At 42.5% G+C, this 124,936-nt stretch overlaps 1 protein-coding gene across 3 annotated transcripts; it reads right to left on the bottom strand.

Annotated features, from left to right (window-relative positions):
- Positions 1–22,436: 22,436 nt before the first annotated feature.
- On the bottom strand, positions 22,437–76,753 carry GCNT1 (glucosaminyl (N-acetyl) transferase 1). 3 transcript variants are annotated; one of them, XM_075828288.1, is made up of 3 exons: positions 76,436–76,753; positions 65,818–65,940; positions 22,437–24,920 (listed from the first exon to the last, which is right to left on the bottom strand). In XM_075828288.1, the coding sequence occupies exon 3, from the start codon at positions 24,772–24,774 to the stop codon at positions 23,491–23,493; it is 1,284 nt and encodes a 427-aa protein (XP_075684403.1). In that variant the 5' UTR covers positions 24,775–24,920; positions 65,818–65,940; positions 76,436–76,753; the 3' UTR covers positions 22,437–23,490. The 3 variants fall into 3 exon arrangements, with proteins under 3 accessions (XP_075684403.1, XP_075684396.1, XP_075684389.1); XM_075828281.1 differs by lacking the exon at positions 65,818–65,940 and adding an exon at positions 26,844–26,924; XM_075828274.1 differs by lacking the exon at positions 65,818–65,940.
- Between the last annotated feature and the right edge of the window lie 48,183 nt (positions 76,754–124,936).

The raw sequence follows: 124,936 nt of genomic DNA, 5'->3' as shown, positions 1-124,936 counted from the left end.
TTAGGCTAGGTTAATTTTACCAGTGAGAGATAGATTATATTAAAAAAAATAAAAAAAATCACATAGTCAAAATTATATATATTTATTTTCATTGTGCACAGAGAAATAAGTATTTGATCCCTTTGGCAAACAAGACTTAATACTTGGTGGCAAAACCCTTGTTAGCAAGCACAGCAGTCAGACGTTTTTTGAAGTTGATGATGAGGTTTGCACACGTTAGATGGAATTTTGGCCCACTCCTCTTTGCAGATCATTTGTAAATCATTAAGATTTCGAAGCTGTCGCTTGGCAACTCGGATCTTCAGCTCCCTCCATAAGTTTTCGATGGGATTAAGGTCTGGAGACTGGCTAGGCCACTCCATGACCTTAATGTGCTTCTTTTTGAGCCACTCCTTTGTTGCCTCGGCTGTATGTTTCGGGTCATTGTCGTGCTGGAAGACCCAGCCACGAGCCATTTTTAATGTCCTGGTGGAGGGAAGGAGGTTGTCACTCAGGATTTGACGGTACATGGCTCCATCCATTCTCCCGTTGATGCGGTGAAGTAGTCCTGTGCCCTTAGCAGAGAAACACCCCCAAAACATAATGTTTCCACCTCCATGCTTGACAGTGGGGACGGTGTTCTTTGGGTCATAGGCAGCATTTCTCTTCCTCCAAACACGGCGAGTTGAGTTAGTGCCAAAGAGCTCAATTCTAGTCTCATCTGACCACAGCACCTTCTCCCAATCACTCTCAGAATCATCCAGATGTTCATTTGCAAACTTCAGACGGGCCTGTACATGTGCCTTCTTGAGCAGGAGGACCTTGTGGGCACTGCAGGATTTTAATCCATTTCGGCGTAATGTGTTATCAATGGTTTTCTTGGTGACTGTGGTCCCAGCTGCCTTGAGATCATTAACAAGTTCCCCCCGTGTAGTTTTCGGCTGAGCTCTCACCTTCCTCAGGATCAAGGATACCCCACGAGGTGAGATTTTGCATGGAGCCCCAGATCGATGTCGATTGACAGTCATTTTGTATGTCTTCCATTTTCAAACTATTGCACCAACAGTTGCCTCCTTCTCACCCAGCGTCTTACTTATGGTTTTGTAGCCCATTCCATCCTTGTGCAGGTCTATGATCTTGTCCCTGACATCCTTAGAAAGCTCTTTGGTCTTGCCCATGTTGTAGAGGTTAGAGTCAGACTGATTAATTGAGTTTGTGGACAGGAGTCTTTTATACAGGTGACCATTTAAGACAGCTGTCTTTAATGCAGGCACCAAGTTGATTTGGAGCGGGTAACTGGTCTGGAGGAGGCTGAACTCTTAATGGTTGGTAGGGGATCAAATACTTATTTCTCTGTGCACAATGCAAATAAATATAATTTTGACTATGTGATTTTCTGGTTTTTTTTTTAAATATAATCTATCTCTCACTGGTAAAATTAACCTAGCCTAAAAATTCTAGACTGTTCATGACTTTGACAGTGGGCAAACTTACAAAATCAGCAAGGGATCAAATACTTATTTCCTTCACTGTAGGAGGCTTGCCGTTAACATTAGCCCCATTCTCTCCTAAGGTGCACCCAGCACTGGCCTCGTCATTATTATTGTCATTGTACTGGCCCTTAATGCCATTACTATGACGGGGCCGTTATAGTCACTATTACCATTGTGCCCACTAGTACCCCCACTGTCCACAAAGCCAATAGTGCCAATGCCAATTACGCCAGTATTGTCATAAATCTCCTTTACTCCCCCCCCCCACTCTTAGCCTGTAAGGCCTTAGCAGACCATATACCTCAGGGTTTACTTATCTCAGGGGTCACCAGGATGACTGAAGGTGTTCTGATGCCTGGAGCCAAGTAATGCTCCATGTTACCGTCTGATCCTTGTCCACGTGTAGAGGCGCGTGAAAGCGGGTGGGAAGATCCGGTGAAGCCTCCGCTACGTTTTGCCGGCATAGTCTGGCTATTGAAACTGTGATAAGGTTGCAGAATAGCAGATGGCAGGGAGGCCGGGGAGGGGAGACCGGGGATATCAGAAGAAAATCGACCGGCAGGCTGGGGCAGACGGGAGAAGACGTAAACAGAGGAACATTGAAACGGGGCAGATCATTATCAGTATAATCTGCCGGCTCAGAGAGATCAGATTGCTATTGAGCTCCTAGGGCTCCAATAGCCCTGAAATTATCCCCTGAGGACGCTGCTGAAGCAGTGAAACATGTCGGGGGGGGCTAGCGCTTTTTTAAACTCATTGCTGGTCTAACAAACGAACTCCACTACTGTGTCATATTAGAGGCTGCCCGAGCAGTCTGCAGCTGCCGTCCATGCCTGACATATTGAGATCTGAACACACATTAGATCTCTAACGTTAGACTAACCAGCTCTGAAGCAATTTTAATTTAACCAACTATTGTACAACTATTTACTTTACCTGCTGCAACTTGTTTCTAATTTAAACAATAAAAGTTATATTTTAATTAATACAACAATTCTACAGCAGCTGGGAAATTGGGGATTCTTTTGTGCTCAGCACATTTATCTGTTCATACACACACAGGACCCGCTGACCTGACGGATTCAGGTCTTAGCGCTAGATACAGTTGCTCTGTATACAGGATACAAAGCAGCTGTTTCTCAAAAAGTTAAAATAATTTTTAATAAAAAGGAATTACAAAGTTGCACCAAACACAGTTACACATTTTTATATATAATAGCAACACATTTTTAAAAGTGTACATAGCCTTTAAACGTGATGTGAGCAGAGCTTTACATACAGCTTTACTTTACCTTAAAAGCACAAAAACAAAACTTACACAAAGTTGTTACATTCCTCACATTTTCCGTTTCTCATATTATTGTGATTAGTTATAGCTAAAAATAATATAGATTCACTTTTATCTAAGGCTCCCTGTAATTACTCCTCCTCATAGTAACACATAATTAAAAAGGATAGAAAAAACCACAGACCACTGCACATAAATATGCTCCCTCACCCAAGTATATAACTGGATGAATCAGACTTTTCTACTTAATGTTTTTTGTTGTTGTTTTTTTTCAATATCCTGTCAAATTAATTCACTTCTATAGATATTTATCCTTGATAATGATCGTTGCTAATAATCCTTTAACCCCTTCCCCCTGCTTGCATTCTGGGCCCTAATGTCCAAGCCATTTTTTACATTTTTCCATTGTCACATTCGAAGAGCTATAACTTTTTTATTTTTGCGTCAGCATAGCTGTATAAGGTCTTGTTTTTTGCGGGACGACTTGCAGTTTTTATTGGTACCATTTGAGAGTAGATGCGACTTTTTGATCACTTTTTATCACATTTTTTTTAAGTCAGGATTAACAGAAAACAGCAATTTTTCCATTGTTTTTTATTTTATTTTTTACGGCGTTCACAGTGCGGGTTAAATAATGTAACATCTTTATAGTCGGGGTCGTTACGGACGCGGCGATACCAAATATGTGTAACTTTTTGCTTTATTGTAGTTTTTTTAATAGTAAAGCATTTTGTAAGGGGAAAAAGTGGGTTTTTCATTATTTTTTTTCACTTTTTTTTAAAATTAACTTTGTTAAACTTTTATTACTTTTATACTAGTCCCACTAGGGGACTTCACTATCCTCCGATCGCTATTATAATACACTGCAATACTTTTGTATTGCAGTGTATTACTGCCTGTCCGTTTAAAACGGACAGGCATCTGCTAGGTCATGCCTGCGGCATGATCTAGCAGGCATTCGCTCCAGGCAGACCTGGCGGCCTTTATTAGACCCCCGGCTGCCATAGAAGACACAGACACTCGGCGATTTTATCGCCGGGTGTCGGTGGGATGAGAGGGAGCTCCCTCCCTCTCTCCAAAACCACTCAGATGCGGTGCACGCTATTGTGCACCGCATCTGAAGGGTTAAACGGGTGAGATCGATACTAATATCGATCTCACCCGGCAGAGCAGGGACGCCCCCAGCCCTCAGCTGCCTCTGGCAGCCGAGAGCAGGGAGATTTGACGGCTCCCTGCTCTGTTTACTTTATTCTACAGCAGCGCCGTGGAATAGCGGCGCTGTAGAATAAAGCCCATTAATGACCGCCGTGAAAAGGCTAATCGGCGGTCATTAAGGGGTTAAGCGCCAGCACCGTGGGTGCTGTATTTGCTCAGATGGCTGGGATATTTTAGTTTGTCTCCTCAAATCCCAACAGCCATAAGTTGACGTAGCTGTATGGGATCATGTTTTTTTATGGAACTAGTTTAATTTTTTTTAAGAGCCATCCTGGAATGCATGTTAGGCTTCGTTCACATTTGCGTTGGGGTCCTGTTCTGACGTTCCGTCGGAGGTTTCCGTCAGAACGGGACCCTGAACAGACACAAACTGACACGAACGGAAACCAGAGGTTTCCATCACTATTGATTTCAATGGTGATGGATCCGGTGCCCATGGTTTCCGTTTGTGTCTCTTGTGCAGCGGACCTGTCATTTTGCCGGAAGCAATAGCATAGTCGACTACGAGTGGAGGTCTCATTAGAATGTACATATACTAATGTGCCACAAACAGGAAGTTAATATCACCAACCATTCCCATTTTATTTAGGTGTATCCATATAAATGGCCCACCCTGTACTCTAAACCCCTCATCTCCAAATTGCGAATCTAAAGCTGGCCATACACTTCAGGGAGCGGATAGCGAGCCCCACAAGTGCCCCATAAAATCATGGATCTCTTATATTGGACGCCTTTCAGATAAAGAGATGTACCCATTAAGCCTGCCCCGTCTACCTGATGCTTTTTATCCTCTCTGTCAAAACCTTGAAAGCACTTTTTAGATCCTCTCCCAACCTCAAGGGTTGAACATACATTAATCCGCTTTATTGAAGTTCTTGAAGCCCAAGTTTCCACTGGACAGTATTTCAGCATGGACACCCCCTATAGGACTTTCTAGAGATCCTCGTCAACGCTCAACCATTGATTTTCTCAGCTAGATTCCACCAGGCCAAAATCCTTCCTCCTTCTAATAAGGCATTCACTGTTAGTTTAGGACTCTAACAAATATATTAGCAAACTGAAACTGGCCATCTCACTTTGTCTAGCTTGTAGGACAATTACTGCATTATTTCTGGTCTCTAAAGGTTTTATGGTTTTTCTAAGCGTAACCGCTGGCTTAAACACATATTATGCCTGACAACTAGATATTCAGGTTTATCCACAACTCTGACACTGGATTACCATTATTCAACTTTGACCCTGCTAACAAACTTCTGTGTTTAGAAAACGCCTGAATAAATTATCCCGATTCCTCTGGTCGTATCTGCTTCCAGGGCTGCACCTTCCCATGTGACATGCTCCATACCTGGTGGACATGCACAAAATTGGTTTCTGCTAAAGGTCCATAATCTATACTACAGTATCATAAGGAAAAAACCCTGCCCACAACATAGTATCTTTTATACATCATGATTTTTTGGGCATTTTTTGGAGATTGTTGAAAACAAAAAAGTTGATACTTGCCTGTGATCTGCAAATCCACAGCATGTTTTTTGTATATGAAACATTTCCCAATATTTGGATATAGGAAGATGTACTGTTGTATATTAATTATTACAGTACATTCCATAAATGAGTACACTCCCCCTGAACGTAAAGATGTATTTCTAAGTGATCACCGTTATAATTCATGGAAGGATGACAAAATTGTAATATGTTAAACATGTACTTAACACCTTAAAGACCGAACCTGTTTTGGCATATCCACTTGCGTTCCCTATAATATAACAATTCTGGTACATAATTTCTTCATAATGTTTCTCTGTCAATTTATATATAAATTTCTAAAAAGGGAATACAAGTATTTACTAAAATAAACATGTCAGGAGAGCTGACAGGTCCCCTTTAACCTGCATCAGAAACATTTTATTAAATTGTGTTTTGTAACTTTCAGGAAGGCGTACTCATTTCTGCAATATGGCCTATCATTTTTACAAGAAAATTATATTTTGTTGTTTAGAATTGACAGATTTCATTGGTAAACGATATACTAGAGTTGAGGGAACATTACATCAAAAAGGAACCCCAACTATGTCTTGTTTGTAAAGAGAAATTTGTGAATTAGGTTTCATACTCATTATATACTCACACATACTCATTTATGCAGTGTATTGTATAACAGCAAGTTAGTACTTGGTATAGTGGGATAGATTAACCCCTCGATGCTTAATGACGTACATGTACGTCAGGGAATGCCTTGTGTTAAGGCACAAAGCGGCGTGTGTGTGTGATCAACAGTGGGAGCCTTGTAGTAAGTGATTGCTGGGCTCCCGCTGTAACGGCCAGGATCAGAGAAACCTCTGATCCCAGCTGTTTAACCCCTTAGATCCTGTGATCACAGCATCCAATGTGTTTGATAGACGGCGATACCTCTGTTAGCACATCAGAGCCTTGTGACCCTATCACGGGGCACGGATGGGTTACCTTGGCAGCTGGGGACCTAACAAAGGCCCCCAAGTCTGCCATTAGCATCTGCCTATTAGGCCATGCCTTTGCCGGGTTCAATATAACAATGACCGGCAATAATGTTTTAGAATACTATATTACAAAGCATTATACAAGAGATCACTGCCTTAATCTGCCTAATCTAGCTATTAAGCTCACCCTTCTAAAGTTAATAATTTTTCTAATTACCTGTCTGTAGCTCAGCGATGTCGTTTTCATGCTATTCTCGATTGAAGTCGCTGTCAGTCCCTCTTTGTTTGTAGCTCGTTGTCTAGGGATCCGGCCACCGCTATTTACCTTTAACGGTGGCCGCGCATGCACAATGATATCCTCTCCGTCCTTAGTAGAGGATGTCATTTATCTCATGAACGCGCATATTGGCGCATGCGCAGTAGATGCAGGGCAAGGCACCAGTTGTGAGGAGAAGTCTGCCGTCCGCTGAAGGTACTACATGCACGACTGTATATATTATGCTGAAATATTACATACAGTGGACAGTTTGAAAAACATCAGCTGTTCGATGTATGTAATCAGAAAAAATGTCATGCTTAGATACAATTGCCAATGTGTGAATTATCAAGGCAAGTGTATCTAAGTATAAAAGATTATATGCTTGCATACACGACCTGTTTATTTATTTATTTTTGGGACAATGCTAGCGGCACCAAGTAGCAGTAAGATGGAAAGTTACGCGACCGTCTAGATCTTCGTAGAAAAGTCTTCAGTGAGTTTTTTTTATTTTTATCTTTTGTGTGGTTTGTCGGGTGCTGATGCAGGACTGGTGCGGCGACTAAACATATTACATTGGGGGGGGGGGCAGCTTAGCTAGAGGGGGAGAAGTGGCTTGCCGCAACGGGGTGAAGTGTGTTTCAGAGAAGGGTTGCGTGCTGTTGAAATTCACGGTGTGTTCGTCACAACCAGGCTTACCATGCCTGGTTGTGACGAACATTCTCCCGATGTTGCTAGAACTATATTATCTAGCAACGTCCGGAGCGCGCACACTACAAAGTGGCTTGATTGACATCAAATCGCTCACGCCCCTTTGTATAAAAGATAACCAGCCCTAGCTGAGTTATCAAGTGTAAAAAAAAAAGTAGTTAGGGAATGAATTTTTTAAATTTTTTAACAGCAAATGTTTTTTTTATTTAATTTCAGCTTAGAATGTCTAAAAAAATAAAATTTGACTCAACTTGGGAATAAGCCTTTAAGACCCTTAGGGGGACAAAAAAATAAGTAGTAAAATTAAATTTCATAAAGTAACAAAATAAAAAGTTTCTCCGAAAAAAAGAAAGAGCCCCTCCTAGTTCTCCATAAAGAAAAAAATACATATTTGCTACTAATGCAATTGTAATGACCCATAAAATAAAGATAACTTTTTATTCAACCCTTTCATGCCGACAATCTGTAGATACACGTCCTTTTCGCTCATACCCCGTGCTGCCAGGGCGTGAATATACAGATCTCTGTTCCAGCCGGCATAGCGCTGTGAAAAGCGCTCGGACGCCGGCTATGTCAGTGTCTCCGGCTCCCCAGCAACCTGCTCACTGACAGCCGAACCGATTGGTTCGGCTACAGAGAATATGATCACCACTATTAACTGCTTCCTGACCGCCCACAGTAAATTCACGTCGGCGCTTGCTGGGCTCTGTGCAGCGCCGACGTGAATTCACAGTGGTTGTTAAAAGCGCGATCCGGGTGTATCAGAATAGTGCTGACACCCGGATCGCGCATTTAACCCCTGCCTCTGGTCCCGGGAGACATGATCGGGACCTGATTGGTTCAGGTCCCGATCATGTGATCGCGGGGAAGTTTGTTGTAGCAACAAACTGGAAAGTTTGTTGCTACAACAAACTCTCCCGAGGACCGATTGCGGGTGCTGCCGTCGGTTGCATGGCAAAAGCGGAGGCCATACAACAGCCCATTCACAGAAGCTTATGAGGACTAGCTGGTCCTCATAGGCTTCCTGTCAGTGTGACTGTTAACGTCACACTGACAGTTTATAACACGTTACACTACCTAGGCAGTGTAATGTATTATAGCAGCCATCAGTGCTGCAGGTCTTCAAGTAAAAAAAAAAAAAAAGTAATTAAAATGTTTTAGTAAAGTGTAAAAACAAGTTAGAAGTTACGAAAACAAAAAATGCTTTTTTTCCTATAATAAGTCTTTTATTATAGGAAAAAAAAGAAACCGTTAAAAAACTACACATATTTGGTATCACCGCGTAACGACCCCAACTATAAAACTATACTATTATTTTTCCCGCACGGTGAACACCGCAAAAAATAATTAATAAACAATACTAGCATCACTATTTTTTTGGTAATCACCTCCCAAAATATAGAATAAAAAGTGATCAAAAATTTGCATGTACCCCAAAATAATACCAATAAAAACTACAACCCGTCCCGCAAAAAGCAAGCCCTTACACACCTTTTTTGACCGAAAAATAAAAAAAATTATGGCTCTCAGAATATGGTGACACAAAAAAGAAATTATTTTATAAAAAAGTGATCTTATTGCGCAAACGCCACAAAACATAAAAAAACTATATACATATAGTATCGCCGGAATCGTACCGACCTGCAGAATAAAGTAAATTGTCATTTATAGCGCACAGTTATTACTGTAAAAAAAAAGGACAAAAACATTGTCAAAATGTATGTTTTTTTTGTCACTTTGCTTGCCAAAAAAAATCAAATAAAAATTGATAAAAAAACAAACACATGTACCCTAAAATGGTACCAATGAAAACGACAGAATGTAACACAACAAATAAGCCCTCGCACGGCTCCAGTGGAGAAAAAAGGAAAAAAAGTTCTGGCGCTGAGAATATAACGACAGAAATTGTGCAGAGTGTCCAAAAGCGGATAAGATCGGGCGCCATTTATCAGTGCGACACCGGCCACACATCTATGAATTATTTATTTACCCCATTATTATGCCCTGATGTACTCTGCCCAGCTTACATATACCCCCACATTATAAACTGAAATACCAGCAAAACCCCAAACAGAACTATTACCAAGCAAAATCTGCATTCCAAAAGCCAAATGGCGCTCCTTCCCTTCTGAGCTCTGCCGTGGGTCCAAACAGCAGTTTATTACCACATATGGGGTATTGCCGTAATCGAGAGAAGATACTTTACAAGTTTTGGGGTGCTTTTTATGCTTTATTCCTTGTAAAAATTTATCTTATTATATTTTTTCAGAAAAAAGGTAGATTTTTATTTTCACAGACATATTCCAATAAATATAGCAAAATACCTGTCGGGTCAAGATGCTAACTATACCGCTAGATAAATTCCTTGAGGTGTGTAGTTTCCAAAACCACTTTTGGGGAGATTCTACTGTTTTGGCACCACAAGACCTCTTCAAACCTGACATGGTGCCTAAAATATATTCTAAAAAAAGGAGACCCCAAAATCCTCTAGGTGCTCCATTGCTTCTGAGGCCTGTGTTTCAGTCCATTATCACACTAGAGCCACATGTGGGATATTTCTAAAAACTGCAGAATCTGGGCAATGAATATTGAGTTGCGTTTCTCTGGTAAAACCTTCTGTGTTAGGCTGGATTCACACGAGCACATTACGTCCGTAATGGACGGAACGTATTTGGGCCACAAGTCCCAGACCGAACACACTGCAGGGAGCCGGGCTCCCAGCATCATAGTTATGTACGATGCTAGGAGTCCCTGCCTCGCGGCCGGACAACTGTCCCGTACTGTAATCATGTATTCATTACGGGACTGTTGTCCGGCAGCGAGGCAGGGACTCCTAGCATCGTACATAACTATGATGATAGGAGCCCGGCTCCCTGCAGCGTATTCGGTCCCGGACTTGCGGCCAAAATACGTTCCGTCCATTACGGACGTAATGTGCTCGTGTGTATCCAGCCTTAAAGAAAAAAATGTATTACAAATTAATTTCAGCAAAAAAAATGAAATTTGTAAATTTCACCTCTACTTTGCTTTAATTCCTGTGACACGCCTAAAGGGTTAAGAAACCTTAATGGGGTGATTTATGGGGTCTGTCTAGTACAAAAGGCCCTCAAAGCTACTTCAGAACTGAACTGGTCCTTGACAAAATAGCCTTTTGAAATTTTCTTGAAAATGTGAGAAATTGCTGCTAAATCTTCTAAGCCTTGTAACGTCCTAGAAAAATAAAATAATGTTCAAAAAATAATGCAAATATAAAGTAGACATATGGAGGATGTTAATTAACAACAATTATATGTGGTATTACTATCTGTTTTACAAGTAGATTACATTTAAAATGAGAAAAATTATAATTTTTGCAAATTTTCTTTAAATTTTTGTTTTTCACAAATAAGCAGTGAATTTATTGACCAAATTTTCCCACTAACATAAAGTACAATGTGTCACAAGAAAACAATCTCTGAATCGCTTGGATAGGCAAAAGCATTCCAGAGTTATTACCACATAAAATGACACGTCAGATTTGAAAAAATGGTGCTGGTCATTGGAGGCATCGATGACCCTTGGTCCTGAAAGGGTTAAACCGCATGGCACAAAAAACTAAAACAAAAAACTTTGGCGGATTTGCTGCATATTTTTTTCATTCACCCACAAAAAAGGTTTATAAAAATGAATAAATAAATTATATGTTCAACAAAATAGTACCAAAAAATGCTACAACCCATCCCGCAACAAACAAGCCCTCATACAGCTATGTCGATGGAAAAATAAAAAAGCTATGGATCCGTAAGTGTGGAGACACAAAAATTTATTTTTTCCACAAAACATGTCTTTATTGTGCAAAAGTACTAAAGCATAAAAAAGTGTATACATAATTGACATCGCTGTATTCCTACTGACCCACAGAATACACTTAACAGTAAACAGCAAAAATAAAAAAATAAAATGCAATAGACCATGACAAAATTGCTGTTTTTTTTTTTGCATTCCCCCCTACCAAAAAAAATATCATTGAAAAATACAACTCACTTGTAACATACAGCTTTAAAAAAAACAAGCCCTACATTGAGGGAAAAACTATATAGTTATGGCTCTTGGAATAAGACGATAAAAATAAAATAAAAAACGCAAAATAAATGCAATAAGGGGTTACTAAAACAAAACTTTTTTGAAAAAAGACAGCCATAAAATACCAATGGCTAAGATAAGGAAGTGGAACTTACAAAGTAGAAGTTCAGCTGAGGGTTTTATGGGGAAGTCATGAAAAGATGTGACATGCAGAAAGTATATACCATAGTTCTTACCGCAATATCATCATGCAGATCAGTCTCTGACTGTATAAAGCTTATAATACACCATCAAGGCTCTTTTAGTAAAAGTACAATTATCAACCAGTATAAAGACCCTGGGAGGTAAAGTATAACACAACTGAAATATAACCTAAGGCACGGGTGCTGTGAAGAAGCATGGCTTAAAGGGGTTCTCTCATCTTGGACATTTATGGCATATCCACAGGATATGCCATAAAGGTCCGATAGATGTGGATCCCACCTCTGGGCCCTGAATCTATCTCTAGAACGGAGCCCCCTAAACCCTGTTCTAGTTTACTCGGCTCCCGCTGCCTCCCGGCCACATCCTGGTTAGGTGGTCGGGAGTTACAGCAACAGCCGAGCTCACTGAGCTAAGCGGTTTTCGTAACTCCCATAGAAGTGAATGGGAGTTCCGGAAACAGTGTCGCACAGTGAGCTACTCTGTTTCCATAGCTACCGAGTTGCGGAAACAGCGCAGCTCGCCATGCTATGCGATTTCAGTAACTCCCATTCACTTCCATGGGAGTTACGGACACCGTGTAGCTCAGCGAGCACTCGGCTGTTTCCATGACCTAACCAGGAAGTGGCCAGGAGGCAATGGAGCCGAATTACAGATCTTGCACACGACCGAGGTCGGCCGCGAGAAACGGTCCGTGTGTATGATGCCAGGAGTTCCATTCACCTGTACCGTGGTCGGGCCGGGAAATTCAGCCGACACACGGACCGTTTTTCATGGCCCAAGCTCGGTCGTGTGCAAGAGCTGTAAGCTAGAACAGGGTTTAGGGGGGCCCTGCTTCTAGAGATGGGTGCGGGTGCCAGAGGTGGGACCCAGATCGGTCTGACTTTTATGGCATATCCTGTGGATATGCCATAAATGTCCAAGATGGGAAAGCCCCTTTAAAGGCTACGTACGCTTTTAAAATCATGTTTTTTAAAGAGGCTCTGTCACCACATTATAAGTGCCCTATCTCCTACATAATGTGATCGGCGCTATAATGTAGGTGACAGCAGTGGCTTTTTATTTTTAAAAAACGATCTGTTTTCACCACTTTATTAGTGACTTTAGATTTATGCTAATGAGTTGCTTAATGCCCAAGTGGACGTGTTTTTACTTTAGACCAAGTGGGTGTTGTATAGAGGAGTGTATGGTGCTGACCAATCAGCGTCATGCACTCCTCCATTCATTTACTCAGCGCATAGGGATCCTGCTAGATCCTTATGTGCTGTCTTATACTAACACATTAACAATACTGAAGTGTTTAGACAGTGAATAGACATTCCATGGGATGTCTATTCACAATCTCTGCACTTCTTACTGTTTCTATGGTAGTTACAGCAGAGCAAGCGTAATCTCGTTGTAACCTGTCATCTACAGCGTAATCTCGCAAGATTACGCTTCCTCTGCTGTAACTACCACAGACAGAGCAACGAAGTGCAGAGATTGTGAATAGACATCCCGTGGAATGTCTATTCACTGTCTAAACACTTCAGTATCGTTAATGTGTTAGTATAAGACAGCACATAGCGATCTAAAAGGATCCCTATGCACTGACTAAATGAATGGAGAGGAGTGCATGACGCTGATTGGTCAGCGTCATACACTCCCCTGTACAACGCCCACTTGGTCTAAAGTAAAAACACGCCCACTTGGGCATTAAGCAACTTATTAGCATAAATCTAAAATCGCTAATAAAGTGGTGAAAACAGATCGTTTTTTTAAATAAAAAGCACTGCTGTCACCTACATTATAGCGCCGATCTTATATAGGAGATAGGGCACTTATAATGTGGTGACAGAGCCTCTTTAAATAAAAAATGTCTATCAGTGTGTTTTGTGCAACTTTCTAAATACTTTTCATTAAAAATAATTTTTACTTTTTGAGATACAGCTACTTTGTATCCTGTGCACAGAGCAGCTGTATCGTTCGCTAAGACCTGAATCCGTCAGGTCAGAGGAACTGACAGGTTCAGTGACAGTGGGTCCTGGGTGTGATCCACCTGTATTCTATCACGTCTAAGTTATGAACTTAGCTGTACTAGATTACAAGTGGATCCTGTGTGTCAGAGACACACAAGACTCGCTGACACTGAGGGTATGTGCACACACACTAATTATGTCCGTAATTGACGGACGTATTTCGGCCGCAAGTACCGGACCGAACACAGTGCAGGGAGCCGGGCTCCTAGCATCATACTTATGTACGATGCTAGGAGTCCCTGCCTCGCTGCAGGACAACTGTCCCGCACTGTAATCATGTTTTCAGTACGGGACAGTTGTCCTGCAGCGAGGCAGGGACTCCCAGCATCGTACATAAGTATGATGCTAGGAGCCCGGCTCCCTGCACTGTGTTCGGTCCGGTACTTGCGGCCGAAATACGTCCGTCAATTACGGACGTAATTAGTGTGTGTGCACATACCCTGAACCCGTCAGTTCCGCTGACCTGACTGATTCAGGTCATAGCTTACAATACCCCTGCTCTGTATACAGGATACAAAGCAGCTGTATCTTAAAAAGTAAAAATTATTTTTAATAAAAAGAATTTAGAAAGCTGCACAAAACACACTGATAACAAAAAAAACTAAAAAAATATTTCAAAGGTGTGCATAGCCTTTAAGCTTTATAATATATTCCTACAGTTTGGGTATGTGCACACGATAGCTGCCTTTTACGTCTGAAATTACAGGCTGTTTTCAGGAGAAACCAGCTCCGTCGTTTCAGACGTAATTGCTCCTCCTCGCATTATGCGAGGCGTCTTTGACGGCCGTAAATTTGAGCTGCTCTTCATGGACTTCAATGAAAAACGACTCAAATTACGTCCAAAAAAGTGTCCTGCACTTCTTTGCCGAGGCAGTCATTTTACGCGTCGTCGTTTGACAGCTGTCAAACGACGACGCGTAAATGACAGGTCGTCGGCACAGTACGTCGGCAAACCCATTCAAATGAATGTGCAGATGTTTGCCGACGTATTGGAGCCGTATTTTCAGGCGTAAATCGAGGCATAATACGCCTCGTTTACGCCTGAAAATAGGCCGTGTGAACCCAGCCTTATAGTAATATTTTGCACAGGCTCATGTAATTTGTATCTTACAGCTCATCATGTATTTTATGTTTTTTTTTTTTATATTGTTCTCTCTCCTTTAAGCAGCCTTTAGGGAACAATAGCCAGCTCTCCTCTAATAACCGTAGCCAGTAAATAAACCTCCCAACTTATTAGACTAGCCTCGTCCTACAAACTTTGTGTTTTGTTTGCATTCAATTGCGTGCTCAGTCTAATGTAAGTATCTGGTTTCCACAATGCTATGCGCCTCATTACATGGATCAGTGGTTCTAAAGCTGCGTTTGCTTGTTAAAAAGATACCTTTTAACATTTTACTGAGGCTGAAGAGTAAGAAGTTCTACTAGAAAATCAGGAATGTTTTGTTTTTTTAAAATGCTGTTCTCATAATGTGCAATGAGTCTGAACAATGTAAAATCACTACCAGTAAACTGCATTTAAAATGGTGTACTCCTGGTAAATCGACCATGCGGTACACCCTGATCTAATGAGATTAGCCGTAGGGAGGCACACACTATATTGCCAAAAGTATGTGGACGCCTGACCATCACACCTATGTGAGCTTGTTGGACATCCCATTTCAAAACCAGCCTCCATTCTTCTGGAAAAAACTTTCTACAAGATTTTTAGCAAAACAAAACAAAAGTGTGCTGGTGTATCTACTGAACCACACCCTAAGGGTATGTGCACACGACCTCTTTTCAGACGTAATGGAGGCGTTTTACGCCTCGAATTACGCCTGAAAAGATGGCTCCAATACGTCGGCAAACATCTGCCCATTGCTTGCAATGGGTCTTACGATGTTCTGTGCAGACGAGCTGTCATTTTACGCGTCGCTGTCAAAAGACGGCGCGTAAAATTACGGCCGCTTCAAAGAAGTGCAGGACACTTCTTGGGACGTAATTGGAGCCGTTTTTCATTGACTCCAATGAAGAATCGCTCCAATTACGTTCGTAAAAGACGCCGCGAAAAACGTGTGCACTTGTAAAAACATCTGAAATTCAGGAGCGGTTTTCTCCTGAAAACAGCTCCGTAATTTCAGACGTATTTGCCGCTATCGTGTGCACATACCCTAACTCTTATTTGCAGCTACTAGGGTAAAAAAACGCATTTTCCGCCGTGCAGCTATTGCAGGTGACGCACGTGGTTTTGACGCACGCGCATGAAAATAGCTACAACAATGCAGTAAGAACGCAATAAAAACTTGATCAAACCATCCTCTGGAATCTCATCCTAAAGGTGCCATGAAATCAGTCACATGGTGCCATGTTCTGTGTGGCGTGCTGTACCAGACTTCGTTTTACCCTAGAAGCACTAAAAATACTGTATACTATGTTCTCTGTTTACCACCGTATTTTACACGTATGTATGACAATCAAAATGTATTACCACCGTATTCAGGATACATGTAATACAGAGCCCAAATACTGTTCAGTGCATGAGTCCTAAGGCTCCGTTCACATGTTTCAGATTTCCATATTTCAAATCTGACATATTTTGTTTTCTGCTGCGGACGTGCTGCAGTTGTGCAGCAGGTCCACACAAGGAATTGCCCCATGGTTTTTAAATGGTGCAAATTTTTCCATAAACACAACAGGATTCTAGGCACCTTCACCTTCAGCCCTTGTTCAAACAGTGCAGATTTGACGCAGATGTCGCATGTCTTTTTTAAGCCAAAACCTGGAACAGAGCCTAAATAGTAGAAATATATAAAAGAAAGGCCTTAAAGGGGTTTTCCCATCTTGAATATTTTTGGCATATCCACAGGATATGCCATGTCTGATAGATGGGGGTCCCACCTCTGGTACCCACAACTATCTCTAGAACAGGGCCCCCTAAACCCATACTACCTTGCTTGGCTCCCGGCCACTTCCTGATTAGGTGAGTTACGGAAACGGGCAAGCTTGCTGAGCTACGCTGTTTCTGTAACTTACATAGAATGGAACTATGGAAACAGCGTAGAATGGCGAATTGTGCAGTTTTCGTAACTTCCGAGTTATGGAAATAGCATCACTCGCCGTGCTACGCAGTCATCGTAACTCAAATTTACCATATTTTTCGGGCTATAAAACGCACTTCTTGCTAAAAAGTCCCTGCGTCTTATAGGTCGGTAGTCAAGGGGCCCAGATGCGCCAGACCCCCCCTGACTGCCTCCTTAACGATGGGGAAAGCGCTCTGCCTGATCACTGAATTCTGATAGTCATAGCCGCCTCTTTCCCCTGTGCTCTGCACTCAGCTGCTTTTCGCCTGACTGGCCTCTTCCTTCTGCTGCAGAAGTGGACTTGGCTGAACCCCTTCTGTACACATTGACCACGGTCTTTGCTTGGACTTTCGCACTTGGTCACTGTCGGAGTCCAGTGCTTGCCACTTCTACCAGATCAGGGATCCAGCTATAGCCGCAGCCATAGCTCCCCCTGCAGCTATCTCGTTACCAACCCCACTGGATGTCTTTATGCCGGGGGAGAGGGCTTGATGCAACTACTAAGCCGTATACTGAGGGAGCGTCCACACTGCATGGAAACAGCGGCTCTACAGCAAGCGCAGCTCCAAAGCACTTTTACGCATGCGTTTTCATGTTGCTGCTGTAAGGCTACATTCACACGGCCGTTTTCAGAACAATGAAGTTCTATGGGTGTATTCACACGGCCGTTTTAACGGCCTGTGAATACCATCAAAAAATAGGACATGTACTATTTTTGACCGTTTTCACGGCCAGACGGCTCCCATAGAAGTCAGGGGAACGGTTTTTACTGGCCATTTTTAAGGAATCAATCCTTGTAACGGCCGGTAAATACTGATCTTGGCCAAAGAAGGGCTTTCAACTATGAAGTCCCTGGAAAGCCCTTGTCGTGACTGTATGGACAGTGGTGTCAGGAGCTCCCTCTGACCCCCCCCCCTGTAGATCGCACCCCCCCCAGTGAATAGTAACCCTCGCCCCCCTCGACCCCGTAGATAGAACCACTGCAGCTCCCTGTAGGAGCAGAATCCCCAGTGGCTAGACCCCGCTCTGTCCGGGGAATGCGCTCCTGGAGAAGCCCCTGGCTTCACTATCCATATATGGACAGTTGAAAAGTAAAAAAAGAGGGGCTTAGCTTGTTCTGCTGTGCTGCCCATACTCTTTACCTTTGCATATATGGACAGTGACGTCAGCTACTCCTGAAGCAGAATCCCCGGCCAGAGGGCTGCTGACGCTCTGGCAGGGGATTCTGCTGCATATGGACAGAAACATCAGGTGCTCAGTCTATGAGCTGAATAAGCGGTCATATGCGTGTACAAAAATAATAACACGATTTCTGGCCACTACATGACTAGTATATGGAATTTTTCAGCAGTTTTCCCTTTAGCAGGCATATCTCTAATTCTCATTAGTCTCTGAGCTAGTGGGCGGAGCCTAACTGTTAAGATGGCTTCTATACACGGCGGAGCCTAACTGTTAAGATGGCTTCTATACACGGCACACATAGAAGGGGAGCATCCTACTCTCCAATCATATATATATATATATATATATATATATATAAAGCTTCAGCAGCATGGATGAGATTACAAAGCAGCAATGAGCAGTGCAGCTGAGAATCCAGCACTGCGATAATATAAAGCTCTTACTAGCAGCTGATGTCTCTCACTCTTCTCCTACTTCCTATCCACTGCTCACCCTTCCCCTCTTCATAGACTTGTGTGCAGCGTATCTCTGCACCCTCCTCCTGCTCCCCATGGACTTTTATAGGCAGGCAGCGAAGAGACACAACCCCACCTTCTGCAGTCCATCAATTCTGCTCTCTAACTAGGGATGGACTTTACTTGATAACAGGGCCTGGACAGCAGATTATAGGAAGGAAGACACGCTACACTAAATTTGCACGGATAAAACAACTACATTTTAACAGTAAGTAAACTACAAAGTTTATATAGATCAGGTATACTATTAGATTAGCATATGTGGTTTGAAAAGTTAGGGTCCATTTAAAACATTTCCTGTTCTATTTTCCCAAGTGAAGCCCTAGGACGTATTCAGTTTACGTCTAATTTTGGCAAAAATTATACAGGTTAAAAAGTTGTATCTTAAATTGCGCCAAAATTTAACGGATAAAAAACGGGCTTGTACGTTTAGACATTTACCAAAGGCAAAGGAAACAAAAAAGGTGCGTTAGTAGCGTAAATGTACGGTTGCTCATTCCAAAACACAAGAAGAAATTCTAAGGGTATGTGCACACGCTCGCTTCCTTTTACGCCTAAAAAGACACTGTTTTCAGGATAAAACAGCTGCGTCGTTTCAGACGTAAAAGCTCCTCCTCGCATTATGCGAGGAGTCTTTGACGGCCGAACATTTGAGCTGTTCTTCATTGACTTCAATGAAAAACGGCTCAAATTACGTTTCAAAGAAGTGCCCTGCACTTCTTTGACGAGGCAGTCATTTTACGCGTCGTCTGACAGCTGTCAAACGACGCGTAAATTACTGGTCGTCGGCACAGTACGTCGGCAAACTCATTCAAATGAATGGGCAGATGTTTGCCGACGTATTGTAGCCGTATTTTCAGGCGTAAATCGAGGCATAATACGCCTCGTTTACGTCTGAAAATAGGTCGTGTGAACCCAGCCTAACAGTCAGACATTTCCAAATGCACCAGATTCATTAAGAGGCGGCACATTTTAATAAATTAGGCACAATTCTCACGAACTACCCTCTCTAACTTGGTGCATAATTGAACATTAGTAATAATACACCTCGTTTACGTCTGAAAATAGGTCGTGTGAACCCAGCCTTAATTTCAATGGTAATGCTTCCGCTGCAAATGGTTCCAGTTTGTCTCAGTTCTGTAGAGGTTCAGTTTTTTTAACGGAATCAATAGCGTAGTCGACTGCGCTATGGTTTCCAGCAAAAAAAACGGAAACCTTACGGAACTGAGAAAACTGAAGCATTACCATTGAAATCAATAGTAATGCGAATGGAAAGCTATGGTTTCCGTTTGACGGGTTCCCCTGACGGAAAGGTGTGACGAAACCCATCAATGGAACCGAACGCTGTTGTGGTGAACACACACTAATTGTCTTGTATTTTATCAATTAAATTCACACAAGGTCTTCATCACAACACTACACCTAAATTAAATTTTAAAAAAACAGGAAATGTCATCATAATCTCCCTTAATCCAGTAGAAGAAATTTTGAGGAAATTATTCTTTTTTTTCTTTGAAATTTCCTTCTGGGAGGTATCTAACTTTAGGTCTTATTCATTTTACAACAAAAACAACTCTTCTAAAACGTAAACTTCCCACCATTTAAAAGATTTCTGCATGCTTTCATGAATGGAAACCAGCAGACACAGGTGAATAGCTCATTTGTTTCGATTCCAGAGGCGGAAAACCTGACCTTATTATGTCCAAACATTTTTCCATGTACTGACCGCAAGCAGATCTTAAAAATGTATTTTATATATTGTAGAATGTATATTGGAAAGTTGCAGAAGATTTCAATGTACAATGTAAAAGCTTTGGTCACATTAACCCTTTCAGGACCAGACTAATTTACATTTTTATGCTTTTGTTTTTTCCTCCCCGCCTTGAAAAAGTCAGAACTCGGCCAAATGGGGGCTTCATTTTTACGGGACAAGTCGTACTTTATAATGGTACTATTTAATATTATGTGCGATGTACTGGGAAGCTGAAAAAAATAAATCAGAATGGAAATAGGAAAAAACAGGAGTTCCGCCATTTTCTTATTGTTTCTTTTTCACGGTGATCAATGTACGGTGAAAATATTCTGCAGGTCAGCAAGATCACGGTGATACCAAATTTATATGGTTTTTGTTCCTTTAAAAAAAATTAGCATTGCCATATTGTGACCCCCATAATTTTTTAGATTTCCGTGTACAGAGCTTTGTAAGGCGTCTATTTGTACGTGGAGAGATGTAGTTTTTATTAATACCATTTGAGGGAATGTCTGGCATTTTGATCACTTTTTGTTAAATTTTTTTGGGGGGTTGAAGTGGCAAAAAAAAAACAAAACAAAAAAAAACCAAAACTGCGATTAGGCCATTTTGATTTTTTTTTCGCAACGACGTTCACTGTACTGGATAAATATTTTTATAGTGCGTGCAGTTTCGGATGTGGGGATACCGAATGCATTTGTTTATTTTTATATGTGATCTATGTATTGCTTCAACAATTCACAGCTTCAATAATTTATTATAACTGCTCATATAACTTGTCTTGTCATCACTTTTGATTGATTTTAGTTCGAAGTATCACATATTCAAGCCTCATTTTGTTTCTCTTCTACCAGCTGGCTAAAGCTAGGCATTAGACGTAAGTCTATCAAACCCGCCAATTTCGGCGAGATTGACTGACAACCTAATGTATCTTGGGGGGCTCCCAACTTTTCCCTGACTGCAGATGTCGGGGAAAAGAAGGATTGGGTATGTTGTTGTTCAACATACTCGATCCTTTGTACTGACCGTAAAACCGCTTGGGTGCTTGGCAACGACGAATTCCCCTCAGTTGAGTGTTTATAGTTATAGTGGATTTGGGAGATATAGGTGTAGGCTAGTGGGGAGTGCATGGAGCACTTGCAGTCATGCAACATGCTGCGCTGTCAGCAGTTTTGTAGGGCTCAAAACTGCTGACAGATTCCCTATGGGATGCACCAAGCATGCTTTCCTTATCAGTATATAAAACTTCCAGTTTACAATACCATAACAAAATGTAAAAATAGTCATGAGAAAGTTGTATGCAAAGTGTTTCTGGTGAACACTGTAGGGAAACGTGCAAGAGAGCAGGTACATTTATCGTCAGGAGTGTTGTACACAATTTCCATAGCTCTTTGGGAGAAGTGTCGTGTCAGTGAGCAGCTCCCCTACAATCTGTTACATCTGATGGATTCTGTAAATTATGGGTTCGCTGGGACTTCTGACACGGATGTACTGACCTAAGGACTCTTCTTAGCTTACCAGGCACAGCACCGTACACATCCGCAGCAGATGTACCTGGGATTGCAGTTCCGGACCCATTCAAGCGAACTGAATGGGACCAGTGCTGGGAGTCAATCCCCCACCAATCTGGTATTGATGACCTATCCTAAGGATAGGCCATTGAAGTAAAAGTCCTGGAGAACCCCTTATACGGTCAGCTTATTATACTTTTGACGGTTTTCTTCCATAATCTCTATAGGAAGTATTCTGCGCAGCTACATCTGTCTTTCTAAATGAATATAGTTACAACCAGAGGTCACAATACTGCCTCTGTGATTTCATGCACGAGACGGAATTCTCTTCAAGCGTGAGGATGGGGCTGCCAGCTCAGTAAGAGATCTATTCTTCTATCTCTATCTGCTGCATTTAACACGGTAGATCACCCAATACTCCTTTGCACACCCTAAATTACCGTAGGGGCTGTGCCTGGGCCATCAGCAGCAGGTGCTGGCTGTAATATATGGCCAACATACCGCTGCAACAGCCGGGATTGGAGAGAACTCTATTTCTAGCAGATTAATCCCTTAGCAAACTGATTGGTTGCTATGGCAGCCAGGGGCCTAACAAAGGCCCCTCAGACTGTTATGGCCATATGCCCATTAGGCCATCCCAAAGGCAATGTTGCACTATAAAGAAACAAAACAGACTCCTGTCAACTTACACCACAGTTTTTTGTTTTATTATCCAAATCAATATAAACCCAAAACCATATTTACAATGTATTACCATTTAAGACAATTAAGAAAAATAAAAAAAAAAACAGTCAGGTTTCATTATATAGAAAAATAAAGGCTATGACTCATACAAACAATGGACAGGCACTTCATACAAAACGAACTGAAGAAATAAATTTTCCATATTAATCTATAACATGGACCTTTGGTGGTAAATAAATTTATTATCAGAACGGATATTATCAAAATAAATTAAACAAATTGTCATTTACATTTTAAATAGAAATTAAACAAAAGTCTAATATTTTCATGTTTTTCACATCTCCAACAGAAACGAACAATTGTGATTTTATTTAAATAGAATGAAATGATTTCATTTACATCCATATACAACATATCACATTAGAAAAAAAAATGTCTGCTTATCACTATGGCCCTCCCTTCTCGTCGTTTTGTTTGAAAAATTTGGAAGTTGTGCGACATTCTTGATTTGTGGTCACAGACATCCTAACTTATTAAACTGGAGTATTGACAGCGATCAGAAGATACGAGTAGAAGGGTAACCGCAGAGAACCGCTGCTGGCCTAGAGGACTAAATGAGTCATGGTACTAAAGCACCATTCACACTCTCCCATGAGGACCGTCACACATAGTTTTCAACTAATTGAGTATTATTAGCAATTTTAACAAAAAAGAAAAAAAACAAAAAACAAAATAAAAACACTAGGAAATAGTCTGTGAGACTAATAACAAAAAAATATGCATGGTATGAAAACTATGCCACCTGGCAGTGGTCCAAAAACCAGGTACACAGTAGTATATTAAAGATATTGTGTATTACAAAAAAAGGCACTTTTAGGTTGATAAAGAAGCGAAAAAAATCATCCAGGAATTTATTGCACCAAAACTCCTACGGAGTTAAAATAAATTGAAATTCTGCTCCCCAGCTGTAGTTTCACATAAAACTTTATACTGTACAATTTCTTGTTAGAAATGCTTTAAAGATGCCCCTGTCTTACAGTATACAAAACAGATTTGCCATAGTCCTAAAAATACTGCAGTCAGACAGCAGCACAACGTGTTGTACACAGGTCACCCATGTATTTCTGGATATAGTGCTTTGTGCCTCAGTTGTTCTTCTAGGCACTGAATGGCAATGGGGTCTACATCCATGTCAAATTTATTAGCAAACAAGTGATGCTTTCTCAACATAAACTGCAAGTCACCGGCACCAAACACACAAACTGAACGGACATGAGATCCACTACATGGTGGATATGGTGCTCCCTTAGCGACGTCTCCCTCCAAGTACTCCCATTTCACAAACCTGGCTATGGAATTCATGTCGGAAACATCGTATTTACTATTGGCAGGAACGGATCCCGGCAATTCAGGATACCTGTGCAGAGTGGCCCATAAAAACTCATCTGGACTATAAGTGTCCTTAGACCATTCTAGAAACGTTCTAATTTTGTCGTTTTCCAAGACTTGGCTGACAAACGCTCTACTGAGAACAAAATAGGCACTGCCAGAAAACATCGGGACATGAAATGGTGGCGGCTCCTTGTTAACGTCCGTTTTCTGAATACCATGAGCCGTTATCTCATAGTGCTTCCTCCACCGGACTTCCTTGTGCGGTGGCATCTTTTCCGTTTCTAGGCTGTTTTCACCGTTCAATGCTTGTAACATCTGTACCATTTCTCGGTTGCTTTTTATTGGAAAGTCCATGCCACAGAGATTTATTAAGTATTTCCAGTGAGCATCTGCATGGTGAAGATCCTTCATGCAGTTGAGGTCGGCCTGCACACGACTCCATGATGCATACACTACATTCTCCAATTGGGAGGCTATGAAGATATTTTCAAAACAGGAGACGATTCCTTTTACTGCAGCCATAAAAGATTCGGAAGATTTTTTGTCGACATGGATGCAATAAGAATTCTGAGGCATGTATATTGTACGCAAAAGTCTTTCCAGCATATCAATTTTATGGTGAACCACTATTGAATAGGCTATGGGATATTTACGCTCTTCGTTGCTCAGTGGATATAAAAAATATTTGCGATCCCTTGTAAAAGAGTAGCAGTCTTTGGTCATATTGACGTAGTCATTTTCAGTCAGACGTTGCTGCTCTTTATGTTTCACAGTGAGGATCTCTAATTTGGCATTCTGGATTGCCTCAATGTCACCTCTGAGGATCTTTGTACAGTTTACATTGCTACTGGGGTTCTCCCCTTCAATTTCTAGGTTTCTGCTACTAAAATAAGGCGTTTTGTTGTGGTTCTTCAGCACTGTGAGGGTCACTGCAGTGAGTGCGATAAAGAGCAACAAGCTGGTGCGACTAACTTTACAATGGCGTAATTTTCTTTTCAGCATTTCAGAATATTGTGAGCACTTAAAAAAAACAAGAAAAAAAAAAAATATCACTTCCTGTAAAGTAGAAAGGGTCTTTCAGAATACCAAGTTGTCATCAGAGGTCAGTTGCAGTTATGTGATTCTTGGCAATATGAACCGTATATGTCCTAAAAAGAGAAAAAGAAAAAATGAGACAACCGGGACCACAAAAAAAAAAAAAGTTATTAACAGCTTATTAAAGACATAATAGAACATTGTTACTGCTGTACTAAGCTTGGACAGCTCTAATACTATAGTAACTAAAGATACATTTTGCTTCGCAGACATGCAAATGTCTTGAAAGAACGGCACAATTTATTGTATAAGGCCGGATTTACACGAGCGTGTGACTTTTGCGCGCGCAAAAAATGCGGCGGTTTGCGCTCGCAAAAGGCACTTAACAGCTCCGTGTGTCATCACCATATGATGCGTGGCTGCGTGATTTTCGCGCAGCCGCCATCATTATGACACGGTTTGTAGACAGAAAAGCACGTGGTGCTTTTCTGTTTTCATTCATACTTTTTACTGCTGTTGCGCGAATCACGCGTGTCACACGGAAGTGCTTCCGTGTGGTGCGCGTGATTTTCACGCACCCATTGACTTCAATGGGGGCGTGATGCGCGAACAACGCACACATAACGGACATGTCGTGAGTTTTACGCAGCGGACACACCTTGCGTGAAACTCACGGACAGTCTGCACGGCCCCATAGACTAACATAGGTCAGTGCGAGGCGCGTGAAAATCACACGCGTTGCACAGATGTATTATACGTTCGTCTGAATAAGCCCTAAGGCTGCTGACACTAGTGCCATGGTTTCAGTTTTAACAGGATCTAGGACAGGCCAGTTACTATCTGTCATGATCAGCAATGATCTATTTCATGGATACGTCATGATCAGGGAATGTTCACACAGTTTTTTTTGAAGGCAGAAAACTGTGCCTGGAAAAAAATCTGCTCCGGTTTTATTAAAGTGGTTTTGAACCACAAGTGTTTTTTTGAGGCTTTTTTTTTTTGCCATGATTTTTGACGCTGTGTTTTGCCGCGGTTTGAGGTGTTTTTTTTTTCCTATTTCTTCGACAGAGGAAAATACCGCAATAGTTTTTTGCCGAAAAACGTGTAAAAAAAAAAAAAAAGTGTTTATTTCTGTCTCCCATTGATTTCAATGGGGTTTTTGAGGCGGAAAATGCCTCAAGATAGGGCATGTCGCTTCTTTTTCCCGCAAGGGTTTTGTTTTGCTCGCGGGGAAAAAAAACAAAAAAAAACGCCTCCACCTCCCATTGAAATCAGCAGGAGGCAATTTTGGAATTTTTTTGCAGCAGTTTCTGCAGCAAAAAAACTCAGTGTGAACGTGGCCTTATTATCCAGTTTTTTGGGGGCTCTTTTCACTCCCACTAACTTATAATGGGTTTGGTTTCAGTTAGTAAACTTTATTTTTACTGGATAGAATAGTGCAGCATGCTACACTATGTTGACCTTTAAAAAGCAACGGAAACCTGACACAAACGGACACAAGTGTGAACAAATACTAAATTGCGTGGATGGTAAATGAAAAAAAATAAAAGTTTGCTCGTGAAGGTGGACATATTAAAGGCTATTCCATTCAGCTGTGACTAACAAACCATGTCCATGGCACACCTTTCAATGCCCCTATTAAAAAGACAATTCAAAACGGTCTTAGATGTCATTAGGAAGCTCAAAATAATGCCTAACGGCATTCACGGAGACAATAGTGCTGTCGACTGCGCTATTGTTTACGTGAAAAAAACAAACAAGCGGAAACATACTAAAACGAAGCGATAGCGATAGTTTACGTCCATCAATTAAAAAAGGGTTTTCCTACTAATAAAAAAGGATGGGGCCTGACCACTTAGGATCATGGCTTTCAGTCATTCTAGGTAACGCTCACCAAAAGTAAAAGTATTGCTTATACGGAGTACAGTTCTAGTGGCAATGTCTCCTCTTTTCATTTTCAGCTCCCAATAATCTGTATACAACTCACATAATACATAAAAGAGAACACTTGGCTTAACATAAAGCCAAGTTCTCACCGGAATGCCAACCATCTATGAGATCCAGTCCATATACTACTTTACAAAGCGAATATTCCAGTAAATAGGAGACGTATGCAGCTGTAAAAATGGAGAAATGGTGCCGGATTAAAAACATTGAAGTGCTCAAATTCCTCACTACTAAGTATCTATGCAGAGAGAAACAAAAAAAGGACGTACACGATGTAAGCTATCAAAAAATGGGCCGCATCTGATCTTCCAGCATTAACTATCCGGCCAATAGTATGTGGACACCTGACCATCACAGCTACATGAGCTTGATGGACATCTCATTCCAAAACCATGGGCGTTAATATGGAGTTGGACCTTCTTTGCAGCTAGTACAACTCCCGCTCTTCTGGGAAGGCTTTCTACAAGATTTTGGAGTAGGTCTGTGTGAATTTTTGCTCATTCATCCAGAAGAGAATTACTGAGAGGGCCTGGCTCCCAATCAGTGTTCCAATTCATCCCAAAGTTGTTCAATGGGGGCGAGGTCAGGGCCACGTGCGGGTCATTTTAGTTCTTCCACACCAAAGTGGTCAAGTCATGCTGGAACAGGAAAGGGCCTTCTCCAAACTGTTGCCACAAAGTTGAGAGAATACAATTGTTTAAAATGTTTTTGTATGCTGTAGAATGTACGTAACTTTTAAAGGAAAAAAGGGACCTAGTATAAACCCTGAAAAACAACCCAATAGCATTATCCCTCATCCACCAAATTTAAAGTAGGGACCATGCATTCCTGTAGGCAGTCCTGGCATCTGCCAAACCCAGATAAATCTATCGGAATCCCAGATAATGAAATGCAATTCATCAACTTCTCCAGACTCCAGTGGCAGAGTGCTTTACACCACTGCATGCGAAACTTGGCATCTTGCCTGGTGATCTCTTGACACACAGTTCTTGTGCGGATGTCCCTTCTAGAGGCAGTTTGAAATGTTGAAATTTTTATGCGTCACACACACACAAACTCACAGAGAAGAACCGCCGAGAGCTGATTTTTGAGAGGCCTACCACTTCCAGGCTGAGCGGTTATTACTCCTAAAACACTTCTTCACATTAATAGTACTTACAATTGAGCAGAGCTGAGCTAGCAGATCAGAAAGTTTACAAACTGACTCGTGGTGAGAGCGGCATCCTATGATGCCGCATTTGAAGTCGCGTTGGAAATCTTACTACCAATGTATGTGTATGGGGATTGGATACTGTGTGCTTGATTTTTTTTAACCCATTTGCAACCTGTTTTTTTTTTTAAACACCTTACATCAATAATTAGGAGGGGTTCACATACTTTTGGCCACATCGTACGATCACGTTATCTGTCTGCATACTAACTGGAAATGTGGCTAATACAAGCACACTGATCTTTTGTAGGTCTCAGCAATTCCTCGTTAAAGTAATTTAACACTTCACAGTTTTATTTTTTTTTAAACAAGGGAAGCACATACACACACGCACAATGAAACAAAAAAGCAATGCAAATTTGTAACCCACTGATACTATACATTATCTCCAAGAACTTCAAAAGTCTTTCAAAGATGAAAAGAGAATAGTCATGCAAGTATTGCTGTAGTGCAGTTCCTGCTCTGTGAAGGGATCGATAATCCCTATTTTTAGTTATATGCAATAAATAAAACACAAGTTCTCTTGGAGTCAATTTATAGTGTCAATTCTGTAATTAGAATTTTTTTTGTTTGCTGGACTGTCAGAAGAAAACAAAACTTTAAATGGAGAAAACCGAGGAGCTGTGGTTATTGTCCGTCTCCTCTATCCATTTGTAGAAAGTAAACAATGCTTATATATGCCAATGGAATCTGCACCTAAAATTCACAACATATACACAAAAAGGGTATTTGTGGCCTAAGAATATACAAGTGTAAAATCACTACTTAGCATGTGACTATACCCCTAAGGCCTAAAGCTCACCGCAAAGTCATGTACAAGAAGCCTATACAGCAGTGCACAGAGTTGATACAGGTTCGTAATACAGTGTCTTTGTATCGTGGCTACGTGCAGCACTGTATTGTCCCGAAGGCTGGGTTCACACGACCTATTTTCAGGCGTAAAACGAGGCGTATTATGCCTCGATTTACGCCTGAAAATACGGCTCCAATACGTCGGCAAACATCTGCCCATTCATTTGAATGGGTTTGCCGACGTACTGTGCCGACGACCTGTAATTTACGCGTCGTCGTTTGACAGCTTCTTTGGACGTTTTTGGAGCCGTTTTCTCATAGACTCCAATGAGAACAGCTCCAAAAACGGATGTAAAAAACGCCGCGAAAAACGCGAGTTGCTCAAAAACCGTCTGAAAATCAGGGGCTGTTTTCCCTTGAAAACAGCTTCGTATTTTCAGACGTAATTGCAGAAAGGGTATGTTCACACGATGAGAGGCATTTACGTGTGAAAAGACAGACTGTTAACAGCTGCCTCGTTTCACACGTAAATGCTCCTCCTCGCATTTTGCGAGCCGTCTGAGACGCTCGTAAATCTTGAGCTGTGCTTCATGGAGTTCAATGAAGAACAGCTCAAATTACGTGGCAAAGAAGTGCCCTGCACTTCTTTGCCGAGGCAGTCCATTTACGCGTCGTCGTTTGACAGCTGTCAAACGACGACGCGTAAATTACAGGTCGTCTGCACAGTACGTCGGCAAACCCATTCAAATGAATGGGCAGATGTTTGCCGACGTATTGGAGCCTTATTTTCAGACGTAAAACGAGGCATAATACGCCTCGTTTACGTCTGAAAATAGGTCGTGTGAACCCAGCCTTATCGTGTGCACATACCCTTAGAATCCATGCTTCTAGGGAAGAATACCTTTGTAATGTCACAATTGTTTTCTCATGGATTCTACATTGATCTGTGACAAAATACCTGTGTGCGCCTCCGAATAAAAATCAGAGACATACAGAAGAACAGTATCGGCCCATAAATTTCTATGATTGTAGGATTACAAAGGAGTTCGGCCTCGTGCACTTGGACAACAATGATCCAAGTGCACGAGGCCGAACTGATGCACGGAAATAAACTAAAATAATCATTTTAAACTCCTAACTGCTGCCAATGTAATAAAAATAGATCTGACATGATAAAAGTTCAGACCAACCGTCCCACAAATGATTGCGAACGGATTGAGAGTGAAAAACAGTATAAACTGAGCCAGTCATGGAAAACAGAGTATACGGCAAGTTATGAGAATAAACAACATTAACAGGTTCCCGACCGCTGGCCGTAAATATACGGCCAGCGGTCAGGGTCTCTAAAGTCCGGCGTATAGTATATATACGGCCGCACTTCAGAGACTGTGCACGCGCGATCGCGTGCACACAGCTCTATGCCCTGGCTGTTGCTAACAGCCATGGGCACTGGGCAGAATGTCAGGGGTCAATCTTTTGGCCCCTGAACATGTGATCGCTGTGACAACCAATCACAGCGATCACATGCATTTCTGCATAGAAAACAGTGTGCACGCGATCGCGTGCACACAGCCCTGTGCCCTCGCTGTTACTAACAGCTCTGGGCACTGGGCAGAGTATCAGGGACCAATCTGATGGTCCCTGATCATGTGGTCGCTGTGAAAACCTATCACAGCGACCACATTTGTTTTATTTTGACTTTTCTGGCAGTAAATCTCCTGCCTTTTTTCTTCTCCTCAAACATTGTTTCAGTTTGAGGAGAAGAAGAGACTCGGGAGAATTGCTGCCAGAAGAATACAGTGAAAAAAAATACAGTTACACTAAAACATTCTCTGTATAGATAGATTTCTATCTATCTATACAATCTACCTATCCATCTATCTTTTTTTCTATCTATCTACCTTTCTTTCTTTTATTCTATTAGAATAGGCAGGTAGGGAGTATATAATTATATATATATATCCACATATATATAATATATATAGCAATAGCGGTTTATTTTTTTGTTAGCGGTAGTGTAGATATATATAGCAGTTAGTTTGTGTGTTTTATAAAAAAAAAAAAAAAATAAAAAATTTGTTTAGTTAGTGTTAGTGACGTTATGGCGAGGAAGTTGTTTAGCGCCGAGGAGGCATACGCCATGCTGTGGTCTGAGTCGGAGACCGCATCAGAGATGGCGTCCGAGATGGAACCTGTTTTAGGTAGTGACGATGACAGCGTCACTTCAGGTTCATCTTCAGGGGACGTTGTCCCTGATGCAGTCGAAACTGCAGAACATGAAAGCGCAGGGCCAAGTAGCGCTGTAGCACGGGACAGCCTGGTCCCTCCAGTCCAGGCTCTTGTATGGGCACCTGCCCCATCTTTTGGGCCTAGAATCCACGGATTTACGGCCACTCCTGGCATAACCGTGGACAATACAAATTTTGTCCAAATGGATTACTTCCATTTATTTATAACGGACGACATCCTAAATCAGATTGTCCACGAAACAAATTTATATGCCACACAATATATAAGGCAGAAACCTTCATCCACCCATGCCAGAGATTGGACGCCCACCAATTTGCAGGAATTAAAAAATTTTTTGGGGCTCACCCTAAATATGGGTATTGTCAAAAAGCCCTCCATTAGGTCTTACTGGTCAACAAGACCCGCCCAAGCCACCCCAGTATATTCTGCAGTAATGCCCAGGTCTCGTTATGAGACAATAATGAGGTTCCTCCACTTCAATGACAACGCACAGGCCCCCCCAAGTACCGATGCAAACCGGGATCGGTTGTTCAAAATAAGACCGCTAATAAATTCCCTGAATAATTTATTTCTGCAACTCTACACCCCTGAGCAGAATGTAAGTGTGGACGAATCCCTCCTCAACTTTCATGGCAGACTTAGCTTTCGCCAATATCTACCTTCAAAAAGGGCAAGATATGGCGTTAAGCTCTACAAATTGTGTGAAAGCGGGTCAGGATATACCACCGCCTTCAGGATTTATGAAGGGCGGGACCGCACAATAAATGTTCCTGGATGCCCCCCTGATCTTTCCAACAGCAGTAAGATTGTGTGGGAGATAATGCAGCCTCTGCTTCACAAGGGGTACCACCTGTACTGTGAGAATTTTTATTCGAGTGTGCCCCTGTTTAGGCATTTGCATGCTGCAAGGACTGGGGCATGTGGTACCATGCGCAAAAACAGAATTGGTTTTCCGCAGCAATTAGTGGGGAAGCGCATGGTAAAGGGGGACTCCTGTGCTTATGCATCTGAAGAATTGCTGGCGGTCAAGTTCAGGGATCGCAAAGATGTGTATGTGCTAAGCACGATTCATACCGCAGGAACAGTGGCAGTGAGGGAAAGAGGGGCAACATCGGACAAGCACAAACCACTGAGCGTGTCCGAATATAACAAGTACATGGGGGGGGTGGATTTAAGCGACCAGGTTTTACAGCCCTATTTAGTAAAACGCAAAACTAAAACCTGGTACAAAAAGTGGCCATTTATTTGTTACAGGTGGCAATCCACAATTCATTTGTGCTCTACAAAAAAAACAGAGGCAGAGACACATACCTGGATTTCCAGGAGAAAATTATTGAAGGCCTCATTTTTGATGTTCAGGACACCAGAGAATGCCCGCAGTCTGAGGATGTCACGCGACTGACTGAAAGACACTTCATCAGTCGGATTCCCCCAACAGCAACCAGAAGCAACCCCCAGAAAAAGTGCCGCGTCTGCAGAAAAGACGGGCACCGCAAAGATTCCCGATATTTCTGTCCCTCATGTCCCTCGCAACCAGGCCTGTGCATTGAGCCATGTTTTAAAAAATGCCACACTGTTCTGAATTATTAGATTTTAGTTAATTTGTTGAAAATATATTTGCCCTACATTACGTTTTTATTTTTCCCCTGATTTTACTCCAAGGGTGAGGGAGGGAATGGGTGGGGGGTGGATGTCATATTTGCATGTTTTCTAAAGTTCATCTGCTGGAGAGCTCCATTTGCATTAACCTGAAATTTCTTATCTTAGAAAACCCCAAAAAATAAATTCCCGTTATACCCCTAGATGAATATTTTGGGATTTCTGCTTCAAGAGCAGATATTTTGGAAGTGTTATAGAAACTCTGTTGAGTTTTGTAAAACCAGCTTTGAAAAAAGCGATTTGTGAAATAATCTTCTTCTATCCTCCGCCCTCCTACATCTCTATGTGATAAATAAGGCCACATATTTGGTATCCCCGTGCACGGGAGAAGTGGCAGAATGTGAACGGAGATTAATTTTGACCGTGGTCTAAGCCGTGTGTGAAAAATGCTGGTATAAACTGACGCATTTGCTAAAAAATTGCTAATTTTATTTTGATCCATCTTATTCAAGAAACTTTCAGAAGAAAACTGGACTGTCTAAAAATATGATAAACCCCTTGAAGAAAACCTTGTGGGGTCTACTTGTGTGAATGAAGTCGTTTATGTGGTGTTTCTAATGTTTCAGCAGCATTAGGCCCCCCAGAAAACAGTATGCGGCTATAAAATCAAGTGCAGAATTCCTGGACCGAAAAGGCCAAAAAGCCTCCTTTTATGCCAAGCCCTGGCACATGCCCGTGAATAAAGCACACATATTTGGTATCCCCATGCACGGGAGAAGTGGAAGAATGTGAAATGCGATGAATTTTGTCCGTGGTCCATTTTGTGTGTGAAAAAGCTAGCATAAACTGACGCATTTGTTAAAAAAAAAAGGTAATTTTATTTTGTTCCATCTTATTCAAGAAACTTTCAGAAGAAAACTGGACTTGCTAAAAATATGATAAACCCCTTGAAGGAAACCATGTGGGGTCTACTTGTGTGAATGAAGTCGTTTATGGGGTGTTTCTAATGTTTCAGCAGCATTAGGCCCCCCAGAAAACAGTATGCGGCTATAAAATCAAATGCAAAATTCCTGGACCGAAAAGGCCAAAAAGCCTCCTTTTATGCCAAGCCCTGGCACATGCCCGCACAGCGAATAAGGCACACATATGTGGTATCCACATGCACGGGAGAAGTGGAAGAACGTGAAAGGAGATGAATTTTGTCCGTGGTCTATACTGTGTGTGAAAAATACTAGCCTAAACTGACGCATTTGCTAAAAAAGTGCTGATTTTATTTTGTTCCATCTTATTCAAGAAACTTTCAGAAGAAAACTGGACTGTCTAAAAATATGATAAACCCCTTGAAGGAAACCTTGTGGGGTCTACTTGTGTGAATGAAGTCATTTATGGGGTGTTTCTAATGTTTCAGCAGCATTACGCCCCCCAGAAAACAGTATGCGGCTCTAAAATCAAATGCAAAATTCCTGGACCGAAAAGGACAAAAAGCCTCCTTTTATGCCAAGCCCTGGCACATGCCCGCACAGTGAATAAGGCACACATATTTGGTATCCCCATGCACGGGAGAAGTGGAAGAACGTGAAAGGAGATGAATTTTGTCCGTGGTCTATACCGTGTGTGAAAAATACTAGCCTAAACTGACGCATTTGCTAAAAAAGTGCTGATTTTATTTTGTTCCATCTTATTCAAGAAACTTTCAGAAGAAAACTGGACTGTCTAAAAATATGATAAACCCCTTGAAGGAAACCTTGTGGGGTCTACTTGTGTGAATGAAGTCATTTATGGGGTGTTTCTAATGTTTCAGCAGCATTACGCCCCCCAGAAAACAGTATGCGGCTCTAAAATCAAATGCAAAATTCCTGGACCGAAAAGGACAAAAAGCCTCCTTTTATGCCAAGCCCTGGCACATGCCCGCACAGTGAATAAGGCTCACATATTTGGTATCCCCATGCACGGGAGAAGTGGAAGAATGTGAAAGGAGATTAATTTTGGCCGTGGTTCATACCGTGTGTGAAAAATGCTAGCATAAACCGACGCAATTGTTAAATTCTTGCATTTTTTTCCAATTTTGCCCACTTTAGAGAAAAAAAAAAAAATGATGTATACTGACAAATGCCACTAAAACAAAGCCCTATCTGTCCTTTAAAAAGAGTGTAAAATTCAAAGATGAACTTTATTCACCTGCTGAGTTATAGTCATCTAAAGAAGCGCATAGCAAAATGGTGACATTTTCTCTGGTCATTTAGCTGTAAAACAGCCTAGTCCTTAACCGGTTAAACTACTGTACAGGTGATAACAAGGCCTTCGTAAATCACTGAGAGAATGCGCTCAATAAGCCATAAAGATTGTTTCTGCACTTTATTACAATGACTTTATTACATTTCTATATGACTCTGACCACTAACTGGTCTATTAAAAAAAGAAAACTTCTCTAGAAACATGAATGTGTATGTGTGACGTGTTCCCAGTCCAGGGCAGCTACATACAAGTCCAGCATTATACATTTCGGAGAACATGCAGCCAGCCAGTAGCTCTGGGTATGAAAGCAGTACTTTGTCAGCAAGGAAAAGGTTTTCTCAGCACTCGCTGAATATGTGCTTTTTGCAAAGTGTAAGGTTTCCTAGTAACTTAATATTTATCTAGATGTAAGTCAGCGATCCTTGAAAAGGATTTGCAATTAAGAGGGGTTCTGCTTTTCAACAAATTTTCAAATTTCTAAAACTATAGGGAAAAAAAAAAAAACTTAATTCTAAAAAACCTACACTATATGTCTTCATATAAAAACATGCGGAAAACCACGCACATCCTGCAGGAATAACCCCATTCAGATAAATGGAACAAATTTTCAGTTGTAGAAATTTTTAGAACAAATCTGCTGCGTGTGAATATATAACCTAAGCGTCTGTGCACACGTCCGCATTAAAGCACCATGCAGTAGCTGTATATTTAATGCGAAGCATAGGATTGAATAGCAAGCTTTGGGACAGACTTCCCTGATTTAAAAGGGAAGCATTTGATGCCACCCGTGGCACTTAATTTACAGCTCTAGGGCAGTGAATGAATGAGACCAGAGGGTGGATTTATGCACTGCGGAGAGATTCACAATAAGGCCCCATGCACACGAACGTGCTTTTGCGGCCGCAATTCCCCCGAAAATCCACGGGAGAATTGCGGCCCCATTCATTCCTATGGGGCCATGCACACGACCGTGGTTTCCACGGTCCGTGCATGGCCCCGGAGTCCGGACCGCAGAAAGAACGGGCATGTCTTATTACGACCGTGTTCTGTGTTCCGGGCTCATTGAAAATAATGGCCGCGGCCATGTGCACAGCCCGCGATTTGCAGGCGGCTGGGGGCTGACACTCCGTAGCCGGCCAACATGAAAATCACGGCCGTGCACATGGCTACGGTCGTGTGCATGAGGCCTTACTATGGATTTGCCGCAGGTCTCACCATATGCATTGCAAAGGGTAAAATCCACTGAGAAAATCCACTGCTTCACTTAACAAGAAAGAGCATGCTGCAAATTTAGAAAATCTGCAGTATGCCCGGCTTTCAGTGCAAATTGAATTTGCAGTTGTAAACTCTGAGGCAATATTCACACTGCAAAGACAATTCATGGCCTGTGATTCTGCCCTATGGCGACCTGCACATGTAGCAGATTTGTTGCAGGGCAGAAAATCTGCAGCAAGAGACTGCTGCAGGATAGTGGATGAGATTTTAAAAAATCTCATCCATATGCTGCCGAACATTTTTCTCAAAGGAATCAGGGCATGGTGCGGGTTTTTAAGTAGTAGTGAAATCCGCAGCAAAATCTGCATGTGATCCGTCCGGATTTTGAAGCAGAAATTGCGTAAGAAATCCACAAAGGAGCACTACTAATGTATTGGACAAATATATGTAGCAGGGGTGTCCAGCATCGATTATTATAGAAAGGAGACATGAACCTGTAATGGACTATATTGCTAAGTGAATTGTCCCATGAGCCATGGCGGTAGAAACACAGCCCTGGCCATGGGAAATTGCTCCAGGCAAAACAAGACAGTCATTGTCTTGTTTACCAAAGGGAGACAGGAGATTCTGCCTTTGATCTTCTGTCTCCCTTCTCTGCGGGGGGCTGGAGAGGTAATTGGGGATGTATCCTGTGATCCATTCCTCTGCCCCCCCGCTCTTGAGTCGGCCAGTGACGTCACATCACCGAGCCGATCCAGTCGAGCCGGGCGCGAGCGGCACTATTGTGCCTGCGCCTGGCTCAGGAGCAAGCGCACCGGCTGGGCTTCACCCCTTTAGGACGCAGCCTGTTTTGGCCTTGTGGACACAGCCGATTTTTTCAAATCTGACATGTGTCACTTTATGTGGTAATAACTTGGCGGTGCTTTTACCTATCCAAGCGATTCCGAGATTGTTTTCTCGTGACACATTGTACATTATGAGAGAAAAAATGTGGTCGATAAATTCCATATTTGTTTGAGAAAAACACCAAAATTGTGAGAAAAATTTGCAAAAATTAGCATTTCTCTAAATTTAAAACATAACTGCTTGTAAGGCAGGCAATTAAACCACACAAAAAAGTTACTATTTCACATCACCCATATGTCTACTTTAGATTGGCATTGTTTTTTGAACATCCTTTTATTTTTCTAGGACGTTACAAGGCTTATAACTTTAGCAGCAATTTTTCACATTTACAAGAAACTTTCAAAAGGCGATTTTTACAGGGACCAGTTCAGTTCTGAAGTGGCATTGAAGGCCTTACATATATTAGGAAGTCCCCATAAATCACCCCATTTTACAAAACTGCACCCTCAAGGTATTCAAAACAGCATTAAGAAAGTTTCTTAACCCTTTAGGAGTTTCACAGAAAATAAAGCAAAGTGGAGGTGAAATTTACAAATTTCATTTTTTTTGCAGAAAATGTTTAATCCATTTTTTTCTGTAACACAAAAGTTTTACCAGAGAAACACAACTCAATATTTATTGCCCAGATTCTGCAGTTTTTAGAAATACCCCACATGTGGCCCTAGTGTGGTAATGGACTGAAACACAGACCTACGAAGCAAAGGAGAACCTAGTTGACTTTGCGGCCTCCTTTTTTTTTTAGAATATATTTTAGGCACCATGTCAGGTTTGAAGAGGTCTTGTGGTGCCAAAACAGTGGAAACCCCCCATTTTGGAAACTACACCCCTCAAGGAATTTTTCTAGGGGTATAGTGAGCATTCTGAACCCACAAGTCATTCGGTAAATTTATTGAAAAGTCTGAAAAAGAAAAAGTATTTTTCTGAAAAAACATAGAAATTTTTAATCTTTACAAGGAATAAAGGAGAAAAAGCACCCTAACATTTGTAAATCATCTCCTACAGATTACGGAAATACCCCATATGTGGTAATAAACTGCTGTTTGGACCCATAGCAGGGCTCAGAAGCGAAGGAGCGCCATTTGGATTTTGGAGCACAGGTTTTGCTGGAATGGTTTTCAGTGCCATGTCGCGTTTGCAACGCCCTGGAGGGACCAAAACAGTGGAAACCCCCCCCCCCCAAAAGTGACCCCATTTGGGAAACTATACCCTAGAAAAATTCCTTGAGGAGTGTAGTGAGCAGTTTGACCACACAGTTTTTTTTGCAGAATTTAGTGGAATGAGGCCGTGAAAATGAATATCAACATTTTTGTAAAACAATTTCTCCCGAGTACGGCTATACCCCACATGTTGTCAAATGGTTTCTCATTAGAAATTAACCCTTTCAGGACTGAAGCTTTTTTTTATTTTCGTTTTTTAATCCCCGCCTTCCAAGAGTTATACCTTTTTTTCTTTTTCTGTCAATAGAATGGTGTAAGGGCTTATTTTTTTTGCAGGCGGAGTTGTAGTTTTTATTGACACCATTTAAAAGTACCGTATAATGTGCTGAGAAACTGAAAATAAAATTGATGCCAAATTTATATATTTTTTTTTTATATTTTACTACTTTTACAAAGAAAAACTATTTGTTAAAAAAAATAAATGGTTTCACAACATTTTGAGAGGCATAACTAAATTTTTGGGTCGATGAGTGGTGTGAGAGCTTATTTTTGGAGGGATGAGCTGTAGTTTTTATTGGTACCATTTTTTGGTACATACAACTTTTTGCTCACTTTATAACCCCTTCCCGCTCCTGATCGTACTATTAGGTCATGGTAACTATCGTTCGCGCTCCATGACCTAATAGTACGTCACGGGAGGAACAGCCATTCCGGCCGTTTTCCCGACACATACAGGAGCTGTGACAACTGCTGTCTCGTACAGCAGTTGCCGCAGCTCCTATAGCGTGGACCGATCGCTGTGTCCCCGCTGATTAACCCCTTAAAAACCGCGTTCAATAGCGATCGCGGCTTTTTAGGGGTTAAACCACCATTGACTGCCCGCTACATGAAAGCGGGCAGCGATGGTTGCTGTGGCAACCAGATGCCTAACAATGGCGTCCGGCTATGCCATCTACGGAAGACTAGTGAGTTCTGACAAAGTCAGGACCCACTATGCTTGCTGTCAGTGAGTAGCTGACCGCTCTAATACACTGCACTACAAATGTATTGCAGTGTATTAGAATTGCGATCAGGGGCTCCTGCCCTCACTCCCCTGTGTAAAAATAAGAGTTTTAAAAGTAATAAAAGTAAAAATCACCCTGTTTCCCTGATCAGTTCTTTATTATTAATAAAAATAAACTATAGATAATTGGTATCGCCGTTTCGAACGACCTGAACTCCAAAATTATTTCGTTATTTATCCCGCGCGGTGGGGAGGATACTAAATAATTGGTGGAGCGGTGAGTATGCTGGTTGTTCCAGGGGATCGTTTATGGAGGTGCGCGAAGAGAGAGAGAAAGAGAGCGAGAAAGAAAGAGAGCGAGAAAGAAAGAGAGCGAGAAAGAAAGAGAGCGAGAAAGAAAGAGAGCGAGAGAAAGAAAGAGCGCGAGAGAGAGAAAGAGCGCGAGAGAGAGAAAGAGCGCGAGAGAGAGAAAGAGCGCGAGAGAGAGAAAGAGCGCGAGAGAGAGAAAGAGCGCGAGAGAGAGAAAGAGCGCGAGAGAGAGAAAGAGCGCGAGAGAGAAAGAGAGAAAGAGAGAGAAAGAGAGAAAGAGAGAGAAAGAGAAAGAGAGAGAAAGAGAAAGAGAGAGAAAGAGAGAGAGAGAGAGAGAGAAAAAGAGAGAGAGAAAAAGAGAGAGCGAGAAAGAAAGAGCGAGAAAGAAAGAGAGCGAGAAAGAAAGAGAGCGAGAAAGAAAGAGAGCGAGAAAGAAAGAGAGCGAGAAAGAAAGAGAGCGAGAGAAAGAAAGAGCGCGAGAGAGAGAAAGAGCGCGAGAGAGAGAAAGAGCGCGAGAGAGAGAAAGAGCGCGAGAGAGAGAAAGAGCGCGAGAGAGAGAAAGAGCGCGAGAGAGAGAAAGAGCGCGAGAGAGAGAAAGAGCGCGAGAGAGAGAAAGAGCGCGAGAGAGAGAAAGAGCGCGAGAGAGAGAAAGAGCGCGAGAGAGAGAAAGAGCGCGAGAGAGAGAAAGAGAGAAAGAGAGAGAAAGAGAGAAAGAGAGAGAAAGAGAGAGAGAGAGAAAAAGAGAGCGAGAAAGAAAGAGCGAGAGAAAGAAAGAGCGAGAGAAAGAGAGCGAGAGAGAGAGAAAGAGAGAGAGAAAGAGAGAAAGAGAGAGCGAGAGAAAGAGAGAGCGAGAGAAAGAGAGAGCGAGAGAAAGAAAGAGCGAGAGAAAGAAAGAGCGAGAGAAAGAAAGAGCGAGAGAGAAAGAGCGAGAGAGAAAGAGCGAGAGAGAAAGAGAGAGAGAAAGAGAGAGAGAGAGAGAGAGAGAGAGAGAGAGAGAGAAAGAGAGAAAGAGAGAGAGAGAGAAAGAGAGAGAGAGAGAGAGAGAGAGAGAGAGAAAGAGAGAGAGAAAGAGAGAGAGAGAGAGAGCTAGCGCACTACCTAAGTAGTGTAACGCTGACAGTCACTCTGACAGGAAGCCTATCAGGAGGGGGATGCCGATGTACTACAGACCCCTTAAATGCGGCGATCACAATCGATTGCCGCATTTAAAGGGTTATTTGCCAAAATCAGTGGCAACAGTGGAGTGTCAGCTGTCGGAGACACCGGATCCCCCGATTCCCGGCGCACCATGCTCCCAACAGTGTGCACAGGGAACGACTCAGTAACTGAACGTCCCGGTGCGGAACGTAACTTCCCGCGACGACGTACAGTTACGGAGTCGTGCAGCTAGGGATTAAATAGCCCAGCACCGGTGCGCTAGCTCTCTCTCCCCCCCTGTTCAGACCACCAACGAGGACCTCTTCTCTCCTGCTTCGCGCACCTCCATAAACGATCCCCTGGAACAACGAGCATACTCACCGCTCCACCAACGCTTTAGTATCCTCCCCACGAGAAGCAGTAGCTGCACTTAACCCTTACTTCTCCCCCCTACACAACGAGCACATTTTCACCCCTGGTATGTAACCCTTTCCCCCTATACAACAAGCATACATTAACCCTATACCTCCCCTATAACGAGCACATTCCCCTGGTTAACCCTTTACATACCCCTGGTCCGGCACATTCCCCTGGTTTAACCCTTTTCTGCACTACCTACACATCCCCTGGTAACCCTTTACCTCCTCTATACAACAACCCGCATATCCCTGGTTTAACCCTTGCTAGCCTACACTTTCTCTGGTATTTACGGTAACCCTTCCCTTGGACATACCTCTCTATTTGCCCCAACCGTATAAAAGATTACCTATTAGTAATAAGGACTGTTAGGGTGAGTCACATTTTATATGTTTGTTTGTTTAGGTACATGGATGGGTATTAGGATAGTATTGCAATATATTGTACTAGTACTGTGCCACATGTAATAAAAGGGTCAATTTTAAATGAACAAGGTGGTGGGCGGTATTTATTAACTTTTCTATGCCAGTTTTCGGTTTTAGAAAAGAGATGCAGCCAGTCTTAAGTCTCACTACAAAAAGTGCATGATGTATAATACCAATTTCCAGTGGTAGGCGAAAAGTGGTCTATCTTCCTCACCCAGTATAAAATACCAAGATGATTAATATTTGCCTTTGTAAAATGTTTGACAAAAAACTAATATGATGCAAAGGAAACATTTGTGGATAAATATATTCTAGGGGAGAATACCTGTGTTATGGAATGCATTGCACTGAATCTGTGAAGAAATGTTTTTTTTAAATTATACATACAGAGGATCAGCAGGGACCAACTTCTAGGGACAGTGTATTTGAAAAATGGGGTCAACCGTTTGGTTGGGAGGTTGCTTGCTGCAAAGAACACAACGAGAGAGTCATTTGAAACTCCCCCTCTCTGTGTTTGGTTCAAGTGTCAGAGAGGATTTTAGCGAAAAATCTTGAAGACTCAGATAGATATTGCCATTCTGTTGTATTAGTTTCTAGGTTTTTGTAACCCATATAATGGAGAAGTCTGGGAAATACAATACTGTGCAAAAGTTTTAGGCAGTTGTGGAAAAGTTAATGCTTTCAAAAATAGAATTAATATATTTTTTTAATCAATTAACAAAATACAAAGTAAATGAATAGAAGAAAAATCTAAATCAAATCAATATTTGGTGTGACCAGTCTGCCTTCAAAACAGCATAAATTGTTCACGGCACACTTGCACAAAGTCATGGATTATAATCATGGGTATGATTAACCAATTATACCAAACAGGTGACAATAATCATAATTTTCATTTGTAGGTTGAAACACAGTCTTTACATGTAAATAAAACTGGGTAAGGAACAGCCAAACTCTGCTACAAAGGTGAGGTTGTGGAAGACCGTTTCATGTCACAGGTCCACCATGGCAGGACTAAGCACATCAACCAGACACAAGGTAGTTATACTGCATCGGCAAGATCTTTCCAAAGAAAAATTTCAAAGCAGATTAGGGTTCAAGAAATGCTGTTCAAGCTCTTTTGAAGAAGCACAAAGAAACATGCAACGTTGAGGACTGTAGAAACAGTGGTTGGCCAAGGAAACTTAGTGCAGCAGATCAAAGACACATCATGCTTACTTTCCTTCGAAATTGGAAGATGCCCAGCAGTGCCATCAGCTCAGAACTGGCAGAAACCAGGAGGGACCCAGGTACACCCATCTACTGTTAGCTCAACTCTGGCCAGAAGTGGCCTTCATGGAAGAATCGCAGCCAAAAAGCCATACCTTCGACTAGGGCTGGGAAATTGATCGGGGAAAAAAAAATCTGTAACCGAAATTCAACGCAAATAACTGAGGTCATCTTGCGCATTTCGTTTTTTTCCGGTTTCAACTTTATCTGCGTCCTCAGGACGTAGATACCGTTGAATCCTATAGTAGAGCAGGAGAACTTCAGTTCCCAGCTCTACTATTCACTGCATAACGCTGGCTGCTCACGGCTCAGCTCAGACAGGTGCGATGACGTCACTGCCTTGGGCTGAATGTATTCAGAGTCCGCTGCACTTCTGCCATATACAGGCAGCTTATTGGTCCATGGTGTCCTCAATGCCTGCCCCATTTATTTCTGGTTAAGCCTCAATGCCCGCCCCAATTGTATATACACGGATGATGGGGGTCCCTGTATATAACCCGCATCAACCCTGTACACAGGAATGATGGGGGTTATATTCATAAATGATGGATATATATCACACACACATACATACACACACACACTTCCCAATGAATTAGAATATTAAAAAAAAAAATTATTTCAGTAATTCAATTCAAAAAGGGAAACTCGTATATTATATAGATTCATTACACACAGAGTGATCTATTTCCAGCATTTTTTTCTTTTAATGTTGAGGATTATGGCTAACCGTTCCTGAAAACCCAAAATTTACTGTCTTAGAAAATGTGAATATTATATAAGCCCAATTAAAAAAATTATTTTTAAATACTAAAATGTTGGCCTACTGAAAAGTATGTACAGTATCTGCCCTCAACACTTGGTCGGGGCTCCTTTTACATGAATTACTGCATCAATGCGGCGTGGCATGGAGGCGATCAGCCTGTGGCACTGCTGGGGTGTTATGGAAGCCCAGGTTGCTTTGATAGCGGTCTTCAGCTCATCTGCATTTTTGGGTCTGGTGTCTCTCATCTTCCTCTGGGCAATACCCTATAGATTCTCTATGGGGTTTAGGTAAGACGAGTTTGCTGGCCAATCAAGCACAGTGATACTTGGGTTATTAAACCAGGTATTGGTACTTTTGGCAGTGTGGGCAGGTGCCGCGTCCTGCTGGAAAATGAAATCAGCATCTCCATAAAGCTTGTCAGCAGAGGGAAGCATGAAGTGCTCTAAAATTTCCCAGTAGACGGCTGCGTTGACTCTTGACTTGATAGAACACAGTATTTCTGTATTTTTCGGTACTGAAATTGACCTGTGGTACGTTTTTTAGAATCCGTACCATGTCAATTTATTTTGCGTTTCCGCTTGCGAATTCTATCTGCCTAGTGAAGAATAAAAATCGCACCAAAAACCACAGCATGAAAATGTGCTGAAAAACATCAAAATGGAAAAGCCGCACCGAAAAACAAATTTAAAAAAAATGCACCCTCAGGTGCGTTTTTTCCTGCGAATTTCTTGCGGTTTTGCAGCAAAATACGCAACATGTGCATGTAGCCTTGACACTTCTATTTCCGAAAACATTCTACTTTGCAAAAGTTTTTTAGGTAGTTGTAAAAACAAAATCTTCAAATTACTGTATAAAGAAATGAAAACATGACTGTGTATATACCGTATCCATTACAATATACAGAAATCGATGGTTTTACAATTCTCAACAAATGTGCTTTCCAGTCAATTAAACCAAGCTATTTCTAACTGCAGGTGCAGCTTTATAAGGTCTCCATTAACCCCTTAATGACTGCCAATACACCTTTTCAAAGCAGCCGTTAAGGGTACTTATGCTACAGCGCTGCCTTTTCACGGCACTCTGACATAAGCCCGGCACGGGTGTCCTGTGCTGGCTAAAGCGGATGTCCAGCGGGATCGATTTCAACATCGATCTCACCCGTTTAACCCCTTAGATGCGGCGCTCAATAGCGAGCGCCGCATCCAAGTGGTTTTGGAGGGAGGGAGCTCCCTCTCTCACTCCATCGGCACCCTGAAATGGCAATCACAGGGTGCCAATGGCTTCTATGGCAGCCGGGGGCCTAACAAAGGCCCCCAGGTCTGCCTAGAGTGGATCCCTGCGAAGTATTACCTGCAGAAGTATTGCAGTGTATTATAAAAGCGATCAGAAGATCATATAGTAAAGTCCCTAGTGGGACTTAAAATAAAGTTGTCATAAAGTTTAATAAAGTTAATAATAAATAAATAAAAATACCAAATAAAAGAAATGAAAAACTCACTTTTTCCCTTATAAAATACTTTAATATGAAAATTATTTTTTTTTTTAAATCATTACACATATTTGGTATCGCCACATCCATAACGACCCCACCTATACGTTATTTAACCCACACAGTGAACGCTGTAAAAAATAAAATAAAAAACAAGGCCAGAATGGAGGTTTTCTGTTCATCCTGCCTTAAAAAAATTTTTTACAAAAAGTGATCAAAAAGGTCGCAAGTACTCCCCAATGGTACAAAAAAAAAAAAACTATAAAAGTCGTCCCGCAAAAAAGAAGCCCTCATACAGCTGCATCAGCGTAAAAGTAAAACAATTATGGCTATGGCAAATGCGGCTTAGGCCAACGAAGGAGTGTCCCAGGTGTTCGTTTGATGGGGCAGACATAAAGCATATGTTCTGGGACTGTCCGATGCTGAATGACTACTGGAAGGAGGTTGGAGGCATGGTAGCGAGAGTATATGGGAGGGATTTCCCGTTGGAACCTAAGATCTTTATGTTGGGTTGCATGGGGGAGGAGGGAGGAAATGGGGCTGAATTACTGGCTATTAAAAAAGTTTTATACCATGCTAGGAAGCTGATAGCAAAATATTGGCTGAACACGGATCCCCCGGAGGTGTCTGAACTGGTAGGATATGTTAATCACACGGTGTCGTTAGAACATCGGATATATCTGAAACGTGGGGCAATGCACAAATATGATAAACAATGGGGAAAGTGGATACATAACTATGGTACGGCAGGGAGGTAGGAGGCAGATTGAGGGGACATGATCAGGAGATCGCTTATGAATATATTAGTATGATGCGGGAGAGAAAATGTACGAGCCAGGGAAAGGAGATACTGCGGGGGAGGGGGGGGGGAGTTTGGTTGCAGGGAAGGGGGAGTTATGTTAAATGTAACTGAATATTCTGTACAAAACTGAAAATGTATTGATTGTTGGAATTGACTAGATATACATGAGATTTATAATGTATGTTGTACTATCAATAAAAACTGGTTTGATTTAAAAAAAAAAAAAAAAATTATGGCTCTTAACCCCTTCCCTCTTTAGCCACTTTTGACCTTCCTGACAGAGCCTCATTTTTCAAATCTGACATGTGTCACTTTATGTGGTAATAACTCCGGAATGCTTTCACCTATCCAAGCGATTCTGAGATTGTTTTCTCGTGACACATTGGACTTTATGTTACTGGCAAAATTTGCTCGATATGTTCAGTATTTAATTGTGAAAAACACCAAAATTTAGCGAAAAATTGCAAAAATTAGCATTTTTCTCAATTTAAATGTATCTGCTTGTAAGACAGGCAGTTATAATACACAAAATTGTTGCTAATTAACATCCCCCATATGTCTACTTTAGATTGGCATCGTTTTTTGAACATCCTTTTATTTTTCTATGACCTCACAAGGCTTAGAACATTAGCAGCAATTTCTCACATTTTCAAGAAAATTTCAAAAGGCTATTTTTACAGGGGCCAGTTCAGTTGTGAAGTGGTTTTGAGGGCCTTATATATTAGAAACACCAAAAAAGTCACCCCATTTTAAAAACTTCACCCCTCAAAGTATTCAAAACAGCATTTAGAAAATGTCTTAACCCTTTAAACATTTCACAGGAATTAAAGCAAAGTAGAGGTGAAATTTACAAATTTCATATTTTTCTGCAGAAATACATTTTTAATACAATTTTTTTTATAACACAGAAGGTTTTACCAGAGAAATGCAACTCAATATTTGTTGCCCAGTTTTTGCAGTTTTAGGAAATATCCCACATGTGGCCGTAGCGTGCTACTGGACTGAAACACCGGCCTCAGAAGCAAAGGAGCACCTAGTGGATTTTGGGGCCTTATTTTTGTTAGAATATATTTTAGGCACCATGTCAGGTTTGAAGGGCTCTTGCGGTGCCAAAACAGTCAAAATCCCCCAAAAGTGACCCCATCTGGGAAACTAGACACCTCAAGGAAATTATCTAGGGGTGTAGTGAGCATTTTCACCGCACAGGTTTTTTACAGAAATTATTGGAAGTAGGCCGTGAAAATTAAAATCAACATTTCTTCAAAGAAAATGTAGGTTTAGCGATTTTTTTTCTCATTTCCACAAGGACTAAAGGAGAAAAAGCACCGCAAAATTTGTAAAGCAATTTCTCCCGAGTAAAACAATACCTCACATGTGGTAATAAACGGTTGTTTGGAGACACGGCGTGGCTGAGAAGGGAAAGAGCGCCATTTGGCTTTTGGAGTTCACATTTAGCAGGAATGGTTTGCGGAGGCCATGTCACATTTACAAAGCCCCTGAGGGGACAAAACAGTGAAAACCCCAAACAAGTGACCCCATTTTGGAAACTATACCCCTTGAGGAAATTATCTAGGGGTATAGTGAGCATTTTGACCCCACAGGTTTTTTGCAGAAATTTTTGCAAGTAGGCTGTGAAAATGAAAATCTACATTTTTTCAAATAAAATGTAGGTTTAGCTAATTTTTTTTCATTTCCACAAGGACTAAAGGAGAAAAATCACCATAAAATTTGTAAAGAAATTTCTCCCGAGTAAAACAGTACCCCACATGTGGTAATAAACGGCTGTTTGGACACACGGCGAGGCTGAGAAGGGAAAGAGCGCCATTTGGCTTTTGGAACTCAAATTTAGCAGGAATGGTTTGCGGAGGCCATGTTACATTTACAAAGCCCCTGAGGGGACAAAACAGTGGAAACCCCCCACAAGTGACCCCATTTTGGAAACAACACCCATTGAGGAAATTATCTAGGGGTATAGTGAGCGATTTGACACCACAGTTTTTTTGCAGAAATTATTGGAAGTAGGCCCTGAAAATAATAATCTACATTTTTTCAAAGAAAATGTAGGTTTAGCTAATTTTTTCTCATTTCCAGAAGGACTAAAGGAGAAAAAGCACCACAAAATTTGTAAAGCAATTTCTCCCGAGTAAAACAATACCCCACATGTGGTAATAAACGGCTGTTTGGACACACGGCAGGGCTTAGAAGGGAAAGAGCACTATTTGACTTTTTGAGATCACATTTAGCAGGAATGATTTGCGGAGGCCAGGTCACATTTGCAAAGCCCCTGAGGGGACAAAACAATGAAAACGCCCAAAAAGGGACTCCATTTAGGAAACTACACCTCTTGAAGAATGCATCTAGGGGTGTAGTGAGCATTTTGACCCCACAGATGTTTCATAGAATTTATTAGAATTAGGCAGTGAAAATAAAAACAGTCCTTTTTCTTCAATAAGACGTAGCTTTAGCGCAAATTTTTTCATTTTCTCAACAAATAAAGGAAAAAAAGAACCCAACATTTGTAAAGCTATTTCTCCCGAGTACGGCAATACCCCATATGTGGTCATAAACTGCTGTTTGGGCAAACGGCAGGGCTCAGAAGGGAAGGACCGCCATTTGGAGTGCAGATGTTGCTGGATTGGTTTCTGGGCACCTGTGGGCCCAAAACAGTGGAAACCCCCCAGAAGTGACCCCATTTTGTAAACTACACCCCTCAATGCATTTACCAAGGGGTGTAGTAAGCATTTTAACCCTGCAGGTGTTTTGTAGAAATTAGTGTGCGCTCAATGTTGCAGAGTGAAAATGGGATTTTTTTCCATAGATATGCCAATATGTGGTGCCCGGCTTGTGCCACCATAACAAGACAGCTCTCTAATTATTATGCGGTGTTTCCCGGTTTTAGAAACACCCTACATGTGGCCCTAATCTTTTGTCTGGACATATGACAGGGCTCAGAAGTGAAGAGTACCATGCGGAGTGGAGGCCTAATTTGGCGATTTACAAAGTATTGGTTCACAACTGCAGAGGCTCAGATGTGAAATAATAAAAATAAACCCCTGATAAGTGACCCCATTATGGAACTGCACCCCTCAAGGCATTTATTAAGGGGTGTAGTGAGCATTTTCACCCCACAGGTCTTTTCCATAAATGAATGCGCTGCGGATGGTGCAAATTAAAAATTTATATTTTTCCCTAGATATGCCATTCAGTGGCAAATATGTCATGCCCAGCTTATGACGCTGGAGACACACACCACAAAAATTGTTAAAAGGGTTCTCACGGGTATGACGGTGCCATATATGTTGAAGGAAACTGCTGTTTGGGCACGCTGTAGGGTTCAGGGCCGAGGGAGCACCATTTGGCTTTTGGAGAGCGGATTTTGCTTGGTACTATATTTGTTTGAGTATTGCTGGTGTTTTATAATGTGGGGGTACATGTAAGCGGGGCGGAGTATATAAGGGGCATAGTCAGGTGGTATAAAAAAATAAAAATAATCCATAGATGTGTGTTACGCTGTGAAGCAATCCTTTCTGCACAGGCCGGTGTCGCACTGATAAATGGTGTCATTTCTTATCCCCCTTTTGGTCCACACTCCGCGCCTTTGTAGTTTGGGGAATTTTGCTGGGAAAGTATTATCCTGGTATAATACGGGCACCGTCGCTTCCATCGGATATGATTGGGCCCTCCCTTCCTGGTTCCCTAATTTTAGGTCCTTGATAAATCGCCTCTTGAAACAGAAGAAATGTTCTCCTCGGGCACAACTGCATATTTTTTTATTTCCTGACTTATTGGAGCCATAACTAATTTTATTTTTCATAGACGTAGCGGTATGAGGGCTGGTTTGTTGCGGGACGAGCTATAGTTTTTATAGGTACCATTTTTGGATACGTGCGACTTTTTGATCACTTTTTATTGTAATATTTGTAGGGCAAAGTGACTAAAAAACAGAAACTCTGGTAACGTTTTTTACGGGTTTTTTTTACGCTGTTCACCGCGTGCAATAAATAATATAATATTTTGATACCTCCGGTCGTTACGGTCGTGGCGATACCAAATACATATGGTTTATTATTATTTTTCAATAATAAAGGACTTGATAAGAGTAAAAGGGGGATTGTGTGTTATTTGATTACTTGAAACTTTTATTGTTTTCAAACTTTTATTTTTTGCACTTTTTTTTACACTTTTTTATACTTTTTTTACACTTTTTCTCAAGTCCCACTAGGGGACTTGAAGGTCCAACGGTCAGATTTTTTTTTTTCTAATACATTGCACTACCTATGTAGTGCAATGTATTAGATCTGTCAGTCATTCACTGACAGCAAGCCGTTTAGGCTTCGCCTCCCGGCGGGGCCTAAATCGGCTTCCGTAATGGCAGAGCAGGAGACCATTGTGTCTCCTGTTGCCATAACAGCAGTCGCCAGTCCCGATTGCCTGTCAGGGCTGGCGATCTGCTTGTAACCGCTACGATGCAGCAATCGCTTTCGATTGCTGCATCGAAGGGGTTAATGGCAGGGATCGGAGCTAGCTCCGGTTCCTGCCGTTACAGGTGGATGTCAGCTGTACAGTACAGCTGACTTCCACCGCTGATGACGCCGGATCAGCTCCTGACCCGGCGCCATCTTGCCGGCAGCTACGGAAGCCGATCAGGCTCCGCCGCCGGGCGGATCTTGACCGGCTTCGGTGCTAGGCAGACCGGGAGGCCAGTATTAGGCCTCCGGTTGCCATTGCAGCCACCGGAACCCCGGCAATTTCATTACTGGGGTTCCGATGAGCTGCAAACACCTTAAGTGCAGCGATCGCGTTTGAGCGCTGCACTTAAGGGGTTAATGGCGGGGATCGAAGCTAATTTCGGTCCCCGCCGTTACAGTCGGATGTCAGCTGTAAGATACAGCTGAGATCCGGTGATGATGGGACCGGCTCAGCTTCTGAGCCGGTGCCAAACGTTTGACGTACATGTACGGCAAGATGCGGGAAGTCAGTACTTTCCATGACGTACATGTACGGCAAATGTCGGGAAGGGGTTAAGACATGGCGACACAAAAACAAATAATTTTGAAAAAAAAAAAAAAGTGTTTTTACTGTGTAAAAGTAGTAAAACGTACAAAAGCTATATACATTTGGTATCGCCACAATAGTAATAACCCACTGAATAAAGTTATTATGTTATTTATACCACACAGGAAACTGCATAAATCTAAGACGCAAAAAAGAGTGGTGAAATTTATGGGTTTTTTTCCCATTAGCCCCCCCAAAAAGTTAATCAATAAATTATGTACCCCAAAATTGTGCTATTAAAAAAAAAAAGTTGTCCCGCAAAAAACAAGACCTTATACAGCTATGTCGACGCAAAATTAAAAAAGTTATAGCTCATGAAATAAGACGATGGAAAAATGCAAAAAATAGCTTGGTCATTAGGGTTTAAAATAGGCCAGCCATTAAGGGGTTAACCGTCTGTGAGAAACCACACCCTCTCTCGCCCTATCACTGTGCTGCCAGCATAAGCACATCACACTGCTCAGCACGTATTTCCGCCCACCTGCATCCTGCCCCCAGATCCAGTTTTAAGTTGGGTGGCGCTCGGTAGAGTTGTTTTGGTGATGGTCTAATGGAGGAGGCTGGGGCGTGATTAGATGTGCTTGGATGCAACTTGGCTCAACAAGTAAAAAATACCCCATGGCACGCTGTGCTCGCCGCCTGATAATTCCCGCTTACCATTCATTACATTTTGGAACGTATATGACTATGGGAGCCCTTGATTAGTACAATTATTTTGTCGGCATTGTGTGGGTACCATTACTGATTATGGCCAATATCTGTAGAGACGAGTCGTGGCTGGAAGAGGCATTCATGGCACTCTGGGTCAAATGGACAAGATAAGGAAAGAGAATGTCTACAGTCAGAAAAAACATCACCTGTAAGTCACTTCCGTTGTCAAAGAAGCCAGTGGTCGATTCCCTGAAGGGTCATTACTCGCCTTTGCACCACCAGTGTGGATGGCGAAAGTATTAACCAAGCCGCATTCTTCCATACCAAACTTTGTGCTTCAAATGGTAAACTGGGCCCTAAAACACCCTTTGGCACAGTCAAGCATTTTTCGCCACTTTAAGCCAGGACCAATTGTTACAAGATGTTGATTATTTTTCCTACGACTGCGTCGGATCAGTATTTAACATAAAAAGTAATACCCATCCTGGGACAGTGTCTTTTAAGACCATAGTTGCGCCCCTGATAACTTTCATATCATACCCTCATGGTCCTGTCACAACTCGGTACCAAGTAGATCTCAAGACCCCCCATAACAACTGTAGATCTCAACATTGCTACCTGTGCATTAGATAGAAGTACATCGATGGTTGAACAACCATTGAACAACCGATCATCTCACGAGCGATCGTTAGGTCGACGCAGCCATACACATTTCAGTCCATATTGGCCGAAACAGTGGTTCAAATTGGCTATACACGATCAATGACATCGGTCAAAAGATAAACTATCTTTCACGTGGTCGTTCATGTAATGGCTGACTGACCCATACACGGTCAAGAACTGCCGAAAATCTTCTTTTCAGATAATGAGAGAGTCTATCATCAGTTGGCTAAAACATCATTCATTGTTGAATTTTACAGATGAACGAACGTTTTGGTTAAAAACTTACGCTTTGATCAACTTTAGACTAATGTGTAACACCAACTTGGGCCTTCTTTACACGAGCGTTGCGCATCTCGGACATGAAAAACTGCAGTTTTTCACGGCCGAGGTGCATCTGTGATCGGCGCTGGGGGACGCGATGTCTCGCATCCCCCATAGATCAGTCTATGGAGGGATGCGTGATGCATGAAAAGATAGGACATGTCCTAATTTTCCCACGGACCCTTCACCCGGTCCGTTGAAACAACGGCTGTGTGACCGGCCACATAGAATTACATAGGTCCGTGGGACAGCCGTAGTTTCAACGGCCGTCCCACGGACGTTTAACACGCTCGTGTGAATAAGGCCTTAGGGTAGTGTTGTAATCACTCATTTTCTTATAATTAGACACAGTTCCACAGGATCTGCTGCCCAGGGAGGAAGAGGTGGAGATGAGTGGCATGTGATGTGCGAGGTCCTGTACACTACAGGGTTGGGATAACCACGTGTTCATTGTACGTGATGTCACACAGTCAGGACATATACACCAGGAGCATAGTCACGTGACAGCAACAGAGACATGCATCTGAAGGAAAAAACACATGGCACATTAAGACGTTGATGCAATTGAAATTAAATATTATAATTAAAGTCAAGGGAATTGAAAGAATGCTAGCTTTCCATGAAGGTATAATGAGTAGTTTCTTCAGCTTTTCCCTACTGCATTTAAAAAAAAAAAAAAACTGCAGCGAAATTAGAATTTTCAGGTATAATGGAGGTCTCTCCCCAGATAGCAGGGGGTGCATTTACCTCTAGATGCATTAAGAATGTGCATATAGGGGGCCCTGGGTGAAGGGAACATATACATATGAATACACTGAACAGTGTGGGTTCATATATAAATGAAGAGTACTTATATGTTAATTAGGTACTTACAGTGTTGTGGTAATGAGGATGACACCCGGGAGGGACAAGCAGTTTTACCAACAAAAACACGAGAACATAAGCATTCCAAAGCTGTACCAATGAATACTGGAGAAGTTTCCGGCTGCATCATGGCCACAGTTTGGCTAAGTTCACACAGTTTTTTTGCAGGCAGAAAATCTGCCTCAAAATTCCATTTGGAATTTTGAGGCAGATTTTGATCTGCCCGCACATCGATTTTAAATGATTGCCGCGAGCATAAAACGCAGCGAAATATGCTTTCTCTGCCTCCCATTGATGTCAATGGGAGGTCAGAGAAGTAAACACCCGAAGATAGGGCATGTCTCTTCTTTTTCCCGCAAGCTGTTTTTTCCGCTCGCTGGAAAAAAACGCCTTTGCCTCCCATTGAAATCAATGGGAGGCATTTTCGGCCGTTTTTTGGCCCTTTTTCCGACGCGGTTACCGCGTCAAAAAACTCTGTGTGAACGGAGGTTGAGCTGCAGCCTCTACATGTGGCCTTATTCAGATGAACATATAAAAAGTCTGTGTGACTTTTTTCTTTTTTTAATGGCCGTCACACTGCTGCATGTATTTCTATGGGGCTGTTCACGCGGCCGTTGTTTTAACAGGCTGCGTGAAAGGCCCGTAACAAAATAGGACATGTCTTATTTTTGTCCGTTTTCACAGATCCCTCAATAGACTCAAGTCTATAAGGCAACCATAAAAACGGGTCCCGCACGGGTGCGAATGGGACGCGAAAAACTGCCATTTTCACACACGTTCTTCAGGATATAGCCTTACTCTTAGGCCTTATTCAGAGGAGCGTGTCTCTTTCGCGTCCACAAAAAATGGATCATATTTCACGAATTCATGCACACATCCTTCACCGTTTTCCCGTCTGTTTAAAACGGATCCGTTCTGTTTTAAACGATCCGTTAAAATCTATCTTGTGTGTTGAATGCAGGGAACTTTGGCACGCACTGCCGTTGCTTGGCAACGGATCGGTGAAAAACGGACGGCACATGGATGCCTTCCGTGTGCCGTCCATTGTTTTTATGGACCCATAGGCTTCAATGGGCGAGACGGACACTGAACAGAGGACAGAAGTAGGACTTTTGACGGAACGGACACATGGAACCGTTAAAACCCTGGACGTGTGCATGGCCCCATAGAAATGAATGGGTTAAAAAAGCGGATAACACCGTGAAGAAAATGACTGAAGTGGGCATGAGGCCTTACAGTTCCGTGTGGCATCAGTTTTCATGTCCCTGTTTCTGCACTCCCTGGTCTGTTTTTTCCCACCTCAGTATTACTTTCGCAACTGGTGCGTGAAACACAAACAGCACACAGATGTCGTCCATGTGCTGTCCATGTTTTTCACGGACCTATACACAGACAAACGCTGCGTGAAAATCACACGTGTGAATAGCCCCATTGATTTACATGGGTCCGTGGGCGGTCAGTTATTTAGACGAACAGCACACGGAGGTAAAATACGTTTGTCTGAATTAGGGTTCACACGCAAACTCTGAAATTCAAACTCAAACACGTCTGAAAACACGGAGCTGTTTTCAAGGGAAAACAGCTCCTGACTTTCAGACTTTTTTTTAAGCCACTTGCGATTTTTGAGGCGTTTTTTACAGCCGTTTTTCAATAGAGTCAATAAAAAACAGCCGCGTAAAAAAAACGCTTGGCGTGACAGAACGCCATTTTCCCATTGCAATCAATGGGCAGATGTTTGGAGGCGTTCTGATTCTGATTTTTCGGCCGTTTACGGCCCGAACATAAGCTGTGTGAACATACCCTTAGGGTATGTTCACATGCTTAACCAAAAACGTCTGAAAATACGGAGCTATTTTCAAGGGAAAACAGCTCCTGATTTTCAGACGTTTTTTAAGCCACTCGCGTTTTTCACGGCCGTTTTTGGAGCGGTTTTCAATAGAGTCTATGAAAAACTGCTCCAAAAACGTCCCAAGAAGTGACCTGCACTTCTTTTTGACGCCAGTTTTTTTACACGGCTGTTTTTCAAAACGGCCGCGCAAAAAAAACGGCCCATCGGAAACAGAATGCGTTTTTTCCCATTGAAATCAATGGGCAGATGTTTGGAGGTGCTCTTGTAATGTCAGGATAGGGAAACAGACAGGTGAGCCCTAATGAACCCGCCAATCAATCCCTGCCTACTTGAACAGCCCGTCCTAGGCGACGGCGTACAACTGGGCGACGGTCCCTACGCTCAATATGTGCACGACAGACAAACAGAAAAGCAAAGGAATGAGGGGCAATTGCCCACGGCAACACCGTCAGCAACAGAGTAGTGGACGAGCCGAGTCAAACCAGGAGTGTACGTGGTAACAAATGCATAGCAGGAGAATAGTCAGTCAAGCCAGGGTCAATATGAAGCAGAGGTCAATGGTAACAGCAGAGCCAGGAAACAGGAAAGAATCACAGGCAAAGACAAGCAGGAAATGAAGGTATAAATAGACTGAGGGCGGGAGCTAGAACCGTCTGGCCAGGCTGCGATAGGTTCTCCCACTCCTCAGCCTACCAGCCTGAGTGGTAGCAGATCGAGTCACTCTATCAGACCTAGGAACAGATGCAGACTGATTAACCACGGGCGTCGACACAGAAGCTGTGTCAGGCAAATCCTTCACAGCTTTGCTTCTGATTTTTCAGGCATTTACGGCCCAAGAAAACGTCCGAAAATAGGCCGCGTGAACATACCCTCAGACTTAGGCCTTATTTACACGAGCGTGTGCGTTTTGCGCACGCAAAAAATGCGGCATTTTGCGTGCGCAAAAGGCACTTAAAAGCTGCGTGTGTCATCAGTGTATGATGCGCGGCTGCGAGATTTTCTCGCAGCCGCCATCATTTTGACACTCCGTTTGGATGTTTGTAAACACAAAAGCACGTGGTACTTTTCTGTTTACATTCAGAGAATGACAGCTGTTGCGCGAACCACGCAGTTCGCACAGAAGTGCTTCCATGCGACCTGCGTGGTTTTCACGCACCCATTGACTTCAATGGGTGCGTGATGCGCAAAAAACGCAGAAATATAGAACATGTCGTGAGTTTTACGCAGTACATTAGCCTGTGGACGGATAGCACACAGGCTGTTAGGACATACCTCAGTATGCCCCAACAACAAGAAATATGGTAGGACAGCCCTGGGGTCCGTCAATAGACCCTGGGCTGTCTGCCCATATATGGTATGGCCCTCGATCGCGTCACAGGAATTCCCTGTGACGCGATCCAGGGGCATCCCCCATCTCATTTTCTCCTGAATGCTGCAGTCAGCTGTGATCGCAGGATTCAGGGGAATAGCGGCGGAGCTGAGAGGTTTCTCTGATCTCCGCCGTTATAGAGCGGGGCTGCGGCTGTGTAATACAGCCATTGCCCCGCTCCTGACAGGAAGTGCGCGCGCGGTCAGCATTAGGTGATGCGGCCGACGCTGCACTAATGAGCGGCGGTTCAGGCACGGAGGACAGAACATAGGGGTGTTTGCAGTGCGCCCGCCATGTTCTGTCTTCAGTGCCGCCACTCATTAGTGCAGCGGCGGCCGCATCGCATCATCCTGACCCCGCGGCACTTATCAGGACTCCGGAGCGGAGCAATGGCTGTATCACACAGCTGCAGCCCCGCTCCCATACATTCATGTATTACTATACTGAGCTGTGCGGCTGCGCAGCGAACTATCGAAATACAGGAAATAGCGGTATCGAACCGTTTAGTGATGCAGAGTATCGAAACAGTATCGATGTTTCGATGCATCGTGCATCCCTAGTTCAGACAGTCCGTGATTTTTCCCGCAGCGTGTGTCTGCTGCGTAAAACTCACGACATGTCCTATACTTGAAAGTTTTTCGCGCATCACGCACCCATTGAAGTCAATGGGTGTGTGAAAATCACTTCCGTGTGCTGCATGTGATTCGTGCAACAGTTGTTCAAGAAATGAAGGGAAAAATAAAAGCACCTCCTTCATTTAGTTTCTAAACATAAAGAGTGTCATAAGGATGGCATATGCGCGAAAATCACGCAGCCACACACCAAATACAGATGACACGCGGAACTGCAACGCACAAAAAACGCTGCGTTTTTTGCACGCGCAAAACACACTTTTGATGCATTTTTTGCAGCTGTTTTTCTACTGACACAATGAAAAATGGCTGTAAAAACAGGTCATGAACTTCTTTTTACACGCCGTTTTTCAAAACATTTTTTTCCTATTGAAATCAACGAGCAAATGTTTGGAGGCGTTCAGCTTCTGTTTTTTTCAGAAGTTTTTCGGAAAATAAGCTGTGTGAACATACCCTTATACACGGGCCAGGAATCGGTTAAACGAGAGTTCGTACGATCGCTTGATCCCTATCATGGTCCTGTGTAGAAAGGGCAAAGATCAGCCAACAAATGAGAAAAAAAGTTTACTCATCAGCTGATCGTATTTTTGTACGCGGCCATAAAAATGGTCGCTAGTCGGGAAATGTGCTGCCGACATAATACAAATGCATGGGGACGAACAATCATAGTAAAGATCATTTGCCCCCATACATAACCGACGATTGCTCCTTGTGAATAGAGCAAACGAGAACCAATCGAGGAGCTGTATTGTCGATCGGCGCTCGTTTTTACAGCTAGCATCGGGCCGTCTGAAAGGGTAAGTTCACACAGGGCGGATACACGGTGTTAAAGGTACACAGCGTATCCGCCCTGCTGACCGCAGGGAATTCTGTCTGAAAAAAAACACACCAAATTGTGGTGCAGTTTTTCACCCGAAGTGTCCACCGCGGAAATCCTGCAATGAAAAAAACGGCTATACTTACCATGGCAACACATCCCTCCAACATGCTGACTTACTGCAGCCCTGGGATGAGATTTAATCCTGTGTGACCGATGCGGCCGGTTGGCTGCAACGGTCATATGGGATGAAAGGTCATCCCAGGAGGCCAGCCCGGACAAAGCAGCACAGAATTCTGGACAAGCATAAGGGCTTATTCAGATCATAGAGAAAGTCGATCGAGTGACAAACGTTTTTTTAACGGCCGTCATACGTCTGCATTAAAATTCATGCATGTCTATGGAGCTACCCACATGGCCGTTTTTTTAACTGACCGTGTGAACAGCCCGGGAAAAAAATAGGACATGTCCTATTATTGCCCGTTTTCCCGGATGCCTAAATAGACTCGTCTATGAGGGATCTGTGAAAGCGGGTCCCGCACAGGTGTAAATCGGATGTGAAAAACGGCCGATTTCACGAGTTAGTAAGAATATAGCCTAAGGCCCCATGCACACGACCGTGTTCGGTCCGTGATATACGGTCCGCATGTCGGCCGCTTGTCCCGGACCGTACAAAGTACAGGGAGCCGGGCTCCTAGCATCATACTTATCTATGACGCTAGGTGTCACTGCCTATCCACGTAACTACTGTCACACACTAAAACATGATTACAGTACGGGACAGTAGTTCCGCGGACAGGCAGTGACCCCTATCGTCATAGATAAGTGTGATGCTAGGAGCCCGACTCCCTGCACTGTGTTCGGTCCGGGACATGCAGCCGACATGCGGACCGTATATCACGGACCGAACACGGTCGTGTGCATGGGGCCTTACTCTTAATGCCTTATTCAGACGAGTGTGTCCGTTTGACACTCGGTTGTGTGAATATAGCCTAAGCTTTTCCGCCGAAAAAAATCGCAACATCTGCTTTTTAGACAGTGTAAACTTCGACAAGGCAGTCAGAAAATGTGCCAAATTTATCACAGTGGTGCATGCTGCATGATAAATTTTGGTGCATCTCTTCCTTATACCACTATTAACTCCTTAACACCGAAGGACTGATATATCCGTCCTCAGCAGCTGCTAGTTTGTGCAGGAGGACGGATATATCCGTCCTGTGATGGCGCGGGTACTGACACTGTACCCACGCGATCAGCGGCAGGAACACGGCTGTTATACACAGCGTGCTCCGATTCCGGCAGTTTAACCCATTAAATGCCGCTGTCAATAGTGACAGCGGCATCTAATGTGTTTGACAGAGGGAGGGAGCTCCCTCTGTCACCCGATCGGCGCCCCCGCAAACAAATCGCGGGTCGCCGTCGGGTTTCCATGACAGCCGGGGGTCTAACAAAGACCCCCAGGTCTGTCTTCAGCAAATGCCTGTTAGGCGATGCCGGAGGCATGACCTAACAGGTTGCCTGTCAGTTTTACACTGACAGGCAATAATGCTTTGGTATACTAAGTATACCAAAGCATTATATATGCGATCAGAAGATCGCATAGTGAAGTCCCCTGGGGGTGGGGACTAAAAAAAAAAATGTAAATCAGTTAAATAAAGTTAGTGAAAAAAAAAAAAAATTAGTCAAAATCAAATAAAACTTCCCAAAAAGTGGTTTTATTTAGTAAAAGTGTCAAAACAAATAACACATACACATATATGGTATCCCCGCGATCGTAACAACTTGACCAATAAAATTAACACATTAATTAAACCGCTGGATGAACGGCGTCCAAAAAAAAACCGCAAAGAACCAAGGCAAAATCCTCTCTTTTCTCCCATTCCCCCCATAAAAAAATAAAAGTTAATCTATAAGTCTTATGTACCCCAAAATAGTACTAATGAAAACTACACATTGGCCCGCAAAAATTAAACCCACATACGGCCACATCGACGGAAAAATAAAAAAATGACGGCTTTTGGAATGCGGCGATGCAAAAACAAGTAATTTTTTTCTAAAAGGGTTTTTATTGTGCAAACGTAGGAAAACATATAAAACCTTTACATATTTGGTATCCCCGTAATCGTGCCGACCCATAGAATAAAGTTAACATGTTATTTACGCTGCATAGTAAACGGCGTAAATTTATAACGTGAAAATTAATGCTGGAACAGCTGCTTATTTTCAATTCTCTCCTAAAATAAAGTTAATAAAAGTCAATATATTGTAAGCATCTAAAAAGGGTACAATTACAAAATACAACTCGTCCCGCAAAAAACAAGCCCTTATACGGCTATGTCGACGGAATGAATAAAAAGTTACGACTCTTGGAATGTGACCGTGAAAAAACAAAAAATAATCCTTCGTCATTAACGTGCAAAATGGCCCGGTCATTAAGGGGTTAAAATGGCTTATTTTGTGCCAGGTTGTTTTTTTGTGGTTTCCTTTTGGCGCCCCCTTTGCAGGTAAGCCACGTCCTTTTCTGAACACTTAGGGCTTATTCAGACGACCGTGTAATACGTCCGTGTGTTGCACGGACCTATGTTAGTTAATGGGGCCATTCAGACTGTACGTGATTTTCACGCAGCGTCAAACTCACGACATGTCCTATATTTGCCCGTTTTTCGCGCATCATGCACCCATTGAAGTCAATGGGTGCGTGAAAACCGCGCACGGCACACGGTAGCACTTCAAAACTATGAATGAAAACAGAAAAGCACCACGTGCTTTTCGGTTTACAAACATAAAAATAGAGTATCATAATGATGGCGGCTGCGCGAAAATCATGCAACGACGCATCATATGCTGCTGACACACGGAGCTTTTATGCGCGCAAAACGCACACGCTCGTGTGAATCCGGCCTTAGGGTAAGGCCACACGGTGCGTCGTTGGCGCGGTTTTGTTGCATTTGAAAACCGCATGCGGTCAACTACAAAGATAAAAAACGCATGCAATGCTGCAGTTCTGTTGCGTTTTTAAAGGAAATAATTGTTGGACATAGTTTTCACCCGTGTTGAAGTTTGTTAGGCGCTTCCTGTATATAGTTCATTACAATACATTGCAGAACTGTTAGCAAAAACGCAAACAGTTCAGCAACAACTTTGGCAGCGCGGTCAGTAACTGCATGTGGTCGGACATTATGAAGATGCAGTTAACTGCACAAAAAACACATTGTAATAGAAGGCCTGATTCACACGAACGTGTTAAACATCCGTGGGGCGGCCGTTGAAACAGCGGCCGTCCCATGTACCTATGTAATTCAATGTGGCCGTTCACACAGCCGTTGTTTCAACAGACCGTGTGAAGGGTCCGTGGGAAAATAGGACATGTCCTATCTTTTCACGCATCATGCATCCCTCCATAGACTCAACTATGATGGATGCGTGACATTGCGCCCTGCAGACGTGAAAAACGGCCTAATAGTAGCAGTCTGTCCGTAACAAAAATGTCACCATTGACTTCTATTGAAAAATGACTTGCTGCAGTTTAAAAATGCAACTTAAACGTACCGTGACTGTACCGTGTGGCCTTACCCTTACACCTCTTGCACACGACCGAGATCAGGCCGGATTTCCCGGCCTGACAGCGGTACAGGTTAACAGGACTCCTGGCATCGACATTTTATGATGCTAAGAGTGCCTGCCTCCCCACGGAACTGCTCTTCCGTACTGTATAATTTTGTTCAGTACAGAACAGCAGTTCAGCGGGGAGGCAGGGACTCCTAGCATCATAAAATGTCTATGATGCCAGGCGTCCCGTTCACCTGTACTGCAGTCAGGCCGGGACATCCAGCTGACACTCAGACCGTTTTTCAAAGCCCTATCTCGGTCATGTGCAAGAAGGGTTAAAGTGTGTCTAGTGTGGCGCACTGTAAAATTGCGCCAAAATTTGGTGCATTTTTAAATAAGTTCCAGAACCGGACACAGCAGTAAATGTGCCCCTGTGTGCCGCTCTATAGACCAGGGCGGATACGATGTGTGCTTCAACGCAGCGTATCCGCCCTGTGTGAACATAGACTTGTTAGTGGGTATGTATATTTCATAGGAAGCGTGTAATGATCATACATTTGAATGTATTTATTTCATACAGTTTGTGTCCTGTACATGTGATGGTAGTGATGCTCTCATTCTTCACATTGCATCATTTTTCCATTTTCCTCTCTCCTTGAGTAACTAACACCTGGAGTGTGAACAGCCTGACAACAGGACCACTTAATCCACAGCTGAAAATTGTTTTTCATGCTGCGCTGTCTGGCATTGGAATTGTACAGCATTCACTACGTCTACATCATTCTCCTAGAACGTATTGGGAGTATGTAATTAAATCTCTGCTCCACTTACAAAATACAATTACATTAAATTGCTTATTAAAAGTGAGAGCCTCTGGCAATAGCTTAGATCCATTTCAGCCTATAAATTATGTTAAAGCGTAACTAATCTTTCAAAAATCTTGACATGTCATAGTGACCAGTCAGAAGTTTTAATCAGTGGGAGTCCGAGCACTGAAACCCTCACTGATCGCTAAAATGAAGCGGCACAAGCGCTGAGCCTCTGATCGGCTTTTCTCCGAAAGTCGAGCAATCGGTGTACGGGCTCACTAGAAAGTCTATGAGTACGTACACTGTTGCATCGGCTTTCCGAGAAAAGCCAATTAGAAACTAAGCGGCTCATCGCTCACCCGAGCTCTTCGTTTTAGCGATCAGTGGGAGGTCCCAGTGCTCATTATGACACGTCTGAGTTTTTTTTCAAGTTTAGCTACCCTATAGGCCGAGTTCACACGTTGCGTAAATACTGCAGTTTTTCCAAAAACGGATTGCAAATGATCTTTACGTATTGCAGTTTTTCTGCAGTATAAGGGTATATTCACACGGCTTATTTTCGACCGTTTTTCATGCTGTAAACGGCCGAAAAATCGGAAGCAGAACACCTCCAAACATCTGCCCATTGATTTCAACGGGAAAAACGGCGTTCTGTTCCGACGGGCCATTTTTCTACGCGGCTGTTTTGAAAAAGAAGTGCAGGTCTCTTCTTGAGATGTTTTTGGAGCCGTTTTTCGTAGACTCTATAGAAAAACAGCTCCAAAAACGGCCGTTAAAACGCTGTGAAAAATGCGACTTTGAATAAAAAAAAGTCTGAAAATCAGGAGCTGTTTCCCCTTGAAAACAGCTCCGTATTTTCAGACGTTTTTGATTTTGTGTGCGCACATACCCTAATACAGCAGCAGCAGAGTAGATGAGATTTGAACAATAGTCGAATACGGTATTGATTCCGTCAAAACGAGGGAACCCTTGCACAACTGAGACAAACGGAAACCATTGGCACCGGATCCGTCACCATTGAAATCAATGGTGATGGAAACCTATGGTTTCCGTTTGTTTCAGTCAGGGCTCTATTCTGATGGAAACCTCTGATGGAACGCCAGAATAGAGCCCTAACGGGTATGTGACAATCATAAGTTGCACTAAACACACAGATTGACTTTTTTTTTAATAGATCACACTGTCAAGAATAGTCCAGAAAACGCAGTTTTGACCATAGTAAAAGTGCTACGTCACATTAAAGTTAGGCTTTGGTCACATCCGCGTCAGGGATCCGTTCATGGGTTTCGTCTGAGCTTTCCGTCAGGGGAACTCATGAACGGAATCCAACCGGAAACCATAGGATTCCATTTGCATCATCATTGATTTCAATGGTGATGGATCCGATGCAAATGGTTTGCTCTTTTCACCGTTGTGTAAGGGTTCTGTGCTTTTGACGGAATGAATAACGCAGTCGACTGATGAACGTAGTCCCGACACAGATGTGAACGAAGCCTAAATGAGCGATTAGCAACTGCAAAGTTTGAACGACAAAATTCCACATGTATTCAACAACAATACAAATAAATTTGCTTTTTTTATTTGAAAAACAAAAACGCACCACAATCGCAATATACCCTAATGCCTTCTGCATACGTCAGAGTCTTGTGCAGGTGTCTATAGAGCGGCACACAGCGCGGCAGATTTACTACGGTGTCCAGTTCTAGAACTTATTTAAAAATGCACCAAATTTTGGCCATTTTTTTTTTTTGCAGTATGCGACACACTAGACACGTTTTAAAAGTTTTCAGAAAAGCGGCGTGGCTTAGCTGGAAAGGGGGCGCCAAAAAAAGAACTGGCACAAAATAAGCCAAATCAAAAGTGGTATAAGGAAGAGAAAAGTGTCTAGCATATCTAGCAAGATGCGCCAAAATTTGTCATGCAGCATGCACTATGATAAATTTGGTGCATTTTCTGACTGCAAGTGTCCGCTGCGTAAAACTCATGACTTCCGATATTTGTGCGTTGTTTGCGCATTACGCACCCATTGAAGTCAATGGGTGCGTGAAAATCACGTGCAGTACACTGAAGCACTTCCGGGTGCCGCGCGTGATTCGCGCAACAGCAGTGAAAAGTATGAATGAAAACAGAAAAGCACCACGTGCATTTCTGTTTACAAACAGAGTGTCATAATGATGGCGGCTGCGCGAAAATCACGCAGCCACGCATCATACGCGTCTGACACACGCAGCTGTTAAGTACCTTTTGCGCTCGCAAAACGCAGCGTTTTTGGCGCGCGCAAACCGCACACACTCGTGTAAATGCGGCCTTAGTAAATCTGCCCCGGCGCGTCACCGCATGGTGTGCCATATGTGTGAGATATTCTCAACTGGAAACATAGTTAAGGGTGTATTTAGACAATAGTGTTGGGTTGCAGTTAAAAACCACCAAAAAATGTGCATGTGTTTTCACCACAATTGAATGCGTTTTTGATGCGGTTGCGATTTTTGGTTATGCTTTTTTTTCGTCAATGTGGTTTTAACCGCACCTCGGCGTTTGGCTACACCCTAATACGGCATGCTCTGTATTAAGATATGCCGACAGACTACTCAGATGAGGCCAACAGAACACTCTTTTAGACCTCGTCAGGTGAAAGGGGGCCTATGGCTACGTTTGGCGTATGCACTGGGAGCTTTCCTGGTTCTTACACCAAATGTCTTCACATAAGAGGTGAACATACCCCAATCCTGCAATTTTACTGCGACCCCAGTAGAGGAAAAGGTAAATAGAAATGCAAGTGTGATGACATATCCACAACAGGATCATTATACTATATTACTTTAGGCAATAATTTTATTTCAGAATCATAAATTCAGGAGATTACCCAAAACAGAATTGTACATGTAGCATATTTATTAAATATTAACCACTTGAGTACGAACGTATTTTTCACTATTAATGACACAATTGTGCAATTTTAGTACAGGTAACTTTTTTTAAATTAGGTTCCGGTCACATGACAGAAAGTATTTAGTGATCTGGTAGGCAGAGATGGTAATAAACTATTAAAAGCTTAGCAGACTGATGGCAGGCTCTGTACAGCACTGTTTGCAAAGTTATATGTGGACTAGTCACACACATTTCAGTAAACCCTTCAAGCAGAAAACAACCCATCACCTCTGATACACAGATGGAGACAGAGGTCTCTACTGCTTTGGGCCAAGATTACATCCTGCAATAAAAGCAATGATCCTGCAGAGCTAGATGTTAGGTGTGCGTGTACGTTTACATTTTTTGTCACAAAGCATCCAAAAAGCGTGTTTACATGCGGAAAACTTATAGGAAGCGCATGAAATAGGAAGAAAACGCTTGTGCCGCTTTGATACCAAAGACTGCATGTATATTCCCAGTAAACCATGAGAACCCCCTCACTGCTGCTTGCCAAGCACTGACAGACACCGTATTCCCCATTGACAGCTACCGTATGGTGTACTTAGTGTCATTTTTCCATATCAATAACTCACGGTCATGCCATCTTCATCAAAAGTCAATTTCTCAAACGTCTGCCCTGCTAGAGCCGACCTATTCCAGGTCTATTCATAGGTTACGTTTATATCATGGTTTTTGCCCTAGTTGTGATGAAACCGCTGCAAATAAAATAATAGGACGCCATGTGTGAATAATGGCAAAAACACAAAAGGATATCACAGCACTAGATAAATATAATATAAGGGGGGGGGATCCAAAAGTCTCTTCGTGAAATCCAAAAAAGAGAAACAAAGCAGAACATCCTAAAATATATGGAATTTATTCACCCAAAGATGCGACGTTTCAGTCCAGCTGGACCTCTCTCAAGCATGTTTAAGAAAGGTCCTGCTGGACTAAAAAGTTGCATCTTTGGGTGAATAAATTCCATTTATTTTTGGATGTGCTGCGATGTGTGAATAGACCCGAACTGAGGGACTAGAAGCAACAACAGTTCATATCATCTGCCCTCGCTTCCAGCAATGACTACCAGTTTCCAAACGGACTTCTCTGGAAGAAAACGTTAGCACAGCAACAGTCCATTGGGAGCTTGCTGAACTGCGTTTCCATGGCCGAGCAGCATCACACAAGCCTAAAGCTAGTCATACACATTAGATTAATGTCAGGTATATTCACAGATTGCAGCGGGATTGGTGGACGATCTTCTGTGTATGGGTGCAGCCAGTGCCCTCTCCAATGTTCCCTCTAGCGATAGGCGAGGTCAGGAGGTTTCTGGAAGGGACAAATGTTTCTGCCACTCTCCCTATTGAGCCCGATGTGCTTGTTTGGTTGATCCAAGCGTTCATGTCTATGGAGGAGGCCAGGTGAATAAGTGTGAATAACTAGCAGCTCTTATGTGTAGGGCTGGCCTAACGTGCATAAGATAAGGACACCGAAAGCATCCGCCATGTGATTTTACCCCAAATCGACACGGTTTTTAAACAATTTTTGTGGTTTTTTTGCAAGTAAGTGGCGGGCGCTACGCGCATGCCTACCCTAATTCCAAGTATTTGGCTGGATTGATGTAAAGCACCACATCAGAAGATGATTGGAAGTTTATCGGGCTTCAATACCCTGCAGTCAGAAGGACAAATATGGGTTTGAGAATACTTCCTGCCTAAATTAGTAGTATCAGTTGTTGGAGGAGGAATAATCATCTGGGTCTATTTTTTGTAGATTGGGCCCCCAGAACGAGTGAAGGAAAATCACAGCCCCACAGCAAACAGCGATATTATTGAGAAGGGCACGTAACTTTGTTACAGCAGTTCCTGTTCAGCAAGAAAGATTCAAGTGGCTCTTACCTGCCAATAATGCAGGGGGGGGGGGGGGAATTTATATAGATATCCAACCAAAACCAGCAAACAAGATGTGCCTCGATAACGCCCCTTTCACATCGCGTTTGTGCTATCTGCCGAGCGTATCCATTTAACACTAAAAATTATTGAAACGTATAGCTAGACTATAATGGGTCAAAAGTAGATCAAAATACTATCTGTTTGGTCTGTTTATCATGGTTTACGTTGGGATACTGTTTTTTGAAAGTACTGAAAAGCGTAGTCTGCTACCCTATTCTGTACTTCAAAATAAGGTAACGTTTGTTTAGCATTGATCTCAATGGATGACGTATGCAAACATAATGCTATAGGTTTGTGTCCATTTACAGGCAGTAAATCTATCCGGGTTTTTTTTTCTATAAGTGTATACTTTTTTTTTTTAAAGGTAAAAAAAAAAAAACGGACATACATATACCGACGTATGAGTATATGCTAAACGTACACGCTATAAAAAACAGACGTAAACAGAAAATGGTGCACATTTTTATTTTTAAAAAAAAGTATATGCTCGGCAGATAGCACAAACGCGATGTGAATGGGGCCTAAGGCCTCATGCACACGACCGCGATTTTCGGGTTGGCCAGCCACAGAGTGTCAGCCGTGAGCCGCACGCAAATCGCGGGCTGTGCACATGGCCGCGGCCATTCTTTTCAATGAGCCCGGACCATGCACAGTGGAAACCACAGTCGTGTGCATGGCCCCATAGAAATGAATGGGGCCGCAATTATCCCGTGGATTTTCGGGGGAATTGCGGCCGCAAAAGCACGTTCGTGTGCATGGGGCCTAACTTGGCTATATGCACTGCACATACACACTATAAATGATACAGTTATATGATAATCTTGATATCATACATCTGAGGCTTGTGCTAGAGATTGACATAGATTATTACTCACAGCAGAAGCATAAAAACACGACACCAACGGACAATTGTGTGAAGGACTTGATAGAAATGACAGAACTTCCTTTATTAGCAAAGAGGATGCTAGGACAGGAAGACAAGAAATAGAAGGCAGCACAGTGCAGAAAAGCAGCCATCCTGCTAAACACTGCAGACTTTGGGAAAATAAGGAATGTGCTAAAAAAAAAACATATATACAAAGCAATAAAGAAACCCTGGCTGAACTTTACAGACATCATACGAACTATGTAGCCCTGTCCTAGTGATGGAGAGAAAAAGCCAGTGCACGATGTACTTTATACAGAGAGATCAAAGTAAAAGAGTTTCTACAATGTGATCTTTAGTATTAGGGTCCATTCAGATGTTGCAGTTGAGGTTAAAACCTGCACCGAAAAACCGAATCCGAAAACCACATGCATTTTTACCACGATTTGATGCAGTTGCGCCTTTTAATGTAATATCTGGTCAAGCTAACAAAATGCATATAAAAACGCCACAAAAAAACGGATCCAAACGCTGGTTGTGAATCCATCCTAAGGCCTTATTCACACAAGCGTATTTCACATCCATGTGCGGTTCGTTTAAATAACAGACAGCACACTGACCAATGCAATTCAATGGGGATAGTCACACATCCGTGTTTTTTTAGAACGTGTGTCCATGTCCTATTCTGCTCCATTTTTGACGATCAGACTCGTCTATTGAAGTCTATGGATGCGTGAAAAACTCGGACAGCACATGGACGATATCTATGCGGTCTGCAGAGAGAGGAAAAAAAAAAAAGAAGTAAAACCAGGAAGAGAAACTTGAACGAGAAAAACGAATGCTACACGAAAATGACGAAACACGGACAGTCATACGAGGCGGGTAAAGTCGCCATATACCTGGAAATCATTAACAGGCAATGTGACAGCCACTCCGAACGTAGTGCTGGTGCGGCTATTGGCCGCATTGCGGCTGGGTCAGTGCAGATCTGATTGATGCAGAAACGCGCACATTGCTCACATTCATTATTTGTGTACTCCATTTAAATGGTTTCTATTGTGAAAGGTCTCCCAATTTCTTGCTCTATTTTAAGCACAAAAAAAAGCCTAAGGTTTTTTTTTTTAAAGCCGTTATCGAGTATCGTGCATGATGAAGTGATCAGACGGTGCTACATTATCAGGCGTCACCAAAACGGACCCTGTACAGGCTATGTACACCTTTGAACTCAACACACACATATAATTTTTTATTTTCATTTTTTTTTTTAATAACTCAATTTTTTGGGTGGTTATAAGAACTTTTAAATTGACTTTAATTAAAAAATGTTTTACCGGTATACATAGGACTTGTATCATATATATATATATATATATAAAGATTCCTCCCCACCTTCCAAAGCCATAACTTTTTTACTTTTCCGTTGGCATAGTCCTATGGGGGCTTGATTTTTGTGGGAGGAGTTGTAGTTTTTCATGGCATGATTTATTGTACTGTATAATGTACTAGGAAACGGGGGAAAAATTGGAAGATGAAAAAAGTGATTCTGCCATTGTTTTTTTGCGTTCTGTGCAATTAAAACGACATGTTAACTTTATTCTGCGTGTCAAGACGATTACGGCGATACCAAATTAACGAACGAAAACTAACGAACGGAAAAAAAAATTGGCGCCAAATTCTTAGAGCCATAACTTTTTTTATTTTTCCGACGATTGAACGGTATGAGGGCTTATTTTTTTTAATAACATCTTTTTTGTACACGAACCAGTGATCGTTGGATCGCTTCCACTATATACGGCAATACTAACATATTACCGTATATTGTGTTTCTGACGGGCTACTATTAAGCCCTGCCAGAGGAAGGGCTTAATAGGAGTACAAAGAAGGCAGACCTGGGGGTCTTCATTAGGCCCCAGGCGGTCATGCCAACCATCGACACCCCGCGATTGTGTCATGGGGGGGCCGATGGGCTGTCAGAGGGAATCGCCCCCTCTTTCTATCGCTTTAGATGCCGCGGTTGCTATTAGGGTTGTTACGATACCAGAATTTGGACTTTGATACCGATACTTTGTGTAGTATTGCGATTTTCTATACCAAAACGATACTTTCGCTAACAGTAATAAAAAAAATAAGTTCTACCATTTTCTGATGTGAGGCACGAGGTGTGATGAATTTTGAATGTGCCTCACAGTAATAGTATTTAACCCCATCATGTTCCTCAGTCATAAGGGTAAGGCACACGGAGCGGCCCCGACACGGCCAACAACCGCGCTGGCACTATGTAGGAGTGGCTGTCAACATGCGGCCACTAACAGGCTGTTTGACAGCCGCACCGAACATGGCGCCGGCGCGGTTGTTAGCCGCGTTGCAACCGTGTCAGGGCCGCTCCGTGTTGGCTTACCCTAATGGACAAATTACTATTAATGTGAGGCACACGGAGGTCAAATTCATCACAGCTCGTGCCTCACATTAATAAGTGAAAGAAAGAAGTTTTATTTTATTTCTTTTATAGTGTACATATCATAAATAACGCCAAAAATTTGTTGTGCAGGTTATTACGGCCGGGCCAATACCGAATATGTGTATATTTTACGTATTGTTACTTATTTTAATGTTTATTGTAAAAAAAATTGTATGTATTTTTTTTTTTTATTTCTCATGACTTTGTTTTTACTTTATTTTTAACCCGTTAGTGACCGGCCCATCGTGTTTCTACGTCGGTCACTAACGGGCCTTATTCCGATGCCATAGACTTTTTACGTCGCAGCATCGGAATAAGTAAACAGAGCAGGGAGCTGTCAGATCTCCCTGCTCTCAGCTGCTAGAGGCAGCTGAGGGCTGGGAGCGTCCCTGCTCTGCCGTGTGAGATCGATATTAGTATCGATCTCACACGTTTAACCCCTCAGATGCGGTGCTCAATAGCGAGCACCGCATCTGAGTGGTTTTGGAGAGAGGGAGGGAGCTCCCTCTCTCCCCCACCGACACCCGGCAATACGATCGCCGAGTGTCTGTGTCTCTAATGGCAGCTGGGGGTCTAATAAAGGCCCCCAGGCTGCCTGGAGTGAATGCCTGCTAGATCATGCTGCAGGCATGACCTAGCAGATGCCTGTCCGTGTTAAACGGCCAGGCAATAATACACTGCAATACAAAAGTATTGCAGTGTATTATAAATGCGATCGCAGAATCGCATATTATAGTCCCCTAGTGGGACTAGTAAAAAAGTGAAAAAAAAGTTTAATAAAGTAAAATAAAAAAAAATGTAAAAAAAAAATGAAAAACCCAGCTTTTCCCCTTACAAAATGCTTTACTATTAAAAAAACAAAATAAAGTTAAAAAGTTACACATATTTGGTATCGCCGCGTCCGTAACGACCCCGACTATAAATCTATTACATTATTTAACCCGCACGGTGAACGCCGTAAAAAAAAATAATAAAAAACTATGGAAAAATTGCTGTTTTCTGTGAATACTGACTTTAAAAAAATGTAATAAAAAGTGATCAAAAAGTCGCATCTACTCCAAAATGGTACCAATAAAAACTACAAGTCGTCCCGCAAAAAAAAAACCCTCATACAACCGCATCGGCGAAAAAATAAAAACGTTACGGCTCTTCAAATATGGAGACACAAAAACAAATCATTTAGAAAAAAAAGCGTTTTTACTGTGTAAAAGTAGTAAAACATAGAAAAACTATACAAATTTTGTATCGTTGCAATCGTAACAACCCGCTGGATAAAGTTATTGTGTTATTTATACCACACGGTAAACGGCGTAGATTTAGGACGCAAAAAAGAGTGGCGAAATTTCAGATTTTTTTCTATTCCCCCCCAAAAAAAAGTTAATAAAAGTTAATCAATAAATAATATGTACCTAAAAATTGTACTATTAAAAAATACAACTTGTCCCGCAAAACACAAGACCTTATACAGCTATGTCGACGCAAAAATAAGAAGGTTATAGCTCTTGGAATGCGACGATTGAAAAACGTAAAAAATTGCTTGGTCATTAAGGTCCAAAATTGGCTGGTCATTAAGGGGTTAAACTTTAAAGTGTAGCTAAATGTTTGACAAACTTCAGACTTGTCATAGAGACGTGTCAGGAGTTTGGATTGGTGGGGGTCCGAGCACTGAGACCCCCACCAATCGCTAGAACGAAGCAGCTGAAGTGATCGTGTGAGCGCTCAGCCGCTTTGTGTCTTTTCCTGGAAATAAATGTATTGGTGTACGGACTCATAGACGTAGACGATACATTTATTTCCAGAAAAAGCCGAACAGACACGAAGCGGCTGAGCGCTCACACGATCACTTCAGCTGCTTCGTTCTAGAGATTGGTGGGGGTCCCAGTGCTCGGACCCCCACCAATCCAAACTTCTGACATGTCACTATGACATGTCAGAAGTTTGTCAAACATTTAGCTACACTTTAATGTACTGGCATATAAATATGTGCCAGTACATTAGACTGTGTACTGATAGTACAAAGGCAGTTGTTAGGACATACCTCAGTATGCCCTAACAACGGGAAATATGGTAAGACAGCCCTGGGGTCCTTCAATTGACCCTGGGCTGTCTGCCCATATATGGTATGTCCCTCAATCGCATCACAGGGAAGTGTCATAGAGATTTCCTTTGACACGATCTAAGGGGCATTCCCCCCCTTCTCATTTTCCCCTTGAATTCTGCGGTCAGCTTTGATCGCAGCATTCAGGATAATAGTGGCAGAGATGAGAGGTTTCTCATCTCCGCTGTTAGGCCTGATTCACACGAACGTGTTAAACGTCCGTGGGACGGCCGTTGAAACAGCGGCCGTCCCACAGACCTATGTAATTCAATGTGGCCGTTCACACAGCTGTTGTTTCAATGGACCGTGTGAAAGGTTCGTGCGAAAATAGGACATGTCCTATCTTTTCACGCATCCCTCCATAGACTCAACTATGGTGAATGCGTGACATCGCGTCCCGCAGTGCTGAGCACGGATGCACCTCGGCCGTGAAAAACTGACGTTTTTCACGTCCGAGATGCGCAGCGCTCATGTGAATCAGGCCTTAGAGTGGGGCTGCGGTTGTGTAATACAGCGATTGCCCCACTCCTGACAAGTGCGCGCGCGGTCAGCATGTGGTGATGCGGCGGTCGGTGCACTAATGAGCGCAGACACTGAAGACAGAACATGGGGGTGTTTTGCAGTTTGCCTGCTATGTTGTCAGTCTTCAGAGCCGTCGCTCATTAGTGCAGCGATGGTCGCATCACCGCATGCTGAACGCGCGCACTTGTCAGGAATCAGGAGCGGGGAAATGGCTGTATTACACATCCGCAGCCCCGCTCTCATACATTCATGTGTTACAATGCTAAAGAGGCTCTGTCACCAGATTTTGGAACCCCTATCTGCTATTGCAGCAGATCGGCACTGCAATGTAGATTACAGTAACATTTTAATTTTTAAAAAACGAGCATTTTTGGCCAAGTTATGACCATTTTTGTATTTATGCAAATGAGGCTTGCAAAAGTCCAAGTGGGCGTGTTTAAAGTAAAAGTCCAAGTGGGCGTGTATTATGTGCGTACATCGGGGCGTTTTTACTACTTTTACTAGCTGGGCGTTGTGTATAGAAGTATCATCCACTTCTCTTCAGAACGCCCAGCTTCTGGCAGTGCAGACACAGCGTGTTCTCGAGAGATCACGCTGTGTCGTCACTCACAGGTCCTGCATCGTGTCGGACGAGCGAGGACACATTGGCACCAGAGGCTACAGTTGATTCTGCAGCAGCATCGGCGTTTGCAGGTAAGTCGATGTAGCTACTTACCTGCAAACGCCGATGCTGCTGCAGAATCATCTGTAGCCTCTGGTGTCGATGTGTCCTCGCTCGTCTGACACGATGCAGGACCTGTGAGTGACGACACAGCGTGATCTCTCGAGAACACGGCTGTGTCTGCACTGCCAGAAGCTGGGCGTTCTGAAGAGAAGTGGATGATACTTCTCGTCAGAACGCCCAGCTAGTAAAAGTAGTAAAAACGCCCAGATGTACGCACATAATACACGCCCAGTTGGACTTTTACTGTAAACACGCGCACTTGGACTTTTGCAAGCCTCATTTGCATAAATACAAAAATGGTCATAACTTGGCCAAAAATGCTCGTTTTTTAAAAATAAAAACGTTACTGTAATCTACATTGCAGCGCCGATCTGCTGCAATAGCAGATAGGGGTTGCAAAATCTGGTGACAGAGCCTCTTAAGCTGTGCAGCGACACAGCTTAGTATCAAGATACATGAAATAACGGTATCGAAGCGTTTGACGGTGCACGGTATCGAATTTTCCATGCATCGTGCATCCCTAGTCGCTATTGACCATGGCATCTAAGGGGTTAAGCGAGCGCGATCCCGCTCATTACAGTGAAATGTCAGCTGTACCATACAGCCGACACCTGCGTTGAATGGAGCGGGCTCAGCCCATAAGCCCGCACCATACTTCCCCTACCTGGCTATGACCTAAGTATACGTCAAATGTCAGGAAGGAGTTAAAGTAAGTTTAAAAGTTGATTAAAATCACCTAAAACATTGTTTTATCAAAAAAATAAATTTATATTCCAAAGGTGTACATAGCCTTTAAAATTAGGACATATGTAATATAGCTGAACTAGTGGGTCCAACTGCCCCATGCGGCCGTTCAAAGGGAAGGAGCTGGTCTTCTAGGCTAATGTGACGCTGCACTCTTCAGTGAGTCCTCTTAGGGGTAAAGTGTTCAAGTCTCATCCACTTTGCTGCTACTATATTCCGAAATGAAAATCCGCAGCAAACCTGCTACATGTGAACATAGCCTTAGGCTGCATTAAGACAGGCATAAAGCGGGTCCATATATTCAAGGCAAGAACGGGATCAGATCAAGTCATGTGCATTCTGGAAAGTCTTTTCCAAAACAAAAAAGAACTTTAGGAAAGGCTTTCATGACAAGGACCGGCTCTAATCCAGCCCTTGGCATTAAATATAGAAGTCCTGGATGACCGCGGCATCTGAAAGCAGCTTCGGGGCTCCGTCAGGTGCTGTATGTGCAGAGATCACCTAGGAGCAATGGTTCCAGGTGAAAACACCTCTGTCCATACGGCATACGATGAAGAATGACACAATTCGTTATTAGTCAGATTCGTATTGCAGCATACAGAAAAAAAAAAACCTTTCTATTAAATTGGAGACATAGGGACATACAGTAGGGACCTCATACGCCTCTATAGCAGCCCTATTACGGGTCTGTACACAGCGGAGTCGGAAAACAACCATGTACATAAGTCTGTATTTACACAGTGCGGTTGCACCGCATGATGAAAAACATATGCGTTTTTACCACGATTTGATGCGGTTTCCGTGCTAACCACCAAACCGCAGTAAAAACATGTCAAGTGGGCGGTTAACACCGCTCACTTTCCAAGGGGGAGTGAACCTTGTTGATCTGACGCCGTCCAATCAGAGCGGCACATGTATTCTGGCATGCCTACGATCACTGCTGCCTGTGCTGATGATGGTAGGCCCACCAGAGTACATGAGCCGCTCTCCACTCTGATTGGACGACATCAGAGTGACAAGTTTCACTGCCCATGTTAATCGCCAACTTGACAGTCAAAGGCATAATTACATATCGGGTGCCAAAGCGAATGGCACGGATATCTCAGGAAGGGGGGGGGGGGGCTTGAAGAACAAAAAAGGCGGTAAACAATCTGTAAAGCGCCGGCATTCTAAGGCTGGGTTGCGGCTGTAGGTGACAATGATAGGACCACTGTCCAGAACAAATGGGTACTGGCATGGATATCATTAGAGGGAGGGCTATGAAAGCGGAGACCCCACCAAGATAAAGAGACACATGCGCTGCCACTTCTCCACGGACATGAATGGAAGTCATGAAGCACCTGCTTCTTCCAGACTGGGATTCAGGACTCCACCATTGGGACACAGTAAAACACCTCTGATATTGTTGGAATAACCCTATACCTTTGCCGTTAATATCCTTACACAGAAGTGCTGCATTTTATTCAAAATCTGTAAGTAAACTACATGTACACAGTATGAAAACGTCGGTGGAGTAAACTGTCGCACAGTATGCACAGGACGCTAAGAGTTCGCACAGACTCTCTCAGGAGGAGTCACCCATATTCTGAATATTCACAGAAGTGCTATCCAAAACATAAATACAGAAACTGGTGATCCTTGGTGGCATCACGTGCGACATACAAAGTACATACTAGAAACCTCGAGTCCTAGACAGCCACCATACGTCGCCTTGTATTAGTCCTGAGGAGACCATGACAAAGAAGCAGAGCGCCGTTACCTAGCTGCACATGACGCTCCAGAAGGGCACGTTAAGATTCAGAGGGCAGTGTCACCCCCCCCCCGTACCCTGCCATGTTCCGTCCAGCTTACCTGTTGGCACCTCCATGGGGTTACAGTATATGAAGCCAGCTGTCCTGCTGTGGCGGGCTGCGGCTGAAGTCGTCGCATCACAAGCGCCATACACATTGAGGAGAACGGCACTGCTCTCCTCATCTCACTCTTCCCGCCCTCTTTTCCTGTAGTCATTCAGAGCTGGCACCTCCCTTCAAGCGCCACCTCCTGGCAATGCCTCACCTTAAGTCCCGCTTGGGACAGGAGACGTCTACCTTAGAGGGTGGTGTTTCTTTAGTGCCAAGGTGGGATTACTGTGGCGTCATCCCAGTATGTGTGCCCGGAAGAGCTTACATTGTACACATCTTATGATATTAGGTAAAGAACGCAGATGACTAGCGCCACCACATGGACACTTCTGGTATCACAAGACCACCACTGGCTTCGGAAAAGAAACTGAGAATAAAATTGCAGTATTTTGTCCCCCATCCAAAAGAAGAATAAAAATTATTCACCAAGGTACCCCAAAATAGAACCAATAAAAACTACAAGTTGTGCCACAAAAAGTAAACTCTCATAAAACTCTGTCGATGGTAAATAAAAAAAAGTCATAGCTCTCAGAACGTGGCGACACAAAATAGCAATTTTAAAAAAAGCTTTTTTATCGGGCTAAATTAGTAAAAAATATAAAACAAACTATATAAATTTGGTATTGCTGTGATTGTAACAGCCCGGCGAAACAAAACTAAAAAAACAATGGCAAAATAGTTGTTAAGCCATGACGCAATCGCAGGGCGCTAATGGTTTTCATGGCAGTCTGGGGGCCTAATGAAGGGCCCAGGTCTGCCATCTTTGTGCTCCTAATAGGAGCCTGTAAAAATCACAATATACTGCAATACATTAGTATTGCAGCGTATCGTGCATGCGATCCAACAAGCGTTGGTTCAAGTTAAAGAAAATAAATATAAAATACAAAAAATATTAAAAGTTCAAAAAACTAAATTTTCCCCTAAAAGTAATGTAAAAAAATTAACATAACTGGTATCGCCACGTTCGTAAAAATCCATTATTTACCGCAGGGCGAACGCTGTAAATAAAAAAACCAATTAAAATGCCAGAATCGCTGTTTTTTGGTCACCTTATCTCACACATAAAATAGTACCAATAAAAACTACAGCTTGTCCTGCAAAAAATAACCCCTCACACCGCTCAATCTATGGAAAAATAAAAAGGTTATGGCTCTAAGAATGCGGCGACACACAATAAATTTCATTTTTAGCAATTATTTTTTTCCTTGTAAAAGTAGTAAAACATAAAAAAAAACTATATAAATTTGGTATTGCTGTAATTGTATTGACCCGCAAATTAAAGTTAACATGCCGTTTTTACCGCACGGCAAACGCCGTAAAAAAGAAACCCAAAAAACCATGAAGGGATCACAGTGTTTTTCCTATTCCACCAGTTTTATGGTACAATAAATGGTGCCATAAAAAACTACAACATCTCCCGCAAAAAGAAAGCCCTCATATGGCTAGTGCGACAGAAAAATAAATATTTTATGGAAAGTGGGGGGGGGGGGGCAGCGAAAATGAATGCCCTAAGAGGCACAGCATAAAGTAGGTTGTTATATTTCTACACCGTGTTCCAAATTATTATGCACATTGGATTTAAGTGTCATAAACATTTAATTATTCGTTTTTCAATTAAACTCATGGATGGTATTGTGTCTTAGGGCTCTTTGGATCATTGTAATCAATCTTAGACACCTGTGATAATTAGTTTGCCAGGTGTGCCCAATCAAAGGAAAACTACTTAAGAAGGACGTTCCACATTATTAAGCAGGCCACAGGTTTCAAGCAATATGGGAAAGAAAAAGGATCTCTCTGCTGCCGAAAAGCGTGAAATAGTGCAATACCTTGGACAAGGTATGAAAACATTGGATATTTCTAGGAAACTTAGGCATGATCATCGTACTGTGAAAAGATTTGTGGCTGATTCAGAGCACAGACGGGTTCGTTCAGATAAAGGCATAATGAGGAAGGTTTCTGCCAGACAAATTAATAGGATTAGGAGAGCAGCTGCTAAAATGCCATTGCAAAGCAGCAAACAGGTATTTGAAGCCTGCAAACAGGTATTTGAAGTATTTCAAGGCTGCGACGTCAGCAAGGAGGTGGCGGAGTCATGTTTTGGGCTGGAATCATGGGGAGAGAGCTGGTAGGCTGTGTGAAAATGACCTCTGCAATGTACGTAGAGTTTATGACTGACCACTTTCTTCCGTGGTAAAAAAAGAAGAACCGTGCCTTCAGAAGCAAAATTATCTTCATGCATGACAATGCACCATCTCATGATGCAAAGAATACCTCTGTGTCATTGGCTGCTATGGGCATAAAAGGAGAGAAACTCATGGTGTGGCGCTCATGTTCCCCTGACCTCAACCCTATTGAGAACCTTTGGAGCATCCTCAAGCAAAATATATATGAGGGTGGGAGGCAGTTCACATCAAAACAGAAGCTCTGGGAGGCTATTCTAACATCCTGCAAAGATATTCAAGCAGAAACTGTCCAAATACTCACAAATTCAATGGATGCAAGAATTGTGAAGGTGATATCAAAGAAGGGGTCCTATGTTAACATGTAACTTGGCCTGCTAAGTTTTTTTGCATTGAAAGAGCTTTTGATTTCTGTAAATATGACCTCCTGATGCTGCAAATTCAACAAATTACCATTTTAGCTCTCTTTACAACCTTTAAAATGTTTTGATCTCTGTTGTGCATAATAATTTGAAACAGTGCATTTTGTGTTTTTTACTTCTAAAAAAAAATCTGTTATCATTAGGAGATTTGTTCAATAAAATTCGCATTATACTCCAACGGTTGATGGCTTGAAGATTATACTGACTGTCATTTGCATCGACTATTTAGGAAAATCAGCGAAAAATAACATTTGCATAATAATTTGGAACGCGGTGTATAATCACAAAACTTCATCCAAAGCAACATTTTTAGTCCTTTAGAGATTTTGCCAACATACAAAAAATTGGGCTATTCATGAGCTTCCGAGAAATAAGAACATTTTCAGATTTGCCCACGCCAGATTGCAAAACAAAACAGCCAATCAGTTCTTTGACACAGTACACAACCACCCTAAACGCTGCGGAATTTTCGCAATGGAATTATATGCAGAATATCCACAGCATTTACAGTAGCAGCAAAGTAGACTGCCCGCTGTGGAAAAAATCAGCTCAGAAAACATTCATAAATTGACCTGCGGTGCAGTTTTTCAATCCACAGCATGTTAATTTATGCTGCGGAATCGTTGAACTTTTGTTACGGGTTTTCCCCATTAAATTCGATGGGAGAAAAAACCCGCAACAAATAGCAGTTTTTGCCTCGGAAACGCTGAAGTTCCACTGCAAGAATCGAAAAAAACCAGAAATAAAACAAAACTTTTTTTGTTTCATTTTAACCCCTTCAGGACTGAGCCTGTTTTGGCCTTCAGGACGAAGCCGATTTTTCAAATCTGACATGTGTCACTTTATGTGGTAATAACTCCGGAATGCTTTTACCTATCCAAGCGATTCTGAGATTGTTTTCTCGTGACATATTGTACTTTATGTTAGTGAAAAAATGTGGTTGATAAATTCAATATTTATTTGTAAAAAACATCAAGATTTGGAGAAAATTTGCAAAAATTAGCATTTTTCTAAATTTAAATGTATCTGCTTGTAAAACCGATAGTAATACCACACAAAATAGTTACTAGTTAACATTTCCCATATGTCTACTTTAGTTTGGCATCCTTTTTTGAACATTCTTTTATTTTTCTAGGACGTTACAAGACTTACATGCAGCAATTTCTCATATTTTCAAGAAAATTTCAAAAGGCGATTTTTACAAGGACCAGTTCAGTTCTGAAGTGGCTTTGAGAGTCTTATATATTAGAAAGTCCCCATAAATCACCCAATTTTGAAAACTGCACCCCTCAAAGTATTCAAAACAGTGTATTAACCCTTTAGGCGTTTCACAGGAATTAAAGCAAAGTAGAGGTCAAAGTTACAAATGTATTTTTTTTTTTTACAAAATTCATTTGTAATACATTTTTTTCTATACCACAGAAGGTTTTACCCGAGAAATGTAACTTATTATTTATTGCCCAGATTCTGCAGTTTTTAGAAATACCCCACATGTGGCCCTAGTGCGGTCATGGACTGAAACACAGGCCTCAGAAGCAAAGGAGCACCTAGTGGATTTTGGGGCCTCCTTTTTTTAGCATATATTTTAGGTACCATGTCAGGTTTGAAGAGGGCTTGTGGGGCCAAAACAATAAAGACCCCCAAAAGTGACCTCATTTTGGAAACTACACCCCTCAGGGAATTAATCTAGGGGTATAGTTAGCATTTTGAACCCACAGTTTTTTTGCTAAATTTATTTGAATTAGTTTGTGAAGATGAAAATCTACTTTTTTTCTGAAAAAACGTAGACATTTTTAATTTTTTTAAGGAATAAAAGAGAAAAAACACCCCAACATATGTAAAGCAATTTCTCCTGATTATAGCAATACCCCATATGTGGTAATAAACCGCTGTTTGGACCCACAGCAGGACTCAGAAGGGAAGGAGCACCATTTGGATTTTGAAATTCTGATTTTGCTGGAATAGTTTTCAGTGCCGTGTCGCGTTTGAAATGCACTGGAGGGAACAAAATAGTGGAAACCCCCGGAAAGTGACCCCATTTTGGAAACTACACCCCTCAAGGAATTTTTCTAGGAGTAAAGTTAGCATTTTGACCCCACGGTTGTTTTGCTGAATTCATTGGAATTATTCTGTAAAGGTAAAAATCGACTTTTTTTTCTGAAAAAAGGTAGCCATTTTTAATTTTTACAAGGAATAAAGGAGAAAAAGCACCCCAACATTTGTAAAACAATTTCTCCCGATTACGGAAATATGCCATATGTGGTAATAAACTGCTGTTTGGACCCACAGCAAGGCTTAGAAGGGAAGGAGCGCTATTTGGCTTTTGGAGCTCAAATTTAGCTGAAATGGTTTTTGGGTGCCATGTCGCATTTGCAAAGCCCCTGAGAGGCCAAAACAATGGAAACCCCCCAAAAGTGGAAATTACACCACTTAAAGAATCTATCTAGGGATATAGTGGGCATTTAGACCCCACAAGTCTTTTGCAGGATTTATTAGAATTAGGCCGTGAAAATGAATATCGACATTTCTTCCACTAAAATGTTGCATTTTTTTCAATTTCACAAAGGATAAAGCGGGTAAAAGCTGCCCAACATTTGTAAAGCAATTTCTCCCGAGTACGGCAATACCCCACGTGTGGTCATAAATGGTTTTTCATTAGAAAGTAATTAACCCTTTCTGGAGTGATCCATTTTTTTCTTTTCCTTCTTAGTTTTTTCCTCCCCGCGTTCCAAGAGCCACAACTTTTTTATTTTTCAGTCAATAGAGCGGTATGAGGGCTTATTTATTGAGGGATGACCGTTCGTTTTTATTGGTACCATTTTTTGGTACATACAACTTTTTGAGCACTTTTTATTACATTTTTAGGTAGAGCCAAGGTGACCAAAAAAACAGCGATTTTGCCGTTCTAAATTCTTTATTTTTCACGTAAGACGCTCCATACATCACCCCCCACACTACGACATGCTATGTTGTGGTGCGCGAAGGGGTTAATGCGCAGCGCATGGTGCGGAGTGAAAATTACAATTTTCCACTCATATGCCATTTTAGTGCACTATATGTTGTGCCCAATTTGTGCCACTGAAGACAAATACCTCATAAAATATTAAACGGGTTCTCCCGGGTATGGCGATGCCATATCTGTGGACGTAAATTGGTGTTTAGGCACGCTACAGGGCTCAGAAGGGAGGGACGCCATTTGGCTTTTGGGGCGCAGAGTTTGCTTGGTAGTTGTTCTGTTTGGGGTTTTACTGGTGTTTCAGTTTATAATGTGGGGGTACATGTTATCTGTGCGGGGTACATCAGGGTACATGTTATCTGTGCGGGGTACATCAGGGTATAATAAGAGGGTATAATAATGCAGTAAATCAATAATAATCCGCAGATATGTGGCCGGTGTCGCACTGATAAATGGCGCCCGATCTTATCCACTTTTGGAACACTCTGCACATTTTGCATCGCCATATTCTGAGAGCCAGAACTGTTTTATTTACAGGAAGGGGGGTGCTATCCACAAGGGGGCTGTGTGGCACTACCTACAGGGGGCTGTGTGGCACTACCTATAAGGGGGCTGTGTGGCACTACTTACAAGGGGGCTGTGTGGCACTACCTACAAGGGGGCTGTGTGGCACTACCTAAAAGGGGGCTGTGTGGCACTAATTACAAGGGGGCTGTGCGGCACTAATTACAAGGTGTCTGTGCGGCACTACCCACAAGGGGGCTGTGCGGCACTACCTACAATGGGGCTGTGCGGCACTACCTACAAGGGGGCTGTGTGGCACTACCTACAAGGGGGCTGTGGGGCACTACCTACAAGGGGGCTGTGTGGCACTACTTACAAGGCGGCTGTGTGGTGTTACCTACAAGGGGGCTGTGTGGCACTATCTACACAGGGCTGTGCAGCACTATCTACAAGGGGGCTGTGTGGCAATACGTACAAGGGCTGTGTGGGTTCAGGACCGCCTGTTCTCACGATTGGTGGAAGTCCCAGCGATGGGTCCCCCAGCGACCAGAAAATGATCACCTATCCTGTGGATAATTTTTGATTTTGGGACAACCCCTTTAAAGGATCTGCTGCTAACAAAATCTGCCGCATGTGACTGCACCCTAACAATGCCCTTGAATATACAATTGCAGTGTTTTTTGTTCATTTTGTAAGCAAAACGCTCTGCCTTATAAATATATATGATTTTTTATTTTTTTTCAATCTATGACAATAGTAGGTTGTGCAGCGATATAAATAGCGTTTGCATGACTTGTGAATTTTTTCCATCTTTGACATGAGCGGAGCAGTATGCATTACCAAAAAATATTTACTGTAAGGTTATTTTTGGTGCACTGCGCATACACTGCGTTTTTATCTGTGGCATGACGCACTGCTAAATAAATAGTGTCATTTTTTACCTCTGTACTCACTATTCCATTTTTTTTAACTTTGGCACAGGCAGAGCACACTACATTGCGAAAAAAGTGTAATTTCAGAGCTCTAGCCACAGATCGCAAGAACGAGGGGTCCTGTGGTCTCCAGATCATGCCCATGTGTGTGAGTTTGTACCCAGTACTTTAGATTGGTTAATGGCTGGTGTGCCGCACTTTACTAATGAACAGTTTGCGTATACCACCAGACGTGTAAGTGAACTCACTCATTATTCATTGAAACAAGCATAACTTACTGGGCTGCCAGGAATCAAGAGGATCAACCAAGTAGCCCCCCCCCCCCCTCTCAACCATATTTGCTAGATGTTTTTAGATCCCCACCAAATTGACATACGGTAAAAGATAAAAGTGACAAAAACCCGTTAAGCAGGACTTGTACATGCCATTTAAAACTGCTCCAAAACCGGCCATACAGGTTATACAGGCAGTTGCCGTTTTTAGTGCAATTTTTGTTACAATTCAGGTCTGAGGTTTTTTTGAGACGTTTTTCATAGTGTCAATGGAAAAATCAGCCCCAAAAACTCCTCAAGAAGTGACATGCTACTTCTTTTTAACCCCTTAATGACCGGGCTTGTTTGTACCTTAATGACCAAGGCAGATTTGTCAAATCTGGTATGTCTGGTACTTCAGTGCGAACTGCGTGATTCGCGCAACAGCTGTCGCACCACATGCTTTTCTGTTTACAAACATCTAAATGGAGTGTCATAATGATGGCGGCTGCGCGAAAAGCACGCAGCCGCGCATCATATGCTGCTGCCACACGGAGCTGTTAAGTGCCTTTTGCGCAAGCAAAACGCCACGTATTTGCCTGCGCAAAAACGGCACGCTCGTGTGAATCCAGCCTAATTCTGACATTGTTTTTTTGTCAGATGTTGTACTTTATTTTAATGGTAAAAGTAGACTGATACGATATGCGTAAACTAATAAAAAAATAGAAAAATTGAAGAAATTTTGTAGAAATTTACCCTATTTTTAACTGCAATATGTCACATATGTACAGTGAAGGAAATAAGTATTTGATCCCTTTTTTATTTTGTAAGTTTGCCCACTGTCAAAGACATGAACAGTCTAGAATTTTTAGGCTAGGTTAATTTTACCAGTGAGAGATAGATTAAATAAAAAAAAAACACAAAATCACATTGTCAAAATGATATATATTTATTTGCATTGTGCACAGAGAAATAAGTATTTGATCCCCTACCAACCATTAAGAGTTCAGCCTATTCCAGACCAGTTACACGCTCCAAATCAACTTGGTGCCTGCATTAAAGACAGCTGTCTTAAATGGTCACCTGTATAAAAGACTCCTGTCCACAGACTCAATTAATCAGTCTGACTCTAACCTCTACAACATGGGCAAGAGCAAAGAGCTTTCTAAGGATATCAGGGACAAGATCTTAGACCTGCACAAGGCTGGAATGGGCTACAAAATCATAAGTAAGACGCTGGGTGAGAAGGAGACAACTGTTGGTGCAATAGTAAGAAAATGGAAGACATACAAAATGACTGTCAATCGACATCGATCTGGGGCTCCATGCAAAATCTCACCTCGTGGGGTATCCTTTATCCTGAGGAAGGTGAGAGCTCAGCCGAAAACTACACGGGGGGAACTTGTTAATGATCTCAAGGCAGCTGGGACCACAGTCACCAAGAAAACCATTGGTAACACATTACGCCGTAATGGATTAAAATCCTGCAGTGCCCGCAAGGTCCCCCTGCTCAAGAAGACACATGTACAGGCCCGTTTGAAGTTTGCAAATGAACATCTGGATGATTCTGAGAGTAATTGGGAGAAGGTTCTGTGGTCAGATGAGACTAAAATTAAGCTCTTTGGCATTAACTCAACTCGCCGTGTTTGGAGGAAGAGAAATGCTGCCTATGACCCAAAGAACACCGTCCCCACTGTCAAGCATGGAGGTGGAAATATTATGTTTTGGAGGTGTTTCTCTGCTAAGGGCACAGGACTACTTCACCGCATCAATGGGAGAATGGATGGAGCCATGTACCATCAAATCCTGAGTGACAACCTCCTTCCCTCCACCAGGACATTAAAAATGGCTCGTGGCTGGGTCTTCCAGCATGACAATGACCCGAAACATACAGCCAAGGCAACAAAGGAGTGGCTCAAAAAGAAGCACATTAAGGTCATCTAACATGTGTGCAAACCTCATCATCAACTACAAAAAACATCTGACTTCTGTGCTTGCCAACAAGAGTTTTGCCACCAAGTATTAAGTCTTGTTTGCCAAAGGGATCAAATACTTATTTCTCTGTGCACAATGCAAATAAATATATATAATTTTGGCAATGTGATTTTCTTTTTCTTTTTTTTTATATAATCTATCTCTTACTGGTAAAATTAACCTAGCCTAAAAATTCTAGACTGTTCATGTCTTTGCAAGTGGGCAAACTTACAAAATCAGCAAGGGATCAAATACTTATTTCCTTCACTGTACATACAAACTGTACAATTTTTTTTATTAAATATATATTTCCATCTCTTTACTCTATTTTGGCAGCACTTTTGACAAAAAATAATAATTTTTGAGCAATTTAGAAGACTTCAAAATGTAATAATAATTTGATACATTTTGAAGTACATTTTGTTTTCCTGCACCAAGCCAGTTTTTCAGAAGCTCATAGGTGTTAGAATGATGGAAACCCCCACAAGTGACCCCATTTTGAAAACTACACCCCATAAGGTATTTATTAAGGGGTGTTGTAAGTATTTTGACAGCACAGTTTTTTGTAAGAATTCATGCAAAGCAGGCGTAAAAAAATATAATTAAATATTTTTCACAAATGTGTCATTTTAAATAGCGATTTCTTTTAAAGCGAACATCAGAATGAAGAAACACATCCCAAAATCTATCACCCGGTTTCTCCGGTTTTCAAAAATACCCCCAATGTGGCCCTAATGCATTGCCTGGACACACGGCAGGGCCCGAAAGGAAGGCTTTCAGGACTCATATTTTGCTTGAAAATGTTGTAGGTCACACTGTACATTTGGAGGGGCTTTGAGCTGCCAGAAGGATAGAAACTCCCCATAAATGACCCTATTTAGAAAACTAGACCCCTTAAGCTATTTATCTATGGGTGTAGTGAGTATTTTAACCCCACAGTTTTTTGCCAAATTTAATGCATAGCAGTTGAAAAATAATAAGATTTCACTTTTTTCATAAAAGTATCACTTTGAAGACCGATTTCTTTGTAAAACGAACATGAGAATGAAGAAACACACTCCAAAAATACCCCCACTGTGGCCCTAATACGCTGCCTGGACACACGGCAGGGCACAAAAGGAAGGGAGCACCTGGAGGCTTTCCAGACACATATTTTTCTTGAAAATGTTTTAGGCCTCACTGCATATTTGGAGAGGCTTTGAGCTGCCAGAGCAATAGAAACTCACCATAAGTGACCCTATTTTGAAAACTAGACCCCTTAAGGTATTTATCTAGGGTTGTAGTGAGTATTTTAAAACCACAGAAAAGGCCATACTCACAGATTAGGTGGTGGGTAAAAAAACCCGTTCCAAACAGGACGCAACCAGGTCAGAGAATGCTGTTCAAGGGAAGTGCCCAGGTGTGTTTAAATAATGATAGCCACTCCCACTAACCTTGAGGGGAGTGGTGTGTTGGGCATGGAAGTAAATGTGTAATAATAATAAATAAATAATGAAGTACTGTGTATAGTGTACATGTGAGGTATAGGGGACATGACTAAGTGTAGTGTGTAGAAATCAGGGCTGTGAGTGAAACAAAAACGTGAGTGTAGTGTGTAAAACATGGAGGCATAGTGTTTGGATAGTGAGGCACGGCATATATCGCCGAATAGCAGCCTATTTAGAACGCCCATACTGTAAGAGAGCGGGCTGCCCTGCATGCAGTGCCAAACATCCGCACACCAGGCTATCCCAGCAAGCTCGCAATCCACGTCACGGATCCCCACACTTGCGAGTCCCTACCTAGAACTTTTCGTTCCAAAATCTAAGATATGTGAAACAAAAAATCTTTATTATCTTAGATTTTGGAACGAAAAGTTCTTGGTAGGGACTCGCAAGTGTGGGAATCCGTGACGTGGATTGCGAGCTTGCGTTTTTTTGGCCAAAACAACAACTAATACCCCATGTTTTTTCATGGTTACTTACATTGTACATACTTTTTTTCAGGACGCGCCCGGGTCTTATGATGCTGGGATAGCCTGGTGTGCGGATGTTTGGCACTGCATGCAGGGCAGCCCGCTCTCTTACAGTATGGGTGTTCTAAATAGGCTGCTATTCGGCGATATATGCTGTGCCTCACTATCCAAACACTATGCCTCCATGTTTTACAAACTACACTCACGTTTTTGTTTCACTCACAGCCCTGATTTCTACACACTACACTTAGTCATGTCCCCTATACCTCACATGTACACTATACACAGTACTTCATTATTTATTTATTATTATTATTACACATTTACTTCCATGCCCAACACACCACTCCCCTCAAGGTTAGTGGGAGTGGCTATCATTATTTAAACACACCTGGGCACTTCCCTTCAACAGCATTCTCTGACCTGGTCGCGTCCTGTTTGGAACGGGTTTTTTTTTACCCACCACCTAATCTGTGAGTATGGCCTTTTCTGTGGTTTTAATTACATTCCCATTTTTTGCATATCGTAGTGAGTATTTTGACCCCACAGTTATTTGCTAAATTTAATGCAAAGCAGGTGAAAAAAAATTAAATTCCACTTTTTCCACAAATGTGTCATTGTAAAGACAGATTTTTTTGTAAAGCGAACATGAGAATGAAGAAACACACCCCAAAATCTATCTCCCTGTTTCTCGTTTTCAAAAATACCCCCACTGTGGCCCTAATACGCTGCCTGGACACACGGCAGGGCCCAAAAGGAAGGGAGCACCTGGAGGCTTTCAGGACACAAATTTTTCTAAAGGTGTAGTAAGTGTTTAGACCCCATCATTTTTATACAGATTTAATGCAAAACAAGTGGGAAAAATTAAAAGATTATTTTTTTTGCAATGGAGACAAAGGAAATTGACTTTTATTTTGCTATTTCTTCTATGTTCAGAAATGTCTCCATTGTGGCCCTAATCTGCACTCTGTAAATATGGTTGGGCCTAGAATGGAGGAAGCACCCTTTGGCTTTGAGGGCGCAAATTAATAATTGCCAGGACCCCATTTCATGCATGCAAAGGCATTGAGCTGTAAGAATGACAGAAAGCTCAAAGAAGTGACCCCACTTGGAAAATTATACCCCTTGATATTTATCTTGGGTTGTAGTGCACATCGTGATGGCAAAGTTTCTTTGGCAAGAAGTAATGGAAATTATTGTGCTTGTGGCCATGTCCTGCTAACAAAGCAGTTGTCCCGCTATTGTATTAGTCCGCAGCAATTATTAACTTTCCGAGTGTGGACAGATTGAGCATGTTTACAAGATGCAATAAGACTTACAGAGCTATATAATTATTTTATTTTTTCAAAAGGGATTGGTCGTACATCATCTCTTTAGCCCCATCAATCCCTATATGAGAGATAAATGTTGCCAAGTGACGAGGCGCAACATAACAGGTTTCTGCCTGGCAAGGTAGGAACCAAAATGTGCTCAAAACAACCAATCACCAGAAAAATAAAGCCCATAGTATATTGATAAGTAACAGATTGCTTATTTGAAATTCACGAAATAAAAGAAAACCATCATGCCACAATTCTAGCTTGTTCCAGGCGCCACTTTATTTTGCAGACGCTTTGAGGTATTATGCCAAAGAAAAATAATTCTATGAATTAAAAAAAACTCAAGATATTCATCTAGGGGTATAATGAGTATTTTAATTTTAGCGTGGCCAATATGATAATGGGAAATGGGGTGAAAAGGATGAGAAAATCAAATAATGGAAATGTCTGAAGGGACAAAACAGGAGTGCAAATAAAATCTGCCCAAAAAATTAGTAATCTAGTGAGGAATGATATATTCGGAAACACTCGTGTATGCACAGCCCTGGTTTGTCTGGGCAGGACTCGCATTGCTAGCCCGTGTCTTTCCTAATACAATTTTTCAAACACACACGGCACCTCTTTTGGGGACGTGTCTTGTTAGCGGTTGGGGGCACTTGGGAAGGGAAATGCTGTCCCGAAATCAGGGTCAAAGTTGCCAGCCCCACCCCGGTTTCCGAAAATTAGTTTTTTTCGGACTTTTTCCTGCTAGTTCAGGTAAGGTCCGTTGTTGCCTGCCTTCTGAAAAATAAAAGAGTTATAAAGTGCCATTTGCACCAGATGTATTGCCAATTTCTTCTACCAGACCCTTGACTTCCTTACTGCGCTATAGAGCTGCAGCATTTGGTTGGCAAGGTCCACCCCTCCCATGTTCTTATTATATTGCTGTATGCAGAGGGGTTTAGAAATGGTGGTATTCCTCCCACGCACAGGAACAGGGCTCCTTTCATCTGCATGGATCGATGTGAACATAAAGACATCTTTTTTGTCCCGGTATTTAACAACCATTACGTTTTCCTTACAAAGGGTTTTCTTTTCACCACGTTTTAATTTTAAATTTACCAGGGTCTTTGGAAGGCCTTTTTGGGTCCGTATAATTGTGCCACAGGCTACAGTTTTTCTGGCCAATAGACATTGGAACAAGGGCACACTCGTATAAAAATTATCTATATACAAGTGATGACCCTTGTCCAACAGTGGGTAAATTAGGTTCCAAACAATTCTGGCACTTACATTAAGCATGGGTGGGCATTCTGGGGGGTTGATCTGGGTGTACTTTCCATCCTATACCCTAAAACGATGGGTAAAACCAGTGCTGCTCTCACAAATTTTATATACCTTCATGCCATATTTGGCCCTCTTGGTGGGTATATACTGCCGAAATTTTAGCCTCCCTTTAAATAAAACCAGGGATTCATCCACAGCAACATTTTTATCAGGGGTATATGCCTCTGCAAATTTAAAATTGAAATGCTCTATAAGAGGCCTAATTTTAAATAGCCGATCATGGCTGGGGTCACTTGCTGGGGGGCATTGTGTATTGTCACTGTAATGGATAAATCTCATTATGGCCTCAAAATGCTTGCGCATCATCACTGCACGATACAGCGGCGTATCGTACAGGACATCCGTTGACCAGTACGATCTTATAGTCGGCTTTTTTACAAGGCCCATGTTCAATAGTAGTCCCCAATATTTAAGCATTTCTGCTTTGTCAACTGGCTTCCAGCTGTTTTCCCTGGCATGAAATGAATCGGGCTGAGTTGAAATAAAATTGTTGGCATATAAATTTGTTTGAATTAGTATTAGATTATTTAAATCTTCTGAAAAGAAGATTTAAAAAAAATCTCCCTCACTATATCCTGTGGTATTGATGTTAATTCCTGTGGCAGGTATGAAATCAGGAATTTGGGGAATAAATGTGGCGACGGACTGCCAATCAGGGTCACTAGCACTCGGCTGACTTTCACTAGGCCTGCTCCGCTGTGCTTGGGGCTCATCACTGTCGCTACTAGATGATCAGGATGATGACAATAAAAACTGCTCCTCACTTTTGCTTGCAGTGTCTATATCAGAACACATCATCGCATACGCCTCCTCTGCTGTAAACATCCGGCGAGCCATTATTTTAGATCAAAATCTTATATATATATCTATATATATCTATATATAATTTTAACACATACTACGTAATGTGTAACGACAAACTATAAACTATGTACCTTACTAAAGCTACACCTATTAACGCTAATTAACGCCCAATCCCAACACTACCTATAACACTAAACAATTATAAAAAAAGTAGATTTTTTTTTTCGTTTTTTATAACAAAAATAAAAGTACGCTAAGTAACGCCCTACACCTGGCGCTACCTAACGCTACCTGAACGATAAATTATAATTTTTTTTGCAATTTTTTTAAAATAAAACAAAAAGAAAAAGAAAAAGAAAAGTACACTAACGCCCTACACTAGTGGATAAGGGGAATGGTGGGATTATCCAAATCTCCAAGTACTTTATCTTTTACGTGCTGCACAGAGTTATTTATTACCTGTAGCCTTCTCACACAGGCTATGGACTTCTAACCTCGAGAACCGTATTCTCAGGTTTTTATATTAAGACCTGTGCTTAACATAACCAAGACCCAGTCTCAGTACCTAAGATCCAACTTAGGTTTTTATCACATAACCTTATAGCATCTAAATATGAAAAATAATAAAAACATATATAAACAAAATTATATTACCGTTATTCAGATGAAAACTCGAATCTTCGATTCTCCTTTCTACGTTCCTTTAGAATCCATCACTCCACCTCGTACCTCTGTCTGACTGGCCTCAGTTTGATGGCAATTCAGTCGGAGGTCTTTAGATTTAGTGAGTTCATTGAATAACTCACCCCGTGCATGGTATACAGTCTTTGAGAGGACGAGGGTCTGGAGATATTGGTTTCCGTCTCGAAGGTCCAAGATGTTAGGAGAATTTTTCATTCCTATCAATATTAATTCAAGGATTCATCTGAATAAGTGCTTCATTTTTGTTCTTGCGGCAAGGAGACAAAATTACAATAGATCAGCAGTTTATGTGAGCTTCGACGCATAAGCCATGGTTTATACAGGCTTTAACCACAACCAGGTGACATTTTGCACATGACAGTGAGTATCTTACACAAAATACTAGTCTAATGCAGTTTTGCTTCATATAGCATATTTTGACACTTACAACTAAAACAGGGATAAAGTTGAACTTCCTTAAATTCCATCTGTCTTTTTTGAGAAATCCAACTGCCTCAAACTTGAAAGCAAAGCATATTTAACACTTTATCAGCTAAAACATTTTCTAAAAAGCTTGCATAGCTTAATGCACATTTTAATATCTATTACATGAAGTATGAATACATTTAGAATAAAACTTTCCTAAACAGCTTAATGTCTGCTTATATAACCTAAACTAAAGTTGGATGTGGCTGACAGGCAGGGAAGCATTTTCCCTCTTTAGATACAGGTGAATATGAAAGTACAGCACCATTCTGAAGTGACACTTACATAAAACATTAAAGGAACAGTGTCATCACAAATTATTTTTTTATATGTTAAAGATGTTAGTGCTTTATTAAAAACGTTTATATTCATTTGTGTGTTTGTGTTTTACTTTTTCTTATTTTTACACTTTTTCTTCCCTATGGGGGCTGCCATTTTTTGTTCCATTTCTGTGTGTGTCGATTAACGACACATACAGACAGGGAATATACGGCAGCCACAGTCCCATAGGGACTGCGAACGGCTCCCGTCCCATTGACTGCAGTGTACGGCGTCTGTGTGGGAACTGCGCATGCGCCGCTCCCACACAGTCCTATTCGAAATTGGCGCCGTCCGGCGCCATTTTCCTGTGGACCGGAAGTCGCGGCCGGACAGTAATATTACTACTTCCGGTCGCGGCTTCCGGATTTGTTCACTTGCACCAGCGGCAGCAAACGGAGCGGACGGGCCGGAGGGAGCCGCGGCGGCAGGAGCAGGTAAGAGATTTCAATGTATGTTCGTGTTTGTGTGTGTTTACTACTGTATGTAAACCTACTACACTGTGGGTTAGCTCAAAAAATGGCGACACACAGTGTAGGAGGTTACATCGTTCAAACCCCTCGTTTATCCCGGCACTAGCCAGGATAAAGGAGGGGGGGATGCTGAGAGCTCACTAGAGCGAGGGCTTTTATCCCAATGTTGCAATGCTGCAATTTTGGGAACAGCTCCATCTAGTGACCAAAAATGGGTAGTATTATAAATTAGAAATAATTTATAATATTACCTGGACTCGTGCAAAAAAATAAAAAAAATTTGAACAGTGTTTAATCACCCACACACTAAATGTTTAATTTTTTTTAAAAAAACATGTTTTTCTGGCAACACATTCCCTTTAAGAAATTGCTTTTATTGAAATTTACTAACATTTTTCTGTTAAATCCTGCTTATTCATATTATAAACTTTGCTGACTTTATGTTGGGCTGTAGCAAAAGTTGCATGACAGCTCCATTTTCAGTTCTGCGAGACTTACGTGCGCCACAACTACAGCATCAATGATTTACATACATTTAAGCCCATGAGGAAGCCACATTGTGGCGATACGCATGGGGCATCTTGTCCCCTATCCCCAGAATTGGTAACATTGCTATACACATTACTTGTCATATTGATGCAACATTTTGTTCATCCATACATACTTATGCTTGTAGACCATGAGGTCATTTGTGTACTAGCAGCTTGCGTTGAGGAGATCATGGTTTGGTAGTGGTTGTCACGCAGCGGGTTAGTGGACCCACTAGGCTGTACCGCCGTAGTGGGGAGGCAGCTGGCCAAACAACGGGAAACCCCAGCAATACAATGTCCCGCGCAAGGGTACCTGGATAGTCCAGACAGTGGCCGCAGCTCTGGTACAGATGGAGAAGGGCGCAGCAGGTAATGCCAAATGTGGCGGATGACACAGGTGCCGCAGGTTGCGCCAGACGTGGCGAGATCCTCCGGACGTGGCAGATGACACAGGACGTGGCATATGACACAGGACGTGGCGGATCCTCCGGACGTGGCAGATGACACAGAACATGGCGGATTCCTCCGGACATGGCAGACGACACAGAACGTAACACGACTCCGACACTAGTAGGCACAGGAACAAGAACAGCACGGGATACAGGAACAGGTAACAAGGCACGGGTAACAACTGGAACGGGAGATGTATCTGCCATTCCCAAATTTCTGGAATTCTTAAATGATAATGATCTCAATTTAAGATTCACCCACTCGTTCAATCAAAATACCATCAATTTTCTTGATATAAAATTTATATCTACTGCAGGCTCCCACATTGATTCAGAAATCTTCCATAAACCCATCTCAGCGAATACCATCCTGCATGCTGCTAGTTGCCATCCAAAACATACCATCACGGCAATACCAGTAGGTGAACTAACACGTGCAAAAAGGAATTGTAGCACTGAGATGGGTTATGTTAAAGAGGAATCTGAGACGTGTCACAAATTACAAGCCAGAGGTTACAAACACTGGATATTAGATAGAGCCCAAAAAATAGTGGGCACCAAGACAAGAGATTCCCTGTTGGAGGCTGACAAAAAGACGGAAGCTACCAAGCTGGTCGGAATAAATTCTAACATGCCGACTTTGGTACTGGAATACAGCAACCAATTCAATTTAATCAAAAAACAGTGTTAAAATATATTCCTCTCCTGTTTGAAGATTCTAAATTAGAACAAGTTCTGCAAAATGGGTGTAGAGTGGTATCCCGCAGGGCAACCACCCTAGGTAACAAACTGTCCCCGTCACTTCTGACATGTAGTGATACTAAACCCACTTGGTTAACACACAAGGGCTTTTTTAAATGTGGAACACACCCTTGCAAAACATGCAACATATCTAAAACCATTAAACATTTTTCTAATTCCAAAGAGGACACTAAGTTTCAAGTTAAATCATATATCAACTGCAACAGTACGAACGTGGTTTATATTATTGAATGCACCGTATGCAAATTAAAATACGTGGGATGTACAACAAGGAAATTCAAAATACGCATACTAGAACATCTGGGTTATATAAGAAATCCCAATATAACCAACATATCTAACGCTGCCAGACACTTTATATCTTGTCACAATAGAAATATAGACTCTTTTAGTACATATGCAATAGAGAAAATCAGGGGTACAACAAGGGGAGGGGACCTCAAACATCTTCTTCTGACCAGGGAGGCTTTCTGGATATACAATTTACAGACACGTTTCCCTGCAGGCTTGAATCTTAAAAAAGAGCTCATGTTTCATTATTAAACATGTCACTTGGTCAATAAACTCCACATAGTTTCAAACATGTCACCTTATCAATAAACTCTATACAATTCTAAGAGTCCCCTAATGTCTCTAAAATATTGGGGTTTTAGATATCAAGACAAATAATATTACAGAGATTTATACCTGACCAATCAGACAACAACCATTAGTGTACATAAAACATATCAATCGATATTCCACACAATTACGTTTAGACATCGAGTACATTAGAAGTGGTCACAAATTTGTATAGATCACACTCACCAGAGGCATACAATTTTGGTGGTTAGGATCAGGATACAGATTAAAGAACTCTGAACTATTGTTTAAAAAGATATATAAATCAATTCCCAGAAAATTAGGGGTATAATCCCAGGATTATGGGACATAACGAATTTATCTGCTAGTTCATATATTTTCCAGAACATTCCTGTAACAACTGTCCAACATAACCGGAGGATTTAAGGTATCCGCCTATATACATCTAGAACATATATTTATCTTGATATTGCGAACCTTGCACTTGAAGAATTTTCGTATATATACGCTTTATATTTTCGAAAATACCTATAATATCTAGTTTCATTATAATTCTATAAATTCAAGAATAATATAAAAATGTAGAGTGGAACTGTACTCACCGTTCATATGGGGCGTTTGTCGGACCGCTTCTTGTGTTGGTTGAGGCGGGGCTGTGTCCTCGAGTAGCTTTGATGAAGCAAGCTCATGTTATGACCATTGTCCAGCTTGTGCTGTGTCATATATACAGAAGGCTTGCGGAGGCGATGGGAGTTTGTGCACGGACCAGTGTGGCAGGTTCTATCCCTGTGTATTTGAACACTAGTTCAGTTTCCATATCAAATATAAATTCTTAAAAAACGAAAATATGAGGAACTCTGAGAATTATATATACCCACATTCAAAGTATGTTCCAGTAAGATACTAAGAACATTCTTTCACGACTTACAGTCTACAAATATATGGAATAAAATGCATTAATATGATATTTTCATTTATACGAAACCATGTATGTTTGATTTCCTAAATACCATACACATATACCCATGAGAGGAATACGATTCCTATACTTTACATACACTCATACATGTTGAATTCCTAAACTTTAAGTCTAATTGGTCATAGTGGTAGGGAAATTACTTTCTTCCCTTATCATTTTTATTTTAATTTAATTACATTCGCCATCATAATGTTCTGTTTATATATTATATCCATGCAGATTCTTTGTTGTATTTGTTTATACCTCTATGCGCTTCAGATACAATAGAAGCCAGATTACCAGATTATGATTTGTAAATGTCTTTTTACATCTGTATTTGTTTTTATCCTTAATTTGTTAGTTGTATATTTGGAATGTTTAATTTATGTTTGCCCCTTTTATGCTCAGTCTACATTTTCTGTCCGCTGACTATTTCAATCCGTAACTTTGGCTCGTATTTTTAATCGAATTAGTATCAAAAGATCCAAGGTTTGACAAGTACGATCTGAGAAACAAAAGCAGTATAACAGTGCTTTAGTTTTGCACAAATTTAACGAGTAGATTGTTGATACTCAGAGCCAATTCATCGTGTTACACAAAGTAACGAAAAGGCACTCCTCCCATATTCAACACACGGGTTAAAGTTTCCACCTGCGGAATTAACTATCAATCAATGTCAGCCTATGCTGACTCTTGAACGGCAGATCGCTTCGTATATTAAGTAGACACAGCATTAGGGGCACTCATATTCTTTTTGCCATGATTAAGAGCAACACGCTTGCTCGAAACGCGTAGGCCAAGGTCATCCAGCCCGCTAAATATATATACCTTGAGACTGCGTCTCTATGCAATTTTTAACTATTTTCTACAATAAACTTGGGAACAGTTCTCCTTTTTAATCAAACACAGCGCTGGATTTTTTCCTTCTCTTTCCTGATAAACCGACCGCTGGCCGTAGCGGGGATCCGTGCGAGGTGTCCGGAGACGCAATTACTGGTGAGCTGGAGGTATCCTCCTTTCCTTACTGGAACGGGAAGCACTTAGGGACCATTTGCAAGACAGACTGGGAAAACTAACAATGCTCAGGCAAGGATCAGAAGGCCTGGGGCCTTCTTATAGACCTGGAAATCATGGCAGTTGATGATGATGACTATTTCCTTTGTGCACACGCTGGCCCTTTAAGGCCGGGCACGAGCGCGCGCGCACCCTACAGGACACAGAAGACCGGAGCAGAAATGAGCGCTGGCGTCTCCTAGGATGGAGATGGGGACCAGCGCTCACGGATCCATGGCTGCGGGCGTGGGGAGGTGTGCAAACCCGACGGCCTGTGGCCATGGACGCTACAGTGGTTCTTGTTTGGCCACTTATAATGGTGGTAGCTCCCAGGATCTTTGTATATAGCATGTTTATGCCATTTCAAATGTTTTTAAATCCTGTAAGTGTAGTTTAACCCCTTCAGGACCAAGCTCATTTTGGCCTTCAGGACCAGACCCATTTTTTAAAATCTGACATGTGTCACTTTATGTGGTAATAACTTTGAAATGCTTTTACCTATCCAATCGATTATGAGATTGTTTTCTCGTGACATATTGTACTTTATGTTAGTGAAAAAAATTTGGTCGATAAATTCATTGCTTATTTGTGAAAAACACCAAAATTTTGAGAAAATTGTAAGAAATTATGATTTTTCTAAATTTAAATGTATCTGCTTGTAATACAGATAGTAATACCACACAAAGAAGTTACTAATTAACATTTACCATAGGTCTACTTTATGTTTGCATCCTTTTTTGAACATCCCTTTATTTTTCTAGGACGTTACAAGGCTTAGAACTTTAGCAGCAATTTCTCACATTCTTAAGAAAATTTCAAAAGGCTTTTTTTTAGGGACGAGTTCAGTTCTGAAGTGGTTTTGAGGACCTTATATATTAGAAACCCCCATAAAACACCCCATTTTGAAAACTGCACCCCTCAAGGTATTCAAAACAGCATTCAGTTAGTGTTTCAACTCTTTAGGTATTTTACAGGAATTGAAGCAAAGTAGAGGTGACATTTTCAAATTTCATTTATTTTTTTTACAAAATTCATTTGTAATACATTTTTTTCTGTAACACAGAAGGTTTTACCCGAGAAATGCATCTCAATATTTATTGCCCAGGTTCTGCAGTTTTTAGAAATATCCCACATGTGGCTCTAGTGCGGTAATGGACTGAAACACAGGCCTCAGAAGCAAAGTAGCACGTAGAGGATTTTGGGGCCTCCATTTTATTAGAATATATTTTGGGTACCATGTCAGGTTTGAAGAGGTCCTGTGGTGCCAAAACAGTGGAAACCTCCAAAAGTGACCCATTTTTGAAACTACACCCCTCAGGGAATTTATCTAGGGGTATAGTTAGCAGTTGTGCATTCGTGTATCATTAGGATTCACGGATCCACAACAATTCACCATTATTTGTAAATCCGCAAGTCCGGATCGTAAAATTCCTTGTTTTGAGTTTTTGTGGTCCGGATTTGCGGCCCCCACACGGATCCATGTAAACTACGGTCACATGCATAGGGCCATAGAAATGAATGGATCCGCAATTTATCCGCAAATATGCGGATAAATTACGGCCGCGAAAAACCGGTTGTGTGCATGAGGCCATACTGTTCATACATACTGTACATACATACATACATTACACCCTCACAAATATATATATATATATATACATACACACATACATTACACATGCAGTACACACTACACATACACATTACATTTACCTTTCGTGCAGGCTGCTGCCTATATGGATCAGTGAGTCCATGGCAGGATTTCCCCTCAGCCTCTACATGCCGTCATCAGTGCAGTGTAGACACGCTGCGCGCCACCCTGTCCGCCCCGACACTCAGCAGGATCATTTTACAATAGGGACAGAAGAGTGGAGAGCAGTGGGGGGAGTCAGGGGGGGCTATTAAGGTAGCACAGGAGAAATGTTCTCTTAAGGAGGCAGCACATCTTGCAGCTGCTGAAAAGTGGTGGAAACGTGGGCCAGCAGCTCTGTAATGCCACCCCCTCTGAGACTCTGCAGTGTGCCGCCTGAAGCCAGAGGCTCAACTCGCCTCATGGTAGGTGAGGCCCTGGGTGCTGGGCAGAAGGCCTTTCACCCTGATAGCTAGGGACACTACATGTTTAGTTAGAGGTTGGACGGCTTAGGGCTTTTTTTTAAACTGTTTTGTAAAACCGCCTTTCATGTATGAAGACGATAAAGCTGGTTGCGGACAGTTTTAAACCGAATCCACTGTGTTGGAGTCTAAATTCTTAAGTCTGCCAACCGACTTACCCTGGAGATGGCGATCCCGTGGGCTAACTTACCCCAAGTTGTCACATATGGTGGAGAATTCCTTTGGTCACAAAAATGGCACCTGGAATTTAAAAGGCCAGAAGCTGGATGTTTGAAAGTCACTGTCTCTGAGCAGAGAGACTGTTTATACTGAGATGTGAAAGTTCGGAGACCGTTGCAATGGATCTTATGGAGAAATTTGTCAAACAAATGTGGCAGACACAGCGGCAGGAAGACCTTGCTAAACAGAATGGTCATACCCAAAGTGTCCAGGCACAGTTTGAAGCAGAGAGAGAGGCTGTGCGGGTGCAACTGCAGGTGTCGCTGGATAAACGTACCTCTGCACAAGGTGGATGCTCCACAACACAAGGTGCCTTGATGTCGGTGACTCCTAAGGTTTTGGAAAAGGTTTGCAAGCAAGAGGAAAGTGCTTGGATGCCAAAGATACAAATTGTGAGTACCATTGCTAAGGGGAGCCAAACAGGGTTAGGCTGGAGATGTCTGAGAGCGAATTGCTGCATGGTCGGATGTGCTGTTGCTGAGTGGCCAAGTGTTAAAAAGTCAATTAGTCTGTGGCGCCATGATGCAGTTGCTAGGGGCAACAAAGTTCAACAGCAGTCGGCTGTCGCTGTTGCTCAGACGAAGGAGCTGTGCGGGAAGTGCCATCAAGCGGAGAAATGTGCACTTAATTGTCATTTGATCAAGAGGCCAGAGGAATGGCAGATCAAGACCTTGGAGTTGGTGGTGGGTGGAGTTCCACTACTAGTTGATTTGGATCCTATCCAGGCGGTGTCGAGGGGGCTTCCAGAGATATTGCTATTTGTTAAGAAGAATCCTGAGAGTGGTAAGACTGTTCTTCTTCTTACTTTTGAGACTGATTTTGGGACTGTACAGCACAAACTCATAAAATGTGAGGGACTTAATGTGGAATTTGTGCTTGGCAGAGATTTCCTCATTTTTGGCAGCTATGGGAGAAAGACAGTATCCCAAATAACCATGATGGCTATTCCTGGGAGAAGCCTTCTTCAGAGTTGAATAGGGGCTATTAGCCTGTTTACAGCATAGCCCCTCATGGTAACACGGCGCCCCCCTTTTTTCCTTTTTCCTTTTTTTATTATTCAGTTTATTATTATGGTCTTTGTTTAAATGTTCTTTGGTTTAACCCCCTTTTTTCCCCTATTTCATTTGGTACTTACCTGTATAAGATCAAGTTCAGGTCAGCGGTGCTTCCCCCCTCTTTATTCTGGCACGCTAGATAATTCCATATGTGGTGGCAAAATCCTGTGTTTTCATTGGATCACTTTGGTAAAACGGTTTGAATTTTGGGTATATATTCTCAGGTCTTTTTGAACGGTCTGGTGCCCGTCCGAGTTGGATAAAGAAGTGGATCATCATCGCCAGAAGAAAGTCATCTGCTTCAGAATGGAAGAACTTCTGATGGAATTCATTCGGAAGGCAGAGCTTGGCTCCATAAGTGTCTCGAAGCAGCTCCGGGCGCAGTGGAGGAAGTCGGACTTGCGTCACAGGATATGACCGCATCATTGGAGCTTCCGCCGGAGCTTGTGACCTTGCCTGTCACCGACGGAAGTGATGCAGTGGATGTTCGCCTGAAGGGCCAGTCCTCTCGGGTCCACATAAGAGGCAGCGGAAGACCAGGCATGTTTATTCCCCTTCTCTGGAAAGGAGGGGGAGACTAGGGAACACCAGAAAACCCTCTCCAGGGCAAAGTAACCGCAGACCTGCAGCAGCGGATAAGAAGTCTGAGGAGCAGCTTCAGGCTGGCGTTCCTGTCCAGGAGGGTGAGACTTCATGTAGACTGAGCGTTGCTCAGTGTGTCAAGGTTAATGTTACTGATCCTAATCCTGATATCTTAGTTAATATTTTTAGAATCTTATCGGATTTCACTAGTAAATCTGTGAGGAACACTAGTTCCCCAGCAGATGTTTGGACACCTAATACAGTACCAATAGTGGATTTGACTAAACCACTATTCGATAAAGGTGTAGGTGTATCAGAAGTCTGTGTTAAGGAGGCTATTGCTTGTGAGAGATCTCCGTTGGGTTATCATTTACCATTAACTATTAAGGAAAAGATTTGGCGCAACTAAAATATAGATTTATTGTGTTTATTACCTTCTTTTAAAGACGCGGTTTTCAAAGATAAGGAAGCTGATGACAAGAACGAGGATGATAGAAAGAGAGTTGCTTCTAGGTGTTTTTACAATTGGTTGCAGGCTTATTGCACTTATGCTGCTGTTTTGGGTGAAAAATTCCCACAAAAGTGTTGCGGTTTATTCCAGCACATCGATATTGTGTTGGAAGCATACCGTCATTTTGGAGGTTTTGCTTGTTTCAACTTTGAAGAGCTCTTTAGGCAACAATTGGCTGTACCTCCAAGTCTTAAATGGGGTGTTAAAGACATATGCCTTTGGACTAATTTAATGCTACCTCAGAGAACAGGTATTAATCCAAGGCAAAATACCCTTAATACACAGACTACATTGATAAAAGGAATTTGTTTCGCATACAACGAATCTCAATGAAAGTGTTTAAATAATTGTAAATATCGATATGAATGTTAATTTTATACAGGTCCACACCCAAAATTCGATGTTTCAAGAGATCTAACCAAGCAAATCAGCATAGCATGTGGTCCATTTTTAAAGGCACAGACGCCAGTGAACTGGCAAAGAATGTACACCGCGTTCCAAATTATTATGCAAATGTTATTTTTCGCTGATTTTCCTAAATAGTGGATGCAAATGACAGTCAGTATAATCTTGAAGCCATCAAACGTTGGAGTATAATGCAAATGTTATTGAACAAATCTCCTAATGATAACAGATTTTTTTTTAGAAGTAAAAAACTCAAAATGCACTGTTTCAAATTATTGTGCACAACAGAGATCAAAATATTTTAAAGGTTGTAAAGAGAACTAAAATGGTAATTTGTTGAATTTGCAGCATCAGGAGGTCATATTTACAGAAATCAAAAGCTCTTTCAATCAAAAAAACTTAACAGGCCAAGTTACATGTTAACATAGGGCCCCTTCTTTGATATTACCTTCACAATTCTTGCATCCATTGAATTTGTGAGTATTTGGACAGTTTCTGCTTGAATATCTTTGCAGGATGTCAGAATAGCCTCCCAGAGCTTCTGTTTTGATGTGAACTACCTCCCACCCTCATAGTTATTTTGCTTGAGGATGCTCCAACGGTTCTCAATAGGGTGGAGGTCAGGGGAACATGGGGGCCACAAAGATGTATTCTTTGCAGCATGAGATGGTGCATTGTCATGCATGAAGATAATTTTGCTACGGAAGGCACGGTTCTTCTTTTTGTACCACGGAAGAAAGTGGTCAGTCATAAACTCTACGTACCTTGCAGAGGTCATTTTCACACCGTCAGGGGCCCTAATGGGGCCTACCAGCTCTCTCCCCATGATTCCAGCCCAAAACATAACTCTGCCACCTCCTTGCTGACGTCGCAGCCTTGTTGGGACATGGTGGCCATTCACCAACCATCCTCTACTCCAGGGGTCTCAAACTCGGCCGGGTAAGTGGGCCACATATAGAAAAAATGGGAAGTTGACGGGCCGCATTACTTTCAAATTTGATACAATACAAAATTATTGTTAATCAATTAGTTATTTGAACTACTATAACACTATATTACTAGAATAATAATACTACATTACTATAATAATAGCGCTAGGTTTAAAATTTGAGATATTTCTCCACGTGCTTATTTCAACAATCCAGCTTTCCAGTTTAAGTGTCGCTAAATGCAGTCCGGCCGCTCAGTTAGCACAAATGTCAAGATTGGGCAGCCCCTTTTTAGATAGTGCCGCAGTGCCCTCTGTGGATGCTGCCGCAGTGCCCTCTGTGGATAATGCAACACACCCCTAGATAAGGCCACAATGCCCTCTGTAGATAAGGCCACAGTGCCCTCTGTAGATAAGGCCACAGTGCCCTCTGTAGATAAGGCCACAGTGCCCTCTGCAGATAAGGCCACAGTGCCCGCTGTAGATAAGGCCACAGTGCCCTCTGTAGATAAGGCCACAGTGCCCTCTGTAGATAAGGCCACAGTGCCCTCTGTAGATAAGGCCACAGTGCCCTCTGTAGATAAGGCCACAGTGGCCTCTGTAGATAATGCAACACACCCCTAGATAATTCCAGTGTCCTCTTCAGATACTGTCACACACCCACTTGTAGATAACGCCACAGTGCCCTCTGTAGAGGCTGCCACAGTGCAATCTGTAGAGGCTGCCACAGTGTCCTCTGTAGAGGCTGCCAAAGTGCCCTCTGTAGAGGCTGCCAAAGTGCCCTCTGTAGAGACTGCCCCAGTGCTCTCTGTAGAGGCTGCCCCAGTGCCCTCTGTAGAGGCTGCCCCAGTGCCCTCTGTAGAGGCTGCCCCAGTGCCCTCTGTAGAGGCTGCCCCAGTGATGTCAGGGGCTTGCCCAGAGCTGGAGTCCCAGGCAGAGCGCTAGTAGGCTCTTCCTGGGACTCCAGCTGTGCTCCTGACATCACTGGGACTCCTGCTCTGGGGAAGCCCCTGACATCATTGTCGATGTATGGACAGCGATGTCAGAGGCTTCCCCAGAGTCCCGGAGCAGAGACGATAATAGCGCTCTGCCCGGGACTCCACTCTGGGGAAGACCCTGACACACTGTCCATATATGGGCAGCGATGTCAGGGAATTCCACAGAGTCCCGGAGCAGAGCCGACACCAGCGCTCTGCTCGGGACTCCGGCTCTGGGGAAGCCCCAGACATCGCTGTTCCTATGTGGACAGCGATGTCAGGGAATTCCACAGAGTCCAGGAGCAGAGCCGACACCAGCGCTCTGCTCCGCTCTGGGCAAGATCCTGACACACTGTCCATATATGGGCAGCGATGTCAGGGAATTCCACAGAGTCCCGGAGCAGAGCCGACACCAGCGCTCTGCTCGGGACTCCGGCTCTGGGGAAGCCCCAGACATCGCTGTTCATATGTGGACAGCGATGTCAGGGAATTCCACAGAGTCCAGGAGCAGAGCAGACACCAGCTCTCTGCTCCGCTCTGGGCAAGACCCTGACACACTGTCCATATATGGGCAGCGATGTCAGGGAATTCCACAGAGTCCCGGAGCAGAGCCGACACCAGCGCTCTGCTCGGGACTCCGGCTCTGGGGAAGCCCCAGACATAGCTGTTCATATGTGGACAGCGATGTCAGGGAATTCCAGAGTCTCGGAGCAGAGCCGATACTAGCGGCTCTGTGTCCCGCGGGCCGCAGATGACAGCCCCAGGGGCCGCATGCGGCCCGCGGGCCACGTGCTTGAGACCCCTGCTCTACTCCATCCATCTGGACCATCCAGGGTTGCACGGCACTCATCAGTAAACAACACAGTTTTAAAATTAGTCTTCATGTATTTCTGAGCCCACTGCAACCGTTTCTGCTTGTGAGCATTGTTTAGGGGTGGCCGAATAATAGCTTTATGCACACTTGCAAACCTCTGGAGGATCCTACATCTTGAGGTTCACGGGACTCCAGAGGTGCCAGTGGCTTCAAATACCTGTTTGCTGCTTTGCAATGGCATTTTAGCAGCTGCTCTCCTAATCCTATTAATTTGTCTGCAAGAAACCTTCCTCATTATGCCTTTATCTGAACGAGCCCGTCTGTGCTCTGAATCAGCCACAAATCTTTTCACAGTAAGATGATCACGCTTATGTTTTCTTGAAATATACATTGTTTTCATACCTTGTCCAAGGTATTGCACTATTTCACACTTTTCGGCAGCAGAGAGATCCTTTTTCTTTCCCATATTGCTTGAAACCTGTGGCCTGCTTAATAATGTGGAACGTCGTTCTTAAGTAGTTTTCCTTTGATTTGGCACACCTGGCAAACTAATTATCACAGGTGTCTGAGATTGATTACAATGATCCAAAGAGCCCTAAGACACAATACCATCCATGAGTTTAATTGAAAAACGAAAAATTAAATGTTTATGACACTTAAATCCAATGTGCATAATAATTTGGAACACGGTGTAATGCGGTTAGAAATGTACCCAGACATGGAGAAGGCTCTAATTCTCCTGAACGGGTTTAAAGAGGGTTTTTATGTCCAGAGTACAAAGGTGAATGATGCTTATGGGTTGATAACCTTATATCAGTAGAGAAACCTAAAGAAATTGTTAATCTAAAATTGAACAAAGAGTTAGCTGAAGGGAGAATAGCTGGTCCATTAACCTCTCCTCCTTTGGGCTGCCACCTTTGGGTATTGTTCCAAAGAAGGAACCAAATGAATATAGGTTGATTCATCATCTTTGTTTTCCCGATAAGACAGATTTTGCTGCAGTGCAATGTATTCATCTTTTGATGATGCAGTGGTACTGTTGAGAAAATTTGGTCATAGATCATTATTAGCAAAGGCAGATGTCAAATCTGCTTTTCGATTATTACCTATTACCTATTAATCCCTTAGTTTTTAATTCTTTATGTATTCAATTTAATGACAAGTATTATTTTGGTAAATGTTTACCCATGGGCTTATATAACATAGTGGATAAACTCAGAAAGACAAAATCAACAGCACTGTAATGGCAGGGGGTAGGGAGACGGACAAGTGAGCCCTAATCTACCCGCCACTCTGTCCCTGCCTACTTGCAACGACCCGCCCTAGGCGACGGGGTACAACTGGGCGGCGGTCCCTGCGCTCAGTAAGTGCACGACAAACACGACAAACATACAAGGAACACAAGCAAGGAAAAGGGGCCGTTGCCCACGGCAACACCGTGAGCAACCAGAGTGGTGAACGAGCCGAGTCAAGCCAGGAGTGTGCGAGGTACAAAACGAAAAGCAGAAGAGTAGTCGGTAAGCCAGGGTCTGTATGGAGCAGGATCAAAAATAGCAGGAGCTGTAGCTGGGCCAGGAAACCACAAGGAAAGAAACACAAGCAATAACAAGCACCGAGGGACAGGAAGTGCAGGCTTAAATAGACCGAGGGCGGGAGCTAGCTGAGTCTGGCCAGGTTACGATAGGCTCTCCCACTCCTAAGCCTGCCAGCTTGAATGGTGGAAGCAGGAGTCAGTCTCAGGGATGTATTCTCAGGTGCTGACTGATTAGTTCTGGGAGTTAACCCCGAAGCTGTGCCTGGCAGATCCTTTACAAGCACACTGCTGTACACAATTTATTCTCAACTGATACAACACAGTTGGGAAGCGGCACCGACCTATCCACTGAGAATTTACTTAAAGGGGTTGTCCGAGATAACATCATATTTTCAAAAAGTGTTTCATACATTTCCCCTTATACAGACAACATAAATAAAGCAGTATTTAAAAAAAAAAAATCCACTTATCACATATCTTCTTTGAATTTAGCACCGTTTGTTTACATGCACTCCAGGTCCGGTTTGTTGATGTTTCCTTCTGATAATATTTATTTTCCCTGCATGCATTGCAGGCTGTAATGAGCGTGCATGTACAGCCTATCAAGAGTTCATGTGTGCTGTCCTTGCTCGTCCCCGCTGACATCCTTCCCTGTACTTGTGTTTCCTTGCTGACATTCTTCATTTTTTGCGCCCCAACACCTCCGTAGATGTCAACCCCCACCTCTATACATGTCACACTCCCCCTCCGCCATCTGTACCTAGCGCTATTGTACGTAGCGCTATTGTACCTCACCGAAGGAGCGGAATCCCACTGTGGTCGTGGATTCCGCTCCTGGATGCTTCGCTTGATGTCTCTGTCCATATATGGACAGAGACATCAAGCGATCCGTTCTGGACCGGAATCACCGGCCACAGTGGCGCTATGTACATAAAGGCGGGGTTTGTTTGTGGGGGGTATCTACAAGTGGCTGTGAGTCACTTCCTATAAGAGGCTGTGTTTCACTACCTATAAGGGGCTGTGTTTCGCAGGTGCCATCCTTGTTCACTGTGAACACGCACAGGCGCGCACACAGTGAACAACTACATAGGCTGGGCGAGCACTAAAGAACAAGCATCCGCAGAAACTACACATCATCAGTGACGTGTCGTATACCATCCGAGGTCTCTCTGCACCGAGACCATGTGATCGGTATACGACACGACAGTGGAGGAGGCCGAAAACGTAACGTCGAAACTCATATGATGAGCAGGAAAAAGCAGCCAGAGTGGAGAACCGAAGCAAGATTGCAAGGGTAAGTATATTAAGAAATTGTAAATATGTGCAATGTGGTTGTAAATGTAAAAAAAAAAAAAATCTCGGACAACCCCTTTAAACATTTTAAAGACCTAACATTCAAGCAAACACAGGCGTGGTGGTCTAAAACCGCACTTGAAAAATATCTGTCCCAAAATCAAATTTCTAGAGGTCTGAGAGTTCCACTCTTCCCTAGCTATGAACTGAGTAAACCAGGTCTTAACCCCTTAATGACCGCCGATACGCCTTTTTACGGCGGTCATTAGTGGGCTTTATTCTAGAGCGCCGCTATTCTACGTCGCTGCTGTAGAATAAAGTAAACAGAGCAGGGAGCTGTCAAATCTCCCTGCTCTCAGCTGCCAGAGGCAGCTGAGGGCTGGGGGCGTCCCTGCTCTGCCGGGTGAGATCAATATTAGTATCGATCTCACCCGTTTAACCCTTCAGATGCGGTGCACAATAGCGAGCACCGCATCTGAATGGTTTTGGAGAGAGGGACGGAGCTCCCTCTCTCTCCCACCGACACCCGGCGATAAAATCGCCGAGTGTCTGTGTCTTCTATGGCAGCCGGGGGTCTAATAAAGACCCCCAGGTCTGCCTGGAGCGAATGCCTGCTAGATCATGCCGCAGGCATGACCTAGCAGATGCCTGTCCGTTTTAAACGGACAGGCAGTAATACACTGCAATACAAAAGTATTGCAGTGTATTATAATAGCGATCGGAGGATAGTGAAGTCCCCTAGTGGGACTAGTAAAAAAGTAAAAAAGTTTAAAAAAAGTTTAATAAAGTTAATTTAAAAAAAAAGTGAAACAAAAAAAATGAAAAACCCACTTTTTCCCCTTACAAAATGCTTTACTATTAAAAAAAACTACAATAAAGCAAAAAAGTTACACATATTTGGTATCGCCGCGTCCGTAACGACCCCAACTATAAAGCGGTTACATTATTTAACCCGCACTGTGAACGCCGTAAAAAATAAAATAAAAAACAATGGAAAAATTGCTGTTTTCTGTTAATCCTGACTTAAAAAAAATGTGATAAAAAGTGATCAAAAAGTCGCATCTACTCTCAAATGGTACCAATAAAAACTGCAAGTCGTCCCGCAAAAAACAAGACCTTATACAGCTATGCCGACGCAAAAATAAAAAAGTTATAGCTCTTCGAATGTGACAATGGAAAAATGTAAAAAAATGGCTTGGACATTAGGGCCCAGAATGCAAGCAGGGGGAAGGGGTTAAAATGGGAACAAGCTTTGACAGACTGCTCTAGGATTCTAATGAATGTTCTAATTGAAGACGAAAATTACATTTTGGAACAGATTGAACCTGATCTACACAAAACAGTTGAGGCACTTGAAAGTCACAAGAATAATCAAGAATTTGATGACAAATGTCAAAAAACCTTAGTACAATTGCATAAAATTGAAATTAAAATTAAAGAGAAAAAAAGACGCAAATACTTACGTGACCAAAAAGATTACCAGACAGGACAGATCTATCTTTGGGGTAACAAATCCAGGCGAGACACTGCTTTTACTAAAAATAAAAATAAAGTAAATCACTTAATAACAGGGTCTCACTCTGAAATTAGCTCTTTCCCAACACGTCCTCACTAATGCTCAAACCAGAATATTAACCGATTAAGGACTAGGCTGTTTTACAGCTAAATGACCAGAGCAAATTTCACAATTTTGCTATGCGCTTCTTTAGATAAAACACCAAAAACAAGGACCCACGGAGTCTATAAGTCAAATTTAAAAACACAATCTTTGTATTCCATAAATTACAAAAATTACATATAATCATATTAAAAATGAATCACAGATAACAAGAGAATCGCCAAAAGAGTAAGAGTAAGTGTTCAGCAGATGTTGGATTATACCAACACAGATATCAATACGGGCCACATAAAAGTGCATAGTGCAAAGAGAAAGTCAAGCATAGTATGCATACTCTCAAATATGTATATGGGCCTGTATTATTGACAATTACTATAGAGAGTCAAACATAGAGCCCATGCTACTGATTCCATTGAATTTACACCTACTGATCATAAAGTGCTAAGTGCAAAAAGAGGTTTTCAAGGAAAATCTAAGGAGGAGAATAGAGTACTGACCCATGTGGCTGGAACTCAAAAATGGCGACCTGCCCCAACGCGTTTCGGCTTCCGCCTTCGTCTGGAGGTGGCACTTACAAATACATACTTCCTATTTATCCTCTACAAGGACCAATTGCATATAGATCCACCAGGTGAACAATATATTAAGTAACTACCTCGATCATTTGTTGGCGTCATGTCCGCGTTTGTCTGTAGCTAGCTCCTCATCACGTGATGTAGGCGTCATGTGCCACGTGATATGCGCGCGTGATTACATCACAGCAGCGCCTCTTATCACGTGCACATCAAGATACCGGCTCGTAGTGAGTCGCTAAGGACGCCTGCGCATGCGCACTTGATCGAGGTAATTTATTATATTTGTACAGTCTAATGTAGCTTGTTATGATGTTGTAGTGTGAATATTAAAAGGGGCCTATTCAAAAAGAGCTTTATCGCTATCTCTATTTTCCAAAAAGAGTTCCATAATGATTTTTGGAAGAAGCGTAAATAAATATCCCAGCAAGTGATGGTCTATTTTGTTTTAATCCATCAACGACTATTGCTCAGTAATATAATTATACATAATAAAAAAAACATAGTGAATAGCTTGAGCTGATATAAGCAAAACCAATTAATACCCTAAAAAAGAAATTTCATACGGTGCAAAAAATAAATTCATGTGGTAATATGACATACTGAACGTGTCATTATATATAAACAAATTTCATATATATTATATATATAATGCATACGTACAATGTGCACATAAGTGAATAATATGACATGTAAATGAATAATACATCTTAGTGAAAGAATACCATTTGTATATAATATGTTAATATTACATTATATGTAAAAAAATATATATATTTATAAATATCAAAAATAATACAATACATACCAAATAAATATGCATAAATAAATAAAGTGCTAGTGAGTGAATGGGCAAAATGAGTTGTGCATATATCGGCTCAAGAAAGAATATAGAAATATGTTTTTTCTTTTGCACTGTAGACATTAATAGATAATTAACAATATAATTGTATAGATGACCATATCCGAGGGAACGGGTGGAAAGCATCTTTTTGGTGTCTTAGGGTATCATCTATTACAATGTTGGTATATCCCTAGGTATCAGGATATTCGTTACCATCTATATCTGGTGGACTAGGAAGAGAAGAACAACATATATGTTAAAATCATATAATAATAGTATATTACATAAATAAAAAATGCTGCCACAGAGCATACACAAAGCTCAGAGAAAAGAGGCGTACCCATGTGATTCATTCATGCCCCTCGGCTGCATAGTCCCCAATGTCCAAATCCATTTACTTTCCAGCCTCAATAACTTTTTCATCAAGTCTCCACCTCTTATGTTCATTTCCACATGGTCTATTCCCCTTACTTTTAACAATCTGGAATTGCAATTGTGATATAATTTAAAGTGAGGAGGGATAGTTTTTCGTTTCTCCACTTTATCAGCGTCATGAATCCCCTTTGCAGATTCAATGTCACGTACATGTTCCCTAACACGCACTCGAAATTCGCATGTGGTTAGTCCTATGTAAATTTTATGCCAAGTACAAATTGGATAGTAAATCACACCACGTCTAGTACACGTGATGTGGCATACAATTTTAAACGTTTTATCTCTCTCAGAGTTAGTGAAATCTGCAACACGCTCAATGTTAGGGCATGAAATGCAGTCTCCACAAGGGGAGCATCCCCATTTTGGCCCTTTCGTTCCAAAGAACTTTTTTTCTTGTGATACTGGGGTGTAAAAGCTCTGGACCAAATGGTCCTTAAGGTTCTTTGCACGTCGGTATGTTACACGAGGAAATTTTGGCAATATTTTATTTAATATTGGATCGGCTCTCAAAATTGGCCAATATCTGTTTAAATAGCTCTTCATCTCTTCCCAACGAGAGTGATACGGTGTAATAAATCTCACCTCATTGCTTTTAGTTGTTCTGGCTCCTGGTTGTAAAAGATCTATCTTTGGGGTAACAAATCCAGGCGAGACACTGATTTTACTAAGAATAAAAAGAAAGTAAATCCCTTAATAACAGGGTCTCACTCTGAAATGAGCTCTTTCCCAACACGTCCTCACTAATGCTCAAACCAGAATATTAACCGCTTAAGGACTAGGCTGTTTTACAGCTAAATGACCAGAGCAAATTTCACAATTTTGCTATGCGCTTCTTTAGATGACTATAACTCAGCAGGTGAATAAAGTTCATCTTTGAATTTTACACTCTTTTTAAAGGACAGATAGGGCTTTGTTTTAGTGGCATTTGTCAGTATACATAATTTACATTTTTTTCTCTAAAGTGGGCAAAATTGGAAAAAAATGCAAGAATTTAGCAATTGCGTCACTTTATGATAGCATTTTTCACACATAGTATAGACCACGGACAAAATTAATCTCCTTTCACATTCTTCCACTTCTCCCGTGCATGGGGATACCAAATATGTGTGCTTTATTCACTGTGCGGGCATGTGCCAGGGCTTGGCATAAAAGGAGGCTTTTTGGCCTTTTCGGTCCAGGAATTCTGCATTTGATTTTATAGCAGCATACTGTTTTCTGGGGGGTGTAATGCTGTTGAAACATTGGAAACACCCCATAAATGACTTCATTCACACAAGTAGACCCCACAAGTTTTTCTTCAAGGGGTTTATCATATTTTTAGACAGTCCAGTTTTCTTCTGAAAGTTTCTAGAATAAGATGGAACAAAAGAAAATGAGCAATTTTTTAGCAAATGTGCATTTTTCACACACGGTATAGACCACGGACAAAATTAACCTCCTTTCATGTTCTGCCACTTCTCCCGTGCATGGGGACACTAAATATGTGTGCCTTATTTATCACATAGAGATCTAGGACGGCTTACGATAGAAGAAGGCTATTTTACAAATTACCTTTTTTCTAATCTGATTTTATAACACTTCCAAAATATCTGCTCTTGAAGCAGAAATCCCAAAATATTAATCTAGGGGTATAATGGGAATTAATTTTTTGGGGTTTTCTAAAATAAGAAATTGCAGGCTTATGCAAATGGAGCTCTCCAGCAGATGAACTTTAGAAAATAAGCAAACATGACATCCACCACCCACCCATTCCCTCCCTCACCCTTGGAGTAAAATCAGGAGAAAAATAAAAATGTAATGTAGGGCAAATATATTTTCAACTAATTAACTCAAATCTAATAATTCAGAACAGTGTGGTATTTTTTAAAACATTGGTCAATGCACAGGCCTGGTTGCGAGGGACATGAGGGACAGAAATATCGGGAATCTTTGCGGTGCCCGTCTTTTCTGAAGACGCGGCACTTTTTCTGAGGGTTGCTTCTAGTTGGTGTTGGGGGAATCCGAGTGATGAAATGTCTTTCAGTCAATCGCGTCACATCCTCAGACTGCGGGCATTCTCTGATGTCCTGAACATCAAAAATGAGGCCTACGATAATTTTCTCCTGGAAATCCAGATATGTGTCTCTGCCTCTGTTTTTTTTTATAGAGCATAAATGAGTTGTGGATGGCCACCTGTAACAAATAAATGGCCACTTTTTTGTACCAGGTTTTTGTTTTGCGTTTTACTAAATAGGGCTGTAAAACCTGGTCGCTTAAATCCACCCCCCCCCATGTACTTGTTATATTCGGACACGCTCACTGGTTTGTGCTTGTCCGATGTTGCCCCCCTTTCCCTCACTGCCACTGTTCCTGCGGTATGAATTGTGCTTAGAACATATACATCTTTGCGATCCCTGTACTTGACCGCCAGCAATTCCTCAGATGCATAAGCACAGGAGTCCCCCTTTACCATGCGCTTCCCCACTAATTGCTGCGGATAACCAATTCGGTTTTTGCGCATGGTACCACATGCCCCAGTCCTTGCAGCATACAAATGCCTAAACAGGGGCACACTCGAATAAAAATTGTATCAGTACAGGTGGTACCCCTTGTGAATCAGAGGTTGCATTATCTCCAACACTATCTTACTGCTGGTGGAAAGATCAGGGGGGCATCCAGGAACATTTATTGTGCGGTCCCGCCCTTCATAAATCCTGAAGGCGGTGGTATATCCTGACCCGCTTTCACACAATTTGTAAAGCTTAACGCCATAACTTGCCCTTTTGGAAGATAGATACTAGCGAAAGCTAAGTCTTCCATGAAAGTTGAGGAGGGATTCGTCCACGCTTACATTCTGCTCAGGAGTGTAGAGTTGCAGAAATAAATTATTGAGGGAATTTACTAGTGGTCTTATTTTTAACAACCAATCGGTACTTGGGGGGGCCTGTGCGTTGTCATTGAAGTGGAGGAACCTCATTATTGTCTCATAACAAGACCTGGGCATTACTGCAGAATATACTGGGGTGGCTTGGGCGGGTCTTGTTGACCGGTACGATCTTATAGAGGGCTTTTTGACAATACCCATATTTAGGATGAGCCCCAAAAAATGTTTTAATTCCTGCAAATTGGTGGGCGTCCAATCTCTGGCATGGGTGGATGAAGGTTTCTGTCTTATATACTGAGCGGCATATAAATTAGTTTCGTGGACAATCATATTTAGAAAGTCATCTGTAATAAATAAATGGAAGTAATCCATTTGGACAAAATGTGTATTGTCCACAGTTATGCCAGGAGTGGCAGTAAATCCGTGGATTCTAGGCCCAAAAGATGGAGCAGGTGCCCATACAAGAGCCTGAACTGGAGGTACCAGGCTGTCCCGTGCTACATCGCTACTAGGCCCTGCGCTTTCATGTTCTGCAGTTTCAACTGCGTCAGGGATAACGTCCCCTGAAGATGAACCTGAAGTGACGCTATCATCGTCACTGCCTACAACAAGTTCTATTTCCGACGCCATCTCTGATGCGGTCTCATACTCAGACCACAGCATGGCGTATGCCTCCTCAGCGCTAAATAACTTCCTCGCCATAACGTCACTAACACTAACTAAACAAACAATTTTTATTTTTTTATTTTTTTTATAAACACACAAACTAACTGGTATATATATATATCTATCTACATTACCGCTAACAAAAAAATAAACCGCTATTGCTATATATATTATATATATATATGTGGATATATATATATAATTATATATTCCCTACCTGCCTATTCTAATATAATAAAAAATATAAAGGTAGATAAATAGAAAAAAAGATTGATGGATAGATTGTATAGATAGATAGAAATCTATCTATACAAAGAGTATATTGAAGTGTAACACTGTATTTTTTTTCCCCACAGTATTCTTCTGGCAGCAATCCTCTCAAGTCTCTTCTTCTCCTCACACTGAAACAATGTGTGAGGAGAAGAAAAAAGGCAGAACATTTGCTGCCAGAAATTCCAAAATAAAAACAAATGTGATCGCTGTGATAGGTTTTCACAGCGATCACATGTTCAGGGACCATCAGATTGGTTCCTGATACTCTGCCCAGTGCCCAGAGCTGTTAGTAACAGCCAGGGCACAGGGCTGTGTGCACGCGAACGCTCGTGCACAGTCTCTGAAGTCTCTGAAGTCTCAGAGACCCAGACCGCTGGCCGTAAAAACACAGCCAGCGGTCGGGAACCTGTTAAAGAAGGGTTTCAATTTCTGTATGACCACTAGGCTCAATAAGTTTGAGGTCATTAAAGACCTTCACCTATTTGGACACAAATGAATCTATAAAAAAATCATTATTCAGAGAGAAGTAACATGTTTAAATCAAACTACTCCTTTTGATGAGGAAGAATTACAAACAATTGGAGTTTTGGAAAATCTAATGGAAGAAGGGGATGGTACAATTAGCCAAATAAATGGAACACTCGGAACTGCTGAGATTCAAGACAAAAATAAACTTAAACCGAAATCTAAACAAATGTCGGTTTTTGATATTTGTCCACCAGTCAAAATATTTATTGAATCGGCATCCAATGATATCAACCAACTGAGTGAATCACCCTCCTTTCAAAACATTTTGAGTGATGAACACGCTGCCCTAGAAGAGTTTAAAACATGGACTGATGTTTTATTCAAACATTCTGATAAAGGGGGCAACGTGGTCATCTGTGTTAGGGATCTGCCAGGTACTTCATCTAGCTATACTCCTGGGATTAATCAATCCACACCTGAGGCCAGACCTGTTCGACTGACACCATCTCCCACCAACCAGGGTGGCAGGCTCAGGAGTAGGAGAGCCTATCGCGGCCTGGTCTGTCGGAGTTAGCTCCGCCCCCTGCCCTTTATTCCTGCCCTGTGCTCTCCCTCAGTGCTTGTAATTCTTTTGGATTCCTGGCCCCACTGCTGCTTGCTCCAGCCTGCTTCTGCCGTGCTTCTGCCTTGCTGCAGTTCTGCTTGACCTGCTTTGCTTTGCCCCTGGCTTGCTTCTGTCTCCGTGCCCGCTCGGGTGTACTCACTTCGTCCTGATCCTGACTGTTCGTTCGCCGCCCCGTTTCCTCGTGGCGTTCCGTGGCTACTGCCCCTTCCCTTGCGTGTTCCCTGTTTGTCTTCCTGTGCACTTAGCCAGCGTAGGGACCGCCGCCCAGTTGTACCTCGTCACCTAGGGCGGGTCGTTGCAAGTAGGCAGGGACAGGGCGGTGGGTAGATTAGGGCTCACTTTCCCTTCACCTCCTTCCTGCCATTACATAATTACAAGCCCTTACCTAGTCTACCATTTCTCCTACGCTGACGCTGTCATGGACCCCCTTGAGACCCTGACCCAGCAGATGCAGGGCCTCTCCCTACAAGTCCAGGCCCTGGCCCAAAGGGTCAATCAGGGTGACGCTGCTTTAGTAGTACCCCTCACCTCACCTCTAGAACCCGACCTCAAGTTACCTGACCGGTTTTCAGGGGACCGTAAGACGTTTCTCTCCTTCCGGGAGAGTTGCAGACTGTATTTCCGCCTAAAGCCCCACTCCTCAGGTTCCGAGAACCAGCGGGTGGGTATCATCATATCCCGACTCCAGGAAGGGCCCCAAGAGTGGGCCTTCTCCTTGGCTCCTGACGCCCCTGAACTTTCCTCTGTTGATCGTTTTTTCTCTGCCCTCGGACTCATTTACGACGAGACTGACAGGACTGCTTTAGCCGAGAGTCAGCTGGTGACCTTACGTCAGGGTAGGAGACCGGTTGAGGAATACTGTTCTGATTTTAGGAAGTGGTGCGTAGCTTCTCAGTGGAACGATCCGGCCCTAAGGTGCCAGTTTAGGTTAGGATTATCTGACGCCCTGAAGGATCTGCTGGTTAGCTACCCCTCGCCTGACTCCCTTGACCAGGTTATGGCCCTAGCAGTACGACTTGACCGACGTCTCAGGGAACGTCAGCTAGAACGCTTCAGTGTGCTCCCCTCTGACTTTTCTGCGATCCCCCCCGAGGTCCCGTCTCCTCGCCCCTCCACGGAGGACTCGGAGGTACCTATGCAACTCGGGGCCTCCATGTCCCCTCGACAACGTAGGGAGTTTCGCAGAATGAATGGTCTCTGCTTCTACTGTGGGGACGACAAGCATCTACTGAACACCTGTCCCAGGCGCAAGAATAAGAAGCCGGAAAACTTCCGCGCCTAAGTGATCATCGGGGAGGTCACTTGGGCGCACAGGTATTTCCCGTTAATGTGAAACGCAATAAAATTTTGCTTCCCTTTCAGGTCTCGTTTGCTGGCCGGTCTGCCACGGGCAGTGCTTTCGTGGATTCTGGCTCATCTGCTAATATCATGTCTGTGGAATTTGCTATGTCTCTAAAGATGCCTTGTATTGATTTACCTTATCCTATCCCTGTAGTAGGAATCGACTCAACCCCCCTTGCTAATGGTTATTTTACTCAGCATACTCCTGTTTTTGAACTCCTGGTTGGCTCCATGCATTTGGAGCAGTGCTCTGTACTGGTGATGCAGGGATTATCGTCTGATCTGGTTTTAGGCCTTCCCTGGTTGCAGTTGCATAATCCCACATTTGATTGGAATACTGGGGATCTCACCAAATGGGGTAATGAATGTCTTATGTCATGTCTTTCCATTAACTCTATTTCTCCCCGGGAGGAGGTAAACACGCTTCCTGAGTTTGTTCAGGACTTCGCCGATGTGTTTTCTAAGGAGGCCTCCGAGGTGTTGCCCCCCCATAGAGATTACGATTGCGCTATCGATTTGGTGCCTGGTGCCAAGCTTCCTAAGGGTAGGATATTTAATCTTTCATGTCCTGAACGTGAAGCGATGAGGGTGTATATCCAAGAATGCCTGGCCAAGGGTTTCATTCGCCCCTCGACTTCTCCTGTAGGTGCTGGCTTCTTCTTCGTGGGGAAGAAGGATGGTGGTCTTAGGCCGTGCATTGATTATCGTAACCTGAATAAGGTCACCGTAAGGAACCAGTACCCACTTCCTTTGATTCCGGATCTTTTTAATCAGGTTCAGGGAGCCCAATGGTTTTCTAAGTTCGATCTACGGGGGGCATATAACCTTATCCGCATCAAAGAGGGGGATGAGTGGAAAACTGCGTTCAACACACCCGAGGGTCATTTCGAATACCTGGTCATGCCCTTTGGGTTGTGTAATGCCCCTGCTGTCTTCCAGAATTTTATTAATGAAATCCTGAGAGAGTACCTGGGTAATTTTCTTGTTGTGTACCTTGATGACATACTGGTGTTTTCCAAGGACTGGTCCTCCCACGTGGAGCATGTCAGGAAGGTGCTCCAGGTCCTTCGGGAGAATAATCTGTTTGCTAAGACTGAAAAATGTGTCTTTGGGGTACAGGAGATACCATTTTTAGGGCAAATCCTCACTCCTCATGAATTCTGCATGGACCCTGCCAAGGTTCAAGCTGTGGCGGAATGGGTCCAACCTGCCTCCCTTAAGGCGTTACAGTGTTTTTTAGGGTTCGCCAACTATTACAGGAGATTTATTGCCAACTTCTCGGTCGTCGCTAAGCCTCTTACGGACCTTACCCGCAAGGGTGCCGATGTCCTCCATTGGCCCCCTGAGGCCGTCCAGGCCTTTGAGACTCTCAAGAAGTGCTTTATCTCGGCCCCCGTGCTGATTCAGCCCAACCAAGAGGAGCCATTTATTGTGGAGGTTGACGCTTCCGAGGTGGGAGTGGGGGCCGTCTTGTCCCAGGGTACCAGCTCCCTCACCCATCTCCGCCCCTGTGCTTACTTCTCTAGGAAGTTTTCGCCCACGGAGAGTAACTATGATATTGGCAACCGCGAACTTCTAGCCATTAAATGGGCTTTTGAGGAGTGGCGGCACTTCCTGGAGGGGGCCAGACACCAGGTAACGGTCCTTACGGATCACAAGAATCTGGTTTTCCTAGAATCGGCCCGGAGGCTTAATCCTAGACAAGCTCGGTGGGCACTATTCTTTACCAGATTTAATTTCTTGGTTACCTATAGGGCTGGGTCCAAGAATATTAAGGCTAACAAAAATGAAAGAGATCCTGGGTAGTTGGTGGGCGCAATACACAATACTAGCTAGTTGCCGTTAGGCAAAAAAGCCCTGTTTTCCAACTACCATAAAGATAGACAATAAATAAATAAATAAAGTAAATTCTTTAATGTGCTATATATAGCAATATGACAGACCACATGAAAATTAAAATTGTCACTGCTTGATTGCCGGGTGAACGTATGCAAGACAGCTGCCCATGCACTAGTGTAACACACCTATGAACCAACGTGACACGACCGCTATCTTAGCCGTCAGTGATTGAGGTGTGTGCTTTAGTTTAGCCAGCAAAAGCAGGAATTAAAATTTGAGGAGCCCCCCCGACATGTTTCGTTACTGCTGTAACGTCCTCAGGGGAAATGGGGCTAATGGCGGCGCGCCGGGAAATCCTCCCCTCTTGTAAAGTCCGTCTATGACGCAAACCAAAGTACGTCAGTGCCAACTACCAATCACCAGGAGTGAAAGGATACCAGCCTCCACAGCTGATCCGTGGACCAATAGGAGACCATTCAGGGAGCCAATCATACAGGGGGAGGTGCGCAAGCGCACACTTACCAATCGGGAACATAGTCTAAAAAGTCCTATAGTGATTAAATGGCTATACAGCGTCTACGCTGGTCCATTTGGGGACCGCGCATGCGCAGTGGTGCAAAGTCGCAACTTAGAAAAAAGTGGAAATAAGAATGGGATTACAGTGATAATGATAGATATAAAGCAGGCAGTAGCGCCTGTGTATACATAAGAGAATAAGACTTCAATTCGCTAGACCGAGAGGTAGCAGGGCCCCGTAGGTAAGTAATATAAGAGAACCTAATAGTACAAAAAGACCTGTATGATTATTCCAAAGCAAAGATATACGTATGTGGTGTCCACTTTATTAAGAGATGGAAACATGGACCAATAGGAAGCGGCAGTGTGCGCGAAGCACATACATATCATTCAGGGACATAGTTCAAAATGTCCATAGTTAGTGGACAAATGCACAGCATATACAAGGATCCAGGTAGAAATGACGCATGCGCAGGTGGATGATATCCAGACTTAGAATAGGTCGGCCGTATAGATAAGAGAGGTAGCGTTTACAAATTCATAAATTTCTCGGACTTGTTTTCCCTGGACTAAGGTGTAACCAAACATCACAGTACCCGCAGCAAGACAAGACGCAAATAATGCAATTATTCTATTAAGGAGCATATATAAATAAATAAATCTCCACTTCACCCTGCATCGGAATTAAATGCTGATGGGCTACAGGGATTTCAAAGTCCATTGGGCTGACTATATGTCAGATGGATATCAATTCCAGATATTGATTCCAAATGTTAAGGGGAGAATGAAGGGGCCGCCATAAAAATGTGGTCCTAGATAGTATAAAATTTTTTTATTTTTTTTATATTTTTTTGTATATTATTACAAATAGGAACCTGTAAGAATTACGAAAGTATCCACAATTCATCGTTAGGAACAGGTATAGAGCTAAACTATCCACTCATATATCAATAAATTCTGTGTGTATATACATCTAAGAGAGAAGCCACAGTACGCATCAGGGACACATAAACAAGAGATCAAAATCAGAAGACAAAACAAAAAACAGACAACAGAAACAACATCAGAGAAAAGCAGTGAAGGTGAACCCCTCATTCAGGCCCTGCGGGGTCACGGTGCTGAGCCGATGAATCCACCGTGCCTCTTCCTGTAGGAGTCTCCGATCTAAGTTACCCGCCCTGGGGCCCAGTTTAAGCTGGACGACACCCCAAAACTGCAACAACCGAGTATCACCCCCATGGAATTTATGAAAATGCCTGGATAGGGTAGTATCTTCTTTATTATTGATGGTACTGCGGTGTTTGGAGATTCGTCTCCTCAATTCCTGGACGGTCTTGCCCACGTACAGCTTGGGACATGGGCATTTCGCTATGTATATAACTCCACTAGATTGGCAATTAATGAATTGTCGAATCTCATACAGTTTGCCATCCACTGGATTAGTGAAATTCTTGACTGTTGGCATGAGAGGGCAAAAAAAACATCTGCCACATGGATGAGATCCCTTGACTGATGATTTTAACCAACTAGGTGGAGCACTAGATCGTCTAGAGTGATGACTATGTACTAGGAATTCCCGCAGGTTTTTCCCCCTGCGGTAAGTAATGCTTGGACTCGCTGAAATTGCGTCCTTAAGGTCAGGGTCAGCAGTGAGTATAGACCAATGTTTCCATAAGATATTGGTGACTTGAGGAGAGCAAACGTCAAAAGTACCTATACAACGTATGGCACTGGGTGATCTAGATATGCCACGTGTGGCCTCTTTATCTAGAAGTAAACTAGGTCTATCAGATGCCTTGGCCCTGGCATAGGCCCTATGTAGCCATTTTTTGGGGTATCCTCGTGCCAGGAATTTATGATACAGACCGTCGCATTCAGTTTGGAAGGATAAGTCGTTGGAACAATTTCTCTTGGCTCTCAAATATTGGCCGATTGGGATTCCTTTTTTGAGAGAGGGTGGATGATAACTATCCCAATGAAGGAAGCTATTAGTGGCTGTTGCTTTACGGAAAATGTCAGTTTGGACACTGCCACCAATGTCCCAAGCTGTACGTGGGCAAGACCGTCCAGGAATTGAGGAGACGAATCTCCAAACACCGCAGTACCATCAATAATAAAGAAGATACTACCCTATCCAGGCATTTTCATAAATTCCATGGGGGTGATACTCGGTTGTTGCAGTTTTGGGGTGTCGTCCAGCTTAAACTGGGCCCCAGGGCGGGTAACTTAGATCGGAGACTCCTACAGGAAGAGGCACGGTGGATTCATCGGCTCGGCACCGTGACCCCGCAGGTCCTGAATGAGGGGTTCACCTTCACTGCTTTTCTCTGATGTTGTTTCTGTTGTCTGTTTTTTGTTTTGTCTTCTGATTTTGATCTCTTGTTTATGTGTCCCTGATGCGTACTGTGGCTTCTCTCTTAGATGTATATACACACAGAATTTATTTATATATGAGTGGATAGTTTAGCTCTATACCTGTTCCTAACGATGAATTGTGGATACTTTCGTAATTCTTACAGGTTCCTATTTGTAATAATATACAAAAAAATATAAAAAAATAAAAAAATTTTATACTATCTAGGACCACATTTTTATGGCGGCCCCTTCACTCTCCCCTTAACATTTGGAATCAATATCTGGAATTGATATCCATCTGACATATAGTCAGCCCAATGGACTTTGAAATCCCTGTAGCCCATCAGCATTTAATTCCGATGCAGGGTGAAGTGGAGATTTATTTATTTATATATGCTCCTTAATAGAATAATTGCATTATTTGCGTCTTGTCTTGCTGCGGGTACTGTGATGTTTGGTTACACCTTAGTCCAGGGAAAACAAGTCCGAGAAATTTATGAATTTGTAAACGCTACCTCTCTTATCTATACGGCCGACCTATTCTAAGTCTGGATATCATCCACCTGCGCATGCGTCATTTCTACCTGGATCCTTGTATATGCTGTGCATTTGTCCACTAACTATGGACATTTTGAACTATGTCCCTGAATGATATGTATGTGCTTCGCGCACACTGCCGCTTCCTATTGGTCCATGTTTCCATCTCTTAATAAAGTGGACACCACATACGTATATCTTTGCTTTGGAATAATCATACACGTCTTTTTGTACTATTAGGTTCTCTTATATTACTTACCTACGGGGCCCTGCTACCTCTCGGTCTAGCGAATTGAAGTCTTATTCTCTTATGTATACACAGGCGCTACTGCCTGCTTTATATCTATCATTATCACTGTAATCCCATTCTTATTTCCACTTTTTTCTAAGTTGCGACTTTGCACCACTGCGCATGCGCGGTCCCCAAATGGACCAGCGTAGACGCTGTATAGCCATTTAATCACTATAGGACTTTTTAGACTATGTTCCCGATTGGTAAGTGTGCGCTTGCGCACCTCCCCCTGTATGATTGGCTCCCTGAATGGTCTCCTATTGGTCCACGGATCAGCTGTGGAGGCTGGTATCCTTTCACTCCTGGTGATTGGTAGTTGGCACTGACGTACTTTGGTTTGCGTCATAGACGGACTTTACAAGAGGGGAGGATTTCCCGGCGCGCCGCCATTAGCCCCATTTCCCCTGAGGACGTTACAGCAGTAACGAAACATGTCGGGGGGGCTCCTCAAATTTTAATTCCTGCTTTTGCTGGCTAAACTAAAGCACACACCTCAATCACTGACGGCTAAGATAGCGGTCGTGTCACGTTGGTTCATAGGTGTGTTACACTAGTGCATGGGCAGCTGTCTTGCATACGTTCACCCGGCAATCAAGCAGTGACAATTTTAATTTTCATGTGGTCTGTCATATTGCTATATATAGCACATTAAAGAATTTACTTTATTTATTTATTTATTATCTATCTTTATGGTAGTTGGAAAACAGGGCTTTTTTGCCTAACGGCAACTAGCTAGTATCAAGAATATTAAGGCTGACGCTCTGTCACGTAGTTTCATAGCCAATCCTCCTTCCGAGAAGGATCCTGCTTGTATTTTACCCCCTGGTATAATCGTCTCTGCCACGGATTCTGATTTAGCTTCTGATATCGCGGCTGATCAGGGTGCAGCTCCCGGGAACGTCCCTGGGGACAAACTGTTTGTTCCCCTGCAATACCGGCTGAGGGTACTCAGGGAAAACCATGACTCCGCTCTATCTGGTCATCCTGGCATCTTGGGCACCAAACACCTCATTACCAGAAACTATTGGTGGCCTGGGTTGCCTAAAGATGTTAGGGCTTACGTCGCCGCTTGTGAGGTTTGCGCTAGGTCCAAAACCCCTAGGTCCCGACCTGCGGGCCTACTACGTTCCTTGCCCATTCCCCAGAGACCTTGGACCCATATCTCCATGGATTTTATCACCGATTTGCCTCCATCTCAGGGCAAGTCGGTGGTGTGGGTGGTAGTCGACCGCTTCAGCAAGATGTGCCACTTTGTGCCCCTTAAGAAGCTACCTAACGCCAAGACGTTAGCTTCTTTGTTTGTGAAACACATCCTGCGTCTCCATGGGGCCCCAGTCAATATAGTTTCTGACAGAGGGGTACAATTTGTTTCCTTATTTTGGAGAGCTTTTTGTAAAAAGTTGGAGATTGATCTGTCCTTCTCCTCCGCCTTCCATCCCAAAACTAATGGCCAAACGGAAAGGACCAACCAATCCCTGGAACAATATTTAAGGTGCTTCATCTCTGACTGTCAATTCGATTGGGTCTCATTCCTTCCCCTTGCTGAATTTTCCCTGAATAACCGGGTCAGTAACTCGTCAGGGGTCTCCCCGTTTTTCTGTAATTTCGGGTTTAACCCAAGGTTCTCCTCCGTCTCCCCTGGTTGTTCCAATAATCCTGAGGTAGAGGAGGTTCATCGGGAACTGTGCACTGTCTGGGCCCAGGTTCAGAAGAACCTAGAGGCGTCCCAGAGCGCACAAAAGATTCAGGCGGATAGTAGACGTTCTGCTAACCCCCGGTTTGTCGTCGGGGATTTGGTCTGGTTGTCGTCCAGGAACTTGCGCCTTAAGGTCCCGTCCAGGAAGTTTGCTCCCCGATTTATTG

This window comes from Rhinoderma darwinii, chromosome 1 (genome assembly GCF_050947455.1).
Source record: "Rhinoderma darwinii isolate aRhiDar2 chromosome 1, aRhiDar2.hap1, whole genome shotgun sequence".
Taxonomy (NCBI): domain Eukaryota; kingdom Metazoa; phylum Chordata; class Amphibia; order Anura; family Rhinodermatidae; genus Rhinoderma; species Rhinoderma darwinii.
This window is presented reverse-complemented; position numbering and strand designations above follow the sequence as displayed.

Excerpts from the sequence above, each read along its gene's own strand:
- GCNT1 (XM_075828288.1), bottom strand. The coding sequence starts at position 24,774 with ATGCTGAAAAGAAAATTACGCCATTGTAAAGTTAGTCGCACCAGCTTG.